Below are 144,179 nucleotides of genomic sequence, written 5' to 3' on the forward strand. Positions count from 1 at the left end.
GCAAGCCAACCAGCCCGAAGGAGCCAGTACGTCCACGTTTAATAATCCCACTTGCTCTAATTACAGATCATGGTGAGCTCTCTGCAGAATAGACCAGCCCCGACATGAGAGGTGTGCGGTTCTTATTAAAGTGATTAAGTGCGAATGATCTGCCATCACGAAACAGCAGGGAGCCCTGAAATATATACTCCAAATGTAATGGAAGATGTGGAGCTCTCTGCATTTTAATCGTAGGATTATTGATAAGAGGGCTTGGCGGTTCTAAAATGACAAACTAGAGTCCAATTGACCATCATTTTCATTTTCGTCCTAATGACTTAATTACGTTTAGACCAGTGATTAATGCCCTCACGGGCCACTAGAGGTCAGTGGCGAGTTGAGTTGCTGCAATTGTTGAATTGCTACGCTTCCAAAACAGAAAGCTTTGTTTGAAGGAAGCATAGGTTTGGCCTTCTAAAAAGATAAAAGATCACCTGAGAGCTCAAAGTAGACTGTGGCTGCAGAAACTGAACATTTTGGGTAAATCTGGCCCTGACTCCATTTAGAAATCGAATTACTCCACATATCACCTGAAGCCAAACTCCTTTATCAATGCATACATAAGCCAAAAGAAAAAAAACGTTGATGTCAAATTTCTGCAACTAATCGGCTCCCCAACAAAGGTCATCCCGTGCGTTTTGACACAGAAACCAGACTTAAACCACAGCTCCAGTGTGAGTGAGCGAAACCAGCACACATGCCCCGTCACACGGAGGGGAGACACGAGAGGAGCTCCTCGGGCGCCGCCGGGCGCCGCCCCCCCCCCCCCCCCCGGCTCAAAAGACTCCTCAGGCTCACAAAGGAGGGCTTGTCTGTTGAGGTGCTTAGAGAACGGTCAGGTCGTTGATATGCAAGGCGACGGGGCAGCTCGCCTGCTTCAGAGTTAATTAAGCTCCAGACCCCAGTTGGCAGGGTGCCCCCCCCCCCCCCTCTCTCTCCAGCTGCACTGTGAGCTCCGACACCGGCATTCCGATAGGCCTCTACGCCTCCCCCCCCCTGGAGGTGTTCCCCTCCAATCTAAACACAACTTTATCTAAAATAATCTGCTCGTCTGTAATGTCAGGCACCTTGACTATCGCCTCCATCTTCATTTCTTCTTCTTCTTCTCTTCTCCTTGTGACTTACTTTCTTTGCTGGTGCCACGCCAGAAGTAGCTCCTGCGTGCCGCCCCCCCCCCCCCCCCCACACACACACACACGCACATTTAGAGCTCTCTCCGTCCTGTTTAATGTTTCATCCTCATACTGTATCTATGAAGGCAAAGAGGGCAGGCTCAATCAAACAGAGGACAGACTCCCCAGCGGCCCGCCACGGCTCTAATTGTGGATTCATCGCGGACGGAGCAGATCAATACGACACTCTTGACTCTGCGCAGCGCAGGATGATCTGAAGTTTGTCCTATTGGAATTTCTTTCACCATGGGGGATTAGATACTTCCATTCTCGTCGGAGGATGGCGAGACCTCGCTCTCGAGGGGGGAGACAGAAAACGGGGAAGAGAAGACCTCACCCCTTTTTGCTGTTTTCCTGCTAATGACTCTCCTCTGCCTTTGTAGTCAGAGGAACACACACACACACACACACACACACACACACACACACACACACACACACACACATATAAGCTGTTGTGTCCTCCGATTTTAAGGTGACCTTGGTGCTCCTGGAGACTATGAAGCCCACAGTTATTGTGACTCTCCATATAGCTGCTCTCTGGATCAGGGGCTGTAATAGTAGCTCTGCATTCAGGCACCTGAGAGGGTGGTGGTGGTGGGTTTAAAAGTGTGAACCTACCCTACAAAATAAAAGATCCATCTTAACAAGTCATTTAGTTCTGAGGGTGAACATCTCTATTCTATTCTAACCCTAATGTGTTTGACGAAAACAAAGAACTAAAAGACAGAAGATTTCTAGTATCTGCTAATCACTTGAGACGCAACATTCTTTCCTTTCTCTCTGCAGCATTTGGACTGGACATTTTTTTTTCATTTTTTTTTCAAGATTGGTCAAATTGGAACCTTATTCCATAAAGGCCAGATGGACGGGTTATATTTTCCCCCCTGAGTGATAGACTCAGAAATTGCAGAGGAGCAGCAGTAACACCTCCTCAGTCTGTCACAGCCTTCCTCCCATCACACGGCGAGGGGGGGGTCTCCGCTGCAGTGTCAAACCCACTGCCAACACAACTCCTCCATTCATCGACCCTTTTCTTCCGTTGGTTCTGGACTCCGGGTCGCAGCTTCCCCATTTAGTTTTCCCATTTGCATGCGGTCGTGCGGGGGGGGCATGTCGCTGAGACAAAAGCGAAAAGCCACCTGAGTGTATGCGGGCGCCGCTTGGGGTGCGGATGGAACGGGAACATGCATTCGGAACCACAGGGTTCAGTTAGCCTGTGTTTGAAAACTATTTTTGAAAAAAAAACTCAGTTCAAAGGAGGAAGAATGAAGATGAAAGCTGAAGTACGGAGAAATAATGGGGTGCCCTGGTGGCCTTGATGTTAAGCGGCTGGCCGCCATCTACGTGCCCAATTTACTATTTTATGTTCCAAAAAGAAGTCCGAGACAACGTGAGCGCACACACGGTAGAATATTCACTGACAAGCTTTACTATCAGAGAGCAAATTGAAAGATGTCACTATATGAATTTACAAAAGGCAGCTGAAGAAGATATCGGTTACCACCGAGACAATATATGAGACTATACTATGCACGTGTATGTGTAGTTATGAAACGCAGTATATACTGCTGCTACGAGTCAGAAACGGGCAGCAAACCGGATGTAACCACAGGGTGGCTCCTCAGTGAGGGTGTGAGTGCGCCACAGTAGCGCACAAACGGATACGTTTAAAAAACTATTTATGCCACTCTGAATCACAACCTACAGTCAAAAAAAAGGTCTAAAATGACAGATTTCACAACACCATAAAAGAGGTGCACCTCTGTTCAATAATTGATTCTTGTCATCTCCCGCCTTGACTACTGTAGCTCTCTGCTGGCGGGTCTCCCAGGTACCGCCATACGACCTCTGCAGCTCATCCAGAATGCAGCAGCTCGGTCTTCAACCTTCCGAAATACTCCCACACCACTTCTCCGTTCTCTTCACTGGTTACCAGTGGCTGCCCGCATCCAGTTCAAAACATTGGTACTGACGTACCATGCTGTGAATGGATCGGGACCAGTCTACATCCAGGACCTGGTGAAAACCTACATCCCAACTCGCTCACTCCGCTCTGCATCTGCCAAGCGGCTTGTTCCTCCCTCACTGAGAGAAAAGCACTCGGCGAGATGGCGACTCTTTGCTGTCCTGGCTCCCAGATGGTGGAACGATCTCTCTGATGACATCAGGACCGCAGAGAGCCTCTACATCTTCCACCGAAAACTCAAGACACACCTCTTTAGACTCTACCGGGACTAAAACACTAGCAGACCGTAGCACTAACAAATGGTAGCACTTAAATTGTACTTATAATGGCACTTTTCTATAACATGTTTTGAAACCGCTTATTTGATGAAAATTGTACTTTGTTACTTGTTCTTCTGAGTTTGCATCTCTATGTGGAAATGCACTTATTGTAAGTCGCTTTGGATAAAAGCGTCAGCTCAATGACATGTAATGTAATGTAATAAGACAAATTAAAAAGGACACCAAATTGGGCCAGCACAGTGTCACAGTTCTTTAGTCAAAGTCCACCTGTCCAACTCCACCACACAGAGACAACCAAAACGTGCAAAGGATAAAAATGAATGATAAAAATGGAAGTAAAAGCGTACAGATACAACAATCTAAAAATGACTGTATAAACAAAACAAAGTGGTGTCAAACGGTTACATAAACAGGCCACACACAACTAAATTATGTATGCAATTAATATATAAACTTGACTGAATATGAACAATTAGACTGAATCTACGCCTTCTAACTATGTCCCCTAAAGAAAGGCTTCACATTATGCACCGCTGTTTACTCTCTGGACGCGGATCAATGGAAAGACACGGAGGCGTGCACCGACACAGGGAGAGCAAGAGGAAGAGGGTGAAGGGAAAATTCATTTGTTATGACAAAGCAGGATAAAATGTCTGCAGAGAGGACCGTGTCCACTCTGTCCGGCCCGGCGAGAATTGATCCCTTGATCACAGGGACACAATCACACACCATAAAATCCTCTGGCCCTTTAATTTAATAATGTATATAATATACAGATCAGTCTATTAGTCCTTGTTTTTCTTCTTCTTAGTTTCTCTAATAACAGCCTAAATGTTATTCATTCAGTGGAGACACATTTCCTGATTATACCATCAGAATAAATGTCAGTGTGTCTCAGTCACCGCGAAGGAATTGAGGCAGAGATAAAATAAAACGTTATTAATTCTGGGATATTAAACACGCCCACTCCCCTTTTCCACTTTTTACATATTCATCATAAAACGAATGCAATTATCAATACTGTAATCTATTTGGCGGTCACATGGTGCAAAAAAGTCATTACAAGTGAGCCTTCTTTAATGAACAAATCTAATGAAGTGCAGTAATATGTTAGAAGCGAGATTTCTCTCACCTTAGGGGGTTATATGCGTGTGTGTGTGTGTGTGTGTGTGTGTGTGTGTGTGTGTTTGAATCAAGGACTTAAGTAGTTTTGACATGGGTGAAATGCTTTGCTAAGGACAAAAGAAAAGACAGCCAGGGTACTAAGTTGGATAGAAATGTGCAAAAGATAATAAATATTTTTTTTAATGTGAAAGTGTGCACAGCCGTGTTCTGACGCATGAAAGCCAATAAAGGGGAGAAATTACCGCATCTAATCTCGTGGATCCACCACATAAGCATCAACGCACATAAACACATAAAATCACGACACTTGAATGATTTATTTGCTCAGGGGAATGTAAAGCCCCCCGCGCCCCCCCCCCCCCCCCCCCCCCCTCCGGAGGACTCCTAAAACAGCCGCCTTGCATTATTCATGTACGTCGGCACGGTTTCTGCTGAGATGCAAGTCCTTGGACATGTGCAACGGACTTCTGTACAGGACTTTTGTTTGAGGGGCATTACGTGATGTGGCAAGACATCATTCAGTGATGTAATGGACCTCGTCTTCCCGGCTTCTTGCTTTCTTAGGAATTCCACAGAGAGAGAGAGAAAGAAAGAGAGGGCAGCAGCAGCAGCAGCAGCAGCGTCAGTGGATGCCTTCTCCCATGAAAGGCCAGTTACTTGATCGGTTTCCTCCTGTGTGCGCGCTGGGAGGAACGGCGCGCTGATGGCCTTTAACCAACAGCAAATACACAAAACAGCATGTTTTACACAGGAGCACATAAAAAGGCCCTTGAAACAACAGCAAAACTGCTACATCAGATTATATTAATCAACCAATCACATGCGAGTGCACTTTCCCTTATCTAAACCAACTGAAAAAAGCCACTTGATATTAAACAACAATACTCAGCCGCGGCAGCAAACCCTCTCTGATCCTAAAATCTAAAAAAGCTTCAGCTGTCACCACCAACCACTCCATCCTTTAATCTGTTGAAGGAGATCCATTACCATATTAATAATGAGATGTGAACCCGTCATATATTCAACTCTGAAATAAAGCAGCCTGCCAGGCACTCACACTGAGTCATTTTAATGACGGTGTGATAATTATAACTGCATGTGTCAGAATTGACAGACATGGCTCCCTGCATTCATCATCACACACACACACACACACACACACAAAACTGTATCCTCTTCTACTTAGTCCACATGTAAAATAGGGCACGGCCTAGCTTGCCTGCATTATGAACAGTCTTGAATACGACAAATTGGTTTATTAACTCACCAACTGGAACTGAGGCGAGGGTCAGCGTGTCAGAATAAATGGAGAGGGGCGTGATGTCGAAGCTTTTGGTGCCCGGTTACATCTGTCCAGAACCATGTTGGAGACTGAAGGGTTCTCGCGCTCCTGACGAATTTCCCCATACTCTGCGAGATATAATAAATAAAGAAAAGAAAAAAAAAAAATCTATAAATGATGTGGTGATATAAATAGTATTTGATGTGGGATGATGTCAGCAGGAGTGAGTGCACATTTTTAAGACGTAACATTGCACATATAAAGTTTCTCACGCAGTTTACTGACATTAAGATGCTGTTGTGTTCAATAGATCGCATTCGGTGGCTTTGAGCGACACAGCAGCAGGCGTCAAATGTGAGTGTTCAGATGGTTATGAAACGATGTTCGGTTCCTTGTTGCCACACTGTACACGTGTGTGTGTGTGTGTGTGTGTGTGTGTGTGTGTGTGAAAGAGATGCTTTGTTTTCTCAGTTTTGACTGTACACCTGTGCAATGCTTTACTTGGATTTTGGCAAATCAACAAATGTGAGGACAGGCATTTAAAAAGAAAAAATGAGCTCAAATTAAATTCAAATTTGAATACATCAACATGGAGAAACATGCAAAGCGCAGTTAATGGAACACATTATGCACGTATTTAGTGCACACAGCAAGTTCAAGTCAGATTGGGTCAAAACACATTATGTGACAAACACCCCTCCCCCCCCCCCACACACACACACACACACACAGCTCAGCCGGTGCAGTGTTTGTATTTGCTTGACAGCATTTTAGGGTGATCACGACTGTCTAAATGGATGTGTTGTACGGCGTTTGCTTCAAACCAGCACGGCAAGTATTTCAAATACATGTAAGTGTATACAGTATATTGTCCACTTTCCAATATATACACATAATCTGCATATTTTATCAGCTAAATTCAGCCGCCTCTCATTCTCAAACCAAATCTCTATTGTACATTGGAATTTTGAATAATTTTTATTTCAATTTATGCCAGAGAAATGCTACATATTCATGTTGAATATGAAGTCGACATAGTAAAGCAGGGATGGAGAAAATGTTTTAAGGGGTATAGTGAGGCCAATAGGCCACCTCATCAACAGCATTATGCCTGCAGCACTGCTGAGTCTCTTACCTCTGCACTGCCTGGAATGTCACACAGACGAGACTCCTGTCCCTTTATAATCTGTGTGAATGACCATTAGTTGCTCCTGTCTAAGCATGTGTGTGTGTGTGTGTATTTAAGTCTTTATGGGGGAATATAATGTATTGCGTGTGAGTCATTGTTAGACTCTTTTCTGCTGAACACAGGCAGGAAGGCAGGCAGGTAAACCAATCGGTGTTCTCATTAACCGCCTGTGGCTGCACAGTGAGTGAGGGGAGAAGAAGAGCAGAGGACTGCGCTAAGGAAGAGTGAGAGAAAATACAAAATGGAAGATTTTTTTTTTGTTACAAAGATTCACGTGCGCAGACAGATTTGCGCTTTACTGATTGTGTGCTGTGCAGGTGTGTGTGTGTGTGTGTGTGTGAGTGTCTGTGCTTACACTTGGTCTACCAAAGTGTGTGTGAGAGTCCTGCGTGAGCCTGTGCGTGCACGTATGCATCTCTGCCCATCTGCACGTCTGTATGGAGGGGAGTAATTGAGTGGTGGAGGACAGGGCTCGACACCGCAGGGAGCCAGCTGTAGTCATTGAGGGATGAGCGCTCCGCCTCTGGGAGCCAGCATCTCTCTCTCTCTCTCTCTCTCTCTCTCTCTCTCTCTCTCTCTCTCTCTCTCTCTCTCTCTCTCTCTCTCTCTCTCTCTCTCTCTCTCTCTCTCTCTCTCTCAAAACAAGGCAACAGGGGCGGGGTTGGAGAGAAAGAGGAATATTGGGAGGGACGGAGGGAGATTGAGTAAGTGAGAGAGAGATGGGAGAGGGCGATATGAGCAACAAACCTCCCCGGGAGTTGCATCTCCTGCGCTCACACAACGCCGAAGGAGAGGGGTGGGGGTGGAGGGACGATGGGGGGGAGAGAGAGAGAGAGAAAACCAATGGGAGCTCCTTTAGTACAATACACTTAGATGTGATGGGGGATGCGAAGGAGGGGGGGGGGGCTATAAGCCCGTGAACTACGTATTTTTATTAGTATTTGAATGACAGTGGAATGTCCATGATTCCTGGTCATAGGTTTTCACGATCACAAAATGGGCTGAATTCAGAGAACAATCAGCACCTCAAAACAACTCTCAATGCAGTGACATTTGTGAAAAAAGTTGTGTTTACTCAATTGATTTAGTAGTGTGTTTCTACGGAAGAATAATCACAATATACGCACTCTTATACGCACATATTCATTCTTAAAATAAGCTTTAATGACACCTTATGAAACTAAGAGGCAAAGACAAAGAGGCTGAGGTGTTTGAGAAGTGACCACAGGTAGTTTATTGCTCAGGGATTTGGATATTAAAGAATAAGTGCCTCTTTTTAGCAAACTGCAGCTAGGGGCTGATCTGACAGTACTCTCCAAAAACGTTCTGATTACAGACGTGCCAGCTGTTGGTTGGACTGTCTAATGGTGTCTGATGGGTTTTTGCCTGAGATATAACACAAATAAATGAAGAGCAGCCACATACTGGGCTTAAGCTTACAAAAGCTTAACAATAAAATTAAAGCATTTTGACATTTTACTACTGTGATGATTGTTTATTATTTCTTTAGTATAATGCAAGTTTGAGAGATTTTTAATCAGATTGATCATCACATGAATCATCATCACGGTACATTTCGTTAAATATATGTATAAGATGCTATGCACACATTGCAGGAATCATGCAGTGTCTCCTTGATGAGGGGGCTCGGGCAGGGTGAAGGGCTCTCATTATTCCACGACAGACTCCTTGCTCTCGGATTTAAATGTAACATTAGCAGATAAACTTCAGGCTTAGCCGACCAAACCGTGTCTTTGCAGTCCACTGGAGTCTTATGTAGCAAATGGACCAGGCTGTTACTCAAAGTGTGGCAAATGAGTTACAGTCAGAGGCGGGAAGACCCTGTTATACCGAACAGCCAATGCACTGAGTTCACTGGGCTTTGAAAAGTACATAAATAAAATTGACAAACTAGCCCTGGACACAGAATCTGTGACGTTGCTGCAAGACAATAAAAAAAGACACGTGCCATGTGAGAGAACTGGTGGAGAAAACTATAATCGCACCTGGGTGAATCAGCGCTTCGTGGATGGGGCCACATTTTTCTCCCTGGAAGCCTGCCAGTAATTCAGGATCGCATCTCGATCACTAATGCAAATTGCCAGGGACCAGAGTACACACGCTTCTCCCCTGGATAGATGACTGAGCTGCTGGCAGAGTTCATGCGGTGCATTTAAACACATGAGGAAAAAAAGACTAAAACCTGGACCTTATTGTTTATGGTCTTCTGAACCGATGTGTTTAAATCTCAATACTGCTGCTTGTGTAAAAGATGCTGAGTCATGCGGCCTACTTTAAGATATTAAGCTTCATGTTAATGATACAATTCCTTTATATCCTCATAAATAATTATGTTGCACTGTCTCTCTGATATAGAAATATTCTTAATTCGTGAAATACACTTGGTTGGATTGGAAGCATGCTGTGATCAAAACGGATGACCAAGCGAGTTTTATTAAAAGGAGTTGTGTTGCAGTCACGTGATTTTTGAAGCTCAGTTGCCCCACATAAGGCTGATTGGAGGTGCCGTATGATTAAGCTCAGTTGACACTAATTCTCTGCACTTTCACTTTGTGAATAATCCGGCATGATAATCGACGGGTAGGCCTGATGATAATTGACAAGCTGTGGGCAAAGCCACAATCTTATATACAACAATATTATAGAAACCCACACGTAATCGTGCAGTCACCAGGTTAAAGGAATATTACGGGTGAACCACTGAGCGATATATATGACTGCTTAAAAAACACCTACACAGCCACCGGCGGGGTGTAACGCACCTCAGGCATCAGAGAGGAGCTAAGTCAACCCATTTATTAATGACATCACTTCATCTCCACATCAGTTAAAACCCTGAAAAGAGATAGCAGCCAGCGTGGGATGAGAGAGGAAAAATAAGTTCTTTAAATCCTCCTTTCACTTACTGGAAACGCTGTTGGTATCAAAGAGCTTTTAAAGACTGCAGGCGTGTCTGTAAATCATACAGAGAGGAGCAGAGCTGTTATAATTGCTTTGCAATGCCTGCGATGCCCCCGCCGCATTATCCCTGTCATAGCTCATTGGTTTTTTTATTGTTAAGTGCCTCGTAAAAACGGCATCAATACATGACCATTGATTTGTGAACGGCTGGGTAATCTCCCCATATGGTGAACATACATGATCCACACACACACACACACACACACGGGAAAAAGTGTGCAGCCACAAAAGGATGCCCGCATCAGATCAGCCACAATGGCCCGCGGAATAAGAGGATGTGTCCAGATGGGCAGCAGGAGAGGCGGAGGAAGGAGAAAGTGGAGGGATGGCGCTGAGGGACAAGCCCCCCCCCCCCCCCCCCCGTGCTGCTGGTGCTCACTTTGAAACGTAGCTTCTTGTCACAAGTGAACCAGTGTGTCAGTGTTTGTACTGTGCAGCATTGTCTGTGTTAGCTCAGGCCCGCTTCACACACCCCGGCCGGTGGTTACACTAACTATACACACACACACACACACACACACACACACACACACACACACACACACACAGACACAATACGCAGACTTATCAGAGGGAGCAGAACACTGCTCCGATTAATAAGCCATGGCTCTGCCGAGTCACAAGCCAAAAGAATCCCTAACCAAATCTGGTTAGAGGCCAGGTTGCAATCTCTCTGCAAAATTGAGAAAAACTAAACCAAACATTGTTCTTGCTCCTCCAATATTGATGAATTTTTTTTATTCTAGATAAGCTTTTGGGATCAGAACAGACGAGGCTAAATTGGCCAAACCAGACTGTAGAAGATGGCTTCTGCAGAAACCCCTCCGCCCCCCCCCCCCCCCCCCGATCCTTTGTATCATCAGAACCTGCAGGGGGCTCGAGTGAGAATCTTAGCTGTAACTCAATCGTTAACCAAGCATTAAGATGTGTGTGTGTTTTTTTTGTCTTCGAAAGGGCCCATTTTCTCCCTATAAAGGACTCGATGTTGTTCATTACCGTCACAGTCTTCTTCACAGAGACACGCTCTTGACAGTACGCCCGGGTGCCTCGAGTGTTTTTGTGTGTGTTTGTTCGAATGCGTGCACCCAGCGGAGGTTTACCTCCGACTATGGGCCCGTAGTTCCACATGTCTGGTGTTCCTCTGTGTCACACCATCAGCCGTCTAGCGCAATCAATCAAGAGAGCCCATTGTGCCTCGCAAAAAGCCAATGAGCTGCATCAATAACTGAGCCTGCGCTCCCCACCCATGAATATTCCCCTAATGAAACAATCTCTTACAGCAACACAGGACTCGAAGTCAGTGAGGAAATCACTGAGAGGCTGCACGGCGACAGGGAGGTCCGTACTTCCGTCTGATTCGGTCTCGTGATGAGAATAAGGAAAAAGAACAGGGACAATTTGAAAGAGAGAGTGAAACGCATGCGCACGTTGACCCATGTTCGGCCTTTTGTCCTTTTGCGACGTAAGCTAATGCAGTTAACAAAAGGCCGCTAGCTGACTGTAATCCATTGACTCTGATACCCATCCCCCAGAGATGGAACCGAAGAAAGAAAGCCATGGGAGGAATTAACGGCCACGTCTCACTTTTTCAAAACGTCACACATGGAGGAGTCAACAGTGTCCCCCCCCCCCCTACGTAGCCCTCATTTCCATTAAAACAACATAGCGGTCCCCGGCCCCTATTAAGGCCCGGAGAACCGGGCCATCCTCAGCGTGCAATAGGCTTTGCACCGAAAAACAGTGTGTTCATCACTTGGCCTCCCGCTATTGCAGTTAACTCGGTGCTAAGACCATTATTTAAACGCTGAAAGCCGAGCGAGTCATTTGGAGCGACGCAGTGCCAGCTCTTAACGTCTATTCTACGGCCGCAGCTGCAGTGTGTAGCCTGGGATCTGTCGAGGGGCCACTAAGTGACGCTCCATTGAGCCTCCACAAACAACACAAGACAGAAATGAACCACTGAGGCTGGAGAAAAAAAAGGGGGGGGAATGCTTCCTCTGTCAGAGAGAAGACGGATGACAAAGCACGGAAGAGAGGGCGAAGCAGGGAAAGAGACGAGAGCACGGAGAAGGGGCTGCCTGTGATTTATTGGGGGGCACATGTTGGTTTCGGAAGCACCGGTGAGGCAAAGGCTCGATCAGCCAGGTGCACCGAGTGAGAAGTGCCTTTCTACCGTCTTACGGCGACACACAAGATGCGCGTGACCCTTTAATATAGCCTTTCCGCTCGCCGTGAGTCACACGGAGGCCCCCCTACCCGCGCCGTCTCTAATACTGCCCACAAGCACACGCACGCACACACACAACACGTACTCATTCCCTCCCCACAGAGAGCGCATCGTCCACCTCGAGAGCAACAGCGATATTTACACCCAGCGGAGTGGAGGGGGGCCGGCTTTCTTGTCACGAAGCCGACCTTCTCAGCGCACGCAGTGCAGCAGGTGACTCCAACGATCGGCGTCCATCCGAAGGAGGGAGCGGCTATTCTGGCCGCCGACAGGAAGCAAGATGTGCTGGTGTGCGTCCGGGACACTTCAATCCTCGGGGGGGGGGGGGGGGGGGTGGGGGGGGGAACAAAAAAACAGAGACCTAGCCTTTGACGTCAGAGTGGCTGTTCAGGCAGAATCACGGGTGGAGATTAACAAGAGGTCTCCGAAGGGGGGGGGGGGGGGGGGGTAGACCCCGTTCTTGTTGCTAGGAGGCACTGGGTATCTATCTTTGATCGCTGGATGCCTTTAAAAGAGTCAAAATGTTTCAAGAGAGGTGTTAGAGAACGACAGAAATAGAGCGAACTCTTCTTATCATATAAGGTGTCTATCTGCACACCACGTAGTGTGGCCATAACATTTTAGCTTCAGATTATGGACGCGCTGTATAATTCCTCCAGGTTTACATACCTATTTTACACTGATTTCTGTAATAATAGAACAAGAATCTACAGCACATGTTCTTATACATAAATTGCCACAGTTCCACATCCTCTCCAGTTGCCTGTGTGCTGTAGTTCTCTGTGTGTGTGTTACTGCTACGTTGATTGCTTTACGTTGCTGGGCACAAACAATAGCTCTTTATCAAGAAGTCGTGGAGTGAGATGTCGTCCGTGAAACTGTGGTATCGGTGGGATTATCGCTGTGGAAAATGTCAAAACAAGGCAGTGGATGTGCTTTAAACTTTTGCGATGGAGTCGTGTCTCGTGAGCCCCCCAGCGACTCCCAATGAAACAGAGAGCAGTCGCCAATGACAGCACGAGTGGAAGGTGGAAGGTCAATCCGTCAATGTGTCTCATGTCCACTCTCTCGGTGATCCACACGCGTGCTTTGGGATGGACCCCCGTCTTCGGACGCCATCGCGGGAGCTGCTGACTCCTCTGTCACGGCTTCACTGTGAGCAAAGAGAAATCCCGATTGTACCAGAGAAGGCGATGACGAGTAGCGCATCCCCTGCAGCACACTCACTGAACCAAAAGATGCACAAATGAACACAAGCGTATGCAGCTGCAGGGTGCTTGTTACGGACATAAAGTGGACGGACTCGGTGCAAAGAATAGCTTTACAAGGTTACCTTTATTCATTTGATTTTAGACATGTGTCTTAAAACAAGATCAAGGTAGATACTGTTATGCTGTAAGCAAAGATTGAGTAGCAGGTATAGGCCTTGTAGGTCTCTTCCTGTCTCGGGGCTAATTGTGTTTTGAAACAATACTGCGAATGCAGAGTAAAAGGCGTCATTAGTTAGGCACTCACGCTTTATGTATTATTCCAAAACAATTCCTTGATTAACAGAGTGCTGATTGTGTGAATCAATGCCTGTAATTATAAATCAAACCCTGCTATTCTCCAGCAACTGTATACCCTTCAATTACCACTCTGTGTTTGTGAGTTGTGATAAAAACAACTTTAAATGCAAAAACTACTGGAAGACGTGCTTGCCTTTGGCACTGCGGGCTCATCCAGCCTCATTTTTACTATTTGACCATTCATTTAATAATACGAACCTTGAATAAGTTGCTCAATAATGTTGTTGACAGGCAGGGCAGCTTAATTAAAATACAATAAAACAATTTTGGAATTTTCAGACATTTTGACAGTTCTTCTAAAACACAATTTGCTTATATGATGTTTATAATTAATTACTGGGAAAGAAGTAGACTGATATTCCCTCCTCCTTCCATAGGCAGTAGACCACAAAGTAAATTAAAGTTAATTAAAATGACTCACATGTAATCAACATAATCACACGTTGCTCCGAGCTGCTCCGCCCAAAACGACCACTGAAGGAAACCAAATCAAACCTCAACAGCCCAATTTAATGTGATTTTAAATGTTTTTGTTATGTTTTCTTTACAAAGTTATCAAAATGTTCTCAAATGAAATATGCTTTACATTCTACACATGATTGGCCTCTGATGGAGAAATAGTTCCATTATTGCTGATATACTTAATTGTTTTCCCATTGCATGCTAGACATTTTAACAAGGCCAACTCTTTGCACATGAGATGGGTATCTGGAACTAGACAGTAATGTACCTAATGTCCATTCCATGTATAACCCCCCCCCCCCACCTCACCCACCCACACAGACACATACATAGAAAAACACACATCCCCCTAACAAACTGGTATCTCCATCAATAAAGCGTTGCTGAAGAGCAGCGGACAACAAAACAGTGCAACTACTCACGTCAGCAATGAGTGGGATCAGATTGCAGGGGAATATCTCCAAACCCACTGCTGATTTCAACAAGCAACTCAGCTGTGATTTATGGACTTAATCCCCGCAGGCAGCGCGTACAGCCGGCTCTAATGAAACACACTGGTTTGGATGTGATCTGAAAAGTCCAGATAACGGCGCCATGTGGAAAAGAACATATGGATCACCGAGCTCCTCTCCAACATTCCTGAACAATCTGGACAGAACATTGAGTGTTTTAGCGCCACTGAGGACTTCACCAGTTGCACTGTGGAGGCCTTCAGCTGCTTCTTCCCAGCGGGATAAGCATCCTATCTGCCCTCTGGAAAAACAGGAAGAGCCCTTTTGCACACTGCTACTGTGAGTTCACCCTTTCACTTATAGAATATTTGTCATATCACCTGCAGAGGATTACATAATATAGTTTGAACTCTGAGAGCTCTGGTGGTTTGTTGTACCAAAGCATAACTTTGTGACTGCATTGCATCTTATTGCACCTCTTCGATTACTCTGATGGTAAAGCAAAAACATCCTGCAGTGCCAGCCCATGGGCAGAAGAAGACGTTTGGATTAGCTTGTTGTGAGATCATCTGGGGATATGTTCACCAATTCTCCGAGCCCCCGTGGGACCCTGAATGGACGCTGCTTTAAGTTACACAGCCTACTGCAGAGCTTAAGTGATGATAGCTATGGAGGACAAAAAATGACTTAAGTTTAAATAAATGAATAAATAAATGCGTAAATACATGTATGAATAAATAAATGGTTATATAAGAATAAATACATTAATGTAATAATATAATTTTAAACCTAAACAGAACATAATTAAATAAATTGAAATTAGTTTATACCTACAATTATTTATTTCTACATTTCTGTATTTATACAATTATTTATTTCTACATTTCTGTATTTCTTCATTTATTTATGCCTGTATTTCTGTGTCCGTATGTAAATGAGCTCTGGCGGTCTGAACCTCATTCTTGAGCAGGATTGGTCAAAAAGAGGAGCGAGACAGAAGCAATCGATCCCAGCACATCGCTCCTGCGCTCATGGCTTCTACCGGGTGGAATGTAGCTCCTCGTCATCCTCGCCGCCTTCGTCATCCTCGCCGCCATCGTCATCCTCGCCGCCCTTCGTCATCCTCGCCCCCACCGTCCTCCTCCTTTGAAATGGTTTGAAAACACCATGTAGCCAAATGCTATCAGCTTCTGCCGAGGAGCGAACTCCAAGACAGAAATAGTAGACTAATCCTGCTTCAGACAGAGGTTAGGACCCCCCACCTCATTAGCATACAGACACACGCATAGATAATTGTGGAAATGTAGAAATAAATTAATGGTATGTATTTGTTTATGTCCTGTTTTAATATTTATTTATGGTTACATTCATTTACTCATTTCCATATTTTTTTACGCATTTATTTATTTATTCCTGTATTTATTTATACATGTATACATTTATTTATACATGTATAAATAACTAGCGACCATTAGAGCATTTTGTAAAGGCAGACAGGAGGGGAGAGGAGGATTACAGCGGTACTACTGCCATGAGGCATCCGACCACATTCATCATCATATCAGCTTCCTCATTTTGAGGACTGTCGATACACTGCCATGAGCTGCGACATCTTCTATCATTTATCTATTTTCAGAGCAGGAAATGCCGCTCTCACTAAATCAGGAGGATACGTGGTTGTATGAACGGGGCACAGTGGCTGGCTACCACAGCAGGTTTGTTCAATACCTTGCTGTTGGGCTTCAAAAACATTCCATCAAAATGTGCTTTAGCAAGTTTGCCCATTCCTTTTTCTTCTGCAGACTCCAGCAGGTGTCACTCTAACCTGTGATCTCCAATAAAGAAAGAGGAGCGGCAACCACCAACCAACCCCGGACTGGGACTGTCTGGGAATGGAAGAGGTGGAGTTAGTCAATCAGTCACCGCTCTGCCTTCAGCATGGCTGAGTTCACCAGAGGTTCACCTCCACGCAGCAGAGCAGCGTGAAGCCGGCCTGCTTACCGCACCGTGTAACACTGCTGAACCCAAGACCTCAGGGGGAGGAATTGTTTTCTCCTCGCTGCTAAAAAAAAAAAAACCCGGCCCCCACCTCTCCTTTGAGCGTGCGTACCAAACTGCTTTGTCTCGGCATTCGTGCCAATCCGAGACGACGATCATTAATTCATCATTTGGTGGCTTTGGCGTGTAAACATCCCTTATGTTAAAACTAGCGGTGCTTCTAGATTTCCCAGGGTGTGGACGGCTCGTGTTGAACGTTAGACAGGAGAGGAACAGCAGTGGATAGGCCCACAGCACTTGAGAAACCACTGACAGACTGTTCCAAGGACATAACCTTTAGTATGTTTGCTGAGGAGTGAAGGTGACGTGTGTGTGGTAATTTTCTCTTTGTCTCTGGACCGTGTCATTTCTGATCTTGGGGGCAAAACTGCTTTCGTGAGCAGCAGGACTTTTAATGCAGCACATGTAGCTTACATGCACATCGAAAGCATGTCACTCTTCATTTACACTGTAGCAGGTTACATAAACTTCACAGCAGCTGCAGCTTCACAAACAGACAGGGATTTACATGTTCTGGACACTGTTTCTCTTTCTTTGAGTATATATGTGTGTCTGAGCACGCAATGTGTGCCCATGTGTATATGTACACATCATAACAGTGCAAAAGGGGAAATAAAAAAAGCTCCTTCAGCAGTGGCATAAACACTCACTCTGCACACCGCATCTCGCCAACTGAAGGAAAAGTGCTCCATCTCAAGTGGTTCATGTTTGTCCCAAAATAGAGGAGCTGAAACCTGGTGTGAACCTTAAGGTAAACCAGAAGGTTTAATACAGCACTCAACCATGCTCACAGGAAAGAAAGATCATAGGAGGGGTTGCCTTTTTTTTTAGTTGTGTGATCAATTTGCAATGCTTGGTTGCATGAGAATGAGAATCTGTCAAAGTTTTTGAGTCTCAAGTTAAACTCTATCTTTAACTCAAGTTGGTTATTTTTTTCTCCAGAGCCACAGATGTTGTATACAATAGAATACAAATACTTTCACTTTCATTGGGTGGTAGCTACTCCCTATAATGATGGAAATCACAAAACATCTTTGGCATCCCTCTTTAATTTTAAGATTTTTCAGTCTGTGGAACTTCAAAAATGTCATTTATGTTGTAAGGAAATCACATTTGGTCTTGGAGTAGCACTATTTTGCAGAGGTGGGAACAAGTCACTGTCATGCAAGTCACAAGCAAGTCTCAAGTCATTGCCCTCGAGTCCCGAGTCAAGTCGAGTCAAAGACGAAGCAAGTCCCAAGTCGAGTCACAAGTCACAGCCATCAAGTCTCAAGTCGAGTCACAAGTCGTACCATTTTAGTTTCGAGTCATTTCGAGTCCTTTTATTATAGTGGGGACGGGGAACCCTGGGTGATGGTGCGCTGCCTCACAGACCTAGACTACGAAGGGAAGGGTAATGGTGGATCGACTGTGACTGTGTTATAGTGCTGTAACGCTCACCCCAATGCTGCAGCGTAAATAAGGAGGCGATGACTGGCTTGCAACTCCGGTGCATTTATTTATATAAAACAACTCAACATCGGTCACTGTTGGCCGTCACCACACCGAACGAACACTTCCGCATACACGGCCCCCCAAAACTCGGGTTGTCTCGCGAAACTACAGCTGGTAACGGAGCATAACGTGAACACATGCAACATCTGCATAACTGATTAACTAATAACTTTAACTCAGCTCATTACACTACTTTAAAACGGACGTTGACATAATGTTGGCGAGGATTTCCATCGGAGTCTGAATCCGGGTTCAAAAATCCCGATTTTTGTAACCATGAACGAGCTGTCTCGTTGATACGGTCAAATGGACTGCAGTGATTGGATGTTGTTCAGGCAGCGCGCGCTCTCTGCATACAGGTGGCGCACATTTTCTTGACAGATGCAGATAAACAGAGCGGCGCGGCCGTGTGAAAATGTTATCCCCCAGTTTTCGTGGGAAGTAGCAAGTCTTCTCGAGTCAAAAGGCCAAGTCAAGTCACGAGTCATCGGTGTTCAAGTCCAAGTCGAGTTGCAAGTCGAGTCGAGTCTCAAGTCATCAAATTCATCACTCGAGTCTGACTCGAGTCCAAGTCACATGACTCGAGTCCACACCTCTGCTATTTTGATAAGCAACTGTTTTGTCTGTCTGGTCTGCTAGCATCAGTGATGTGAATTAAACAGCATCCGACCCGCAGTGCCCATTAAAATCTAACTCAGACCATCTTTAGCTGGTCTTAGCTGGGGGGGTTTTAGCCCGTGAGCTCAAGGCCAAAGTTATTTATTTTCCAAAAAGTGAGACATGGAATACATTTAAAAACCAATTACAACGCATGCGATGGAGGTGAAATCCTTTTAGTATTACACAACTATCATTTTATTAAGGCAGAAGACAGAAAGGGATTAGCATAAAAAGTTGTTGCCTGTATCGCAGTTTGACGGCATCTGGATCGAGAAAGAACAAACCAGGACGTGAAGGAGAGAAAACAGAAGAGGACTCTTTGAGGACTCAGCTAATATATTTGAAGCTTGTTAGTCATAGTATGTATACGTTTGCAATACCTCAACAGGCTACATCTCTCATTGCAACACTGATTTGTCTCATCGCTGAACACTGAACACAAAATATAAAAAAGAATAAATGAGCCATTACATGTGCTCTAGACTTTATAAGGCATGACAAATTGCTTCGATTGTTAAAAAAAACAAACGGCATGCGTTGGTGCGTGTGAAGCATATGGGACGATCATCTACAACTTTTGGTTGTAATTCACACCGCTCGTTTGTTGTCGCAGAAACAACGCAGCTTAATCAAAAAGGTGCCAAGTGTCAAAATCGTTGTCAGACAAATCTAGATTATGTTTACTCTGCTAAGATTAAAGCATCAGTCTCACTGGCAGGGAAAAGCGTTCGCTCGAACATACAAACCACAAAGCTTCCCGTTGCACTTAAAGAATACTCAGCTTTTGTGTTTTTTAAGAGACGTCGGTCATTCAACAACTCGGGTAGGCACGTTTTTACTGTCACAGTTGTATTTTTTTTTGTGTCTATTGGGTGTTTTAGAGTGTTTAACGTACTCTGCCATATAAGTGGGTACCATTTTTTACTCAATTCATTATGCTGCCCGTTTGTCGTATAGTCATATAAGTCATATAATGCCAAAACTGAGATGTGTTCACGTACACGGTAACAAAACGACACAACTCCCAGTTAATATGGAAGAATACAGGGCTGATAACATGCCAATAAAAGGTTTCTATAAGTTCTGATTTTAGGGCTCCAGGGTTCGTGAGTGGATGTCTTTATGACCTTACAGGAACTGCCTCTGAAAATGATTAACGTTACTCATGGAGTCCATTTATTTGAAGTTACACATAAAAACTGATTAGTTGGGCCATGTGCGAAGGCGTGTTTTTCCCCTTTCAACTAACCGGGTAAAGGTGATTTTCCCATGGAAAGGTCCATTAAGAAGTCAGTGATGTTGTCCATGTCAGCGAACCAAGAAAGCAACCCTGATTATAACGTGCATCAGGTAATAATTGGGCCTGCGGGACCAACCAGTTAAGTACAGCACTCAGGGGTCGGAATGAGCACAGGGGCTATTTTGGTGCTACACAAGAGGTTAAAGGTCAGTAACAACTGAGCATGTTTTCCACTAACGCGGGAGGGACAGAGCGAAAACACATGATGTTTAGGTTCCCTGACTTGCCTTAAAGCCAATTTTCAAAGGAGTACACATGCAGTCCAAATAAACATAATGAGAGCTTTGAAGAGATATTTATTTATATAGGACCACCTACGTAACTCACTTTTGGAAATAAAATACACCTGAAAAATGACGGGGCAAAAGAATATAATGAAAGAGTTGAGGCAAACATTTAACAAAGTATCTGCAATTGTCCTGTAACAATAGAGCTTAAATATTTATCCTCATATTGTGTTTGAAGTCTCATGAAAGTTCATGCAGTTTTTTGTGTACCCAAGACACAACCACACACTTGCCAGACCTGGCTTCTGTTTAAACCAAAGCCACGTGGTACAATGTCTGCGTCCTCTGATTCTGAAGCGGCGCCGTCCTGCGACACAGTCCCCGTCCGTCCACAAGGGCGTCCTCGATTTATAACTTATACAGTTTTTACAAACACAAGTCTCACACGACTCCCATTTAGAAACATACAAAAAGCCAAGTATAACATTACATTGTCTATTAAATAGGCCCTTTTTTCCTGGTTGCCGTCGGCATCATGGCTGCGACGCAATGGGCACCAAGAAAAATCTCGCCATGGCCGCCAAATCGCTCAAGGCCGAGTCTTCTGTGCAGGCTGCACACCGTCCCGTATCAGAACAGATAGAATCATCCAAAACTCAGCAGAGTCACTAATGAGTAAATAGACCCTGAAAGTCTCTATTATGACAGTGGTATGTTCCGTATCTTTAGTACTTCATAACAATTCAGAGTCAATTGTTGATTCGATTGTGACTTTATCACTACAATAAAGTAATTCATTTGTAACTTTTATTAACCTTCAGTTGATAGAAATCCTCAAATATTCAGTGTCATTTCTGCTAAGTCACTCTCCCACTGCTCATTAATCATTAATCTACCTCATTTGTTATGGTATCCACATGCATCATATTTACCCGCAAGTCTTACTGAGATTTGTAGACTGGCCTGTGACTCTTATTTGCTCTAAGAAGTGACCTTGGGGGAAGGGACACACATTAATCCAAGGCAATTGCTGGCGACCATCTGTCAGTCTGTCGGTCTGTTTTGTTGACCATAACATCATCTGCTAGTCTGTCACACACAATGTATCTTAACAGCCCTGATGCGAATGATTTGTAACATTTTTTTCTATTTCTGAGTTTTTAATTGTGCTGATTGAGGAGAGACCAGTGGTGTTTAAATACCTTTATTCCACATACATTTCCTCGCTATACTGGCAAATAGTGGCGCCTGCTTTTTTTAATGAAGCCAAAGTTAGCATTCATCCATATTGCCTAAATCCACAGTACAACTGTGCACAACCTGTTGGTCTGTCTGTTTAAGACCCAATGCAATTACAAAGAAATGTGTGGCAATTCAAACCTATACAGTTAGATCAATGAGCCTGCAGATGATTTAGAAAAATACTATAAAGAAACTCACTGAGAATAATCAAGGACCTAAACATACTGTATTTTTCTGTATATTCTGTACCTTCTCAGTCTTGAATAGACCATGTTGTTGTGTCTTACATCCTCAGCTTATAGTCTCAGTATGTTCACTACAACATGGCACACAGTTGGTCCCTTTAGGAACATGCTCATGGCTTTTGTTGAGGAATTAGCATGAATAAACAATGCACTGCTGATGGGAGCAATGCATTACTTTGGGGCTTTACTCAAAACAAATGCAGATCTGCGCACCCTGAGGGCCTCATAGACCTGATTTTATGTCCTGTCCTGCAGTTACACCACAACTCAAACATGCTGTGGTCAGCTCTATTTGATATGTGTGCCAACTGAAGGCCCTGTGACATACATAAACTGAGTGAGTAATTGCACTCCTTGTTGCAGAGCCGGTTGCCTTTAATATGCCCATCGTCTGCTGAGATAGGGCGCCCCTGATTGGTTGTTCACAGCGAGACACGACCACTTTTTCATTAATTGAATGTTTGTTTTGTCCAAAAGCCACAATATCAAAGCCCTTGTACAGTGACATATACAGCTTTCACATTTATTTTATAGCTCTTTCCTAATGCTCTGCTACATTAACATTCTCCCACGTGTCAAAATCGACATGTTATGTGCCAATATTGCTGTGAGAGCTTTTTAGGGGGTTGCTGATGAATGACAGATTACTCACATTTGTGTGAGCCTATGTAATCCGATTCTGCTCCACTTCATTCTGTGCAAACCTCATGTCGTCATACTTCAGCCTACTGTAGGAGCGCTTCAGCCTGGCGCAGGCATGACGAATCACCCGCAGAATCATCCAACGCACAGGCACTTTGCACGGCCTTAAATAGATACCACGCATTAAGTCTAAATAACTGTATCATGTATCAATCAGTAGCTGGTTAACTTATTATTAACTTACTATAACTTATCGTTATTGTTGTATTTGTTTATATATATATATATATATATATTTTGTATTAGAAGTTGTGGGAGTTGTAGTAGTAGTAGTTAACACGTTATTTTTCTTATCCATGGTGTGCATCCAACTCAAAATAAGCGATACTATTTCACATTCCCCATCAAAAAGGAGGAGGGAGAAAAAATATACCCACTAAACTAATAAAAAAAAAGCTTAATTACAGCAAAAGTAGCAATAGTAGACTTGGTGGTTAATTCGTGTTGTATAATAATTGTACTACGATTGCTGTTCTCTTATCTCTTTATCTAACAATTTTGAATCATCTTATTTCATTCTGATATTGCATTTTCTAAATAGTTCTTGATTTGAACGTTGTGTTATGTGTTATGTTCAACACTAAACACCTTTTTATTCATTTAAAAATATATAATTGTCCCCTTCTCAAGGACCACACATTTTTTTTTTTTTTATGTATCACCACCACCACCATGATAATTGTGCTCATCATGTCTTGTCTGGATCGAGGCTGACTCGCGTGCCTCCTCGTCGCCTCCATCGACTCGCTCTGCGCTCGACTCGCTCACTGTACACCAGAAACTCGCTGCGCTCTGACCACTGCAACTTTTGCAGAGACTCCTCACTCCACAGACATGTCGCGCAATAGCTGAAGTAAAACCCGTCCTCCGCGGCTCATCACCCGAGCCTCCAGATAAAGAAAGAGAAGAAAAGAAGAAGCCTCGCAGGTTCGGGACGTGGATCGCACAGCCTTCTCCTCCGTCGCTCCCCGCTGCGCATCGGAACCTGCGTTTGGAGAAGAAGAAAAAAAAAAGAAGAAAAACACGCCTGGATATGAATTATGAGCCTTTCCCTCACTAATGAACTGGGCCGGTAATGCAGGAGACCGCGGCGACTCTCTCTCATCATCACTGTTTCAAGATGGCAGATTTTCATTGAGTTTTGAACAGAAATCTCGCTTTATATTTTTGCCATGAATAACGGAAAACCTTGCACCGATGGCCCCTGTATACGAAGGTAAGATGCTTCTGAAAACGGGCTGTTTTTTTCTTCTAACCCCCCCCCCCCCTCTCTCTTCTCTGTCACTGAGACCCGTTGAGAATCAATTGTGATACGACTGAATTGCGGCTGATGGGGAAAAGAGATGCGTCGCAGCTTCGCCTCCCTGCCGTCCCCCCCCCCCCCCCCGAACATTACGCACAGTCCGCAGATTGTTTGCATTATATCACGCATCGGACAAAGTAGGCTGTCCAATCGCCCGCTGCGCACAGTTTTTAAAGAGTGAACGCTGCGATCGGGCAGCAGCCGGTCCGAGTCCGAGCCCGGGTCCGGGTCCGGGTCCGCTACCACCGATACGGCAAGCACAGCCCTTTTTCCCGAGTAAGGTCAGGGACAAGTCTGCGTGTCTGGTGCGTGTTGTGTTTGTGCTTTCTCGGTGCGAACGGTCGCCGGGCTCCGGAGGAGACAGACGCGGGATGGAAGGGTTCCGAGACCCGATCGCTCTCGTTCTGTCCGGTCGTACATCACAGGCGTCTCCGCACCGGCCGACTTTACATCGTTCAGTGCCGCCTGTGAATTTATTCAAACGTTGTTGTTTTATATGAGGTGTTTTTGCTTTGGTTTTCTTTTTTCTACCGGAAAACCAAAGCAAGCCTAAATAGGACGTGTAATCGCTATCGTTGCAGTATTTGAGCTGTGCCTAATCCAATTGGGAGAATGCTCGCGTCTCTAACATGTTCGCTGTCGCACAGCTTTAAAAAAACCCAACAACAATTGAATCTAAGAGAGTCATTCAGATAAACAACGTGTTTGCTTTGCAATGTCGTTGCCAATGTGTAGATGTTAAACAGTGCGAGCGGCCCACTGTGATCCGTGCACGATCCGGAGTGCGTGCATGTGCCACAACTGCAACTACACTGACAGTACCAATAAATTAAACTCCATGGTGAAGAGCAGATCGAACAATTCCATGTAATGTTATCTGAGATTTTGCTTTAAATCCTTGTGTAATGCACTTAGTTACTGTAGCCTGCAGAGGTGCTTTTTTCAGCCATACATTAAGACAAATAACCTTTAACAGCATCTCCAAAGGAAACGCAGGTTTACATGCTAATCAGAAGCTTATGCTAAGTGACTTGCAGCACAAAGCAAGTGATGACCCGTGCTGTTTCCAATATTTATGTTCCAATAGCTTCGAGTTTGACGTGGTCTTATCTACTCAATAGTCCCTCTGCTGGCGTTGAAGGAAACGCCTTCTCTTCGGTTGAGAAGAACTGTCGAAAACACGTTTTAAAGTGAAGGTATAGAAACATCTCACGCAAAAGATGGCTCTAATATGGATATTTAGTTTATGAAATAGGCCGCCTTAGAAGACACACCACTTGAACAACTGTACGGTTGCTACAAACTCCCCCCTAAGTGCTGTCATGCCACTACAATGATGTAGAGGTTTTTTCCTGGGGGGGGGGGGGGGGGGGGGGGGGGGGGGGGGGGGGGGGGGGGGTGTGTGTGGAAGTTCACAGGCGTAGCCCGAGATGAAGGCTCTGCAACATGAAAAGGAAAGTTGAAATTAGACTCCAATGCAAAAGGTAATTAGTGTAAATGACATTCCCCAGCTTTCCCCCTTTGCCGCGGAGAGGAGGAGGAGGAACGGAAGAGAAATAGGCGGCAGGGGGAATTAATTACCCTGCCTGCCCTCCTCAGTGTTGGAGGGGCCTGTCACATAGAGGCGTCATGGAAATGACCCAAGTCAACGGGGGGAAAATAGGTTTCGGGGGGGGGGGCCTTCACGTAGGCCGAGACCGGCAATTATGGTGATCACTCACACTTTGGTGCAAGGGAAACTAACTTCGATGTGATTATCTACTTCCTCTGTTTTAACTCGAGCTTTGACGCAGACGGTCGCTTGCGTTTGTTAAACCTGATTTCACCTTCTCACTCATCCGGACTCATTTGTTTCAACCCGGTTTCAAGAATGTGTTTACGAAGCTTCTGGTGTTATTTTTCTCTCTTCTTTTTACGTGTTTGCCTTTGGTCCGTCTCGGCCGTGAGGCGGGCCCGCTGGCAGACTCACCCCGGGAACCCAAACTGACACCTTGATGGATGTCTGATGTACAGAGCAGGTCCAGCAGCCCCCCAGCTGTGGAAAAGCTAATATTCACACACGGCCCAAACCCTGCCTGCCCCCCCCCCCCCCCCCCCCCCCCCCCCCCTCCTCCCGGCTGCATGTTGCGGTGTTGCTCATGCCTGCGCGAGCATTTGTCTCTGTCTGCCTACGCGGCCGTGGCACACATGTGGCTTCGCCCCATTTGTGTGGCGGGCCTGCGAGAGGGTTGGACAGCTGCGAAGGCCCCGGTCACCAGGCAGGGAGGCTGCTTCATTTGCAGAGCTGCCCTTTTCACAGGTCAACTAGTGCTATTTCAGGGAGGATATGTTCATTTACGCCAGCGGGATGTGTGGACAGAGCATGACTCAGGCCCGGGCGCCGCAGCATCACAGCCGGACTTTGAATGACACCCATGGTCTTCCCTGGTACCCGGGACTGTACCGTGTCCTGTGTTGAGGGAAAGGTGCCCCCCCCCCCCTCCTTCTCCCCCCCCCCCCCACCCACAACCCCCTCTTCCACACCCTTTCCTCTCCCCTCACACTTGTTTGGACCCGCTTGATTGATATCCTCCTCACACGCTACAGCCCGGCCTTAAGCTCCAAGGTGGCGGCTTTTTAAAAACGTTGATTAGAATTGCAGGAAGAACCCTGGCGGGAGTCGGGAGAACCGAGGGGACAACCAGGGAGGGGGTGGGGGGGGGGGGGAGTCTCTCCTCCTGGCTGTTAGTTGTGTTTAGCTCTTCAATGTCCACAGCGGAGAAAGACGGAGGCCTTGGGAGGGAGGTTAGCCAAACAGTTGAAATGAGATGGGGGCGATATTTTAAATAGCTCACCGGAAAGAACAGTCTGAGCTCGGGGTGTAAATCTTCGTAGGTGCCATTAAAAGTGTTTATCCCGCGTTCTTTCCTGTCACTCAGTGGCCGTTTTGATCCCTCCTGCTGACCCGATGCGTCACCGCGTGACTTGTTTGGAAGACGGTTTGCTCAGAAAGGGTTATGAAAATGGATAAGCCGTCTTTAGCAGTATCGCTTTTGCATTATTCAAAACTTCCTATCAGAAAGGGAAGAGAAACCCAGTGTTCAGGGCGTCTTTGTGCTATTGATTTGTTGAAGCATTTAGGAGAAGAAACTGAGGCTTTGGGGGGGGGGGGGGGGGGGGAATTCAAGTTTTGTGTGAGAGGAGGTGTGTGTGTTGCTCTGTTGGAGACAAGGGAATACGTGAGCCCTCTGATGTGCTGAAATAGTTCACAGGTGTGATCAGAGGGTTTGGATACACATGACATGGGCTGGGGGGGGGAGGAGGGGGGGGGGGGGGGGGAGGATCGGCGGCGCGTCACGTCACCCTGAACTGAAATGACAGGTTGGTATATGAGCTTGAATATGAGCACACAATATCTCAGCAGGCTTAACAACTCTTTTTGGTTCATTCCTCTGTGCTGCGCAGTTGACTTGACGCGGGAGACCACGTCGACTGCTGACACGAGTGGGTTTTTTTATCGAAGGAGGAGGCTTTTGGGGGATGGAACCTCAACCCCGTCGACTGCTTACACACGGCATATCCGTGCTGGTTGTCATGCATGTGTGAAGGCCCCTTTTTCTCCCCGCACTGTTGTTTCACACTGTGTGTGTGTGGTGTCGGCTTTGTGTGGAACAGCTGCCTCTGGCTCTGACTTGCAGGGTAACAACTCCCGGCTCTGTTAAGTGAGGAAACGGTGGCAGGCACCTTAAAACGTACATAGGGTTTAGTTGCGAATATGTGATAGCTGCATTTTAAGTGATAGCGTGCAACCTACTGAACCGGTAAGGGTTGGCCTTTAGTTTAGAAGGTTGCCGATTCGATCTCTGGCTCTGAAACTAACACTGCTGGCCAGGAGCTTCACAGCAGCCCCCAGCTGCTGAATGCTTAAGGAAGGGTTTAACGCACAGGCACAATTCCATTGACATGATGATTTAAGGTTTGTGATTGCATGCATTGTGGAGACCTTGCTCTCAGTGGGTCGCAACATTACCTAAATCAATGTCCAACTTCTTTGTATTTGAGGATCAGCGTGAGAGACAAAAATAAATGAATGACCCTCTTAAATGGAGATGACCTCCTCTTGCTAAAAGTAATGTAATAAGCGCTCCAGAGCGAGAATGAGGGTATAGCTGAAATGTGCGGAGAGTCTCCGCACCTTATGACACATCCATTGCTTTGATCTGCTATGAGAGCCACGGTTCAAACAATGGTTCACTTTTACTGCTCCACGACATAGCACCGAGTGAATGAGGCCTTTTGTTAACCTTGGGCCTGGTAAGCCATAATTACAACCAGGATTCCTTTAGCATAAAGGTCACTTTATATGCTGAGGGTGTCGCTTCTTTTTTTTAAAATTTTTTAAATACTGTATTTTAAAGTGAATTATTCTTCACAGTGCCGCCCCAACCTGATCTGCATTTCACTCGCATGCCACAGATCGCTTGCTCACTTTGCAATCATCATTCGCCAATGACCCCTCCAGTTCCCACCCCCCACCCACCGTACCCTCGTTTCCCCCCCCCTCCCCCGCAGCCATCTCTTATCTGTCCTTCCATCCCGCTCTGTTTGTCGATAAGCCGAGAGGCCATTGGCCAGCACTCATGATGCCCATGTGACACTTCAGCAACAGCCTGGTGGCCAGATTGGACGCCCTATGAATATGTGTGTGTGCGTGTGTGTGTGTAATTGGAGCCTGGCTTGAGAAGATGTCTCAACTACTGTAGCTTTTTTGTTCTCTCTAATCATGACCCGACCCCCCCCCCCCCTCACTAAGTCCCCCCCGCTGTTGTCTTATCGCCATCACTAAACCCCCCAAACCGAACCACCAGCTTGTTTGTGACGCACATTGTCCCAGGTCTTAATCCTATTGTTTGTGACCAGTCCATTTGACATCGCACCCTCTAGAAGGGAGCTGCCGCTGCCGCTGTGTTCATCGCCGGCTGTTCATGGCCTTTCAACTCTGTCACACTGCACATGCACTCTGCAAGCTGGTATGAAAACAAAAAGTTTAATGTGGTTCAAATACAACAGATGATGTGAGGTACCGCAGGCAAAATCAATTTTAGTCAATTTATTTGTACAATTACACAAAGCGCGAATGGAAAAAAATGGTTTGCGGTTTTTAATCAAGCCTTTCATGGAGTCCATAACTTGTCTTCTGAGTGAAGGAGACAGACAGTGCATGTGAGGATGGAGAGTGTTTAGAAGGCAGCTATTGATATAAACTGTGAAAGATTTAATCATTAAGATTAGGCCACCGAGGTTTGGCTTTTTCAAGGTATACGCTCTGGCATTCACGGCCGTAGACACAGCCCCGCCATGTCCGGCCCGCGTGGACTGAGCGCCGATGCCAGCCCCATCACCACTCCTGGCTCCGGCCCCTCTCGGTCGGGGAAGTGGAGCGATGGGTGGCTGCTGGCGGCCCCTTCACAGATGGCTGCAGGTACAGCGCTACGCTTGGCCGATAACCAAAGGGACTTCAAAGCTCAGTTGACTAGCGCTCAGGGACATCTATCTTTCCAGAGCCAGGAGGCAAAAAAAAAGGAGCAGGACGGAGAAAGGAGGCGGCAGTAGACGGAGACCGCGGTGGTCAAAAGAGTCAACAGACATTGACACGAGCAGCTTCAGCGCTCTCCTTTTCCCGCCATGCTTTTTCTCTCATTCTTTTCCCTTCCTCATACAGTCATGTGCTCTTCTCATCTTCTTTCTAAAGCATTGTGGTTTTCTCTTTCTCTGCATGCTGTGTGATAGTCATTATTTTATTACTGGGAAAGCTGTTGCAATGACACCAGGACCAGGAATGGAAATAAAAAGTGACGGTCACTGTTACAGATAGCAATATATTCAATATTTTCTTAACTAGATATTTCTGTTTATTATCACAAATAGCACATTATCATATATGTCAGCAGTATACGTTTCAGGGCTTAAGAGCGTTGCAGTATGAACAATAACCATCCACTTCAAAGCCCCAAAGCCCCGGGCACCATCACGGCCGACCAGCAACTCAGCCTGACAGCCTTTTGAACCGACCCCTCAAGTCAGGCCCGAGAGACGCCCGACCCCAACGTCCCCTCCGAAGCCTCCAGCCCTGAACCCTCAGGGACACGTCTGACGTCACCTGCTAAATGGGTTAGCCCGAGAGGCTGCAGGGGTTTGAAATGATGTAAAGCAGCAGTGCATCACGCTGACTTGACACTAAACAAAATACGTCGTTACTTCCTGGTTGAACGTCTCGCAGGCCCCCCGCCCCCTTCCCCCCCTGCCTTACAAAAAGAGGGGGGATTTGTCAAACAATCTGTTTACACGGTTTTGTCAAAACAGTTTCAGTGAGCAAAGGAAATGTTGATGATGAAAGCAGGTGTGAAGCAGTCTCTGCTTGAATCAACGCGTGCAATTCGATATGCTCGGGCCACTTTGTTTACCTCTTTTTTTTAATCTCATTCGTTGGGCTTCCACTGGCAAGCCCATGTTTAACGTCATAACCCGGTGAACTGTGGGTGATTCAAACAGGTAGTGTCCCAAAGTGGAGAGCGTGCATAAAGGCCTTCGAAATGTCTCTTGAGTGCCCTCAACACTAAATCCTCATGGACTTTCCGGGAACTAAAAAGTCCTTCAGTCCGTGAGTGTGGAATCTGGGATTAGGTCCAGATAGTGAGAATTGCGGAGCGACAGGGAGAAACAAATCTTAAGAGGAAAAAAAAAAAAGAGAGAGAGGGGGGCAGGGAGGCTGGTGTGGGGAGACAAATACCCTGTTGTGAGGGGCCCATGGGCCACAGGGGCACTGCCAGAGGTCAGGGGAGCTTGGGGAGGGGGGGGGGACGGGACGGTTAGATGGTGCTTGAGGTCAGTGGTCCCAAGAGAGAGTTGGGTGGTGGTGTTGGGGTTATATCTCACCCCTTGTCTTCTTTAACCTGTCTCCTCCTTACATATGCAATCACCCCTTGGCCTTCCCTGACGGAGCCTAGCACGCACACGCACACACACACACACACACACACACACACACACACACACACACACACACACACACACACACACACACAAACATACTCCCACCCCTCCATCACTTTTAAAGAAGTTGGCACGGAAAAGGCCAAAAGTTGACCTTTAGCTATGTGGACCTTTGCTGTTTCCTTTTTTTTTTTTTTTTACCTCATTAGGTCTCAGAGGGAGACAGAGGCAGCGTGCCAGAGGGAGACGTGAATTCATAAGCATTAAACATAAAGACATTCGGATACAAACAAGTGGCGTCAATCTCAGCAACATGAACCACATACAGATCCTTCCAACATTCCTTATTCACAGCCAGGCCATTTATTTTCACGCTGAAATCAGGCGCAGAGGGCTGAGTTGGTTCGCCACATTTATTACCTCAGCTCCAATAGATTCAACACCCATGTTTACGACACAACGTCGGTTGGATTGAGGACACGTATGCTTTTTTTCTAAATTGGCCCGAGCGCATGCGTTTGTGCGTGTGCCATGATCTATTTAGCACGGCGGGCCTCCTTACTTTTGTTCGAAAACACAACGTGAGGAGCTGCACAAGTAGAGAGGGTTAAAAAAGAAGACGATGCAGAGAGATTAAGAGATTAGAACAATTTGTCAAGCGTTTGTGCGGATGAGTCACCTGCAGTATGAAGGGAGGAGTGTATGTTGAGGCATTTTAGGGGGAAAAAGAAAACCGTCTGTAGTCTAAATTAGTCTGTTTCCGTGGCCTTAATAAGCCCTAAGAAGCAACTTCACGCACCACGCTGAAATACCACACAGTGTTGTCGCCCGGGGAGGCATGTGCACCATCTCCAGCTTGTATTGGATAGCAGTGGGAGGTTGAGTGTACTGGGGACACAGGGAAGCAGAAGGCCAACCGCATATCGGGGTTTACAAAGAGCTCTGTTTTGAAATGGGTCGAAGTTGCCGCTCTGCCCCTCTTCCTGCAGTCTCTGAGGCAGTAAAAAGCGGGTTTCATGCATTAGCGTCAGCGCTGATCATTATCAAACGCACGCACTGGCCTGTGTGCCACATCTCGTCGTTCTAAACCCCCCCCCGAGCTATCCTGGTCTCCAGCTGACGACTTGAAACGTAGCTGAGAGCTGACAGTAAGAGCCGGGCATTAGTAGCTTTTCACCAGCTGTGCATAAAACAAACGAGGAAAAGTCTTTGTATGAATATCTTTTCCTGGCAAGTACACATGTGTCAGTTTGTGTTGTAGAATGACTGGAAGTGGGGCCCTGCCTGTGTGTGATTGGTCCACAGGTGCCTGGTCAGGTTGGACTGGTTCCTCCGTTCCAGTTCATTGCAGGGTTTCGAAGGGGTGGGCATCGGTTTCATCCCTCTGGGTGTGTGTTTGTGGGCTTTAGGCTTTTCGTACACGTTGTTACAACACAGCTACAACTTTTAAGTCTTCGACAAACTGTTGAAGGTGTTGTAAGGAGCACTAATAGTTATTAAGATAAACACACACTAACACGCACAGACACACACACACACACATACACGTGGAGCCTCAGAAATGCAGGGTTTCATGTGTGAGTGGGTACAAGCCTGCTGACGCGTGCACAAGCATCTGCACACAGCTCTGTGTGGTTCCTGCCTGGTGGAGCAGGACAGGCATTATTGCAGCTTTATTTGTTTCTGAATACCAGTGTGGAAGCGGGCTGTGACCCACTTGGTTCAAGATCACACCAAAAAAAAAGTATGCCGATCCGCTGGAACGAGGAGGGGCAACGCGGTGGTGCCGTCTCCGGGAAACACGGCAGCGCTCCATCCAACTGGCACCTTTCCCTCCAACGCTCTCCGTCTTTGCCTTTAGTTTTTTTTAATGTTTGCTGCCATTTGACTCTTCTAGTAGTTTAGCAAATATAGGAAATGCTCCGCCGAAATGGCAGTCGAGAGAGGAGACATTCTCAACTCACTTAACGCATTCAGTTCCTTTGTCAATGGCTTGTTTGGACTATCATCATTTTTGCATGTACCGGGGAATCTCCCTTGATAAATTAAATGTGAAATCTGACTTCCCCCCCCCATAGCCAACAGGAACCCAGCTCCCTCTGTTTGCAGGCACGTGTGTCCAGGTGTGACCATCGCTCTCTTTCTGTTCAACTTCATTTTGGTGTTTGTTCACATTTGCGCTAAAAAAAAAAAAAAAAACGTTACTCTGTACAGCGCAACACACGCGCAGCCAGGCCCATACCGCTTTGCCCCCCCTCCCCCCACTGAATCAATTTGCCATTGTACAGTGTTTTCACGTCACATTGTACTCATCCTCCCCCTTTCGCTGTCAGTGTCGGGTTTCCGTCTCTGGCCCACAGTTCTCATTTGTTGATCTCGTCATTGTACATTGTGTCCAGCCGTCATTGTTGCTCCCGATGGCAGAAGAGGAAGCGTGGCGTGATGGGGCGTTTCTCGCTGTGTGAAACACGATAAGCCTCCTGGAGAACGCCTGCTTATCAGGTGGGAGTCTTCCCTCACGGGGGCCCTGCATTGCAGACTGTAGTCCCGGCAGCGGGGGGGCACCACGCACACAGTGGATGTCGACGGCAGCGCGCCGGACGCTGCGTGTTAACACGTGCGGTTTGGGTTTGAGTTCAGCCGACCGTGTTCTCGTTTTAGGCCGCCGCGCACAAACAGGGCGCGGGACAAACAGTTGTTCTGTTCCACGTTCTGCTGCAGGAAGGGCATATATTACAAGGGCTCTTTACATGTGTCTGTCCAGCTGTTTTTTTTCTTTCTCGGTGGGGAAGAGGTCGGGTGCTGCGTAGCTGTATGCTTGCTTCTCTCGTGATTTGATTAACAAGAAATCCAGCTCAAGCACAGCCACTCTGCTGCCCCTTCCTCCTCCTCATCCTCCGCTCCTCTCCTCCAGCCCAGCGCCGTGGTTCGCTGCCTGGTGAGGCTGACCCTGCAGTGTAAACAAGGGAAATGTTTCTCTCACTTTAGCCGTTTTATAACCACACGTGCAGCCTTAATGGCAGCCTCCTTATCTACTGACGGTTACCAAGGGGAACAAGCTTTTGAACCCGTACTTCAGATTAGAAATTATAATATTTCTACTCAAACTACACAGCGTATCATTGCTTGTTTGAATAAATAAACTTCATTACCGCCACCCTTACGGATGTGAATGTGTGTGGCTGCATGCAGCCCTTTGTATTGGTGGTTGTCTTGTGTGTCTCTTCTTGCTTATCTAGCTCTGCATGGGCATTTTAACAAGTGCAGGCCAAACATGTTATCTCATAGCCAACACAACATGTTATATCTTTGGCGGTTTGCTTCCAGGAAGGGGAGAGTTTAGGGAGTGTCACATTTACAGCAGGCATTTTGCTGATTTACGACCTGAGAAGTCCTGTAAGTGTCCCTCAAATGACAGTCACATTTTCCTCTTATGCTGCCATTGGGCTAGATGGATATTTTCCCTCTTTTGTGTTTTTGTTAGGGAGCCAAGAGACATGGTGTACCCATTCCAACTGGTCAAACACTGTGGTCAGGAAGAGCATAAAGGCTGATGCAGCAGGAAGCTGCATGACAGTATGTCCCTGTGAGCTGGTCTGATGCATTATTCTATTAATAAGCAGAGATGAGAGGGCTAGAAAGGCAGACAGGATGATAAATAGCGGTGGGGGTGAGAGAAAGAGGGACCATGCAGTGTCAAGCTCCAGCTCCTTGACTGAGGGCAAGAGGAAGCAACTCAAGGATATGATGCTGTTTGTGGATGTGTGGCTCTTCAGCAGGAAGTTCAACGCTGGGTTGAACCCCAAAGACATTGTCCCAGTTTGTCCCCTAGTGGTTCTCTCGACCATCATGTTTATCTGTGTATACAGATAGGTGACAAACAAGAAGAAGCCGACGCAGATGTTTATTCACACAGAATAAAGGGGCTCACTAAATGTATTATGAGTCGTATACTCTGCAGCTTCATACGTGTAATGACAGGTTCATTGAACTTCTAAATGGCAGAATATCAGAGGATTGAATTGAAGCTCTGCTGGTGGCCCAACACTTTATTAAGATACGTTACGTTGTTCTTCCTTTTGTCTGTGTCAGGGTGTTCATAAAAGCAATGGAGGTGCGGCGAGTGTATAGTGCTCCAACACCCAAGCAGCAGCGAAGGGTGAGATAATGCTTTGTCTAGACAGTCAAAAGTCATTTCATTAGCCAGCGATTTGGGCCTCCCCCTCCCTCACCTTCCAGCCCTGCAGACGCTTGAATGTCCAGTAAAGAGACAGGGTCATCAGAGCGTCTCGGGTCTGTGTCGGTAGCCATTAGGCCTCAGGAAGTAGTCCAAATTTATCCAGGCAAGGGATCATCGACCAGATTACCGGAATAGGGGATGGCTTTTTTGTATTTATTTTTATACCTAACATAAAATGTTGATAATTATGACTACGTAAAAAGCACATAGCTTTAAGGAGAGCCACGGTTAAATTGAATGACAAGCAGGTTTTGTATTAAAAGACCGGCAGGTTTGGTGGGTTTCTAAAGGGGTCCTCATCAATACGCTCTGTCCTGTTGTCAGTGGAGTATAAATGACGGGCTTAATAAAAGAGAGCAAACAGAAGCAGGTCACAGGCTAGAATGCGAGGGCCACTCATGGCCCCCGCTCTTCACGCTCTGTTGTCCTCTCACTCCTTTTTCCAGTACATCTCTCGCCCTCAGATGGCATGCAGAACAGTCCTGATCCTCCCGAAAAGAAGATTAACAAAGCCCTGACAGAGAAATAATCTCTCTGAAAACACTGACTCCTACCATTTCAACGCGCTGCCTCCAAACATTGCAAAATGCCTCTCTGGTATCTGGTATGCTTAATTGCAGTAGGCAGGACTCACAGTGGCTTTAGGTATGCTAACTGGAACGCCTTGCCTACTGAAGGCATTCCAACATTGTAAATGTGCAACAATGGGCCTTTACAATTTTAAACTTGGCAGGTCAAAAAATCCACACAAACTTCATGAGGACATTTTCAAGTTTAGTGCCTCCTCGTTTCTGACAGTGGAGGGTTTGGCCGTTTGGATTCTAGATCATGTGTTTGAACCTCAGTTTGGATGAAGGGTGATTCGTGAGCACTGCAGCAGCTTTCCCAATGATGTATGCTTGGTCACATTGTTGCCTGTGTATGTTGTCATGAGATAAAATTCCAGCCGTTTGACCTCTTACTTTTGGTCTATTTATTTACTTATCTGGGTTGTGCACAGGGCTCCAAACCACAACGCTGTTTGTGCAGCCTTGAGTTTTGTGGCAAAAAAAACAGCTGGACAGAATTTTTTTTTTTTGTCAAAGCTGAATTTCACGAATGTCCTGGTCATTTCCAAATATTTTCGTTGTTTTTAGAGGCTTCCCCAGTTGAAGGGAACACATGTGTCCTTCAGTTCATTGCACCTTGTAGGCAATGTCAAGTGAACTCTTTGACCAAAATGTTAAACCTTTATGGAGAGTCAATGACTGACTAAGATCAGGGTTGCGGAGGAACTCATGTGATGCTAATGCAAAGAGCAGCATGCCTCTCTCTGGCCCAGTACAACCCAGAGCCATCCATAATCCCGCTGGCAGATATTTCATGTTGGAATTTTCCATGAAAGAAACAAGCCAGCTCGGTGTCTGTCCATCCATCTCTGTGTCCATCAGTCTGTCCCTCTTGATTATCCTGTCACTGCTCTGACGCTGCTCAGTGACGCAACTCATCATTCAAATTATTTTTAGTGTAACGTCCAGGCACAGGAACTGGTAATCCAAGGAGTGACATCTGGCCGTCAGGGTTTATGTGATTAGCGGAGCGCCTCGTCCCTTATAGCTTAGCAGGCGATCTTCCTTACCTCTCTGCAGCCTACAGGGCTGCTGGCAATGTGTGAGCACTTGAAGCAGCAAAAGAACAAACATTATCATCGATTATTGTTCATATGTTCATGCATATGTGCAGATTTAATGGTTGAGGCCTAAATAAATAGCATGTCGACGCATTGCTCCATCAGCCGTTGCACAACACCCACCAAAGGACAGTGAGCCCTCACAATGTGCACTGCATCTTCAATCCTTCTGCATTAGGGCTAAGACCAGATGACCGCGCAGATAACTAGTAAATCCAAGCAAGGCCATAGAGCAACTAAAGAACATCTAGAAAAGGAGGAGGGAGAGAGTTTAAGACTGTTCAAATAAAACAAATGGAGCAAAGTGTAGTGGACGACTGCCAGTTTCCTAGTGAAATGATCACCATCCTCACTCAAAGGGCTAATAACGACAACGTGACCAGGCATGTCACCCCCTCTCCGCTCTCAGCCCACAATTATGGAAGTCCTCCCGTCTTAGAGGGATATGTTTCGCTAATTATCCTCCAACAGAGAAAAGCAAAACTTTTCCAGCCTTCCAGATGACAATTAAACACACAAAAGCAAGTTTATGTTTTCTTCTCAGCAGCAAGCTGTTGGCATGCATGGACTTTTCGAATGTTTGCGTTTGAGTTACGACCGTGGCGTTTTTGGGGTTTCCTGCATCAGTTGATCTACAGCGGGGTCTGATGGTGTGGGCGTTGACACGTCCAGGTGGAAGCTCTTAGTTTGTTCGCAGTACTCCGATTTGGGGTTTAATTGAAACTGTTTAAGCGGAGCATTACTACAAGTTTCTGTGTAATCTTCTCTGTGCTGTAATAATCGTGTCAATGGTACAAACAAGCCTGTTTGCAAAAAGAGAGATAAAGAAAGGGACTATTTTGGGGCCGTTGTTTGCTTGGAGAAGCTTTTGCTTATTCTGAGGCAGCTTGTTCCCAGGAGTTCAGAGCACCGCCTCGCTGCAGTTTTGCTTTTGTTTTGTTTTCTTCGGGATGTGTAGTTGTGACAGAGTTCAGTGCCCTCCTGTTCTCATACTTATTTGACCAAAATGTTTCCCTCAACCTTCCCTAAAGTGAGCAATTGTGGACCAAAAAGTGCTGAGTTGTGTAGACAGGAAGGATATTGCAATCTCTCAGACTTCTTTGTGCGCATGTTTTTGTGTACGTTTTTGTGGTGGTCCTCTGTCTCTGGAGGGTGATCTTTTAGTATTCACTTAGCCTATTTGCTTTGCCGCAGATGTGAACGTTGGAGAAATTATATTTACTCAGCACGAACCAGTGGTTTCCATAAGGCTTACTCTAAATCTGCTAAACTATCTGGCTTTTATTTATGTTACATGACAATAGCAGAAACAATATTTCCCTTAAATGCAGATATGGTAGTTCTTTGCATTACAACAAATGCTTAATTACATTTTAAAGCTGATTTAACGCTTGTTAGTTTACTCCGTTATTAAAGAGTTGAAGAGGATAATGTGCTGACCCATCAGCATTAATGCTCGGTCTTTTTGTGACCTGCTGTGACTCGGGCTGTCTTTATTTAAAGCTACCGGCTACCACTCGTGTTTCAGACACTCTCATTTCCCTAACCTCTCACTTTCATCCCCCTTCCCTCCTCTTTGCTCCTCCCCTCTTCCCCCTTTCTATTCACAGGTATGGCCTCGCAAGTGCAAGTGTTCTCCCCTCACACTCTCCAATCAAGTGCCTTCTTTAGCGTGAAGAAACTGAAGGTGGAGCAGAGTTGTAACTGGGATATGACAGGGTACGGCACCCACAGCAAAGTCTACAGCCACAACAGCAGCAAGAACCTGTCGGCCGCCACCGGCCCCCTCGGCATCAACAGCTCCCTGCAGGTCACCAAACCCACACTGCCCTACGAGCAGGCACTCATCTTCCCAGCCAGCGCGGGCCACATCGTGGTCGCCTCAGCCAGCAGCACTTCGGGGGCCCTGCGCTCTCTGCTGGGCAGCGGGGGTGGAGGCAGCAACAGCAGCGGCGGCGGCGGCGGCGGGGTCGGTGGCGTGGTCGGTGTTCACAACCTGACGCGCCGCAGCACGGTCAGTCTCCTTGACACCTACCAGCGATGCGGGCTTAAGCGCAAGAGTGAGGAGCTCGACAACAACAGCAGCGTGCAGATCATTGAGGAGCACGGCCCGCCGATGATCCAGAACGGGGCGGCCGGCGGAGTGGCGGTGGCCACCGTGGCCACCGCCACCTCCACGGCGACGTCTAAGAACAGCGGCTCCAACAGTGAGGGCGACTACCAGCTGGTGCAGCATGAGGTGCTCTGCTCCATGACAAACACCTACGAGGTGCTGGAGTTCCTGGGACGGGGGACCTTCGGACAGGTGGTCAAGTGCTGGAAGAGGGGCACCAACGAGATCGTGGCCATCAAGATCTTGAAAAACCACCCGTCGTACGCCCGGCAGGGTCAGATCGAGGTCAGCATCCTGGCGCGTCTCAGCACGGAGAGTGCGGATGACTACAACTTTGTGAGGGCCTACGAGTGCTTCCAGCACAAGAACCACACGTGCCTGGTATTTGAGATGCTGGAGCAGAACCTGTACGACTTCCTCAAGCAGAACAAGTTCAGCCCCCTGCCGCTCAAGTACATCAGACCCGTTCTGCAGCAGGTGGCCTCGGCGCTAATGAAACTGAAGAGCCTGGGCCTGATCCACGCTGACCTGAAGCCAGAGAACATCATGCTGGTGGACCCGTCCCGGCAGCCCTACAGGGTCAAAGTCATCGACTTTGGCTCAGCCAGCCATGTGTCAAAAGCAGTGTGCTCCACTTATCTGCAGTCCAGATACTACAGGTAAGAGCTGCAGCTTTGAAATCATATAGTGGTGAAATGGATATGAAGGACTTTATTTAAGCATTTTATGTAACACTGTACGAGAGAAAGCGATATGTCGTCCTGTGCGTTGTTTTCTTTGGATGATCATTGTACTCTCTGCATCTTGTTTGATTTATCCCAGCTTTAATGTGGAATGTTTTCCTGGTTGAGCTGATTATTTGGCCAAACACCCACATTTGCTGCCAGCCTTGTGAGCCTCTGCTGATTCTGCCTTTTTCCTGTTAGCGTATTTACCCCCGTAGTCAACCCCCTTTCCAATTTTGGGATAGAACAGTAAAACTCAAAGGCTTGCTTAGTAGCCAGCTGCTTATTGTGTTCAGTGTGATTAAAAGCAACCGTGTTATGGTACTACTTTGAAGATTATCAAAGGCCTGTTTAGTTCCCCTCAGAACTTGGTGCGTCCTGGTAAAGATGTGACTCGCCGCGGGGGGATATATCGGAAGCAAGGACGTGTATTACTGTCGTGTGGGAGTGTCTGGGCAAGAAAGCGCTTTTTGCCTGATTTATAAGGGCACCAATCGTGTGGGGTGGCAGCCTGCCCCGGACCCTGAGCCCCACATCGGCATAGCCGGCTCCCATTTCCCCCCGGGATAGAGATGAGGGGTCAGCCCGAGTTCTCCTGTAATATGTTCCTGTAATCCACACCAGCGGGCTCTGCATTAGAACCAGATGAGTCTCTGGGAAGGCCTTTCTTTCTTGTCCCAGTGCTTCTTGAACAGACCTTTTTTTTTCTTTTTTTTTCGCCCATACCAAATAACGTGTTAAGGTTTTCAGCGAAGGCAGAATTGGGGGGGGAACAGGGACGCGGAATCAAAGTGTGCGTGCTGGGCCCGCGGGCCGGGGGACAACAGGTGCTCTGCGGGCGTCGTACCGCACCCGCAAGAAAACACACGAGCCAGGTGGTGGCTCTTTCGCTGCGCATAGGGGGGGGGGGGGGGGGGGATCCTGAGAGAAGTTCGTAGTTTGGTTTTGTCAACTTTATATTTTATTGGCGTTTTAAATGTGATGCACAGAAGAACCGTGTTTTCTGTAGCCCCAGTAAGATGGCAAGATTTCCAGTATAGCTGACTTTGTGTGAACAGTATTGGGACTCAAACTGCTGCATTGAGGAAGAAAAACCTGTGAGCTAAGAAATCTCCAGTAAAATCTCCACATATTATTTCATTCTAGTAGTGCTCTACCCAACCATCTCTTGAACTACAATATACAAGGGTCCCTGCATGGGGGAAGATATTGTTTGTGTCAACAGGGCAGTGGTGCTACATCCATTTAAGTAGCTCATCCTGAAGTAAACACCACTATCAGCCTATTGTTGCTCCTGGGCTGCAGGTCAACATGCCATGAAGTGTTTCTGTTTGTTTTCTGTGGGAGGGAGGAGTGGAGGAGAGCAGAGTGATCATCCCTTCATTTCCTATTGGCACCAGAGCAGGGGAAGGAAAGGCCGACTTTGACCAGAAAATGACCCACGAGCAGCCGACACCAGTTTGTGACATTGGGAGTGTGTGTGTGTGTGTGTGTGTGTTTGTGTGTGTGCGTGTCACAGGGTTTTCGGCACCTTGTAATGCATGTAGAGCGTGTCAACAACAAGAGGGTGTTTGCTTTAGCAGGTCTCATTGTGAGGAATGAGGCAAGTCTTACAATTCATTTCAGAGAATGAGCTCGGGAGAGCAGCACTACGGGTGCCTCGGCGCTGCATGCCGTTTGGGCAGCAAAACAAACTTTTGCTGCGGGTTGAGTTCATGGTGAGTTCAGAAGCTTAGAGGAGAACATCAAAACCATCTTTGAGGATTTCAGATGAGAAGATTGCAGGATAGTTTCTGTTTCTGCAGACGGTACGTTTAGAGGGTAGAGATTACATGCAGGTGGGATTTCTGTGTTACTCTATATCCTCCACCATAGAAAAAACTGGCCCGTTGTCTTCTTGGATTCTTGTTAAATCAAGTTACTTGCCTCCTGTCTTTGTCCGTTTCAGGCTTTTTCAACGAGCCTTTTCGTTTTGGTGGATGAAATGAAATGAGGTGAGATGTGGGAAGGAGGAATTGCGAGTCATAAAAGAGGTCGATTGCAGACAGTACACATACAAAGCCATTATCACTCACGTCTGCTTGCAGCCATTTGGTGGGAGTTTTTATGCGCCTCACACATGGCTGTTTGCATTCTGGACGCCATAGTTAGGGTTGCATGTGCAGTAAGAGCCTTGCAAATGACTTATGGATTTTCCACAAGGTTGAGTCATGCAAATGAAACATTCAAGGTAAACAAGAGATGTGCTATTTGCAAGAACATCTCTCAGGGCGCTTAGAGTTTCAACTTTGTTCGCTTCAGTGCTTAGTGAATACTGGCTCATGTGGCTGAGCTCATCTATCCGTGTCAAATAGGCCTGTCTATTGCACTTCTACACTCGTCTCCAAGGTCCTTGAGTACAGCCTTCCCCGCTATTATTTCCATGTATTTTTACCTCTCATACCTGTGTTCTGGTAATGTGTCTCTTTTTTTCCTGTATCGTTGAGAGGCGTTTACGTCCTCATTACAACAACTTGTGACCCAGCCACGGTCCTACTTCTTTTATCCTCATTTCCTTTTATGACACCCTGTGTCACAGGTAAGCCGGCTAGTCAAGCCTACCCCGTGCCAGATAAAGGGATTATTGTCTCGTCTCAGTAAGGCATGTTTCGTCCTATTTATCTCATCAGGTAAAGGCCTTGAAATGGATGGAATGCAGCAAGACACTATTTAGGTTAATGTTAAGTATCCTTGGCAGTGCAGATAGCAGGAGGCAGGGCTGCGAAGGCTGCAGAGAGAAGCCTGTGTGCAATCACTCTCCCTGTGTGACTGGACAGTACAAAGGCCTTGTCTTTTTTGTGTAAAAGAGCCGTACGTATATTCAGTGGAGCTGTGCATGGTTGCAGGAGTGAAGCTGGTGATCAGTCCTTACCCGTCTACTAGCTGAGCCGTGACAGAAGCCTTAACTAAAGCCAAACCAATAATTGTTTGATTGGTTCATGCAAATTGCAAAAATCTCATCACAAAATAACTAAGCGTAGACGTGACAGTTGTTTCTATCAATTTCTATCAGACCCACATCTTACAGCTCCTTTTCATTCTAACTTTTTGGGTGTACTCATGGTGCAACGCTATGAAGCAGAGAGACTGCTTGAAAACGTGCACCCTTATCCCAATATTTAAATAATTTATTATCGATTTTAGCTCCTTTCTTTTCAGCCAACCTTTGAGCGTGGCTTCAGAACAGCTTAGCAGATTTAGTCTCCAATGCCCGGGAGGACAGATATAAGAGAGGAAAGGGGGGGGGGGGGGGGGGGGACAACCTGCAGCAACAACCAAGGATGTGAGCCTGTGGCCCTTTGACATTTGTGTGTTTTCCTACCTACAGATAGGCGTTCTCACATTGGCAGTTTCAGAGATACATGCTACAAGACGGGGAAAGGACAGTTTTAATGCTATGACAATAAAAACTGTTGATTTTAACAACCCGGATACTAGAAGCAGTAACGAACATGGTGTCAGCCGGCACCAGGGGCGAGGGGAAAAGCCTTTAAGATATTGTGGGGGCATGTAAAATAATTCAACTTTTTCTAAAAGAGAGGAAAGATGTTCTTGATTCCCTCAGTGATCTGAAGTGACCAATGTGTGTGTACTCCAAATGCTTGTCAGAGTGCAGCAAAAGGCCTCTGGCAGAAGAGATCTTCTTAATGCATTTAGATGGAAACTTCCCAAAAAGCTCAAATTATGGAACCCTCCACACTCTCTTTCTCATTCATGCTGGCAGTAAATGTGGGTGCAGCTGATGACACCACCGGGCTTATGTCGAAGCCTTAATAACTGATATATGCTGAAATATGTATCTGTCTGGGGCCGCCGCATTTTGGGCTGAGTGTACGAAGGGCCTTTGTCTGTCTCTCTTATCTGTTGTTTGCGTTGCACAGCCGGACAGGTCCAGCGTTCCAGCACACTTAGCCTGCCTCCGCGCGAAACAACAAGGGGGTTTTAATGAATGAGGTTGCTATTAGTTACTGTTTTTCGGGTGTTAAAGTGTGTGCCCCAGATGGAGGGAAAGGTAACGCCAGGATCGGATTGCCAGATAGCAAAGATGGATTGGAACAGGTATTGTTGGAGTTGTTTATGTAAAGTTCCTTGAGGAAGTAGAGGGTTGAGCGACGGAGCTGGGAGTGTGTGTGTGTGTGTGTGTGTGTGTGTGTGTAGAAGGTCGTTGTTTTGCATTCCTCACCAGCACCTGGAACAGTGCTCTTTCCCCCCGAGCCTTGGCAGATTATTACTAATGCAGATGAGCCTTTATTAAGTTCAGCCTGACCGGGTTCCTGCTGTCGCATATTGTCACTTTTTTGCTGACTTTCTGGTTGATTTATTTTATTTTTCTTAAATGTAATCTTTCCAGCCTCTGACCACTCAGAGCCTGCACCATCCTGTTATTGGTGACAGTAATTGCAGAAATGATTGGCCACAGTAAGGAAATAAAAAAGAAATACCCCCAAAATGGTAATTAATGCTCTCTGTATTCACTCCTGTGCTCTTTATGACAGTCATAACACCTTAGTATGCATGACAGAATCCTAATAACCTGTTTCTCATTTATAATTTGCCTCTGGGCACCTCCTCCATGTGTCTCAGTGGAGCAGCCGACAAGCAGGTGACATGTAGGAGCTAAGCTAATTAGCTACTGGTTGTCAAGCATATGCATTGGAACTTATACAGTTGTCAACCGCTTACAGCCAGTTTGGCAAAAAACAAATGAGATTTATTTAACTCTTAAGGAGAAAATGTACTTGGCCACATAGCTCACGGATGCACAAATCAATGCACTCTGACAGGCTCCACTGGGTGTGTTTGTTTGTGTGTAGCGCCTGTGCGGTGCGCGCGTTTGCGCTGGTGCAGCCCTGCTAGTACGAAACTACGTGTTCCTACGATGACACAGAGCCTTCTGTTTCGTCACATCGTTTCATCCTGGCTACTTGTCTTTGTACTGCTTCGCAGTTCCATTTCCATGCATTTCCCAGGAAATCAAGCAGAAGGAAATCAAGCTGCTTTCATAAAATACAGTGATCCGCCCACTAAAGCTCAGGGAGGTTGCTCTATATCGATTGGCCTGTTCGAAACACGGTACTTTTCCCTCACCCTAAGCTTTTCAGTTGATCAGCATGTGCATGGGGGGGGTCACTTGCTCAACCTTAAAGTTGTTTGAAGAGTCGCCATATGACAGGAAAGGCTGTAATGACAAAATGGAGCGGATGGTCATTTAAACGTCCAAACTCAACGGTAGGGTTGCGACCGAAAGAGCGAACAATGGAGACAAAATCTCACTTCATTAACTGGACGGGTGAAGTTTCCCTGAGCAGTAGCCCGTATTCTGCCTGCTTGCCACATGTTTGTCTTTCTTTTACGGAGTCAAGCACCCGTGGGATGGCAAGGTGACGGCTGCGATCAGCCGCTGACTGGCACAGGTGGCCCCGGGTCTAAATAAATCATGAGCCCCCCCCCTGCTGATCCTCTCCTTCCACCATTCCTGAATGCCCGCCATCCCTCCACAGGGAGCTCCAGAGAGGGGGTAGCCCCCCCCCCCCCCACCGCTGTGCGCCGCCTCGGCTTCTTCCCGCCCCGTCTCCCTTTCTCTTCTCTCCCACCTCCCCTCCCCTCCCCTCCCACCTTCTCCTCAAACCCCCTCACCTCTTCCATCCACTTCCATGAATATTTAAAAGCTAGCACCAGAATGGAAAATATGAAACAAGGGCAATGAAGACTCGCGACAAAAAGAAAAGAAAAAAAAGGAAAGATAAATATTCATTTTGGGACCCTTGAATTAAAGGGGGGAGGACATAAGAGTATTGATGAAATTCGAAGTTGCCTAATCACAGAAAGAGAGAGCTGTGAAGACAGCGATTGGACCTCAGCAGGAGAGACACTAAGAGAAAGTGATCCGAGCTGTAACTATCCAGCTGGGGAGGGGATTGGGGGGGGGGGATTGGGGAGGCCCGGCAGGGACCCGCAATTTGCTCCACGCTGGCTTTGCGTGTAGGTGTGTGCGTGTGTGTGCGTGTGTGTGCGTGTAAGCCTGTATTTGGACTCACTGCCACTTTGACAGAGAATGCATGGTGTGCAGAGGCCCATGCATTGCTCCAATGAATGTTCCAACGGAACCAAACAGATGCATTTGTTTTCTCACTTGGAGGAATTTGCTAATGTGCATATACCGGGGTAAATAGTTTTGGCTAATTTGCAGCGGAAGGCGTTTCCCCATCGCTCAACCGACACGCTCTGGTGTGGAGGGGATAAAAAAAAAAAGGCTTTGACGACCCTCCTCCTCCTTCCATCTCTCCCTCTCTTCATTTAGTCTCATCCCTGTGCTCAACACAATCACTTGATCTTCCTCATACGGGCATTTTGACGATTTTTATCCGCTTGCTTTTACGTCACGCCTCGCCCTCTCTCTTGAGTGTGTTGATCGTGTTTGATGGAAGACGCTCCACGTCCCAGTTAAACATAGCTCACGTTCATGGTGACAGTTGTCGCTCTATAAAAATGTTCCTATTTGTCATTGCGGAAGGCTGAATTAAACGAGGCTCTGTTCTTACCACACAGGCTATTTTCAGCACCACTCACGAAGTTATAAAGCAGGATCAGAAATGTTTTATATGATTTATTTTTACTGAAGTGACGGGGGGACTGTGAAAAGCAATGTTTTGTTGACGAAATTAAAGTCCAAGCCATCGCAACGACAAAATATTATCTCGGGTTAGAAGAACCATCCCTGAACATTTTTAACCATTTATATATTAACCATAAATATATTGATCAACACAAGAGTAAGGGAGGTATAAGAAATGACTGCTGCAGCTATCTGTTATCATTGTGCAGTCTTTCGGGCTAAAGTCTTTCATTGAAACCGTGTTTTCACGAGAAAAGCTGTTTCCACAGAAAACGTCGGCGCCGTCATTCTTATATTGACCCTTTATCTCAGTGAACTCCTCACACGTGGACGTCTCCAGGGTTTTTCTGAGGATGAGCCAGAGCAGCTTTTCATAGAAATTGCTTTTTTTTTAATATAAAGGCCACTCAAGATTCCGTTCAAACGGTATGCGAGTCATAAAACGGGTCTGAAGCAAATCCTATTCCAGCGATAGTTGATAAATAATTCAAAATGACTAATAGTGTCTTGTGACAGAGAATGTATTGCTGTGGTGTATCAGATTGCAGCGGTTTTGGCCTGAAGCGTAATTTGTTTGGAAAAATAATTACTCCTGTATTGGATCCTGGTTAAATATTAAACGGGTTAGCATTAGGAATGGCGCAGCATGCATAGGCGTCTCGGTCGACTTCTTTGCAAACCCGTTGCTTTAGGTGGCTGCAGACTGAATCCTATTATTTCATTTTACACTCAAACTGCTAAATGCCACAGAAAACAGAGACACAAACTAATGAACTTCTCCTGTGTGCTTTGTCCCAGTGTTTTATGAGCGGGGAGCGCCGGCTTGTCTGTTGAGTTCAGCTTGTAGTTGAGTGGCACAAGCTGAGCGGCACCAAAGAGCATTAAGACGCTATATATCTCCGAATTTTTAGATCCCCAACCAGGGTTGACCCATTCGCAGCATGTCAGGGAGTACACATACGTATACAGCGAACACATGCAACGTGGCCCCAGGTGAGCGAACACGGCATCGCAGGGTGTTTCGTGCGAACGGAGCGAACGTAACTCACATCGGCCCCTTCAAACACAGCAGTGACGTCGGGGAAAGCAGGCCGCGCGGCCTTTCATTCCAGCCCGCAATCTATATATCATCAAACAGATGGCTCCTTTTGAAAACAAAGGCAGTGCTGTTGTCCGCGCACAAGCCGGTGCCCCCACAGACAGGACAGCCGAGGCAGGGTCTGGAAAGAGGAGATCTGGCTGAGACCTTTTTTAAAGCGCTTACTATAAACCGTGTGCTCCAGGTCTCATCTTTCCAGGTCCCGCCACAGTGTTCCCCTTGTATAGATGGGACTCAAATGCATCGCCCCATCTGTGGTTCTGTTTCCACGTTCGTACTGGCTTCAAGGCGACTCTTTTTGCCATCAACATTCAAACCATCCCTGAAGCAGAATTCCACAACTCAGCAACTGAGCAACTACTGCTGACATGAAAGTGGATACTTAATGTGTTTTGTATCTACTACATTAAAGGCTTGAATAGCTTTTGCAGAAATCAAAGCTCAGTATAGACATCTTGCACAAATCCATTAACCCCGGATCCGGGGCATTCAACGTGAAAAGAGGCTCCAGCATAAAACTCTAATTTGAGAGGAATTCATCCATCTACCTTTCAAAAGTTTTTGCAGACCTTTTTAGCCGCGCTGTGTTTTTTAACAAACTGAACCAAAGAACATTAGCGCACATCATTTCACAAAAAAAAAAAAAAAAGAGTCTGGCTGTTTTGCGGGCCGTCGCCATAGCAACCAACGCTCTTGTTCCAAAATTGTCCATGTGCTTCTGAAGGTGCAACACCTGAATTAGACAGAGGCTGTTTTGATCTGCCTGCCTGCCCCAACCAACAGCGGTGTACTTTAGGGACAGTGAGGGCCCTTGAGCCACACTCTCATCTCGTTGCTATTGTTTGCCCAGGTGGGCCGGGAGGGGGGGGGGGGGGCGCTGCCCAGCTTGTTCGCCCTCTCCCTCTCAATCTCTTCCTCTTCCTCCCTCGCTTCGTTCTGTCTTTGTTCCACAGAGACCTGTGGTCCAACTGAAGCTCTCGGTTTCACAAAGAAACCAAATTGGCTTTCATCTGCAGTCTGTTACCAGCTGTGTGCATTGTGCGTTCAGGCTCCCGCTCAGAGAAGTAAAAAAGTGTCGATTTTACCCACGACAATGTTATTATTAATGGATCTCAGCCATAGCTTTTCTTGCAGAAAGGTTTTCTTCTTTTGCTGTTAAATTTGCTCCCAGAAGCCCATTCTCCACCTTTGCCATCCTGGCTAAATATGTGTACCGAGCACTTGACATAACAACCGTAGGTGCTGGAGGAGCACAGAACACCCCCCAAAGGCCCAGAGTCCCACACCGGCCCTGTTGTTCCATGTCGCCATGGTGACGTGGTTGGAAGATGTGGGTTTTTGGGTGCGCTCATTCACCGTCCCTAATGAGAGTGTTAGTGAGTTAGTGAGTTTTAGCAATGCGAGACATTTCGGGCCTTGTCCACCGTACTGCTCAGGGCACCGAGCAGAACAGCTGAGAAAACAGCAGGCGACTTTCATTAGTGATCCCTGCCCCTCGTCCCCCCTTTCCCCCTCTCTGCTTCTTTTTTACATGTTTCCGATCGGCGTCATTCTCCGTTGACCTCACCACCCCCCCCCCTCCCCTCCCGTTTCTGTCCATCCCTCCCTTCTTCTCTCCATTTCCTTTATCCTTAACCTCTGTCCCTCACGCATATCTGCCTGGCATTTCAATCACCACATCCAGAGGACATATAGGATCACTGAGCTTTATCCCTCTCAGCTGGTCATAAGTGAAGGGAGCTCAACGGGGCAGCATTGTGTGTTTCCTCATACAGTTGTTGGGTGTTTGACTGGAAACTTTGCACGAGCAGGTTTCTGAACATGCAACAGATCCTGTGCTAATCAGACGTTAGAAAAATTGATAAATTGCCAACTGAAATCATGTCGGCTCATGCACAGAATACGTGCCTGTTGTGTGGCACGGCGGAGTTGTAAAGAAAGCGTGAGCCTGGGTGAATACAGCTCTTGAATAAACAGGTGGTTTAGAGAAAGGAGGTCAGGTACTTATTGTGCCCTTCCTAGTGTGTGTGTGTGTGTGTGTGTGTGTGTGTGTGTGTGTGTGTGTGTGTGTGAGAGTGCTAACAGGTGTCCTACAGTCTTTTATCTGTACCCACAAGACACCCTTGCTGTGACAGCGTTACGGCTGCCGCTCTTGAATCAGTCAAAGGCAAGCGTTGCCGCAGGAGGAAAGAGTTTAACTCCTTGAACTCGCGTGCACGTCCGTGCGCTCGGCTCTCCGGCTCTCTTTGAATCGTTAATGCACACGGCGGCTTAGATCGATCATAGCTACGGAAAGGCCGGCATCAGATAAAAAAAAAAAAGAGGCCCATGTCTGTTTGTTTATCCGTGTTCTGGTTTTGTTTACGATTTCACCGCGGGAGCCTTGGGGGGGGGGGGGGGGGGGGGGGTGGGAGGAGGGGTGGGAGGGGGATGGCTGACAAAGGGCAGTGAATCATAAAGGAGTCAAGGAGAGTGCTGGTGCAGTGGAGAGGCTCAGCACCAGCTACCTGTCACATCCATGGCCCCTCTTTGTTTTCAGTCCCAAAAAGTTATGATTCATGCAGAGACGGCCCTTTTGTGGGTGAAATGACATGAAGCCGACTGCCGCAGCGTTTGAGGGTGAAGTCATAACAGCCCCTTTGTATATACTGCAAACAGCCAAAGCTGGACGACCAGAGCAAATCGTAGGTCACGAATGTTGAGCACAGCACACGATGACCCTCGATCTGCTTCCCACCGAGTGAGCCCAGCTTTTGAGAGGTTTATTCTACTTCACGTTCGGCTGGAGCAGAACGATGCGCTGTGAGGATAGACACAGATTTATAGGTTATATCCACTCGAAAGACAGCGAAGCAACTGTGTTTTTTTTTTTTTTTTTAACACCCTCCAAGTAAGCACAGCAACATGCTCCAATACCCCCTTTCCGCCCTCCTTTGGTGTTGTTAAGCCTGGGAGGGGGGGGGAATAGCTATTTGCATTACAAGGTTCCTGTGGTGCAGAATGAAACACAGACGGAGCTTTGAGCAAAACGAACGCTCTCAGGGTGGCCCTGCGCTAATTGCGACTGGGGTGCATTTACTGATTATGGTTAAGTGGTCCAAAATGGTCCCCTGCTCTCTGTTACATTGACCCGCTCCCACCCCGGGTGGATGTGTGGTCAATAGTGGGCCCATTGAGATGCCTTTCCACTGAGATGTCCGTGCTTCTGCTCGGAAGCACACGGGCAACCGGGAGGGAGGCAGAGCTGATTCTGAATCCGAGATCGTAACAAAGAGCACAATGAAGTGAATTTGAATTCTATTTCAGAATTGACAGACATGCTGAAGAGCGATGCTGAATGTGAATATTTACACATTTTTGCTTTAAGGGCAGCAAGTGCAGATGTCCGCTCATTACTATTCCAAAACATGCAAGTGCGGTTGAAATGGAAATTAATTAATTGAATGCAAATTGGAATGTAAATGTATCTGAGGAAGGGGACGGGGGTGGAATTGAGGGGTGCGGGGGGGGGGGCAGGGAGATGAGTTCCTCGCAGGTTGCATGCATGGACGGGACTAGGTCAATGCTTCGTATTCCTTCTCCTCCAGCTTGTAACAGGAGAGCCCTCAGTGGGAGAGCCGGCCGGGGGGGTGATATAACAGCCACTGGATCACACAGGCTTTGATCTCCCCTCTGGGTTCCTATGGGATAGACTTAGGCCCAGTGATGAGAAGGGGGAAATCTCATACCCCCCTCTAGTGCCGGCTCGCCAGCAGGTCTATCATTTTTTTTTTTTTTTAATCACAATGAGAATTTCTTTAGCGCTGGGGGTCAGTGTGACTTGTTCTTGGGAATGCGTTTCTTCATTCTCATGCATGAGTTTAGAGAGATGCAAAAGTTCACTGACTCTTCTTCTCTTGAGAGTTGTTTACTGATGTAGTCCATCCTGAAAACAAAGAGAAACGTGTCCGATTGAGCCAAAGAGGCCATCTCTTTCTCTCCTGAGGAGTTATTTCCTACTAAATAGTTTTTCTCAGAGGGGGGCTGGAGTCTTACAGCAGGTCTAGTGTTTTACATAACCCCAACATAGTGATGTAATTCCTTCTCCCTTTTGAATGCTGGTGTCTGAAACCCTTCTCTGTGTCCCTCCTGCCGATCAGTCCGCCCGGTGCCATAATGGCTCACATGCCTGCCCCAACCCCGCTGCAATTAATGTGCTGATGTTACTGCTCTAGATTGCTTACAAACGCAGCATCACAGCCCAGATTTTCCTCCAAAATACACATCCTTGAGGACCTGGGGTCTGTTACGGTTGTTATTCACATAGCTTTCAGTTATATGAGAGGGAATATTAAAGCGCAAAATAACAAGCTCCATTACATAAATATGGTGAAGTGTTTGGGGTAGAAAAAAAAGTTGTTTTTATTACAAGAGATTTTAAAATGACTACATGCCAATTAGAGGGGGAGTGCTTTATGAGTTTGGCTTGCTGTACGTGTGTGTTTGTGTGTGTAAATGGGTACATAGAGTGAGAACGGGATTAAAATAGTGTGACTAATCAAACACACAACTTGTGCTTTTGGAGCACAAATAGTAACAGGAGCACATAAAAGCCTGTCTCTGCTTTACACAAAATGACTCCTATCATAGAAACTGAAACTTCTTTTGTTTGTGTACTTGGCTGGCCGTCTGCACCCCTGTATGCACATCTGTGCCTACAAGCACAAACAAACATCCAACTGTGCTGGATGATTAGATTTCCAGGGCATGGTCAGTGACTCGTGTGAGCTCATGCATCTTTGCATCTGGCAAGCAAGCAGACCTGACCTAAAAACAGTCAGACACGCATACAGATAGACGCTCACGCCGGTTACACCATCGGGAGGAGGGAGAGACAGGCTTAGCCGTCCAGCAGATTGGTGAGAAGCGTAGCCACAGACAGGTAGTCAGGCTGCAGGGAGACACAGGCCCGTTTTAGGGGCTACGTTTAGGTTAGAGAGACGAGGCGGATGTGGCAGGGCTTTGCGACTGCCCTCAGACATCGATCAAACATAGAACCAGCCGTCCAGGACATCCCACAACGTCGCTCAAGGCCCAATGTGGACCCTCCTGACCGGGGTCAGGCCAAGGACGTCTGCTGAAGTTTTACATGGTTGCATATCTCAGCTACACCCAGCCTTGTTTGTTTTCGCCTGCAACATGCTCCACTGCACCGACCCACATTAATGAAGTGCTCGCAGATTTAACCCTTGGGTGGCCAGCTAGACGGGGGCGTACTGGCACATATTTGCATTGCACAGACGGCGCCATTTGTTCCGTGTTCTCATTTCATCGATGCCGTGACATTTAGGCTAATATGTGACGGGAAATAAGCGTGGTTTGTTTTTTTCCTGTGTCTCATGCACCATGCCTGATGATAATGAGGGGGAAAAGGCCAAAGGAGAGGGGTGGGGGTCAATATGCTAATATTGGGTGTAGATTTTGATGCCTCTCTACCAGTATGGAGTGGTTTGGAGAGACAGGCTATCATTCTCTACCTCCTTTCCCCTCATTATGCCCCCGCCACTATCTCCATCTCTGTCCTCCCCCATCCCGTGCTTTCTGCTCTCATCTCTCTCCATGCCCTTCACTATATTTGCCCCCCCCCCGCGCCCCTCCCTCCCGCTCCATCTCATTATCTGTATCTCCTTCCCTCCCACCTCCCACCCCCCCCCCCCCCCCCCCTCCATCCAAACGACTCCCTCATAGAATATGATATAGATTTGTTTTCCTCCGCCAGGCAACGAGAGTGGGACGCGTAGCGCGCAAAGTGCTGATGTGTTGGTTTCTGGGTAATTATAACATCCCTCTGTCTCCAGGAAAACTCCAAACTAATGTTTAATTTGCCTGTGTGCTCAAAGGAAGCCCTCCTTTGTTATTGCCGTGGCAATTAGCCGCGGCTAGGGCCCAGGCATTTCCTGTGATTGTTGTGATTTGCATAGAGAGCGAATCACAGCGAGTATCAAGACCCCCATACCTTGCTTCTCTCACTGCCATTACAGCCACCCACTCCTCCTTTCCTACCACTTTCACTTTCGCCCCTCCTTCCACCCCCCCCCTTTGCTTCACTGAATCTCCACCAGTGGCCTAGCAACCAAAACTTCAACCCCTGTGTCTGATACCTCTGTGCATTGGGCGGATTGACAGTGGGGGAAACGATTAACTGCGGGGCTCAACCGCATTTCGTTGTTTTCCCCCCCGACACTAATTTGTCGGAGGGTCCCGTGTCTCTTCCCCCAGCGGTCATCCGTTTTAGCCCGAAAGCTCCTCATTGACTGCTTCCGGAATCGGGACGGCGCTAATGGTAAATTGATCATTTAAAGTGTAATCATACAGCGTGTACATAAAGCTAGGTGCACAGTGGCACACGCGCACGCGTCTACATGCGTCTTTAGAATGGGGTGCAGCAGCAGCAGCAGCAGCATGGAGGCCCAGGTGCACTTAATGAGTTTATCACTCATAAAGTAAACAGTCGATGTCGGTGAACGTGCTATTTGGGTCCTGAGGGGATTCCATTAACTAGCATTGGTGCATCGCAGAGCGTGTTGTGTTCCCTTCTCTGCCCCGGATAAGAAACAGATTCACACCAACTGTTTAATCTCTGAGTGAATGCAGCTGCCATCTTTTTAATGACAGCGTCGGTACCACGCGTCCCCGCTCCGAATAATTTAGAATTGGCATGCATTATTTTATTTGCACTCATGTCATATTTCTTTTTGCAGAGTGCATTTGAGCCGCTGGATTTTTGTGTGTTTAACCTCACCTTAATTAACTCCTACACAACAGTCAACATTTGCAGCTTTGATAAGCTTTAGTTTCATTATAATACCTGAATTAATTTGCATCCCCTTATCGCCCCCTTCCTCTGTGTCTATGCTTACTTTTATAGCACCACTGTGGGGTTCGATAGTCACATTTGTTTCTCTCATACGCTCTTATCAAACCATTACAACGGGTGTTTTCCCATTTGTGGCTGTTGGTGCTGAGTGCTGTGGCTTCAGGGAGTCTGTTCAGCAGAGAAAGTGAGAAAAATAAGAGGTGAGAGAAAGCAAATTGTAGGCAAGGAGTTAATGGCGAGACAGAGAGTTAAATCCGAGGAGCTGCTCATCCATGAGACGGCTCTCTGAGCTCATCTGCTCTGGACTGGCGTGGCGTGGGTCGGCGAGTGGCACATCCTGGGCCCCAGCAGTCAGACATGGCTCCTGATCTATATTTCAAAGGGGAGAGTAGAGAGGAATTCAGTAATGAGCTCCCATCTTCCTTTTGGTGGAGGAAGACTCTCTTTGTGGAACTAATTGAAAGTGGCATGTGCAGCGCCGGGGAGCTCTTTGGGGGCTGTGCCACGTTTCGAGGGATGTGGAGGGATAAGCCTGCACGCCGCTGTGGCTTTTGTGTCACAGGTCTGAAGAGAGTGATGCACTTTTACGTCTGCAAGGGGGGGGGGGTGGGTTGTTGTTTTTGTGTGTGCGTGGGTGTGTGACTGTGTTTTTTTGTGTACTGTAACCTGTGTCCATTTCTGACGACTGAAAATTACACACGCATTCAGCATCCCTCCTTCTCCCCCTCCCCTTTAATAAATCCAGTTTTCTGTGTCAGCTCATCAGAGATATGGTGCGTGCATGTGTGTGTGTGTGCGTGCGTGTGTGCAGAAACGTGTGCTTTATTTGGGCTCTCTAAGCGCACTGAAGATGTGGCTGTGACGGAAGATGGGCTTTCCTCTCTTACCGATGTGGAAACGGTCGGAGTCGCATGCAGCTAAACTGATGTACTGTGTGGCATTTACTGAAATGATGAAAAACAGAGCTTAACTATTTACAGACTCACGCATAACCATGAACACTTATACACCCACATGTGCATGCTAACATTCAGATGCACTCCCAGTTGGGGGCATATTGCTGTGCTTGTCGGCTGTGTGTTTTCCGCTGGATTTTCATGGAGTCAGTGAGAAACCTGTAAGCAGGATGGAGTTTTTTCTCCCAAATGAAGCTTTATACATGTCAGGAAAGTGCTTTTCGCTGGTACATGAGGATATTGATATCTAATTAGACATGACTCATCTATAAACTCATTCTCTTCACCCTTACTTGATAGTTAAATGTCATTCACCGGCGTACGTCACTGCTGAAGAGGTCCCATAGAGAGGCTCGCACCTTTATTTACTGCACGATGAGGACAGGTGTTGCTTTTTGCGACAAAATAGCCTCACGGTCACAAATGGACTTATTAGATTAAATCTGTCTGCTGACAGGTATGTATGTATATATATTTGTAACCCTATCCACTGGGCACACCTTAAAAAAAAAAAAAGATGAAACCATATTCGATAGCAGCAGAATTCAAACAACCTCATTAACATTCCGGCCTGATCAGCCACCTCTGTACGACCCCACCGTGTGAACCGTGTGTGAGCTGTGTGTCCCCTTCATGTCCGTTTCAACCAATGATGCAAGGGGAGGGGGGGAAGAAAGTTATGTTTGTTTTTGGGTGTTCAAGATGGTGAGCAGCGGGAGGGAGTTAGGAGGAGGAGGAGGGGGAAGGGGGGGGGGGGGGGGCGTGAAGCCCAGCTCGGTGCCCAGCTGTGAAGCTCCCCCCCCCCCCCCCCCCGGGGCTTTGGGAGGCCGTGGAATATGGCTGATGTGTGTGTGGGTTGGGGCTGGAGATAGCGAAGGCCCGGGGCACGCAGCTGTACGCGGGGATGTCTGGGAGAAGGGTGTGTGTGTGTGTGTGTGTGTGTGTGTGTGTGTGTGTGTGTGTTGTGTGCACGTTCATACCTACACGTTCAAAGCGAGGAGAAGAGGGATCACGTGAGGCCGTTCGTGGGTGCAGCCATGTGTTTGTGCACACCGGCTCTCGGGCATGTTTGCATTTGCACGTGCAATGTTTTTGTAACCCACCGTCGGCCACAGCTGAGACGTCTTCTCAGGGAAAGGAACGACAATCACACTCATTTCCTGTTTCAGGGTACGGGGGGGGCGCGCTCTTTTTCGCCTCGCTCACCAGAGACGTCTGGAATGTGATACCGAACCAGATTACAACGAGCTGCCTCCCTGGAGGACTGGTCGGTTCGACCGGGTCGGCTGAGAGCAGCTTTGTTGAGAAGCGAGCCTGTCAGGCAGAGGTGACAGCGGGCTTTTGTTCTGGAGATTTCCTGTCCTGTTCTGGGCAACGGGTCGGGGTAAAGTGCACAGAGGAGCCTGTGGCGCCGTCCCCCCCCCCCCCCCCCCCCCCCCCCCCCCCCTCCTCTTACCCTGGCTTTTTTTTTTTCCGCCACTTGAATCCCCACTGGCCACATCTCCCACCCACCCAACCAACTACAGTGCCCTACGTGTCGGGGCGAAGCGATCTGATTGGCTGCGTCGGGGGCGTCTGGGAGGTCAGAGCTTCGTTGGTACCCTCAGAGCGCTCACACACACACACCCGCAGAGTGAAAGCGGAGAAGGAGGGAGACAAGTAGACAAGACAGAGAGAATTCCTCTGTACACAGCCTTCGGTGCCATATGATTTCTCGCCGAAGACATAGTAAACGTGTCATGTTTAGCACCAGTTTGAAATTCCCATTGACTCCAGGGCAGTTGCTCCACAGGCTGCCCTAAAAGTGTCTAATGCCACCAACCCAACAACAAGAAGAAATATTCAGAGCCAGGGTGCCTTTGTCGTGAGTGTGTGTGTGTGTGTGTGTGTGTGTGCTTACGTGTTCAGTGAGAGGGGATGGTCTTCTGGGCAAAGTAAGCCTAGACAGGAAAACACCTGGAAGGCAACCATCAGTTACAGACCTGTCGTAGGACATGCAAATCTGTGTGGAATGTTTTTGATTGCATGCGGCCCACGATGAAAGCATATTTGCAAACTTCTCCCTGGTACATCTTGTCATGAAATATATCTCGGCCTCCTTGAAGGAGCTCAACGATCGTGTCTGTCATTAGAGTCCCCAAGAGCAACAGTCTCCCTTCTGGGGTGATGCTATCACTTCTTTTCAGACCATTGTTTTGCTCGTAAACATGACCTTACCCCCTGTCTGTATCTTAGTTTATGGCTTTTTAACTTGAGGGCAAAATAGAAACTAATGACTAAGAGCAGTTTGAAGATCCACAAAAACAGGAGGTGTTTTTCATTCATACCTTTGACTAGGACCGTTTCTCATCTGGTTTTCTGGGTATGTTTACCTTGAGCTGTAGAAAACACATATTTTATGGACACATGACATTTAAAATAAAAGAAAAAGGAAACCGTTGATAAAAAACAGATAATTAAAATGATTCAGTTGTTATTCTTATCAACCTCGTCAGAACCAGATTGAATTAAGTAAGTGATGAACTGGTCCACCACAGTGAAACTTAAAGGGCAAAACCTTGACAATACATTTATGTCACTCCCTTTTCTTAAACAGACACACCAATGTACTCTTATCTAATTCTCCTCCGTATGAGCCTACACGGTGGACACGGCAATGTGATCAGAAAAGATCAATCAGTGTCAAATTACCTTTTAGATGGAGTCGAAGCTGTCTGCTTTCTCTTTGAATGAGGCCACAGCAGCAGAAATAACAATGCCCCTCTTGTCCATAACAATTGGATCGTCAAGCAATGGCTACATGAAAAGGATAATGCTGTATTGATTGTTGCTGTACAGCTTTTGTTTTCCCTCAATAGACAACGTATGGCATGTTAAAGTGCGAGCATGCATCACGTTTGTCACGGTAGGCCGTGTAGCGGACGGGCGAATAGGATCACTCTATGTGACAGAGGCAAGGAAAATACATTGGTATTGTCATTGAGAGGTGATTAACTGTGACTCTTTTTTTTTACAAATGGCTGCAGGGCACTGCATGCTTGGTCAAATTAATTACCTGTCACTGTGATTGATTGTTTTTGAAACATCTCATATTTTTATTGCCTCCTCAAATAATGGAGTTCAAACTGCATTTCATCACGCTATTGGCAACAAGCACACATTAGGATGGTTAGAAGCCAAATAACATTGTCCACCTGTGTCTGATTCATATCTCTCTCAGATCAGATCCCAGAGTGTATTTAAACAGAGAAACATCATCGGACTTGTTGTATAGATCAATGTGTGCACATATAAACGAACGCTTGCGAAAACATGAACTTAGCCAAGCATTTCTTTCTCAGCGGAAAACGTGTGTATTAATGAGGCTGAAACTAAAGCACACATGTGTCCCCTTGGTGACACGGCTCGGCCTGACCCCGACATGAGCGACGGCCGCTGTCACTTGCAAGTCTAAAAAGGTACTACCCACAGCTCTATCTGTCTGTGTCTGTCCTAGCAAGGAGACCTTCTTCTGATGAAGCCATGGCGGGACGGAAAGCCAAGCCAACAGTGCTGCTGTTGATTGTCTACGTGATTGTCATTTTTAATTCTTTCAGGAAAAAATGCAGCGCGACAAACTAAATTAAGAGGTGTCTGAGGACCCAGCAGGCAAGGCGGCATGTTCGGGCAGATCGAGGGACACAAGCACGAGGAGGGAAGACTTTTGATTGAAGGCCTCACCTTCCCCAAAGGGCATTCTGGAGGGCGTTAGTGTTATTCGGGATCTGCTTATTTTCCTGTGTGCTCATGTGATCGCCGCCATGGCGTCTGTGATGTTAATTCGAGACAAAGGGACAGGGCGGGTCAGTCATTGTGATCTGGCCACATCTGGGTGACAGTCTGCATCAGCCTCTGTCAGTCTATCCTATCCGATCTCTCTAATCAACCATGGGCCGGCTGCACTCCAGGGACTCACACATCTACCCCACAAAGAGGAGAGCAGCGCAGACAGGCCGGCAGACACCGAGTCAAGCAGATAAAGAAGGTTTACCGGGGGGGGGGAAATCTCCTCCAGGAGGACTTTCCCTGTGTTAAATTTCACAGAGAGATGGCGGAGCTGTTCTATAGGACCTGTGTGAGCTTTAGTTACTGCTCTCTGAGGCCCCGTAGCTTGTTGTGAGGCAGCGCAGCCTTGAGCACCGAGAATTCATGTCACACAGAGTAGAATTTGATTATGCAGGAGATGGTATTACTGCCCGACCGGGTGGGAGGAAGGGAGACGCTAGTCAAACAAGAGATGGTGAGTGAGAGTGGGGGGAGGGAGGGGGAGGGAGGGAGGGGGGGTAGAAGAGTGTAGCGCATGCTGTACTGTATGTCAGCGCATGGGGGGGGGTATGATGGAGGGTAATTTTACAGTCCGCCTTGCAAATGTCTCCCCCATGGGCTCTTTCACTTGGCCCAGAAATAAGGAACAAGTCAACCAGAGCAGCGTTTATGATTGAAACTGTGCTGGTGTGTGTGTGTGTTTCGCACACGTGTTTGTGCGTTTTGAATGGCGGGGAGACGCATGTCATTACGTTTGGCCGGCGCCCCCCCCCCCCCCCGGCTCCTCGCTATATGTTCTCAGACGCCACATTTCAAATGGATTTTCGACGTCTGTTGTTTAACCACATACCCTGTATGTACGGCTCCGTCAGCCCAACGCATTGATTGTATCTCAACCCCCCCCCCCCCCCCCCTCTCTCTCCTCCACTATCACTCTATCTTTGTCTCAGTCCCCTTAAATCACCAGAATGGGAGATATCAATGCATACCCTTGCGATTTCTTGTGTGTGAGTGTATTCGACTAAAGGAACTGCAGGAGGAATAAAACGACAATAAAGCCCAGAAAGCACAAAGTATAGACAAACCGCAAGCAAGGGAGACAGATCAGTCAAGCAAGCAGATCAGATTACGATCGGTTTTGACCAGCAGTTTACACAACTATCACGCTGGGCTTCCCGACTAAAAGGCTCCGATAGAACATTCTATCATGGGCTGCGTCTCGCACTGTGGTCGACGGAAGATTTTTAAGTCCAGCTCACTGAATCCCTTGTACTCTCCAATCGGCTGAAGTGATCAAAGGTTTCGGTTTTAGCATCCCTCGGCCTCGAGTGGACCCAATGTCCTGCGCCTGACTGACGGAGCCGTCTGCAGCGTGTGTCTCGCTGCCCACTATGCGGCATTCCTGTCTATTTCGGTGAACGTCTCGGGCCGAGGTGACAGGCTTACCACCTGGTTGAGTGACTGCATGTTAAAATGTTTTTCATCGTCTGTCAGCATTTCTGCCTTTAGTTTGCCTTTACCTACTCATAGCCAGCTCTCTGTGTGAGCCTTTCCCATGGGCGTGTTTACAGAGGGGAGCAGACACTTGATTATGAAAGGGGTCAACACCAGATTCAATGTTTTCCAAGAAAACGTCTCTCTTGTCTGGTATATATTATTTTCTCAGGATGTGTTGAGTTACATCAAGTTATGTGATGAATTACCAATTTTCAATAAATTGTTTAGAGATTTCCCTATGTTTTCCAGTAGTGGGGCTGCACATGCCTGAGGGTTGGGTTGGTGTTTGTCCAGTGGCTGGTAGACTGGCCTAATACTGTCTGACTGTCAGTCTAATACCCTAATAGGGCTGGAGAGACTCGAGGCTCTTTCTCTGCGTCCCCTACATGTCCTCTCCAGGCTGTCTGCTGAGAGAGCATCACTGTATGACAGATACCAATCATTTGCCGATCGCAAATCATTCTTGGCACCCTTCCCTTTGACAAGAGAGGCAAAAGGGACAGAAAATGTGTGTGTAGGTAAAGGTTCTTGGGTGTTCATACGTCTTCTTGACCTCAACCCCCCCCCCCCCCCACCGCCCATCTTTCCCTGCCTCATCTCCTCATCTCTGACGTTTCTACCTCTCGTACCACTGTTGAAAAATGTGTGTTCCTTTGACCCCTGCTCCAGGCGATGGGGGGTTGGGGGCATAGAGGGTACTGTAGGGAGCTGTGGACAGCCGGCTGGCTGCAGGTGGAAATTGGATGGATTACCTAAGATAGGATCCGCCTCTTGCTGGTAAATAATAATAACCACCGGAAAGATATAATTACCAAGCCGGAGCGATGAGCCGCTGCATTGGCGTCGAAGCGTACAACCTAGCTGCACTGTAGCTAAGCTCCTTGTTAGCATTTTCCAGTTGTTAGCGTTGCTAATGGAAGCATCTGCAGAGCAGAGGCAGTAGAAGGAGAGCGGCCAAGTGTAAAAGGGTCCCACAGTGCTTCTCCAAGGAGGGAGAGAGTCTCCATAGCAGCAAATACTGTATATCCTCAGACCAATGAAACACGTGTTTGATGTCCCGTGTTACCTAACAGTAAATCGGATATATAATCTAACACGCCTATGAACACAGCCCCATTTGAAAAACAGATTGAGTGTAAGGACATAAGGGCATGCCATGTGAGTCATTGCAGCATATCCTGTGTGCTAATATTGAACGTGCCACGCTTCGGCGACAGCGCTCCACGTGTGCGTGCCACCGTGACGTTGGTTGCCCTTTGCCCAATGGGGAGTTAAATGTGCGATGGTCAGATTGGGAGAGATACCAGAGACAACCTTTGAGCATTTAAAGGCTATCTATGTTAACTCTCAGTTACAGTTCACTCCCTCTGAGGCTGCTCAGCTGACCAGTACCAGCAAACGCATACACGCAGCTGTCACTCATATTTCAATACCCTGCTATGATTCATTGAAGGTGCTGTGGTCACAGCTTCTGTTGAAGTGGAAGTTCCTAATATGTGCCTGCAAGTCTCTCAGTCCCATTGACCACGTTAGGGGGTCATGGACCATTCCCCTTGTATGAAACACACTTTCTCCTTCTTTCATTCCAATGGCCTTCATGTGCCTTGTTGTAACGCATTGCTAGAACAGGGACACTTAACGTTGACAGCCTCGTCACCACTGTGCTTTTTTCTGAGAGCGAGAGCAACAAAAAGAGAGAGGAAGGACTGTTTCCAGGACCGCAACCTCCAGGAATGTCATCCCTGCTAAGAGAGTGAGAAAACATTCTTCAAGGACTTTGTGAAAAAAATGCACCGTGTCCAGATACAACCCTCCTCCTTTCAACCCTGGAACCATCTGGACCACACGGTCTCTCAATTGAAATGCAGTTTACAGCCGCTGCCTGGACAAATAAGCATTTACATGATGACTGCCAATGCTTTGCGTGTGTGCAGTGTGATGTCATGTGAGCAGGTGGAGCGGTTGGAGAGGTGTAGTCAGTTCTATGTACGTGTGTGTCTTGGGTCGGGCTTTAGTAAGCCACAGGTGCACAGTAGGGGGTGTTGCTCTGGACATTGATTTCACAGTCGGCGTCCACCATGCAATACATCGAGAAAAGTGTTTCTCTCTGGTGCGTCTTCAAAGAGGTTGTGAAGGACCTTTTGAGGGCATGAATATGCAGATGAGTTACCCGCGGGAGGAAGGGAGTCATTCACAGCACCAACCCGAGCCTTTTGCATTAGGCAAGAGAAGTGTGGGGTGGACAGGGGGGGAGAGGCAAGGAGGAGGGAGGAAAGGGACACAGGAGAATAAAATAGGACAAAAGTTAATGGCAGGCTCTGTTCTCATGAAGTACTTTTTCCTTTTAGTACTGTAATGTAATGTAATTTCAAAACATTATACAATCTTGTTTACTTCCAGTATGAATCCTGCTCTTTATGTATAACTAGCTGCCTGCCTGTTGAATAAAACACAGTTGCATGATGAAGTCCTCAAACAGAAAGCAGAGAGATCAAAGCCATTACTTCTGACTGGCTGACCCCTGTGTGTGTGTGTGTGTGTGTGTGTGTGTGTGTGTGTGTGTGTGTGTGTGTGTGTGTGTGTGTGTGTTTCTAAATGCTGCGGGGGTCCAGGGATCCATCCGTATCCCGTCTGGAGCCAAGCTCAGGGAAGGTCAGCCTGATGGATACATCCTGACATGCACACAGCCCGTGATGTCGTCAATGTGTGCATCTGCGTCTGTGTGTCTGCGTCATGTGTTCATGTGTGCGTGGGCTGGCGGCCCAGCCACGCTTAGGCACAGTTCAACAGAGCAGAGGGCAGACAGGCAAGCAGAGGAGGGAGCACTGGCCTGGCCTTGGCCCCCTAGTCTGAGGGATCTGAAGGGGGTTTTGATGGCAGAGGGGTTGGAGGGCGAGTTTGGGTGAAGTGTAGGCGGAGGGGGCCCAGGTGCGGGGGCTGAGGTGGGCTGGGGTGGCGTAAGAAAGGCTCCATTCATGAGTGGTGCCATCTCTGGCTCCCAACGGGACTGGGACTCATCAATGAGCAGGCCAGCTGGGAGGATGTCAGCACGCAGACTCCCTCCCGCCCTCTCTCTGCCTCCCTGCCTCATCTCACCCATCTTTCCCTCCCTTTTTCTTTTGTCAAGGGCCAGCGCTGTCAGAGCCACTGGCCCGAACACTGAGGCCTCTCATGCACTTGGGTCCCCATTGAGATCCACAGACAGCCTCTGGCTCGCCGGTGGTTTGCACACCGTCTGTCGTTTGACATCCGAGGTCTGCAGCGAGGAGCTCGCTCACCATCACCCCTCCGAGGGGCACTGTCTTTGGTAGCCATGCCAACAGGAGATGAGCTTGGTTGGGTGGAGCTAAAAGGGTGATAAACAGGCGGTCTCAGCTGAATGCAGCACGTACAGACGGCGTATCCAAGCAACTCAATTATAGATTACCAGGAGATAAGGATGTAGCTCATAGTGGCTCTATGGAGGGCAATGGGATCCCCCTATGTTCCCACAAGTCACCATGAGCTTCACATGTGTGGCTCAGTTGACATCTCTCAACACGGCTACTTATTTTTTACTAAAGACATGCCCAACAACAAAGACAGGGGCCATTTTTAACTGTTTAAGCATCCACATAGTAGCCTCGCACTGACAAGGCTTTTAAAATGCTGATAAAGTTTTCCTAAATCACAGCCTCACAGAGCCACCAGCAGGTCTTGACCCACAAAAATCCCTCATGGACAAAACTGCAATTTTCTAATATCCTGTCCAAGTGTTAAAGTTGAATCTTGATATACCCCAGAATTCCTTTAACCAAATAGTTTGAGTGTCAACTTTACATCTGGCTTATTTTTTTGTAAACTTCCAATAGAGATTAGCAGAAACATCTCCTCCGGCATAAAAAACCGAAATTGCCCTGTCTTCGAAAAATTGTCCTTCTTGTGCAGTGTGCTGCTTTAGAAAGGAAAGGGGGACCGGAAAGGAGGCATGGTTTGTGAGCTGCACAGATGTGTGTGCATGCTGTTTATCACTGCCAGTGAAAGGCCTGTATCAGCAGCAGCTGTGGCGCTCTTTGCATGCGACGGCAGCAGTGCATTGGTCGGGGCAGATTTGCATTTGTGGTTTGATATCATGAGCAACAATGTCACTCCCTTTCTCTTCCTTCCTCGCTTCCTTTGCTCTCGTTTTTTCTCTCTAACATATGCTGAACGGGAGGAGCTTTCTGTGAGAGGCACAGGAGCCATGAGAACAGCCTAAGTGGAGCACTGGAGCATAACTTAGGAAGGTTCAGTATGAAATGGATCCAAGAATAACATCAACACTAGCAAATCTCACCATGGTACTCAAGGGCAAAGTCCATGTGGTCATGGCACACAGCTATAGCCACATGAATGGAAACATTGCACTGAAGCTGAATACTGAATTCTCATCTAGTGAAAGTACATTCTGTTGACGGCTACTATGAAAGCCACCTTTCTTTGGCATTGAATATGAATCCCATACCACGATGGTGACTCGTTTTTGAAGTGACTTGTTAGTTCAGGATCTTGGTTTAAAAAAAAGGAAAAAGTTGAAGGTCCTGTGGTCTGCATGTGTCGGCCGGAGTCAAAGTGATCTGGAGGACCATGTGATGAAAGGGTTCCTGTGGCTTTCATCTTCACAATGTGTTTTGATAGGGAGAATTTTCTCGCAGCTGAGCCAAAAAAACAGCTTTGTGTTATGAGAGCTGGTCTGCTGCAGTACAGCAGGTTTCATTATATCTTATAAATATTTTACAGGTAGAAAAAACACTAAATGTGGTGAAATAGGGATGCTGCTTGTTTCTATTATCAACTTCTGCACAGACAGTGTGACAAGCAATGAGTTGAAAGTACCAAAACGGGGTATTTGAATTTATAAATAGAACATAACCTTCACAAATGTCTGGATTGTACTGTCAGGGATATTTTGTCAGTAAACCGTTAAAGTGTTTTGGCTTCAGTTACTGAAGACTTTGAATTTACCAACTCCAAAGAAAGAAGGTAAGCTAAAGTGTGTTCATTAGCACGTGCCACTGGATTTCTCAAGTTTGATTGAGCACAACATCCCGCTGAAGGTTTGATGGACTCCCAACCGCCCTTGAAGAACGCTGCTGTTGTGTCTGCCTCTCGGTGCGGTGCTCTACCTGTACACACACGTGCGCGCTGTGGTCATTGTCCCCTATTCTAACAGGCTGTGAGAGGACATTCAGCAGACCTCGCTCTTCCCCTTCTGCTATCACCTCGTAGCAGGCTCCATCACGCCTCTCTTAGCAGCCCCCTTGATAGACGTCTCGGCTCATTGTGTGTGAAGGTGTCTTTGTTTTGCTGTGTAATGGTGCCCTAAGATACTGTTGCTAGCGTGTTGTCTGGGGTGTCTGTTGCGCTGCTACCCTTACAGACCCCAATAACCACCTTCTGTGACAGAAGCTCTTCACTGCTCCCCCTCGCTCACTTTATTTGTGCCTCAGCCTCTCTTGGACTCCCTTCATCCCGTTCCGGTTTTGTATTTCTTATCCAGCGTGTTAGCGTCTATTCTTGTGGCCTCTTCTGCCTCTCTGTATTAGAGCCCCCTCAGTGTACAATGAATCGCCTGTGCCCTCTTTTTTTGTCAACGACCAATGAATAGGGGGCACAGAGCTACAGTTAGAAATTAGCTTTTAAGTATGTGAGGTATGTTCATTAATTCTCCTCCAAATCCCCCCCCCCTACCCCCCGCTGCCCTCGGACCGCTATACCCCCAAAACAAGCGTATAAAATCCTTTAATGGACCCCATGCTGTTTTCCATATTCTCAGTTTCTCTGGTGCCTACAGTTTAAACAGGACCCGCGTCTCTCTCCGCGACCCTGCCAGAGTCCGCCTTGGCTTCCAGGGGGCGGGGGGGGGGGGGGGGGGGGGGGGGGCTAGCCTGATTGCCATGGTCACAGCGGCCATGTGAACTCAGCCATGAATGAGAAACTTTCCAAGATCAGCCTTGAGATCCTGGGATATGTGTGTCACGCTGTTAATGTGTTATTGGAACAGAGACAAGGATTTCCGTTTCAGCAGTTCAGTCCAGATAGATAGATTATATATTGGCTATTTTTCACCAATAGCTAACATCTAAGACCAAGAATGTCCTTCACATGCTGACGACAGAAAGAAAAGGCTCTTGGAAATGTTTTGGATTGTCCGAGAGCAGAGTGCCTGTGTTCTTGGTTATTTTAAACTCCATCAGAGATGTGAGCTCACAAGGAGTGTATTAGTCTTTCTGACAGGATGTAAAACATGTTGAATGGAAATTGGCAATTGTTTCTGACTGCGTTGCTGCTCACATAACTGAAGCAATATTTCTTCTTCTTTTATCAAATCATTGATATTTATTTGCACTTCCAATAGTCTCTTTGTGCATCGCTGTTATAGTTTATGTATTCCAGTGTCTAGGATTTAAGCACTGCCACTATTAACTTAAATGCAGGCCACTAAAAGCCGGATGAAGCCCATTGCTAACTCCACAAAATCTTTATGTGTTTTAAATGTCTTTTTGTGGCTGAATTGCTTCCACATTGCGCTATGGCTCGGGACCCTGGCACTTTGTAAACATACCCTTCTAGCTCTTTGCACGGCTCCTGTGTGATTCTGCCATGCGGATCCTTGAAGAACTGCCTGAACAAGTGATAAGAAAAAATGTAGCCCACTGCACAAGGCCACATTGAGGGATCAATGTTAAGATAATATAGCACCCTTCAGACTTCGAAGATTAATAGATCCATTGATTGATTCTCTTTCTTGCTGTTGAAAAGTCCAATTAGATCATATACGACTTTGGAAACCATGCAGCTCACTTCTACACTAGATTATTTCCTCTTCTGACCTGCGTGTGATGCGCTGGGCGCGTTTGTCTGAGTCCTTGTCAGTACCAGCGCTGCTCTGCTCGACGGGTTCTTCTACATGTACGCCGGATTTCTAACAGTACCGTGTGTTTTCTCCACACAGGGCACCAGAGATCATCCTGGGCCTGCCGTTCTGTGAGGCCATAGACATGTGGTCCCTGGGCTGTGTGATAGCCGAGCTCTTCCTGGGATGGCCCCTCTACCCCGGAGCCTCCGAGTACGATCAGGTAACATGCAATGATGGTTTGGACCTCCGAACTGTGTCCTGACTCTGGCCCCGCTCATAACTGCGTGATTCAGAGTGATCACGAATCTCACTTCGTGGTTACGTGGATACACCTGTGTGTGTTTTCTCTCTACCTGTGTGCACATGTGAGCGTGTTTGGGAGGCCGGGATGCTTCTACAATCCCCCCCCGACAGCCCCTGATGATTCTTGAGCAGCTTCCCTGTTTATCTGAACAGATGCCGCAGAGCCACTTGTCCAATTAGCGCAGCCCCTGTGCTCCAGAGCAAGACACTGCAGCGTTACCCCTTCTCCATCAGTCAGGCGAGGCTCAGAGGGAAAACCTTGCAAGCAAGTTGTGCTCCATCACTGAACACGCCCGTCTGATATTTCACTAGCCCCAAAACTTCGCAAAGTGTCTCATTTACAAGTCTAAAATCAATCTCAGGCTCTTGCGCTGAGGTCATATTTGGGTGGAGCAAAGATCTGCCATATGTCAAAAAAAAAACCTCAATCCTAATGATTTAGCCTTTTTTGTTTATTGGTGATATTCACTGGTCTCCCTTAATCCAATGGCTCAATCGTGCATATGAAGTCTCACGTGCATTTTCTGTCTTTTGTCTCGCAGATCCGGTACATCTCACAGACACAAGGTCTGCCTGCAGAGTATCTGTTGAGTGCCGGAACGAAAACCACCAGGTTCTTCAACAGAGACCCCGACTCCACCTATCCCCTCTGGAGACTCAAGGTACGGCTGGAACGACGGAGACGCATTCGCAAACAAAAACTGCCTTTTAGTAGCATCAACAGCACCCTCCTAAGAGCAGCAATAACTGCCATTAATATTGTACGTCACGCTGTGTGAGGCATTGGCGGCCCTGGCTATAAAGAAAGTCAGAGTGTAGTGTGAGCAAAGTGGATCTCTGTGAGAAGATTCAGTAAATGGAAGCCCAGGCTGATGAATCCTGCTCAAAGGATGTGTGCCCCCCCCCCCCCCCCCCCCCCTGTTCCACTGTGGACCACTCAGTGAGGAGGTCAGCTCCTTCCTTCATTTCTACCCGAATTATCTTCAGTGGAACTTTTTGTTCAGCGGGGCAGTAATGTCCTTTCGGTGTTTGACGTTTGGTGCGTTTGCTTCTTATGAATCCCAGTAACAAACCAATATAATTGCACTTTAAATGAAGCCATGAAGCGACATAGTAAACGCTCTTCAGTAAGCTGTCCAAGGACTTCTAGCAGTTGTCAGGTTAAAGTTGTCTTTTAATGTTGTCTTTTCAAAACACGTTGACAGTCACTGACCCAACACACCTGCTTTAACGAGTGTCCTTGTTTTGTGGAAAATCACCACGTTTTTTCCATCCTGAAGAGTGATTACTCAGCTTTAATTTGACCGCGCCACATGTTCCCACATAACAGCAGCTGTATCACTTTGCTGACTGTAATTAAAAAATACCTTCACATTCAACTCAGATTCATTTTGTGTACATTTTTTAAAGCGTTGAAAAAGAGTGATCACACGCGTTCACTTGTGTTTACGTGAATGTGTCCATGTGCACATGTGTGAAAAGCACGCATGCAGTTTACATGCAGTGTGTCATCTCAGTGATAAAGCGTGTACCCCCCCCCCCCGAGCCTCCCTGGCTGTTAGATGAGCGTTTGTGTGCTACCCCAGGGTTGCCGGGAGGGCAAGCCGAGCCCTGCTGCACACCAACAACAAGCGGCTGTAATGAGCCAAATGTAAATAGTGTGTTTCCAGAGGGGAAGTGTGATGTGGATTTGAGAGCAACATCTGCTTCTTGTCTCCCGCAGACTCCAGAGGACCACGAGGGCGAAACGGGGATCAAGTCCAAGGAGGCTCGCAAGTACATCTTCAACTGCTTGGATGACATGGCGCAGGTACAAACAAAGCCTGACTCGTCACCCCCCCCCCCCCCCCCCCCCCCCACACTTTTGCGTGGATGGCATCCACCTGTCTCGCATTTACGGCATCAAATGATGGGTCCACTCGGTTTGATCCATCGCACCATGAGAATTATCCATCAAATATTTGAAATGCTTTAAGATGCCAAAGCCTGATCTCCAGATGCATTGTAGCTCCGCTTCTTTCTGGACGTTTACAAAGTGAAATGAAAGCAGCTGTTCACTGGAACGCCTCCTCAACTCTGAAATCTGCTCTTCATTTCGCTTAACCGCCATCAAATAAGCCACAGACATTCGGGCCGATCATGCGGTGAGGCTGGTTAATGTATATACACAGTTTGCTTTATTGTTTAAGCTGCAGTGACTGTTGTGGCCATGTTGTGCGTATTTAGAATATAGCACATGTCCAGTAAATGCATAAAGGACAAGTGTGGGACTCTCTCCTACTTTTTTATAAACCCATACACACACACACATTCCAGAGTTTCCCCACTAGTTTTGCAGACCAGCTCAGTGGGACCCCCACCGTGTTGCGTCTTCATGACTCAGCAGCCCTGCATGCCACCTGTGGGAATCTGCTTGTTAAGAAGCCTTTGCTTAACCCCGCCGGAAAGGAATTATACTACAACAAAACATCTGTATGGAAAAGCCCTTCTACCGAATGTAGATACATTTAATGTCACTTCCCTCTATGACTCTGCCTGAATTGGTCCCTTCACGGTGGGAAAGTTCACATGTAGCCATTACATTTTGACACGATGTGCCTGAAAGGGAGATGATATTAAGTGTTTTTTTCAATCTTACTTGGCCAAATACTGGTCCTGCCGACAGAAATGGCAGTGTGATGGAAAATTACAATGTTTTTCCCAGGGCCCCTTGAATCTGTGACGGTACTCTCATGTCACCGCGCACCTCGATCTTCCCTCTGATAATGACAGGCCAAGAGATAAGAGTTAAGCGGGAGAATTATTTCTTGAAAAATGGTCGACCTGGTGCCCAAACAGGAGCAGCTTCTGGAGACCGTCAAATGTGGATAAGTAGTGACTTAAGTGATGGAGACAATTATGGTTGTCCAGGAGAGCCCGAGGCCATTGTCAGACCAGTGTGGAATAACACGCTGTCGGGTGCGACAAGATAGTACCGCTGTCCGGGCTCGTTGAGTAGCAGTACACACACACACACACACACATTCAGTTTAATGAAACCAACCTGCACTGTTATGATATCCCTTGGGTCATCTCTGTCTCCAACGCTTCAAGCTCCGTGTCCCGTCCTTCTCTCACTGCAGCAGCCCGATTCAGCTTGCCACAAAGGCCATATTGCGGAGCTGCACGAGCTTAATGTGGGAGGAAACGGCCTATTTTTCCCCATCTCGCTATTCCTATCATATAAACAAGTCAGCATTGTGGACATCTGTCTCTGCGTGTATAATGGATGATGTAGCTGAAGGCCCTAAGAGACAGAAAGGCTGGGTGCCAGGAAGAGATAATGAACCTCCTCTTAGTCGTGGGAAATGGGGGGAGGCTTCAGTCACAAGTATATCTAATTTGAGTAAATCAGACACTAACTTAGAGAAAATGCAGGATCCTGCTTGAGGACTGATGTAGAGGGAAGGCCTGATAAAAAGAAATGTGTTTATTTTGATCGGCAATCCTTCAATATCTCCGTTAATGGGAGTGAAGCCATGGCCACATTCCCTTAAAATAACATCGTCACTCACTTCCGCTGCTCTTCCCATCGAGTAATAAAGTTTATGGATATATCTGTGCCTGTCGAATAGTGTTGTGCAGAAGACGACAGGCCTGGATCCTGCATGCAGCGCTCCACACCTCCTGAGGCGCTGCTCGACATCTGCCATCCCTGCCCTTACTCCTAGTAGCCTGTCAGTGCTCCCCACGGCACAGATGTGGCTCCGTAAAGAGCCATCGACATGCAAGACACGCAACGATGACCATGTTATTTGAAGCCCCTTGTCTTTAGTGGCCTTTTACAATGTACATTCAAGATAAGAAAAATGTAAAATGTTGCCTTTTGCTGTTATTGAAAGAAAATGAAGCATGAAAATACCCTTTCTATGCAGTATATTCACTATATATATTAGATGATAGCAATATTCTTTTACCATTTCTGATTATTGTGATTATTGTGCCACCTTTCTGCCAACTCCCCACTGCTATCCAAGCACAACCAAACTGTGTACGTTTCCCAAAGTCATTTCTTCCACTAGCAGAGGACGTCGTGATTATGTCCCACCTCATTCTGCAGATTATTCTTTTATCAGAGCCAGCGGAGGTGGCGAGCAGAGAGGAATGGTTACGGAGCCTGAATAACCTGCATAGAGAAAGCGAATTGAATCAGATGCGCGGTGTTGATTGGCAGCACATCTGATAGCCCCTGGAGCAGGCCTCGAGATAAGCGCTGCGTCTTTATTAAAAAACAGCCCTGCTACCTCTGCATGGCAGTCACAATAAACATGGCCGCCTTTCTGTTGGCTCGGTCCACGTCACTGTCCTTGCACTGCCTGATTGTGTGCTAGTGGGCTTAGACCCAGACTTTAGCTTCCTTCATACCTGCACCCACAAATAAAAGTAAGGGTCAGTCCCCACAATGAATGCCTCGCCTGCCAAATCGATCCGTCACAGTTACATTAGACGGATGGTGTCCTTTTTAAGAACTGGCCAAATTTATTGGGGCTCATGTTTTTGTTTATTTTCACATCTCAGGATTAGATAAAAAAAAATCCCAGCGGAGGCGCCAGGAGATATTTCAAGTGGCGCTAGAAATACCAGTGCAAATGTTTATAATGTCACTTAGGTGCAAGGTTATCACCGGGTTCTGTGACACTCGCACTGACACCCTAACTGATGAGGCCTTGCGAGTATTAATAGGCCCCTCTTTGGGAATAACTTGTGGGGGGGGGGCGGGGTTTTTTTTCTTTTCTTTTTTTTTCTCCCTCTGTCACCGCAGCAACACGAGAATCCTTGAATGCTCAATAAAGCCTTATGCTAGAATGCGCGCGTGTTTTCGTACCCGCAGGTGAACATGACGTCGGACCTGGAGGGGAGCGACATGCTGGCAGAGAAGGCTGACAGGAGGGAGTTCATTGACCTGTTGACCAAGATGCTGACCATCGACGCGGACAAGAGGATCACTCCTATCGAGACGCTCAACCACCCGTTTGTTACTATGTCCCATCTCCTCGATTTCCCCCACAGCACACAGTAAGTGCCCTGTGGTTGTTGTTTGCACAATTACCACTCAAACGGTGAAATAACATCTGCCGCTTTGGCGAGACGCGGCACTCACTCCCTTCTTCTCCCTCTCCTCTCCTTCCGCGCAGTGTAAAGTCCTGCTTCCAAAACATAGAGATCTGCAAGCGTCGTGTCAACATGTACGACACCGTCAACCAGAGCAAGACGCCCTTTATCACCCACGTGGCACCCAGCACCTCCACCAACCTCACCATGACCTTCAACAACCAGCTGAACACTGTGCACAGCCAGGTAAAGCCCCCACTCATTGGTACGACAGATTCTATGCTGTCAGGTGCAAGTACACTCACTGGTTCAGCTGTGGGTTGCAGCATTTCAATGGAAGAAATGACATAAGAAATGTAGTGTGGAATATTTATCAAGTACGTGTATGCATAACAATTGCGCTGCTTCAGGCAGAAAACCCAAATCATTCCTCCTGGCTAACCGCTGAAACGCTCTTTTTTTTTTTTTTTTAAACCAAATACTGCTATTTTAAATGCCCAACTGTCAGAAGTTTACTAGCTCAGCAGCCCACAAGCAGCTGTTTCTCTCTTTGTTCTATATTTCTTTCTGACCGTTTCTTCCGTGTTTACTTGCTGCCTCTCTGCCTGGCCGCATGCATATCTGTCTGCCTGCATATTCTGTCTGTGCCCCCGGTCCTGTGGGATTGTCACAAAGTGCTGATTACACACATGACAAGCCCCCACTTCCTGCTTGCCTTGCATTCTGGGGCTTTCAGTCCTTAAGAATCCCGTTGCCAAGCTTCCTCTCCCCTTTCCCTCCTCTGTCTTCTCCTCTCTCCTCCAGTTTGCCGGGGGTTGAGCCTGTGGTGCTTTAGCGCTTCGTTCGCGTACGGCTTGTGAAACCAAAGTGCTGACTTTTGGCTTATGCCGGAATCACCGCGCTTCGTGTTGCAAGGTTTTCCAGATTGTGCTTAGTTACAACTCCAGCTCTCTCTCTCTCTCTCTCTCTCTCTCCCCCCACCCCTCTCTTTAGTAAACAATGTTCTTTATCACCGACTATATCGAGCCAGCTCGCACTGTGTAGCATGCGACAAAAAACCCATCTCGCTGTGATATAAATGGATTAACATTCCCTCAGCTTGTCTTTTCTACTGCCCGGCTTTCAGGGCATACAAACAGACTTAAGTTAGTGATTTATTCAGTTTGATTCATTTGCAAGGCTAGAATGCACCTTTGGCTTGGATTTTCCTGCTTTCCTGCTTGTTTATGATGAATGCCACAGTGGCGTATTGATTATGTTCCCTCCCCTGGTGCTTATCGAACACGCTAAAGAGAGCAAATGGAAAAATGAAAGCGCTGCCTCTCCAGTCTCTCCCCCCCCCCTTAATGAAAGGACTAAAATTAGACAGTGCGAGTAGTACTTTCGGGATGAGCAAACCATGTCTCTTAAAAGCATTTGTTTGTATCTCGGATGTATTCCACATGTCTTATTAATGGTCAAGACATGCTGGAATTGCCTAAGCTTACACAATTATATAATGACGGCTGGCTGTGGAATATTACTCCTGTCAGGCATATTGATTTGGGTGCTGGATAGTGAAGCTGTGACATGAAATGTCAAGTTTGGCTGCAGCAAATTATACAAGCTCATTATAAAGTCACATTTACATTTAAACAGTTTTTTTGTCAGCAGAAGTGGGCAATTTGTTTGCCTTTAAATAGTTTAAATGATACACGATTTTCCAAAATGTCAGTGTAAATATGCTGTGGTGGCATTTTGCTCCTTGATAGTTGAATTTTTTAAGAATCGTAGCATTGATTGCATCTCTTGTAACCTTCTTTCCCTCTAATTAATCAAATCATCAGTATGCATATTTTAAGACACCTTTAAATCAGTCGTCTAATTTCCTTGTTCTTTCCCCGGCTCTCATCTTATGTGGATCTAGTGGTTGTTTTTACATTTTTGTGTGTCTTTTTTTTTGTTTGTTGTTTTTTACCGTGCCTGCTGTTCAACCCTTCCTCCCCAGAGCACTTCCACTTCCCTGATGTTCCCATCTGTACCTCCACTCTCATGATTTTTTATTTTGGTCCCATCATTCCTCTAGGCCACCAACTTGGTTCCCTCCACCACCAACAATGCCACCCTTTCCTTTGCAAGTCCTGATGTCTCCATACTAAACTACCAATCTGCACTCTACCAGCCCTCCGCTGCCGCCATGGCGGCCGTGGCCCAGAGGAGCATGCCCCTGCAGCCGGGGCCTCCTCAGCTCTGCGCTGCTCGGCCCGACCCCTTCCAGCAGGCGCTCATCGTCTGCCCACCTGGCTTCCAAGGTAAGGAGCTTTGCCCAGTCGGTATGCGTTAGTGTGAGTGGTGCGGAGTGCGATTTGTGGTCATCTGTGCGAAAACAACAATTCCAACCACGAGCACCTGCACTAGGCCATGATGTGAGGATAAACATGTATCTATTGTAATACATACAGATCTGGAGTCAGTTTTAGTTCTATCTCAGACAGTCAATGCACAGACACTCTCTTCCCGTTTTTTTTTTGTTAGAGTCAATCGTAGTGTGAATCATACCAATTGTCATCCCATAATAATTTGATGAGGCAATTAGTCATTTGAAAGAACATTGAACATGTTTGCTCACGCCACTGACGTCTCCTCTGTGTTTGTGCGGGGGGGGGGGGGGGAGAAAAGCTCCACGGCATTCTTCTGTTTGTTTACTCGTTCTTTTTATGGAATGTGTGATAAAAAAAATCCATTATTAGAAGCTTTTTTTATACTATTGTCATGACTACTGTTTGTGTTTTTCTAAGTTATTTTTCTATATGCAAATCCAGTGGAGGGGGTTTTGACATCTTTTAAAAATGAAACGATGAAGTTCTGCAGATTTGTTTGTATCATTTAGTTTTTTTGGTTGACACGCTCCGTACATGTACTTTGTTTGTGCACAGGGCTGCAGGCGTCCCCTTCCAAGCACACCAGTTACTCTGTGCGGATGGAGAATGCCGTTCCCATAGTGACGCAAGCCCCCGGTGCCCAGCCACTGCAGATTCAACCTGGCCTCCTTACGCAGGTAGAGTATCACGGAGAATGGAACTAATAGATTTTTTTGCGCATGCGAAGACTGACGGTGCCTTTCAGACCCGGAACCGCTCGTATTCAAACAAAGCTCTCTGCATCCTTTTTTTTTTCTCCACAAGCCTTCACTAAGAATAGTATCCATCGATGGAGGCTAGAAATCACTCAATGTTCCTGACCCTGCCCCTTGCTGGCAGCTGTTTTTTTTTTTTTTTTTCCCGAGCACATTCAGGCCAAGCTCTCCGGTGCATTGCTCCCTGTTTCTCCCCATCTCTCTCCCTCCCTCTCGCTCGCTCTTTCTGCTGTCCCGTCTCTCCTGGAGGCTGAGGCTACCACGGTCTGATGCACACAAAGGCAGGGGCCTTTCACACGGAGGAGGCCTTCACTGGGGCCGAAGCTTTAGCTGCTAATATACAGTTGTTGGAAGTAACAGGGAGTGACTGTGCCTCTCTCTCACACAAACAGTCTGGGACACTTCCATCCCCACACCACCTCTTTCCCTATGGAAATTTCCACGAAGGCTTTAAATATCCCCGTGAATCCAGGGAGTTTGAGGTGCTCCCTTATCTCCAGTTAATCATGCAGTAGGCAGGGAGACAGGCAGCGAAGCTCTTTTTGTGTGTGTGTGTGTCTGTGTGCGCCTGACTGTGTTTCTATGGTGGATTAATCTGTCAGATACCAAATGGTGATTAGCTCCAGGGCTGCTTCCAAGTCAGGCGCTCCAAATTACAGGCCTCGGAGGATCCCGGGAGGTCAGGGGCTGCTTTAATGGGGCTCTGCATGACCAGCGATTTCCCAACATCACCAGCTTCATGGATGTGAAGGGCAGAGGCAAAACAGATTCATTCATCTACGTGTCTTTAAGGGGAAATGCACATCATATTACCTACTGTATCAAGTGTGGATCCGACATTTCTGGTCGGCTCACCTCTGTCTGCACACGTGTTAAACAAAGACATGCGGTAGTAAACGCAAGCAGATGTTTGTTTTTTTATAGGCCAACGAGGCGCACACCTAATAACCGGGTTTGTGGTGTATTTATTCCCTTTACGGTGGGAGGTCCCGGGGCCCCCGGCCCGACTTGTTGGATGCATTCGCCCCACCTGTGCCTTCACCCACCCACTGCTACCCGTGAGCCCTTTGCCCACTTTGGACCCATGCAAGTTTAGCTGTAAGCACACTGGGGAGGCAGAGAGGGGGCAGAGAGAAGGAGGCTCTGAGCAGTGAGGCAGGGTGATCAGCGGGACCTTTATCTGGAGCAGGAATGTAGAAAATGTGGAAACAATTGGGGAATGAGATCGGGCGCTTTCAAAGCCCTGAGGTGACAAAGGGTTTTCACCCGGGGAGTGCAGGTCGAGGTGGGAGGCGGTGGGGCCGCTGATAGCGATGGTGTACTCTGGGAAGAGAGAAATGGCCTCTTAACTGGGTTTACCATTTCAGGGCAGACAGGCTGGTTACACAACGCAGACGCCGAGTGAGAGAGGCACGTAAAGTGCCGGGAATGGAGATAGTGCGAGCGGGAGAAGGATGGATGTATTACAGTCTCTTAATGGCATGTTGGTAAAAGGCCTTGGATGTGGTCTCCGATGTAGAGACCATCTCCAGCTCCAGAATGTTTGATTAGAGATGTCAGTCATCAGCGCACAGACGCGGGCGGCAGCGCTGCTGGCCTGCAGATGCTCCTTTTAGCACTTCAACCAAAGGCTTGTTGGTTTGGACTTTGCGACCTGCCTCAGACTTAAAACAATTCAGCTTCCACAAGCTCGCAGGCAGAATACTGAACAGAACAGCTTCTTTGTGTCAGAATATAATGGACACCGACGGTGCAAAGCAAAAAATGTGAATACGAAGATAAAGGTTAAGATAAAGTTAGAAGATGAAGGTAAAAATAGTCCCTGGAGCTAATACACAGGTTATCCGCTTTTCAATTGGTTTGGGGCCTCTCTTCCTGTCTGTCTGTGAGTCTTTCTCTTCTGCTATTTAAACGTGTGTGTGTGTGTGTGCTGGAGAACATACTGATGCTGTTGTAAATAGATGTGCAAAGGGTATTAAAGGAACAATTCATTATCCCCGACATTCAAGTGCTAATCAATAGAACTGCATTAAACTATTAGGGTTACACAACGCAGTAACACACAAACACGTTCATGCATGCATGCATGCGCGCACACATAACTTGGCACAAAAAGCAAGATACTCCTCCTGTTCTGCATCAGAAATACAAAGTAGCCACTTTCACAGCAGCTTCAAAAGGCCTATGAATTTAATTAGAACAGGTTTATTTTACTCAAGGATAAAAACACATAATCACTCTAAAACACAGACACACACACACACACACACTCACGCGTTCAGTCATACCAACGTAGACAAAGAAAGGAGCTGCTGTACGTTTTTATTAAGTCCTTATCTCCTTTGACGATGGATGTCTCCTTGAAGCTGGCGGAGTGCCTTTCACGTGCCCAGTGGCCGGTTTAGACCAGCTGTTGTGCACTATGGAAAAGATACTGTAATTTATCACTCCCTCAAAACTAATCAATGAGTTCCCTTTGTTCCTTCATTCATTATGCCCTAAATGAAAAGACTCAATCATGGGTGACTTCGCAGTCCATGAAAGACTTGAGAAAACAAATTATTAAAATGCATTGCTTTTGTTGTGTGGTTACATGCAGCTTGACTGTTTTCCTCTCTACTTCTCCTCTCTATGTCCTTTCACTCTCCTCGTCTCCTCCCCCCTTCTGTGTTTCTCCTCCCCCAGCAGGCCTGGCCCAGCGGCACCCAGCAGATCCTGCTGCCTCCAGCCTGGCAGCAGCTCACCCACACCTCAGTCCAGCATGCCACCGTCATCCCGGACTCCATGAGCACCTCGCAGCCTCTTGCCAACTGGAGGTGAACGACAGTGCTTTTTTTTTTTTCTTGTTACTGCTCCGAGGCAGTCCTAAACGTTGACGTCTCAATATAGTGGCTTAGAGTTTTCATATCCATCGATCGCCTCCCGATGCTTCAGCTGGATGAAACAAGGTTGACGTGTGTCACTTTAAAGCTGCAAGAACAATGCGATTTTTAAAAAAAATCAAGTTTACACACACAACATTCGGTGCAGGGCTGTAGGTCAGGGCAGATAAATTGATTTCAAAGGCCAGCAGTGGTTTTATGGCTTTTATAGGTCAATATGTGCTATGGGAAGATGGTATAGCAGAAGAGTGATTGACCGAGGAGCCTGTATCTCCCTGACAGCTTGTCCTTTATTGTCAATGAATCACAGTCCCAACTTGATTGCTGGTGCTTTTTATAAGAGCAGATTTACCTCAGGGAGATGGGATATGCACGTGTAAAAACATCAGGTCTACTACAGCCTGTCACTGCGATGACTCGATGGATGGATGGATGGATAGATGGCTGAAGCCGATCGGCAGGGAGAACACGAGGATTCAGGTGTATCGTGTGTACGCGCAAATGCACAAATTCATTCGTAGTTGTCCGTCTGTGGCCAGACGTTCACCTCCCCCGTCCCTCCCCTCCCTTCCTGTCCGGTGGCAGCTCTGTTGTCCTCAGAGAGACGATTGGGAAAGTGTCGCACTTCCTCTGCAGAGCTATCGCTTCACAGCTGCTGGTGTCAGCTCCTCTGCCCCCCCCCCCCCCCACTCCGCCTCTACCCCCTTCCTCTCACTTGTTCCCTTTCCCTTCTCTTCTTGCTTTTAAAAAGTTAGCTGCTGCCACCTGCTGGCGTCTGTGGGAAATACCCCCCCCCCCCCCCCCCCCCCCCCCCCCGTCGTTCCTTTTCCTCACCGACGTTGGGTTTGTTTATCCTGTCATATTGACGTATTTGTCTGGTGTCTTATCGCTCACACAAAACGGTGTTTATGTTACAGGAATTCCCATCCGCACGGCACCCATTACAATCCCATCATGCAGCAGCCAGCCTTGTTGGCTGGACACGTCACGCTCCCATCCAACCAGACGCTCAATGTGGGTGTGGCCCACGTCATGAGGCAGCCCTCGACCAATAACAACTCCACTTCCAAGAAGAACAAACAGCACCAGATGTCCGCCAGGTACTCTCGCATGGACGATGGTAGACGTACTGGGAATCATCCCAATATCCCGCTGAAGATCAATAAGATCACGATGACCACAGGAGTCAAGTTGACCCTTTACTCTTTACTCCTCTGCCTCTCAATAAGGAACATGTCAGCCTACGAGGTGTCGTCCTCCCAGACGGTGCTATCCCCGCAGCGCTCCAAGCGGGTGAAGGAGAACACCCCTCCGCGTTGCGCCGTGCTGCAGAACTCCTCGTCCTTCAACTGCGCCCCCCAGCAGGGCTACGGGGGCGCAGGGTGGGGGCCTGGCGAATCGGAACAGGCTTCCAGCACCACCCGCAACCACCAGCAACAACACCACCTCCCCAGACAGACCATCATCATCCCCGACACGCCCAGCCCCGCAGTCAGCATCATCACCATCAGCAGCGACACGGATGACGAAGATGAGCACAAGCAGAGCAAGAGGTCGGTTCTGGATGTTTTTGGGGGATTAGTTGTGGTCGGGCTTCACTCGGTCGATACGAGCTGAGACGCTGGTTTGTTGTTGCTGAGGTGAAAAGTCTGCAGGCTTGTCACAACCAACACACCACAGAGGGCCAGGACAAACATGGCACCCAGCAGGAGAGAGACCAAAGCAGTGAAACTAAATGACCCCCCCCCCTCACCGTGGTACTTTGTGTCCGTGAATCAAATCAATTTTATCACCGTGCACTCGCCTGACAGCACAAAAGAATAGACACAAACTTAGCAATTCCAATAGAAGGGGAAAAAAAGAAAGTCAAACAGCTAGCAAATGTAGCAGGAGATCTATGCCTTAATAACTCAAAAATGTGTTTTTAGTGCGCTTAAATATTCCAGATATTTATTTTTATGTAGTTTAACAGGTTACTTTGTACAGATAAATTCTTATTTTGCTATGCCCTCTTTGCACACAGCTACAGAGAGAGAACAAAATACAAATAAACAAAAATATATGCATATATGCATACGCATTAGGCCTGCGCTAAAGTGCACCATACAATATATCATCTAATGATGAAAAATACAGTGAAAACACTTAAGCATTAAACCAGCACATCTGATATCATAATATTGATTGCCTTAAGTTTTGTGTGATCACAGAAGTTCATTTCTAATGTCCCTCCCTTCTCTTTCCTCCAGTTCATCTTCAAAGCAGCGGAAGAATGTCATCAGTTGCGTGACCGTCCACGATTCCCCCGACTCCAACTGTTCCAACAGCCCCTACGCTTTGGAGTCCAGAGCCCCCAACCACAACAACAACAACAGCTATGACACAAAGGCCGTCCTGGACAACTACAACAACGGGAACCTCCGCACCATCATCGTTCCTCCCCTCAAAACCCAGAGCAGTGAGGCCCCGAATGAGTGTGAGCGGCTGATGCCAGGTAACGCCGCCTCATCCGCTCGCCAGTAACCACGGCGCCGTTCTGTATGGGAGTCACTGCTCCTCAAATAACCAAACCTGCATCCTTTCCTCTTTAGAACCGATGAACCATCAGAATTCAGCGTACAAGTTCAAATCCTCCAACGGCTTGGTGTCTGGCAACAACCACCTGCACGGGGGCCTGACCGGAGGCGGGACCTACCGCCAGCAGCGCTCCGGGCTACACGCCCTCCAGCAGCAGCCCCTCAACCTCAGCCAGGTATGGGTCACCTTGTGAATAAGTGCGCACGATATGTTCAAGCTATTATTTATAGTATGTAAAGTAGGTTTAGCCTATTTGGGTTAATACGTTTTTTCTTTGGTAAACATTCGCAGCTTAGCTTCAAAAGGACGGGTAGCTAAGTTTAAACAGGCTCATCTCCCTAAATGTGCTAATAATAATTCAATCCGGAGAGACTTGTTGAAGTTTGAACACTGCTTTATTATAACAAGCATGAATATTGATATTTCAATGTGTTTGGGGCTTGGCCGGGATGCTGAGCCGAGCTATATCCCCCCCCCCCCTTAGGGAGTCCAGACACTGGTGATGGTGGTAGAGAATAAGTTGCTCCAATATCCTGATGTGCCAGTTACTGCTGTAGATTGGAGGTGTCGGGGGTGGTGGCGGGTCGCCTTTGGTGCGCGCTGAAATGACAAATGACAGCATAGAGAGAGAACAGTCTTTTAACGTTTGCCAGCACCGATGCAATTGTTTTACGGTAACCCACATCTGGTTGGCTGGTACTACCTGACCCCGCCCCTAATCAGCTGGTCGTGTGCCCCCCTTCCTGACTGAATTTTCGCCTAAGCTTCATTTAGCTAAATTAGAAACTCGTTTCATATTTAAAGTAAAATGTGACATGCCGCCGTCTACCATCTCCTCACGCAGGCGCAGCAGCACATGGTGAACGAGCGAAATGGTCATCGGCGCCAGCAGGCCTACATCACCCCGACCATCGCCACTCAGCCCCCGTACTCCTTCCATCACAACAGCCCCTCTCACGCGGGCAACGTTCACCCGCACCTGGCCGCCACGCACCTACCCAGCCAGCCCCACCTCTACACGTACACTGCCCCCGCTGCCCTGGGCTCCACCGGCACCGTGGCCCACCTGGTGGCGTCGCAGGGCTCGGCGCGCCACGCCGTCCAACACGGGAGCTACCCGCCGAGCATCGTCCACCAGGTGCCGGTCAGCATGGGCCACCGCGTGCTGCCCTCGCCCACCTTGCACCACAGCCAGTACCACCAGGCCCAGTTTGCTCACCAGGCCTACATCAGCGCTTCGCCCGCCTCCACTGTCTACACTGGATACCCTCTGAGCCCCACCAAGGTCAACCAGTACCCGTACCTCTAGAGAAGACACTTGACTGACACTGGAGAGCTGCTGCTGCTGCTGCTGCTGCTGCACCCGAATCCTCTCACTCCGATCCCAAACATCCTCTCCTCGACCTCAGACATGAACAGAGACAGAGGAACATGCAATCCTCATGAAACTGTCACAAACGACTTGAAGAAAAGAAGAAGAAACAGCCTCTCTAGAAGGGGAAGATGGGGTTGAGTTGCAGAGGGGTACAGTTCAAGATGTTTTCTTTTCATTTTTTTTTTTTTCTCCTGAAAGAGCCAGTTGTTTTTTGCATTTATTTCGTCTATTCTCCGCTTTGCTTTTTGAGGACAGTAATGTCTCGTTAGTTTTACAGGGACGTTTGAAACAGGCCTTTGGGGACAGTGGAGGCTTCCTTTTTTTTTTTTGTATCACAGCCTCTTCTATTTGGTAAGAGACTGTTGAACAGGGGTTACTGACTGGAAGTTTGGAATCCCAAGACATTTGGGAGAAGGTGAAATACGGAAAACCTGCTGCTCTTCAAAGAAAAAAAAAAAATATTGATGGCCTTGAACTGTCTTAACGTTTCCTAATCATTCACGGTGTGGGGACAAAAGAGAGGCGACTCCCATCCCACCTTCCCCAGCCGAGGAGGTTTCTGGAAATATAACCAACAGAAGACAACAAACTTTTTAGTGTATTTATAGATATTCTGTTCCTTTATGTTTCACCTTTATAACGATATACTTTGGTTTTTAGCTAGGTGTCTTAGTTAGGCCCCGTTCTTAGAATGTAGCAGTCTGCACATGTTGGTTTTGAGAAGAAAAACCTTTTTTTTTCCTCCCCCTGATACCAATAGATTTATTTGCTCCTCTTTTCTCAATGTGATTGCACAACGTGGTTATAATAACATAGGCATGTACAACGTGATTGTCTGTGTGTGCTACTGTCAAGCCGATGCGTGTGTAGTCCGCCTCCTTAAAACTCTCTCCAGTCTTTGGGTTTCGACCGTTGTTCCTTCGTAGTGCCTTACAGATATAACGACACAGTTTACCTGGCTCGGATCCCGAAAGCCACACGAGACTCCAGCTAAACGCAGAGACGTGTGTGTGTGTGTGTGTGTGTGTTTTTTCTGGTTTTGACATCCTAGTCGGGGCTTTTGCAGCTCTCTTCCAGGTGTGGGCTCAGCCCTCGCTGTTTCTTGTCCTTGATGACAGCGTCCCATACACGGTGAAGATTAATGTCAGACAGGAGTTGGGTCGATATCACGCTGAGCTATTTTATTATGTGTGCATGAGATAACTTGCCTGGGGTACTTACCAAAGTCATAGATAAATTCTTGTTACATTTTGCTGTGGGTTTTAATGTAAATATGAAAATGTGCAGTGTAGCTGTAGCCGTGAACCTCTATCACAGTGGCACCCAAATTGTGGCTTTAGCTCGGAAAATATTTGATTTTCCTTTTATGATCACACAGGGGGAATGTTTTCATGCACCGGGAATGTCCTGAGACACAGGAGAGGTTGTTTTTTTTTTTTTCTTCTAAGGTTTAAAGCTAGTCAGAGAGAAGGGGCCTGACAGAAAGTTATTGTTGCCACGAGGGTGGGTCTGTGAGGGAAGGCCAGGCCGAAGAGGAGAGGCGGCGTATCGAGGGTCGTTCGAGAGAGATTCTGCGTAGGCGAGAGGGAAGGGGCTGTTTGAGGTGGGTCCGTTTAGGGCGGCAGAGAGAAACTCTCATCTTAAATGGGACCAAAATGGTAGCAAGTTGGCACTGAGCAGGTTGATAGTGACACTGAGCCCGGGTGGAGGGTGGGAGCCTGAAAGGGGGGCTCCACCTCACCTGAATGCACACTTATGATTCTGACATGAAACCTTCCTCGTCGTCGTCGTCGTTGTTGTTGTTGTTGACGTAGTGTCGTTTGTTTCATCCGGCAACGGTATTTGTTGCGCTCGAGGTTCGGGTAGCCTCTCACGGCTGCAAGAACAGAAAACAGAAGGGAAATCCCACAGCGTACACCTGGAAGGGCACCTCGAGGACGACTCGTTGCCACTGTCCATTTGTCTTCGAGCCAGGTGCAGCACAGACATCGCCACGGCCAGCAGACCCCAACACTTAGACATCCAATAGGGCTGTCCCTTTGTGTGTTTGCTGCCTGATTCAACAGGCTTCATCTTTTTTGGGGGGGGGTTTTCTTGTAGCCAATGATACAAATAATCTCCTCTTGAACGTAGACGCAGCAGAACTGCTGGTGTTGTAGTGAAAGCCTTCCCACCCCTTTATGGTTTTATAGTTTTTGCATCTGAAGTGATTTTTCTTTTTTTTTTTTTACTTAATATTATTGACATGGCTGTAGTACCTATTGTGTTTCTTTTTTTTTTAGAGATTGTTGCAATAATTCTTGTGGATGTGTCTTTTTTCTGATATGTCGGGCTCATTTCTATTTTATAACCTGCAGGTTGATGTACAGTCGGGTTTAGTATTCCGTGCAGGTAGCTGCACCTGTGTAGACAAGTGTTGCAACACTGCTGGTGATAGTACGTCTATCAAGTTGATGATAACCCAATCGGGCCCCTATACACAGATGCTTTGGCTTGAGGGGGTCACTTGTCGGGCCCCAGAGTGGTTTGTCACCCCCCCGCCCCCCCCCCCCTCCCTCCCCTCAACTCTCCACTCCCCGTCAGCTCCAGCATGCAGGCCCGAGGGTAGTTGAAGACGTGATTACACCGTAACTTGCTGGTTACATCATTCTTCTCTGTTTTGTTGTTGTGTTTTTTTTATTTAATTTCATCTACCTAACTTTCTCTAGGTCATTGGGGCCTAAGCACACACACACACACACACACACACACACACACACACACAGATAAGGGAGATGATTATCCATTGAAATCTGTTGGCTCCTCTGTAATGAGACAGACTACTGAAACATTCCACTGTTTAAGGGAATTGGGCATCGCTGTCATCTCCTGTCAGCACCGGGATGCCGTTGTCACATTAGATCTTTTTTTTTCTTTTTTTCTCTCGCTTCTCCCACCAAAGAATTCAACAGACCAATCATGTACAGCACAGCACAGTAAAGTGCAAGCAATCCACCAGAGCTTTGCAAGGGCAGCAGAAGGGGCAATAACTTTTGGTCTCATCTTTAAAACGCTTTCACGAGTAAATTTGAGGACATGTTGTTTTAGCCCCCAGAAGCAAATGCATGTTTCACAAAGACGATTCGATGTATTTATGGCATACAGCAGAGTAATCGACTTGACTAAAGTCGGAACATTGGGCTACGAGAAGAGCTGCGTGTTCAGTTTCGCTGTCATTACTCCTCACACGTGTTTAGATTGAATGATCAATAATTATCAAACTTCTCTCTAAATTGATAAGCCAGTAGTTTTGTATTTTTTCGTTTTTTTTTTTTGCTGTTGATGATGTTTTTTGCTTTATCGGTGTCGTATGAAAATTTGGTTTTACATTAGCGTGCCATGAAGTAGAATGACCTGTCAAAATGAATTAATCCAAAATGTACCGACTATACCTTTAAAAACCACGGTCACCCGCACAAAATGAATGTAATGTGTGACCTACGACATCTGAAATGGCTTTAGATCTTTCTCTGTGGGTGACCATTCATTTCATTTTTACACCGTAAGTGGCCATGCATGATGCAATAATTATAGATCTGATCTCCAGCCAAATCCTACAAGTCATTAAAACCATGACTGCCCTCATGATTAGGGAATGTCAAATAATTGCTATTTTCTCAAACTAAATGAATAGAGGCCCTGTATACTCAACATTGTTGGAAATGACTTAATGTGTGTGCTAACTTTGTCTATTATTATGTTTCACATAACCAACGTTTTGTCTTTCATTAAAAAAAAAGGGGAATCAGAAACGTGATGTAGATCGAGTGACCTTACGATTACCAAAATGTGCTTAAGTAGAGTGTAAAAGATGTTTTGTGTTGTTGAGGTGAGCGTAGCCTTCCCGACTTTACTGTTAGAGCGCTGTCTTCCAAATAGCCAACCCGTCCCCCCCCCCCCCCCCCCAAAAGGCCCGTGGTTACATTTAAAAACTCAACCAGGCAGTGTCTCACTCTCTGTGAAGCCTGGCATTTTTCCTTTAACATATACTTAAACTTCCAACTTTTCTCATGGCGTCATTGTGATTTCTCTGCTCCCCTTCGGAGCTTTGCAAACACTGAGAGATGAGAGCGTTGAGGGAGCGCTACGTTAGTCCTGGGACGAACTCCTCGGTGAGAGCAGACCACCCCCCCGCGACGCCCACACGAGCGTCAGCGTAGATGTAAACCATTTTGAAAAAACTCGTTGCCGCCATGTACAGGAGTCAGGGAGAGGTGTCGGGTGGATTAATCGTGAGCTGGCCTCTCTGTCACCAGGTAACTCATAATCCAGCCACACGAGCATTCTTAAAGCCCTTTCAGATCAGAGTATAGGTGTGTTTTTATTTTACCTTTTCATTGAGGAGATCCGCTCCTTTTGCTGGCTATTCCTTGGGGGTATTCAGGGTGAGGTGGTCACGGTTTGATGCCATCGCTGATAGAGGGTGTCGGGTGAGTGAATGAAATTAAGAACCAAAACTGATTGTAATACGCTTGTTTTCCTTAATTTATTCTAATTTATGTAAAACCAGACATGGGATCCATATGAACCACTTTGTTGTCAGATATTTGGTCCTACTTTACATAACTGAAAAATGTAGCTTTCCTGGAAGATTTCTAGCCAAAGCTGGGTGTTTTTTGTGTTGTCAATGAACGGAATCCAGAAGTGGTAGACCAAAGCTACATTCACAGCCAAATTGGCCTTTTTACATTACAAAAGTATTCATCTAAAGCTAGAGGTCATGTTAAAGTCAAAGTGATATTTTCTGGTACATTCTCAAAATTTGTATTGCTCAATTTAATCACATCAATACTCATACAAGTGAGTTATGAGTTTATTTGCGTTTTCTAAAGACCTAACAATGCATCAAACCCTGACCCCCTTTTCTGTTTCTTGCTGTATGGTTTCTCATTGGTGTAAAATCTCATTCTTTGGCGATACAGCTAACGCGTGCTGCAGTATTTCCTAGTATACTTCTCCGTTAATTGTCTCTTCTTATTTACTTTTGTTTTTTTGGGGTGTGATGTCTCATTATTTCAATCTTCTGATCTGTATCGTTCAACGTATACCCTGTTCCTTAGTCTAATATTCTTAAGTATGTTATGAGAATGGATATTTTATTGGCTTTATAGAATGTTTAAATAAATATAATAATGACAATAAGAAGAAGGATTAATTAAACCTGCTAAGAGTACTTGCTACTAAGCGCTTGTGTTACCATTATGATGTTGTGTGCTTCTCTTAATCATTTTCGTTGTAGAAAAATGGAGTGAATTTATATTAGGCTTTGAAAAAACTAATTATAGCGTTGTACATTTTACAGGAGGATTTTAACAGACAAACAGCTTCGTCAAATAGAAGAATATAGGTATTTGAATTGTCCTCTTTACTAACTGTAGGGTGAGAAGGGGCTCGCGTTGTGGTGAACTATGTTATAGCTTGTTATTCACTGTTACTTTTGATCATTTTTTCGGTCTCCGAGGTGAATCGAGTTATTAATGAGAATTTGTATGCTCACATATGCATATTGTATATGTGTAGAAATGTATTCACACTTTGTCTTGGATTTACATTAAACTGTTAAGTCACGGCACCGATCTCCTTCTACTGTGGTGTGTGTGTTTGTGTGTTTTAGTGTGTGTGACAGTTATTGAGGTTTGAGTTTGGAGGGCCTCGGGACCTTTTTTAGTAATACATGAATACAAATGTATAATAATGCAAACATATGTTTAAAGTATATGCACTTTTCCCACTTATTTAACTTTTACACTTTACACCCTGACTTATTCCACTAATTAAATAACACAAAAAATAAAAAGTTATCAGAAAAGTATTTTTGTATAGAATAGTGGCACCCATGAAGGAAAAAATGTCCAAGAGTGTCAATGTATAACAAGATTGTTAATATTCAACGCAATAATTAATCAATATATTCTAATAATAGGTCATGGTACAGGCCCTTTCATTTACTTTACAGTAAGGTGGCATCAATATTTTGCATGAACTCGTCATCTGGAAAGCAACTGTAACTACAATTACAATCAGTGGATTTTTGTGTAGTAGGATTACAGTAGGATTGGCATAACCTGCTAATATTTAAATAAAGTAGAACAAAATTCAAAATAAATACATTGGTTGAAGCAGTTACATTGCACCATAGGCTGTCAGATTTTTTAAAAATAAGATTATTTGTTTCATGTTTTAAAAAGCAACATCCACAATTACAGTTAAACTATAGCCTTCAGAATATGAGCTAAATGATAAGACTGAAATGCTCAGGTAACGATAGCCAAAAATGATTTCACTTCAGCGACAGTTGCACAATTCTTCCACCAGGTGGCAGTGTGCACTAAACTGTCGACGTCAATTTGTGTTCATGGTTGGGTTACGCTAAACGTCTCGACTTAACTTCAACCAGAAAAGCGCCACGTTCAAACCATATACTCAAGGGGGCAATTACTTCCTGCCCGAAATCATGCATTCAAAAGTGTACTTCATTGTTGTCTGTTGTCAGACACGTCAAAAAAAATGCTGACTGAAATAGGCACCAAAGTCCCAACAACCACTCAAAAATGAGTCATTGCAGAGAAGTACACAGGTCCCCTTTATTGAGTTTTTTTCAGCACATTAAATCCTCAAATAAAAAGGCTGCCATTGGTACGTCCATCAGTGGCTATAGCTCGTTACGTGCATCATCGCATGAGGCAACGTTGCCGTGGAAGCCGCAGACGCCAGTCGAGGAGGACCAACCTAATGTTAACAACCCATTTTGACAGAACTGAGCTGCAGCCAATGAGAGCCACTTCCATCAATTCTTAACTAATCAGATGAGCCAGGGGGCGGGACTAACCCTATCCTCGGGACGAGAGGAGCTAACTGTTCCCCAAAAAGAAGTGTGTCAGATGAAGGCCAGCTTTGAGCTCGTGCCCGCTGCGTTTTGCGCTGAAATAACTTGGGACGCGGGCAGGTGGTTACGGGACGGCCGGACGACGAAGCCTCACACGGACTTTTATTCCCAGGACGTACCTCGTAACTCAGATAAAATAATTCATTGAGTCGGCGCTCCGTTTTTTGGGGTAAGTGTGAATGCGCAGCTATGAGTCGGGCTGACAGGAACGGCTGAGGGAGAGAGAGTGGAGGAGGAGGAGGAGGGGGGGGGGGTCCTGTTATCTGTGCCCTTTAAGCTAAGCTAAGATATGTTAGCCCGCCCGTTTGAAGCATCACACCGTAGCACTCAGATGAAAGGTATTACCTGCTTCTACCGAGCCCCGCGGGCGATGCGCGATGCGAGGGGCCGCGTCACGAGGAGAGAGAGCCGGGGAGGAAGTCTAATTCTCTTCTGCTGCCTTCACCGCGTTTATAAACCTGCATAGAGAGTAACGTTGATCTAATGGCATGACAATGACGTAATTGTTGTTCATTTGGCTAATGTTATTAGCCACGTGCCTAGAATGTGTCCGGTTACTCTAAGCCTAACCATCAAAACATTAGATTTTTAACGTAATGGGTAGTTGGATGATGCATATTCTGCCACAATTATACTATTACACTATTAACGTTATAGGGAAAAAGGGTAAAATACATAACAAAACTATTTCATTTTACGCTTTCAAATCCAATGTTATAAAGGCCCATAGATAAATGTGATAATACAATTAAAGACGTCAATGGCTATTTTCCTCTGAATCGTCATTCTGCAATCTCATAAGGATTAACCCGTGTGTCCCTGTCATAACCTGCTGTTATTATTGTGTGCTTTGAGAATGTAACCATGAATATATTGTGTGCCTAAGGATACCTCAGTGGTTGTTTCCAGTTTTCGGCTGATCAATAGATTGACGCTGAAGTAATACAAATAAAAGGCTGTTGCTTTGTTTGGAGCCGTCACACTGTTGCTCTTTTGCTTTCAGCAGCCATTCCTCCCTGCAAGCACACGCTATGGAAGGAGGGGCCCTAAACTAAACTAAAGGAGACCCGAACCACGCAGACCAGAAAAAAAAAAAAAACTCAAACCTCCATCCGCCTCTTCGGAATGAATCTTCTCGTCTGAATTGGGTGAAATGCCTTGACCATTCCCCCGCCGTACTATGGCAGGTGTAGTCTCCCCTGTGGGTTTGGTGGAGATGCTCAGGCCTCTGGTGTGTGCCCGTGGCCGGCGTGCACTGTTTCTGTTTACGGTGTTGGTAACAGTGATCGCAGCCGACTCACCTGTTGCAGGTAAGACAAACCCCTTTCGCTGACACATCCTGATCCCCTCACTTGTATCTTCAAGTTGCACCCGTATGGTAGTTAATGGAAATTAATGAATAACTTTACGGGTCATTTTGAAGGACAAAACATGTTAGAAATTGTAATATAAGATGTGACTAATACATACAGTATAGTCACTATTTGTGGTATGGTAAAGCCCAGATATTGTAACACTTCCTAGAAGGTAATGGTTTATATATCACTTAATCTAACTGAATAACTAAAGTTATTACGAGAAGTTAAAATGAGTGTGAAGGTGTGTTTTGTCTAATTTTTTAATGGCATCCGGGATCCATCCAACAAAGACGCAATCTAGATCTTTGTCTTGACGGATTAGTTCCTGGTTTCTCTTTGGGCTGGAGAAAGCTTACAGCCTTCCATCACTCTCTACACCACGTGTAGCAGCATTTAACAACATGTAACCATCAGCTCATATACTTAACCTTACCTCAGGTAGGGTGGCTGAGCATGAACGCCTTTTTTTAGCCATTATTTCCACATCTAGGAGCATTTCCATGCACAAGATGCTTAGAACTACCAGAGTCTTGTTTGTTGCCTCTGAGCAGCTGCAGAGGAGGTTCGATAATGTGCCTTGCTCAAAGCTGACCAGCGACCTTGCAGTCGTAAGATTGCCCAGCTTTTCTAGTGCAAGCTTGTCATCTCCTTAATGCAAATACATCATAGATGACATGTAGTTGGCAGGGTGTATAGCCTTAAGCTTAGTTGTGCATGTTTTAAAGCAGCGTTTTACCTCGACATAAGATTACTAATGTCTTGATTTTCAAGCGAGCTTAGTCAGGGCTGCTGCGTCCATTTGGATAGTTGATGTCATAATAAAGTGACTCTGGTGTTTGATTCTGGATTTCCACAAGAGGAGAAGTGGCTCGATCCCTCGAGCCCACAGTCTGCAGCGTTAAACCACTTTCCAGTAATTAGGGGAAGAGAAAGAGTCCCGCTCCATCCATTTGACGGCGGCATTCCCCGGGCTAACTTTTATAGATAGTGACACAATGCACACACCCATCCCCCACCGGCCTGTGAGAGGAACACGTTGAAAGAGCAACCAAAGACCCCTGATATTACCTGTAATCGGATTATCAAATGCCAGGGAGAAAGCTTTGTGCAGGAAATCCGGAATGGGTCAGTCTTAAACTCCTACGCTGACCAGCCAGAGCGTCTTTCTTTTGACAGCCATTCACGTGGGCAACTCGTTGTACCGTTTTCCATGAGACGAAGGATAACTACTTTGCTTTGACATTATTTTCCGGACTGATTTAGTTGGACGGCGTCACTCTTTGTTTCAGCTTTGGATATTTTCTTAAGGTTTTGATGACAATTCAACACTTTTATGATCATGTCATGACGTACAGTTTTCCTGTGGCCAACCACCTTTCACAAAAGAATTCAATCATCGGCCATGGCTTCGATTATATTCAAGACAACTGTGTGCCATTTAAAGGACTTATTGCTGCCTATTAGAAACATCACTTTACGAATGATAATTATCAAAGAACAGACAGAAATACACTACATTTTTCAATGTGAGCCCATTTGTGCAACAACTAGACCAGTTTGTTCTTCATGTTAGGATGTGTAATACAGTACAATTCTTTACCAGTACATTGGCGCCATATACTTTCCCACACTTGAAGATTACATTTCACCATCAAGTCAGTGTTGATCCTTATGGGCCAAGTAAGCTTGTTTCAAATCCATTTACACAGATCTTACACATGTAGAGCCGATTGTTTGAGGGGTTGATCCTGAGCACTGCCTCATCTCGGCCATGATTTCCCCTTCCTGTTGCAGAAAACCACAATTTTATGATTCAAGTTTGTGTACTACATGAATGTCACGGTTGAAGATCTAATTAGTAGTGCTAAAAAAAATCTCTTATTGAATGACAGGAGGTGCTTATTATTATTTCATGCACACAATGACAACTGCGTTTCCATGGTGAAATGCAACAGTGAAATCTCGCAGCTTTCCCCTTCCAGAGTGGAAAGCACACGTTAGAGTTTATAAACAGATGACCCACTTATAATTGTTCCTTCCATTCTGACGTCATCCTCCTCTTTCATGCTTCACTTCTTCTCTTGGTACTTCTGATAATCTGCTGAATTTCTGTTCAGAAAAAATCAGTGAGCATATAGGATATAATAACTCTCCGCGAAATATCCTAAAAACGCAAGAGCATTTTCCCTTCGTAAGTCCCTTGCTCTCTTTCTGTCTCTGTCATTGTGTCTCTCTCTCTACGTCCCCCCCCCCCCCCCCCCCTCTCTGTCTGCACTGCAGTGGTTGGCAAGTTCAACGCGGCGCTCTGCAGGCCAGCCGAGTCCTGGCTGAGTACCAAGTTGCCATGTGAAATGTGATCCGTGTTCTGATGACAATGTGGCCATTCATTATTCATGAGCCCTGGAAGCCAGCCGTAGATCAATGGGTAGGAGAACTCTCCCGTAGGAGATCTACTTTTGCCCCTCACCAGGCCCGCAGCTTAACCAGAGATCTCCTCTGGACCGCGCCTCGGGCGCTGACCCCGCCCTTCTGCTCACTGGCCCATCCCAGGCATCATTTGGCTGGGTGGTCAATGGAAGCAGACGTGAGAGAGCTGAAGCTGACTCGGTTCGTTCTCCGAGGGCCCCGGAGCCTGCGAGCGCCCCCCCCCCCCCCCCCCCACCCCACCCCCCCCGCTGGGAGGGTCGAGGAGAAGTGGAGGAGGGTGCTGAGCGACGCGGCCCTCTGGGCCTCTCTGCTTACAAGTCTTTGCCCCTCCTGCCTTCCTTCAGAAAGTGACGCTGTGCACCCAGGTCACCCGGTTGTGAGTCTGCTTTCCCGTGTAAGTGCGCAACTTTTCTGAAAGAACCACACGTGGCACCCATCGAGTTCCACTTTTCTGCTGAAGGTCGCACTTCTTGCTGAAGACCATGCAGACCATGCAGCTGACTCTACCTTTAACTTGGTTTCCTCCTCCCTCTGTTCCCCCGTCTTTCCCCTCATCTATTGTACTCTTATACTACTCCCCTCCCCCTTGACCTGGCCCACTTATTTTACTCTCCCCTTTCTCTTATCTTTGAAGGTTTTCCCTCAGGAAAACAAAACAAGGGTCACATGAATATTTGATGAAGTGCAGGCATGACCTCAGTCTGTTATCTTTTCACATGCTCATTATCTGGCCACTTCTCCAGCTGTAAAACTGTAAGTTGTGCTCTGCCTTTGTTGACCTTGTAGATCATTGGCGATATTTGGATTAGGTTTGAAACTTTGATTATATTTATAGCATTGACTTCATTACTTGAGACTGTTCTTTTACTCAATTTAACAAGTAAGAACACAGGAGAGCTAGTGCTAGTGTTCATTTGAATGAATGCACCCTTTTTTAAAGTTTATTTTGGGAGGGGGGGCTTCTAATTGAAATCTACCGATGAAAACAATGGAATCTTTCCCATCTTAAAAGCTTCCCCGATAAACCAAATGTCAACACAGCCATATGTTGACTGTTCGACTGCACTCAGCGTACACAGCGCCGGCCAGCTGAAGGGAGGCAGTCACGCAAGGGGCTCAGCTGAAAACAGAACCATGTGTGGGGTTCTAGTTAGCTAGCGTTAATACAAAAAGACCACTTTCTTCTTCCCTGTTTTTTATACTACGCAACCATTAAATCACTTTTTTTTTGTTGCAAGAAGGAGCCTGGCAAACGATTTAATTAGAGGGTTTGAAATGGCTATCTCGGGTTTCTCTACACACACAGGAATCTATGTGCACTAGTTTGCATTATTCTGTGAGTGCCTCAAAATCATTAGTGAACAATTCTGTTTAACCTAATGTCTCTGTGTCGTGTTTCTTGGTTCACGCCTCTTGTTTTGAAGCATGAAAAGAGTTGCAACGCTCATTTGAGTCACCATGAAATCCATATTTGGGCTTCACAGAGCAGCTTGCATTAAAACCGATGGAGACAGAAACACATCTATCGTCTTCTTCAAGTTATGCTCCTATGGACGCAATAGTTGTGTTAGTTAATTAGTTATGTGGTCTGCTGGAGTAATAGAAAGATGTTTTCAATGATTTGCTTCCAGACATCAGCCACGTTGTGTCTGCAGACAGGCATTATCAGGTTGAATTGTGTTTCCAGGCGTGGGATCAGAGCGGCAGTCATCACATTTTATCTTGCTTTGAGGATTACGCTTTTGTTTCTGTTCGTTGTTGCAAGCTTTGTTTAAGGCTGCCTCCTTTGTGATGAAAGTCTGGTTGAAGTTCAAGATGTGCATTGATTACTAGTGGGAAAAAAATCACATAAAGCTTTTAGATAGCTTATGTGGTGTATTAGTTTACAATTAAATTTAAATCTATATAAAAGACTTTGAAAAGGTTCTGGAAACATATATATTATACATAAACATCCCAAACTTCATGTTTGAGTCCCAAAACACTTAGTAAAATGCAAACAAAAACGTACATTCCTTGCCTGAGATGTAACTAAAATGTTTTTTAAGTAACTAAATAAAGGTTCAAATTCAAGTGAAGTTAACCCCTCAAACTGGTTTTGTAATATAAATTTGCATTTGTCAAAGCAGGTTTATTCAGACACTGTGTGTCTCCACAGATCCGTTTTTCCAGTCAGACACACACACTCAGGTTAGTGATCCAATATATGATCTCATAAAATCCAGCCTATATCCATCCCTGGAAAGTGTGTTGGTGCTTCTTCAGATGGCTGACGTTGTGTCTGCCCTCGTCACAGTCTTTCTACCGTTGGTCCATCCTGTTCTTTCCTTCTTGATTTTCATTTTATGGTGAGGACCTGCCAACAGCAGTAATGACCCCTCTCTTGTTAGAATCCTTTTTACGTGATTGCTGGACGAAATCCAAGCCTGCAACCAAATATACAACAGAGGCAAAACCAACCGAACAAGCTTCAAGAAAGACATCATCTGCTTCAATATGGAAAAATCAAACATTGTTATATATGGAAATGTATTTATCTGTTTACGGAAAAAAGAAGAAAAAAAACAATAGTTATTGCTGGCACCCAATTGCCAGATGTTGCTGAGCACCATGTGACTGAGCGATTAATAGAGGTAATGCGCCTGTTCATGAGGCACATGTGGTAAAATAACCAGCAACATGTAGGCTTCTTTACTGGTCAATTTGGCCGAATGCAAATTTAGTTCATTGCACGCACAAGTGAGCTATTCATTAAGCCGAGTCGAGCCTAAAAGACACATCCCGTCTGATGAATGGAAATGAAATCTCATTAGCTGGAGATTTTTCATGTAATGAATAAATTAAGTCATTGCATAAATTCTGACTGAATACAGAGCAATGAGATTTTTTCACTCATGTGCCTCATTATGAGGAGATTAAGCAGGGTATCGTCACCATTTTTGTAAATAGTCAGGAGGATGTTTTTATGAACCACACATAGTGCTTTTAATGTCACATATTGCCGAATGAGAAAAGCCGACTGACTGCAGGACTTGATTAGAAGGAGAGAAGAAAAGCGGTCCGGTTCACCTGAGCTGAGGGACTTGAAGTGACCTGATATTTGAAGGCGTGCCTCTCCAAAGGCCTCATCACCCGAGTCTCGCGTGCCCCCGTCTGACAATGAGTGGCCAGCCGAGTGCGACCCGCTCGTGTTCCCTTGCACAGGTGGCAGGGCCTTTGTCGCTTTGTGGCGCCTGTAATGTCAGTCCGCTCCGCGCCTGGCTGCCGGCGCCGCCTCAGGTAAGCCTTCGAGTTACAGGACCAGACCCGCTTAATTATTAACATCTGAACCGTTGAGTTCATAATGTGGATGTGGTCTCCGATACGTCCGTCACAGGGCTCGTTCGGGAGGGCTCGTTCTCAGGTTCAGAGTGGTGGGGGTCAGCCAGTGCTTTGCAAACATCAAAACACGCCTTTGGTTCAACACCATTCAGGATTTTATCTACTGATTTTTGTTTTTATTTTAGTTGAAACTATTAACATAACTGTATTATTTACCTACCAAGGCTGTGTTTTGAGCACAGTAATTCTCCTCTGTACCATTTTATTGTGAAAGAAGGGATTCTCTTTTGGGTCGGCCATGTTTTACTTGTCTGGGGTTATTTCCCATCCTTGTCTGTAACCATCACGTCTTTGTGATGTCATGATCAGTCCAATTATCGGGGGTGGTTGTCAATTACCTGCCAATGATACTCTTTGTCTCAATTAGCTGGACGTTTTGCCCTCCACTCATGCCTGTTAGCATGTTAACATGTCCTACATGTGCCTGTAAAGGAATTAGTCTGTCACTGTAGGGCTGAGATGAGGTGACATTTTGGGGTCGGGTACCGCAGTGTGACCTCAAACATCGGCACTTTTTTCACACAATCATCATCTCACGTCTCTTTCATACATTTGCAGCACTTAAAATGCGTGTTTACTGCCAAGAGGAAATCAGAGTGCAGTTTGACTTAAATGCATGTTTCAGTGAGACCACACTGACTGCTCCTTTTTGGTTGAACGCCGTGCTTGGACTGAGGCACTTTACTCTTATGATTTGGATTGTTTGAATCCCAATTATCTGATGAGGACTTGACGGGGCCCCAAAATATTTTGGCTCCTTCTCCTTTTAATGCCCTCTTCATGGACTTCTTTAACTTCCGCACAAAACTGAGCAGATCGGACCATCAACAACGAAGCCAGTATAGAGCATTGGAAAGTTAATAACAGCACTGCTCAGAGTAAGACGAGAGAGTTAGTCTGTGCTTATTTGTGTGTGTGTGTGTGTGTGTGTGTGAACATTTGGCACGGCGAACAAAGCGCCTTGTGGCACTTTTGAGGATGTGCGGTGCAGACCGGCCTTCAGAGAACAACGTCCCGGTTTTCCTTTCCTTTCTGTTATAACCGCATTCTGACTCGATTAAGGTACCAGTGTAGGTTATAATCAAGTTGGGAGTTTTCTCCTGGGCCGAGCCGGAGGCCGACTCGTATGAAGCGATGCGGCAAAACAAAGTCAAAGCCACACAAATATGTTCTTTTTTTTGTTGTAAATGATCTGTTCTGTGCTCCCAGTGTTATAAATAGTCTTCTCCCTCAGCTGATTCTTTGTCTACTTTTCATGTGTGTACGATTCTAAGCCTCTACAGAGAGCAGCAGCATTAGCAATAGCTGCGGAGTCACTATGGAGAATGTTTTTTGCTGGTTTGCTTGTGGCGATGGAAATAACCCTGAAGTTGCTCCCTTTCATGACCTACTCTCAGGACATGCGGTCTGCAATGATCTTGCTTAACAGAATTGCTGTGTCGCCTTGATGTGCTGTTTAGGCTTGTAAACTCTCCATGCATACATTATGGTTTATTTTAAGTCATCTATAACCCAGGGAACCATAACTTGCCATGAATTATCTAAGACCTATTCCATTCCTTTCCCTTCAGCTAATCTAGTCGTCCTTGAATGCTATATATTAGCTCCATGTAGTGTAATCAACAAAGGCACTTCCCATATTAATTATGCATGATGCACAATGTTATGCAATATGAAGAGACCGTCATGTTAAGTTGGAAAAGTATTGCATAAGCCACAATTGCCATTTTACAATTTTTGTGGATTCAACGTCCCTTAACTTGTCCTCTCCTGAGCTGTTTTTGGACTCTGCTCCCATGGCATCGGAAATGGCATACCCACAATACAAAGTGTAATAACTCTAAGTAACTACTTTGTCTATCTGGAAAAAAACATTCTGTGGGGACAGAGAGGAACCCCTGTGTGTGTTCTGATGTGTACAAATATGTTTATTTGTCAGAATGTCAAAATAAATCAAACCTATGTAACACACAAAAAACCCTTTTTGAATTTTGAGATTCAACTGAAATAAAATAACAGCCCTTATAGGCCCTATAAAACATGGAGATACCAGTCTAAAGCCACATCTTAGTGATAGCCGGTGGACTGAAAATCCTGTTTATGTCTTAAGTCTGACTCTACATCCGTTTGAATTCAGCGATGACTCTTCCTTTCAATCTAAAATGCTAAACTGGAGCATTCTCTTTGTTCCTCTGCAGATGATTCTCTGTTGGCCTCTACAAAGCCCCCCATGGGCGTTTCAGAACACGGTCAAAATTCAACGCTGTTCGAACCGTCAGCCTTACCAGCCTCATATTATTCTGCCTTTGAGAGCCCGGACTCACCTGATGCCCTGCCATCCATTTCTGAACCAAACCTCCAAAACTCCAATTCCTTCTCAAGAAGGGAAGTCCCTACAGAAGAAACACATCCCCTTGCCACTCCTTCGTTAAGCCCCTCTGAACCTATATCGGGGTTTAGTCCACAATTTGAGGCAGCTAAATTCTTCACAGACTGGAAGTTGGCCAAGGCAAAGTCGTCCATGCAATCTTTCCCCCTCTCTCCAACTCCTACGAGATACAAGCTGAAGCCTCAGACAAACGTATCCATGGCACCCTTAAGCCCCACTACTTTTACGACGCCAGTGTCACCTCAGCTCGACCCTAAATCTGATCAAAAATCCATCAGCAGGCAGCAGGAGGGTGCATCAGAGCAAACAGCGGCAGTCGTGACCTCATTTCCTGCTCAGCCCCTGGAGCCCCCTGAACTGTCTTTCGCTGACTTTGCGGCAGATGACTCTCATAGTAGAACCCTAGAGGTGAACCAGCTGGGTCCCAGCGGCGCCCCCTTGAAGGACAACCAACCAACACGGGACATGCTATTGAACCCGGATGTGATTCTGGCCCCGGGCTACCATGTGCCTTTCATCGACCCCCACCCCACATTGCTTTCATCTGAACCCACCGAGGTCCCTCCAGAGGACTTCTACCCCACCAACTCCATGGAAGTAGACTGGGGATCTGGAGACTACTTGGAGACAATGTCCTTCCTGAATGCCGATGGTGAGGACTACCCCCTGGCCACGAAGGTGCCCTCCGACTCCTACGATTTGGAGGACTATACGGAAAGCTATGACACATCCTTCCCTCCCAGAGTAGGCATTTCCCCTTCGTCCCTGCAACCTCTTGATGCCTCGCGTACTGCCAGCCTCACCACGGCCTACAGTGCCATCCTTCCGCTGAAATCCATTGATCCCTCGTCATTGTCCTCTACGATTCACTATACCCTGGACCCGAGTCCCAGAGCCAACAGCGAGGTACCCGACGCGTCGGACATGAATTTCCCCGATTCTTTCACAATTCAACCGACGGATGTTCTCTTACCCGATATGAACAGCATGGAGTATTACGTCACTCAGTTGACCATGGAGAAGGAAGGTTCAGACCCCGAAGCTGAACGCAGAGGGAACCGTACCGTGGTATCCGTCAGTGCCACGGACACCGCACCCTCAGGCAGCGTCACGGAAGATAGCAACTCGGCGGAGGACGGGTCCTCCAGTGATCTATCCGGGTTCGAGCCTAAAGACGAGTCAACGACAGCAGTAACGACGGAGGAGAGTCCTCAGCTGATCAACGCCACTCATTCTTATCTGGATCCATCCGTTGACTCATCCCACTTCTTTGATCCATCTCCTTCAGTCTGGGGGGGTCAAGTGTCCACCACGGATTGGTCTGGTGGCCTGCTACCCAGTGCCACGGCGTTGCTGCCAGATGATGTCCTACTGTCCACCTCTCTGACTGATGTCCATTGGTTTGTTACAGAGTCTTTCCCATCAAGCACCACTCCTGTCTTCACCGATCCCACCGAACTTCCTGCCAACACCACAGCTGGCACGGAAGAATTAACTCCCCAAGAGCCCACGATCACAACCGAACAAATTTTCAATATCACTTCAGTGTCAACTGAGCCCACATCCAACTCTACTTTGGACCCCCCGGTCGTGTTGGGCGATCAGGGGGTGACAGAAGATCAAGTTGACATCCCAGCCACAATGACCTCAATCCCGACTAGCAGCGAAGCTAACACCCACTCTGCTGTACCCGAAACCACAGCTGCCACCACTACTTCTCATCAAGACACAACTAGAGCTACTGCCACCACCAGAGCCTCAACTAGTGTCAACGTCAACTCCACCACCAGCAAAAGCAACACAACAACAACAACAGCAGCAGCAGCGTCACGACCGTACCTCTGCCACCTGGAGAGGCCTGCTTATTTAATAAAGATTGGTACGTTTTACATTTAATTTTGATTTAAAATCCCCCCCCCCAAATTAAAATGTTATCTACATGACATTTGAAAACGAATGTTTATGAGCACCATGATAAAATATGCCATGTGCTTTCTCATGAAGGTTTTCCTTCTGGGGCCACTGTTGGATACGCCAAATCTCAAGTGAGAGACATTCTCAAAGGGGAATTCAACAAGTCTATGGAGCTCCAGGTAAACTTAGGATATTCTATTAATTCTAAGGTAATACCAGGCAAGCTGTTAGACCTGTTTGGCAAATAAGAAGGCCCTCTGAGAGCAACGTTTACAAGAGATCTCATTAGAATATAATGTGAGGTAGCTGGTTGTTTAAAGGTTGTTTCCTTGTGTGAGCGTGTGCGTATGTGTATATTTTACAGTGGTGCGGACTAACCATGGAGGCCAGACCACGTTCTGAGTATTTTTATCAGCGGTTGCACAATAAACAAACCACCGATCCACAAGATCACAATGACCTTTCAGAAGCACCAGTTGTTAAAGTCAAATAACTATGAGTGAATAACTCCAGAAAGGGATTTAAACTGCATCTTACATTCTTGCTTTTTCTCCAAAGGTTGTGGACCCCCCCCCAAAGTTTGTGTTCCGGGTAGTGTCCGGTCCTGTTGTGTACACAGCTATTTCTGTCATCAATGCGCTGCGGAGGTCCGGGCGCCGATTTCTGTCTCTGTCTCCCAACTGGACAACGCCAGACCGGAAATATCAAGTCCACACAGGTAAACAACCTTTCGACAATTCGTACGCCATAACCTTCGTTTTTGAACCCTGATCCAAAGCTCCACCTGCCTCCTCTCCGAGCAGTGCTGCAGTTTGTTCCCGGTCACGTTGACGTGCGCTTCTGCAACTTCAGTGAGAGCGTCGAGACAGGTTTGACCATGGCCTTTGCGGAAGTGCGTCGGCGCTCAAAGGAAACAACCAACTTCACCGTGCACGTGAGTGGGACCAGAGACCAGGGAAGCGTGATTGCCCTCGCTCATGATGTTTTCACTCTGAAGTGGTTCATTGGGGCTTCGCGCCTTAATGCTGAATGATTCAAAGATTGTAATCTTAATCCCGTTGAATCCCCTCGTCTCCCATAGCTACTTGACTCCAGTGGAGGCTATAGCTTCACTCAATGTATTATTTCATCAGTCTATCTAAAGGGGATTCCGCACGGCGGTTTGGGACAATGCTCTCCAACAGGAGCTGTTGTGTTTGATCACAATAATGAGGGACAGAAGTTACTACAATTATTAAGATTACTGTTTGTTATGAAGCTGAAAATGATTCATGCTAAATGAATCAATGCATCCATTTTACATAATTAGCTACGGGTCTTGGTGGCAATGTCTGCATGGAGAGCAAAGAAGCCCAGACATCACTCTTCCCCTCCATATTCTTTATTTCCTGTTTGGATCTCCTCCTGATGAGATGCCCAGAGAACCTCAGTTGCCCCCCCCCACTCCCCTCAACAATATTGACATTGTTATCCATTCAGGTCACTACACAGATTGTATGACCATAGGCACCTTGAAACCCTGCTAGTTTCTTACTCTCTTGCTAACAAGACGTTAGAACACTTCACTTGGATCCAGGTACTCGAGTATTAAGGAAGCTTACTGTTTGCTAATAAAGAGCTTATTTGGCAATGTGGTTGGTTGGCTTCAGTAGAGTTTTATGTAATCCTATTACACCAATGGCCGTGTCATCGTTTTTTATTTGGAGTAAAGGTTTGCAGCGTGAAAAGGTTTTATGGACAACGAGCAAACTGCCAGATTTTTGTTCTACTTTACTATCGTTGAAGCCAATGTTTTTCATATTGAGAACCTGGCTATTACAGAGACAAACCCTGTTTTCCAGAAACTACATTAACATCAAAGAGGAAAATGGTTTGTACTTTTTGCGGCGTAATCTTCTGGCTGCTGAAGACCACGTCTCTTTTTAATTGTGTTCAAGGTTCTAAACATCACCATGGACGCTCCGAAATATCAGGAACGAAGGTTGGTGAGGCAACCAGTGGACTTGACCTTCACAGTCCGCGGTTCGAGCGGTTATCTGATGGGGTCAGAGGTCAGCAATGCTCTGATGAAGCTCACCATGGTGGAATTCAGCTATTACATGGGCTTCCCTGTACTACAGATAGCTGAGCGTGAGTAGCACGGAGTTTTTACTATTCCCACTTTCCTTAATATTTCACCTTTAGTGTAATAGCTGCAGCTTTGCAAATGTTTCCTGATTTCCGATCAACAACAATGAACTTGGGTCTAACCTAATTTTGGTACTTTTTCGAACAGCTTTCCATTATCCAGAGTTGAACACCAGCCAGCTGCTTCGCTCCTCCTGGGTCAGAACAGGTACCTGGGTTCACTCCATAGCGTGATGAGCAGCCGCTACAGTTAATCACATTAGAGACCCTTTGTGCTGATCCTCTAAATGATTTCTGTTGTCCGTGTACAAAGTGCTCCTGGGTGTGCTCGACCAGAAAGTGGGTGAGAGGACCTTCCAAGCCAACATGGAGCGCCGGGTGGCCATGTTGCTGGGCGAGGCGACGGGATTAATCAGACGTGTCAGGAGAGCCACTCTAGTCGGCAACAACAGCGTGCAGGTACTGAGTAGAAATCAAGTACTGTGAATTAGTTTCATGTCGGGTCTTTTCATAGAACTTTTTCACTTCTGATTATTCTCCTTTCTCCGTAAAAGTATACCCCAAAAAAAGGTTAAATTCTTGTTTATTACCAAACAAAACTTTGTAAAAGGAAGTTTGTTGAACTCACTAAATAGGAGAAAAGCTTTCTTCCTTGAGCTTTTGATATCCTTATTCCCTGAGGAAAGCTCTCTCCTAACACCTTGCCTTGAGTACTGAGCACTCATTATGTGAGCGCTGCAGTGTTTGTAACCACTGAATGTCCTCCTGCTTTACTAATCAGGCACTTGCTTTTATGGATTGGCTCTGCACCTGCTCAGCTCATCTCTGAGGGGACAGGATGGTGCTCTGTCTCCTTGGCAACAGCATCCCACTCAGCCCAGGGCCAAGCCACTCAAAGACCACAACCTCAGGACTCCTAGTTCTTCCTCATTTCTCCAGTCCTGTTGCTTGTTGTCTCCTGCGGGCCACAGAGCCGCTAAAAGCGGATCAATTATTAATCGGTTGTGCTTCTGTCTCTATCCTTCAGTCGGGGTGATTAAGAGTGCGTCTCTGTTGTTAAGAGGTTAGACGTTACGGGGGTAGAGATACATGGGTCGGTAAAATATTTAGAAATCAGAGGAATGGGGAGAGCCAAACACTCAGAAAAAAGGATACTCGTTATGGAACACGAGCGATGCATATTTGAGTGGAGCCTCACCCTTTCTGCCCTACTCGTCTCCGTAAGACCCAGAGAGCATTTTAGGAAACCGATGCATCCCTTCGATCTTTCAAATGAGAATATTTAAACATAGAAGCCTCACAGTTTGTGTTCTTTGGAGCTTCCTCTTTTGTTTGGTATTCCAAAGACATTATTATTTTAGTGTCTGTTGAACATAGTGAGGCTCTGACTGAGTCTCTAGACTTCATAAGAATCCTTTATCTCGCTCTCCTGCACACACACACACACACAAAGACACTATATCAAATAGATGCCCCAGACAGAATGTGACAGAACCAGTGTGGCGTCGTCACCTTTAAGAATACCTTATGAGTCTGTCTGGGCGAACGAAAGAGGAGGTTGAATTTTGGCCGTGCAATAACACACATTCACGCTGCCGTCTTTCCACTCTGATAAGCATGCATGGACTGGATTAGAGCCCGGATGAGAGAGCGTTTTTCTGTGTCAGCCCAGGCATGACCTGTGCTTTTCTTTCCAGTAATGCAGACAGCAGACTGCGCTGCGCCTCAGGGCACCCGGAGGGAGACTGCCCACACACACACGCATACACATTAGACAACATGGAAGAATAGTTGAAACAATGCATACTAATGGAGATACAGAATGTGAGCCGATATACTTATCCTGAGTGTGCTATTTTTTTTTATATTTGTGCGCTTGCCAATACATGCTGATTCTTTTTGCATGTAAAGATAACAGACAAAATAATAGAACACAGGCAAGTTGAGTTAAAGGGGTCTACATACATGTTTGTAATATAATTCAAATATTTACCATGTTTATTTCAGTGCCTGAAATTTGCCATTTCAAAATGACTCACGGATTACTGAGAATCAGTGGCTCATATAACGAGTTTTAATACAGAATAGTGGGTGCCTGAATTTCTGTTTCTGCAGAACTCAGGCAAAACATTCTCAGAGTGATTAATGTCACAGGAAGCCATAGAAAATGAAGCACCATGTTTTATTAAAATGGGGACACTTTGCTCATTAGGGGCTTCGTCAGACTGTGCAGTGCCTCTTCTCATTGCACATCTGGACTTGACTTAAAGCCAGCACTAATCTGCACCTTGCTGTGTGTGTGTGTGTGTGTGTGTGTGTGTGTGTGTTTGTGTGTGTGTGTGTGTGTGTGTGTGTGTGTGTGTGTGTGTGTGTGCACTCTCAAGTTCAAGTGTGCAGTCCCCTAGCAATGTGAATGACTAGTAAGTTGATTAAGTGACTTTCAGCCTTTGTCATCCACCTGCGCATTGACTTAATGTCAGGAGAAAGCGATAAGGTGTCATAATAACTGCCATCTCTGTTTAAAGGAGTAGTGACAGCCCACTTATAGGCTGTGTAATTATAATACAGCCAACAGGTATATGGGGCTTTTGCATCTTTTCCACATACAAGACCAGTTTACAGGTTAAAAACAGCCACAGAAAAGACTGACAGCTCAGGATACATTTACTCAGAGGAGGATGGAAGTTGTTTGCAGCTCTTATTGGGTTTTGGTTCTTTGTTTTGGTTCTGTTTTGAAGTCATTTATTTTCCCGTCTCTGTGATTCTCACTTTATCTGAAAACAAACAATTAAAACCAGTGATTGGACAAATGATGACACGCTAGGCCTCCACCCCTCCCTTCCCCCCCCCCCCCCTCCGGTCTCCCAGGTTGTAAGTGCGAGCCGGCTGGTGGGTGCGGACCGTCCCCTGGAGATGGTGTATTTTGTGGAGGCTCCCGGTGGTCAGAGGATGCCTGCAGCTCAAACAGCCAACCTGCTCAACAGCCTGGACGTTCAAAGAGCTGCCATCGTTTTAGGATATCGGGTCCAGGGCATTTTGGCACAGCGTGAGTACCACTTGGATATTGAATAACTGACATTCAGGGGCAGCAGAGTGATGTTGTGATTAACAAGATGGCCCTGGACATGGACAAACTAAATTTGACCTCCCATGTCCACCAGTATCCACGTTGCCATGGTGTCCTAGATTAAGACACTTCCATTCTCCTGGAGGCTGGATTTTAAATCCCTTTTTTTATTTTTATTTTTTTTACCAGTGGGTATAGACATAAAAAGTATTTTTTTTAAATTATTTTTTTTTTTTAATTTTTTTTATTATTACACACTGCACTGCTGTTATAGCTTTGCTTTTAGTTGTTGTGAAACACACTCAGCCAGGCAACGTTTCAAGGTCTGGGTGCACCTAAGTGAGTTAAGCTGAATCGCTGTTGGTACAAAGGGATCCAGAGAGAAGGGACTGCAGTGCTCAACAACTCCTAATAAGTATTACAAAAAGAACATGCGATAGCTGCTGGCTCCATGTGTTCCTTTGTCTAGTAACGTTTGAGCTAATTATCCCTCCCTTTGCACACGCTGTACCAAAAGCATGTCTTCCTCATTAAGAATCTAAACAAGGAATGAGTTCCTAATGAAAGCCCCTCAAGGGAGTTCTGTACGCTGCTCTCCCCGGGGATTCAATAGGTGTTAATTAAAACTAATGATCACAGCACTGAGAGCCAAACCTACTGCATGCTTAGATTAGCGTTGTCATGTTTTTGTACAGTTCCAGGTTGGGAGACACCTTTCAATTCAATGAGAAGTTGTGTCCAAACACGTTTAAAGCCCCAGAGTCAGTATTCCGCACATTTGTGTTTGAGGACCGGACCTGATACTGAAGTGCTAGTAAAGCCTCTGCCGCTCGCTCCACCTCTCTGTCTGTAGCTGTGGAGAAGGTGGCGCACTCGCCCTCCGACGGCGAGAACACCAACGCGTGGATCGTCGTCGGAGTTGTGATTCCCGTCCTCGTCGTCGTCGTCATCCTTTCCATCCTGTACTGGAAACTGTGCCGCACGGACAAGCTGGAGTTCCAGCCCGACGCCATGACCTCCATCCAGCAGAGGCAGAAGGTAGAGACGGATCAGTGCTGCGTCTGACCTCACGCCCTCTGTGTCTCCGTGCGTTACGTTTCCTCCTTTTAAGTCACTTATGAGACATGTTTGAGTTGACATTAATCAGCACAATAATATTACAGGTTTGAGCAAAAGGGTCAGAAAGTGACAAAGCACCGTTCTATCCAAGTTATGGATAGGAATAAATAAGATGAATGTATATTTCTCACTTACAGAAGCGTTGCGTGCAATAGTCCAGCTTTTCTCTCTCTCTCTCTCTTAAACACACACACACACACAATCTCAATCTCTTTTACCTCAGTCTGCTACTATTATGTATAAGATGTCACTTTGGGTCTCATCGGGTACGGGTGGTTGATAAACATGTAATAGGTAATGTTAATGATCACAGCCAGTTTTCCAAACATTACAGTGTTCAGCCTAGAAAGGTCTAAGGCAGTCGATTTTAAAAGCCAGAGATACCAGACCACTTTTATATTCTAATGGACTTCCAATTAATTAGGTATATCAGTCACTGCCATGACTGTGCTGTATGACCTCATCATTTCTACTTTTAGACAGGTAAAACTTTAATGAGAGAGGCTCATTAGAGGACATGAGTTGGAAAACGAGTCATGATGCTGTCTTTAATGGGCTGCTCTTTTATTTAATTCAATTCTCTGTCTATATCTATGAAATGTTTATTTGCATACTTTGTCACTTAAAGCCATGACAACCCCAACACTTTATTTTCAGTGGTGACAATTGAAAAACGTATCCTCACTTTGTGCCTTCACTTGAATAAGAAATAATGCTATTTCCCTGCACAGAGGCTGTTTCCTGTACTTGTTCCTTTTGTGCTGAAGTTAATTAACACAAGAGATTTCCTCTGCTCTTAGAGGTCGTCAAACAGAACATCCTGATGGACAAAATGTTCTTGTCCAACAACAAATTAATGGGCTTTATAGTCTTTGCTTGGGGACATAATCCCTTCACTTTGAGAGGAACAGGTTCAAATCTACTGGAAAATCATATCCAAGAAAGAATGGTATGGTGTGCCTTCAACACAGGCTATACAAACCAACAAATTCATTGTGATGCTTGAAAGCAATACCAATGCCCACAGCTTTAAAAGCCAAAGTGTCCCGCAAGTGTTTGCTTTATGTTCCTCCATTCCTTACATTGATCTGATGCAGACATGAAGGACTAACTCACAGGAGGTGCGGAAAACTCCGCTGTGCCGCACCGACCACCGGCAATACCACAGCGCCCCGTACGCTCTGAAGTACTGCCGTAACTCCAGTTTAGAGTCGGCCCTGCTCTTTGTCAGCGACTGACTCGCAGCATTCAGATGTTGCTGACTAAAATAGATTTGTGTACCCAGATACAACTGGCCGGCTGTGGAGGTTTCTTTTAGTGTTTTTGAGCTTCCGGAACTGATCGCGAGGTCTGCATCTAGCTTTCATTCCCCTCCACTTGCGTTTTTTTCTTTATTGCATTAAGATGTGAACTTAACTCTGCTCATATGGCAGATGTTCTGAAGTATCACTTAGCCCGCCCTGTCTGCGTAACACAATCATCTGTCACTCAACACCATTACTCCTCTCTCAGTCCTCCTTCACAGAATCCAGGGCCTCTCTTCAGCAGACTCTTCCTCCAACCAAAAAGGGTAGAGATTTTAGTGAGGAAGAGGAGGGGGAGGATGAGGAAGAGGAAGAGGAGGCGGAGGTTAAAAGAGGGAAGGTACATATCAGTGTCTGGTGGTTTCTAGAAGAAGTAGAAGGCACTTGGTTTATGTGTCTTTGTACTTAGTAAATTGTTTTTGTTTTTTTATGAACAACACAGTAATTAATAGCGCCTATTATTGGGTTAGAATTTTGGACATGTGAGACACCGTAGATAGTCTCATTAGAAATATTTATGCTATCTGCCATTGCTTCTGCTTAGACACCAGTAGCTCTTCACAAGAGCAAAGGCACAATGAGCAGTGAGGAGGAAGAGGAGGACGACGACGAAGAAGAAGAAGGGGAGGAGGAGGAGGAGGATGAAGACAAAGATAAGGAAAAGGATACATTTAAAAAGAAAGGAGTTAAGCGAGAAGAAGAAAAAAGACACGAGAGCAAAGCAATGAAAAAGAAAACCGAAGAGCCGAAGAAAAAAGAGAAAATGAAAGTGTTAAGTGAAGGGAGGAGAGCGAAGGACGAGGTATATTGTCCAGTAGTCATAGATACCTGTGTGTATCTATATCTACATCTATACCTGTGTGTGTGTGTATGCGCTGATAGACGTTAGGATCCTGCATTGTGACGGTTGTGATGTCCCCACACAAGCAATCCAGACGACGACGGTGAATTTAGCTGTGGGTTTGGTGTTGCTCTGTAGATCCTGATGAAAAGCCGATCACTGTGTTGTGGAGTAGCGGATTAATAAATACTGTTTGTTGTGAGCGACTCCCCAATTCACCTTCAGACCAGAGTATTAGTTGGTGAGTACATGGGGGATGTCACAAGCTTCTCATTCAGACTCCGTATTCATTATAACAAATCAGCATTTACTTCATCAGCTGCCTCTTCATGAATGCTTATTTCCTCAAAGAGCGGCCTTGTTTTTATGTCGCGGGCAGCAGCATGCTCACACACACACACACACATTCCCTCCGTCTCCGGATCAGCAGATTCATACCTGCAAGCATCACACTAGACAAGCAGTTTTATACCAACGAGCCTCTTCTAAGCCAGATTTGTGGCATCAATGAAGTCAGTGAGCGTACACACAGTTCAGAATAATACCAGCAGCAGGTCATGCCACTGCTCCCTCTTTCACAGACTGCAAGCACACTCACTGAGATGTGACATCCTCTGTTTACTCTTTTGCTGTCGGAGAGTCCCCAGGGCTTTAGACTGAAATAGTCTTGCCCCCCCTCCCACACCCACCCGAACCCCCACCGCCTGGAGGGAAAGCAAGCCGCTCAGTGTTTCCCCACATCTCTCCCTGTCTGTCTTTTTCCTATTCTTTCTCTTTCTGGACATTCATTCATCAGTCATTCGGTGTAATTGTATCTTTTGGAAGTAGGTGCTTGGTTCCAATTCAAGCGGTATATGTTGATTTGGCCTGTATAATCACAAACATCAATATAAGTCCCTTTTTAAATTGGATGGATATGTTAAATAGACTTGAATGCAAATGTTATGATTCCAAAGTGTCACATTGAAATGATTCCACTTAAAGTACAACAGAGATTCTACAGTTGTACATTCCTTTTATTAAGTATTTAATAACAGTATTGTTAACTTCTACTATGTGGCCTTACAGCTTTATCTACCTTTCCTAGTTGCAGGCTCCCAGTGTGAAAGGATTTGACTTCGCCAAGCTCCACCTTGGCCAGCACAGTAAGGATGATGTCATGGTGATCCAAGAGCCTGCCCCGTCAGGACCCGGCCCAGGGCCCCTCCCCCCGTCCCTTAAAGATGGCTTCAGTCCATCTGAGAACGGGGAGATCCCCACACCCATCTCCAAAACCTCCACCAAGGCGTCCCGCAGCGGCCGGAGACGAGAAAGGTCAGTGTTGCATGAGGTACAGAAGCAAGTTAGACTCGAAAAACAGTTTATAGTGAGTCAAAATAAATGACATTAGATTATGTCTGCATGGGTTATGTCATAGCCTACACAACGAACATAACATCATTTGTATTAGTATTAAAGTTTTGCTCTATTAATGTCACCTGATTATAGTACTCTGCAGTTTTCTATTTTTTTCCATTTAAATCCCAAACATGTTTTTTTTTATCCTCTGTTATGGATGTGCAAAGTTATTTGTCTAGACATTTCACAGCTTTTGTTTTTGTTATCTCTGATTTTTCACAAACCTCAATTGGAACAGTCAGTCAAACTGACCAAAAGCTTTGGACAGAGAGAATAAATTATTGATGCTCCAGACATTCAGGATCCTCGTTTCCTCTGGCAGACTCTCCTAGTCTGATAACTTTAAATAAATGTGCATCATTACTTCTCCTCGAACACTATCTGCTCTGGTTATATATAATGGACATCATTAGCTAAGCCGTTATTGCTAACTTTTGTTTTCATTCATAATGCTTGTTACAACTTGATTTGTTGAGGAGTTTAATAATCCCGTCAGTGGAAATACTTTTTAGCAGAGGTGGGATCAAGTCACTGTTAGGCAAGTCACAAGCAAGTCTCAAGTCATTGCCCTCGAGTCCCGAGTCAAGTCGAGTCAAAGACGAAGCAAGTCCCAAGTCGAGTCACAAGTCACAGCCATCAAGTCTCAAGTCGAGTCACAAGTCGTACCATTTTAGTTTCGAGTCATTTCGAGTCATTTTATTATAGTGGGGACGGGGAACCCTGGGTGATGGTGCGCTGCCTCACAGACCTAGACTACGAAGGGAAGGGTAATGGTGGATCGACTGTGACTGTGTTATAGTACTGTAACGCTCACCCCAATGCTGCAGCGTAAATAAGGAGGCGATGACTGGCTTTATTTAAATAAAACAACTCAACTTCGGTCACCGTTGGCCGTCACCACGCCGAACGAACACTTCCGCATACACGGCCCCCCAAAACTCGGGTTGTCTCGCGTAACTACAGCTGGTAACGGAGCATAACGTGAACACATGCAACATCTGCATAACTGATTAACTAATAACTTTAACTCAGCTCATTACACTACTTTAAAACGGACGTTGACATAATGTTGGCGAGGATTTCCATCGGAGTCTGAATCCGGGTTCAAAAATCCCGATTTTTGTAACCATGAACGAGCTGTCTCGTTGATGCGGTCAAATGGACTGCAGTGATTGGATGTTGTTCAGGCAGCGCGCGCTCTCTGCATAGAGGTGGCGCACATTTTTTGACAGATGCAGATAAACAGAGCGGCGCGGTGGTGTGAAAATGTTTTCCCCCAGTTTTCATGGGAAGTAGCAAGTCTTCTCGAGTCAAAAGGCTCGAGTCCAAGTCAAGTCACGAGTCATCGGTATTCAAGTCCAAGTCGAGTTGCAAGTCTTTGTACGTTTTGTCGAGTCGAGTCTCAAGTCATCAAATTCATGACTCGAGTCTGACTCGAGTCCAAGTCACATGACTCGAGTCCACACCTCTGCTTTTTAGCAAGTGGCGCTACGAGCTTCAAATCACATCAGCGTTCTTAGAAGTCTCCTCTGCTTTAATGTGTCTGGAAAAGCCCTAATTTCAAGTGTACATGGAATTTCACCGCGTTCATTTTCTCCCGGGCTTCTATTATTCATGTCAGTGCGTGTGTCTGTGTGTTCCTGGTAGGATCTCGCCATCTGACGGGGACTCGGTGGTGAGTGACCGTTCCAGCGAGCGGGAATCAACTGAGGAGAACCCGAGAGGCCACGCCAACGACGGCAAGCACAACCGCAAGGTCCCCATCAATGTTTTAAATGGCAAGTAACCCTAGCGACACTCAAATCACTCCTCTAAACGCAGAGAGCAAACTCAAGGGGGGAGGGAAATGGGGCTGGAATGTGCAAACATAAAGACACCTACTCCAGCCGGCAGGATTTGATTAACAAGAGGGACCGATTTATGGGCGGGAGATTTTAAAGGGGTGAAAAAAAGAGGAACCAGAGGAGGATTGAGAAGAAGTGACGTAAAAGATTACAGGTGAGAACAGTGGAGGTAAAAGAAAAACCACAAGGGAACTCTATCCAGAGAAGTCATTAGAGAAAAGAGGGGGAAGGGAATAGGGGGGGGGGGGTGGCTCCTCTATCCGACAGCCTGTTGATGGATTAAAGCCTGCAATAGTCAGAGACTACTTGCTGGAGACCGAGGCATTCAGGCACACAGACTCAAATCTGATCCCCCGCAGAGGAGGAAGGACCTCTGTTTGTTATTGATAAATCTCCTCCCGGCATATGCTCTGCTGCAGTGTTTAGAAGAAGGTTGTATATGAGACACTTAGTATTTTGTAATGTACCGGCTTCCTTTCTGCTCATTCATCACAAGCAGCTCTTTCCTTTATAATCAATGATCTCCATCCCTATTTCCTTCTTTTAATTCTAAAGGTTTAAACGGCTCTCATGGTGGCCATACCTTGTGAACGCCATGCTGGCTTTAATTCTTATTGTCAATTAACGCTAACCACCTTTATCTTTTTTTTTCTTCCTTTCACCTCCATAAAACAATTTTCTCCTCTCTATTGCGGTTTCCAGGCAAGAATAGAATTGGTAAGAGTTTGTCCTCGATCTCGGTAGACGTCAAGCTTGACCTCCAGCAGCTGTGTCTGTGTATTGTCTGTTTGTTTCTGTGGTAGTTCTGTGCTCGCCTCGTCAGTCACAGCGTAGAGAGAAGCGATTCCACTTCAAACTGACGCAACGCCGTTGTTTGAAAGGACGTTTAGCTTTTGGAAATAGAAATTGGTGTTCATCTTATGCCCCACTTTTTAGGTACAGCCCATTCAATTTAAAAAAATGGGCATGTCAATTAAATATAAGGTTAAATGTTTCTTTTCTTAGAGGTATTAGCAGGTATTAGTAGGCATCTGTGCTTAGATCCCTCGTTAAAGTCAGCATTTCAACTTACAATGACTACACAATGGCTGAGTTAATTTTTGTCTCCTTCCTCAGGTCCTCCTCCTCTTAATTGTAAAAATGAGGAGCAGCTGTCCTCAGCCTTCATCTTTGAACATGTTGATCGGATGTCTCGTGCCACGGATGCCAGCAGGAGGCTCCCTAACAAAATCCAGCTGATTGCCATGCAGCCCATGCCTGTCCCACCACTGCACAGCCCGCCCATCAATGGCAAACTGTCTGACACCAACCAAATCAACAAAGAGGTTTGCTCTTTTGGCTCTTCCTTGCTTTGCAAACCCGAGATGCAAATGCAAAGTATAATGTCATTTTTGAGATGCAGATGAATCATTGATTTTGTTTTTAATTGTATTGATTTAATACATAAGATCTGGTAGGAGCAGATGATCAGCATTAATCATTTTCTAACATACATAACGTACATTTATGGTTATCTGAGGCTGCTGTAGTTCTTGTGATTTGTCACAAAAATTGTGTATTAATGTAAGTTAAATTATCTGCGGTTGCTTTGATCTGTGCATATTTTAAGGCTGGTGTCTAATGAGCTAATTATCTCTAATTATCTCCTCAGATCCAGGTCGCATTAAGGCACAAGTCGGAGATCGAGCACCATCGTAACAAGATCCGTCTGCGTGCCAAGAGGAAGGGCCACTACGACTTCCCTGCTATGGAGGACACGACGAGTGGCCTCGGAGACGCAAAGGACCAGGATCGCATCTATCAGAAGGCCCAGACACAGATCGATAAGATCCTGGACCCCGATTCCCAGATGCCCCCCTTCTTCATGGAATCCAAGAAAAGGTTTGTGTCATTGCACTGGTTTGGTTTTTATGGTGGATAAGTTGATATTTTATCGAGGTTGGTTGGCCTGAGTTGCCTATTTTAGGAGATGTCCGCCTTCTCTCAGGTATAACGGGGCTACAAAGCACTCGACTGTGACAAAGTAGTACATGTTCTCTCCATTTAAGTAAAACCATAGAAATAAATAGTTGATCCTTCCTCAGCAGCCGTGGAAGGCGTTCTCCCAAACAGAGAATGAAGGAGCAGCTGAACGGAGGCCTAATGGAGGCGGACAAAGACCACCTCATCACTGACGACAGTGATGCCGTTTACAGGAAGTGTCCTGGAGTCAACAACGTAGCCTACATAGTGAGTAGTACACGAGAGCGTGGACATTTGTTCACTCCAAGTGCAGCCCGGTGTCCTCCCAACAGGTCTGTAAACGTGCCGTGTTTATTCCAGTCGGACCCTGACCAAGGCCCAGGATCGCCTCGCAGGAGCCCCTCCCCCACCGACGACGTCTTCCTGGGTCCCGGTTCCTCTCCCCCGGGGCACGCCCCTCCCCCACCCCCTTACATGACTCCACAGCCTTCCATTGAGGAGGCGCGGCAGCAGATGCACTCGCTGCTGGACGACGCCTTCGCCCTCGTGTCGCCGACCTCTCAGGGCAGCACAGCCGGGATCACCCTCCCTGGGGTCAACACCAACCCGCCTGTGTGCAGTCCTCCAGGTCGCGGCCCCAGACCTTGGGGTCCCTCTTACCAAGCTCTGGGTGCTTTCCCCGGTGTAAGTAGCTGCCCGCGGCACTTCATTTGACAGAGAAGGAGAAGTAACCATCCAGTCAGCATCAAATCACGCTGCTTTCCCCTTGTGTTAGCAGCAAGTGGCTCTCCTTTGCATCTACGCTTTTGATGGCATATAAGTGTGAAATGTATTCTGTCACTAATCTGGCCACGGGCGGGAAGAGGGATCAGCTCCCAGTTAAGACTTGTAAGAGCAAAACAGCGAAGAGACGCATGTCAAATCCATTGGATTCACTATCTCCTCCCTTTCTCAAGCTTTTTCCGGCTCATTCGCAGCGTGAGGCCTATAGCTTCATGTTTAATCGCAGCCTCTTAGCAGACTAATCAGTTAAGTATTCCTCCATCTGTCGCCCCCTGTCGAAGCTGCGACCTCACAACCCCGGTCAGCCACCCTACGAATCCTAAGACTCGACAAGAATATACCCTGCATGTGCCTGATCTGCATTAGCTCCAGCTGGCTGCTTGGTTTCAATGTCGGTGCACTCATAGGACGGCCCTGAATAATGAGCTTAGCGTTTGTATTGGTTTTTTGTGCTTGTACTATATTTTGGCTAGTTTTGGAACAGAGCCTTTTGTAAATAATTGCCATACAAAGACCTGCTGTCTTTCTATTTCCTGCAGTATTTGGATCATCGGTGAAGCAGCAGCTTTTTTTACCCTAGAGCCAAAAATGCAGATCGTTTCTCCAGCCTTTTTTAGTCTTAGTCGTTACCGTAGCAGCTCACTTTCTTCTAAGCACCGTGTGTCTTTCCTTGTCTTCTCCAGAGGTTCACTGACTTGAGCATGTCCCCGTCTCCTGTCCAAGGCCTGACACCAAGGTTAGTGTTTGATGAAAATTGTGTATTTGTTAATGATAATACGATAGTAATAAATAGATAATATGGCTCTTTGGCTTTCACCTCTTCCCAACACCAAAGGGATTTATTATTGATTAGTACAGTCTGATTTCCACCACTTAAGCAGAGGGAATCTTCTCCTTCTTCGTCCCCCCCAGTGAGTTGGACCTCATGAATAGCAAAGGAGGAGTTATGTTTATTTCATTGCATTAATGGAACCGGTCAAAACAGTGGCCTCTGAACTCGCTCCCAGAAGACCACTGTGTGTCATCAGCAGCTTTCGTCCAGTAAAGGCGATGCAAGCAGCATGAGGCCAATTCTGAATGTATGTTCTGTTCAGATCAGGGGAAGCCGCCGCCGCGTTGTTGGTCAATAGATTTGACACCATAATTGTTTCATGAAAGCTGCATCTCTTTGTGTTTCAGGCGGGGCCTTGGCTCCTGCTATCTGCCAGCAGGAGAAACTGCAGGTCAGTGTGAGCAGCTCCAGCCAGATAGTCTGTACTCCAGCAGGGGCGTCTACGCGGATGAGCGGCCCTCGTCTGCCAGGCCGCGACCAGTAGGGGGAACCACAGGTGCACAGAGGCAGACACACACACACACACGCAAATACAGATGTACACAAAGCGCAAGGTGTGCATGTGTCTCTCGTTGCCACTTCCTACATCTTCATTTAAGTTAGTCAAGGTTTTTTTAGGTTGATAAATGTATTTATTTGTCTGTGGACACAGTTCATTTAAGTATCCCTTCTGGAAGCGAGCCGCAGCGCTGTCCCTTGGTACAGACGCACACCTCAAACACCATCACCTCGTCAAACCAAAAGAGCCTTGTCTCTCTCCTAAATTATTGAAGGCGCCAGCGTGATGTGGCTGCCAACATGTGACCTCTGCTGATGAAAATGGATTCTGGCATTGACTTTATAGAATGCAGCAGAGCAGACACATAGTGCTTCTCTCACTGCAGTGATCACATCAAAGTGTATTAAAGGTGCTGCTGAGGATTGTGTGTCAGTTATAGCTCTGGTGTGTGTGTGTGTGTGTGTGTGTGTCTGTGTGTGTGTGCAGGTGCCCAGCTCCACCATCTTACACAGGTGGGATTGTCCAGTCGTATGAATGGTTACCCAGCAGGGGTGAGGGCGACCCCTGGGCAGAACGGAGGCCTCGGCTGGAGCCACTACCATGGAGACAACTTCTCCAGGGCAGAGCCGGAAAAAGATGCAGTGAGTGAATCTTACAGACACTTACAGCACCAAGGTCTTGTCTTCATTCATTTCTACCTGACATTGCTTTGTGAAATGTATGCTTCAGGTCCACAAATCCCATGAAATTAACCCTGAAATGAATCCCCGGTTTTTATTGTATCTATGTGGTTAGGCTTATAATTTTCTCACAAATCTCTAGTTCTGTCACTTGAAGTGTTTCCTCTCATTTTTTTTCTCAATAGTTTTCCTCCCTTTCTCTTTTCCCTTCCTCTCTGCCTTCAGTTCCTGGACTCTCCTGACTACACGTCCTCCTCTGCCTTTCAGGCGCCCAGAAGTGGTTTCAGGGAGCCTTCCGCGCCCCCCGTCCACCTCGACACCCCGGGGGCGGGATATCACTCTGCCCCACCTCCCCTGGATACGGCTCCTCCCAACCACTCCTCCGCCTCCCTGATAAAGGCCATCAGGGAGGAGCTGCTGCGACTCTCCCAGAAACAGGCCGCCGTGCCCAGCTACCACAGCTGAAGCCCCCCCGGGCCTACGGTCCGTAGCTTCGACCAGTCACGCCACTGACCCCCCTGCCCGCCGGTGTTCGCCTAATCCTGAAACTTACTTCCCATGGAAGTCCCCGAGCGTGTACAGCAGAGAGGAAAGAAGCGATGTCTTAACTGAAGGACTATGCAGAGGATATCAACTGCTGTGCGTCACATCTCAGACGGTGTTATGGAGTGAGGAACAGTAAGGACGGTACATGCTGGACGTATGAGAGGACGGGACATGGACCCCGCCTCGGGTCAGAGAGCTATCGTGCCGTGTCACGGACGCCGGGGTCCGAGACTCGTTTTGAGATTTTGCTGCATTTATTCCGACTCGGTATTCTGTGTTTCACACTTTCATTCTCATGCTGCCTTCACTAAACAGGAAAACCCCCTTTCCTGTAATTTAGGGATGTTTCTTGGCCTACAGGTACTTTTTCGTGTTTTCTGATGCAGGCCCTCAACCCCGTCATCCCCATCAGGTGCTACTTCACGTTTCCTGCCATGATAAGCCATGCTATGCCTTGACACTGTGATGGAGTCCACCTGACCCAGTCTACTGTACAAGCCTACAGTGAGGTCAAAGTTCACAGCGAGGCGGTTCAGACAGTAGGCGCAAAGTGGCAGCCCCAGAGTCGCTCATATAATAACCGACCAACCAATAACACTAATGAACACTAACTAGTATTTCCATAGTTACTCTGACGTTGATGTTCCCGGATCTGTTTTTATTCTGGACATAACTTGCATTCACGTGCTGTGTTTTTTTTTTTATTTGTGTTTAGTAGCTAACAGACGCTTAGAGAAACGCGACAAAGATGGCCTTGAAATCACATGACCTTTACAAACGGGACAGGTCTCTGAGACGTGTTAGAAACGGTAAGTGAAGCTTTTCAGTGTGCACTCGACAATAAGGGTGTACGTGTGTGTCGTCCGATGCACTGTATGCAGACTACTTGGCACAGCTCAGGTCATTCAAAAGAGATTCGTTGTGGACAAATCGGTGATGGGGGGGAAAGACCAGTATTCTTCTTTTTTTTTTTTTTAACATGAACCTGTATTTACAATGTACTGAGCCACCGTCTCTGTTTCATGCAGTATTCTACATCTCCTTTGCCTTTTTGTGAGCACAGGAAGCAAAGTGTACTGTATTTGTTGTCATTCATGGTTTACTTCAACCAGTCATGGTGTGTTTTTCTTAAAAAATGTCTTTGGATTTACCTTGCCTCATGTAATTTTGTTCCTCTTAAATCTTAGTCATCGAACTGGTTGGAAAACACTCTAGGTCACCTTTCTGGGTTTTTTACACATGCCCCACCCCCCACATGGTGTGTTTTCTTTGTGGGGACTGAAGTGATATTTTATTTAACTAAATAAAAGAGAAGATGAATGATTGCAATGCATGGCTTGAAAATGTGTTTCAGCAGATTATAAACCTTTCTACAGATGTTACAGAAGCTTTTGGACCTTTTGGAAGAACTGAAGGACAGAGTGTCTCTGTTTTCCGTTTTATTACATTATTAGTATTATTATGTCATTTAGCTGACGCTTTTATCCAAAGCGACTTACAATAAGTTTCATAGAACCAAAGGTTACGATGCAGCCTAAATGACAGTATTGAGTTGTATGAAAGACTCTGATTGATGCAGGGAGACGGTTTTTAGCTCTCATGATCATGTCATGTTTTGTGTTTCACACTGTATGCCTCCATCTGCTGGTTCTGTACTGTAACAACAACAACCCACACACTTTTTGTTCATCTTTAATTCCTCATGATCATTTCCCATCTGTTTCTACTTCTTGTATTTTGTAAAAATGATCTGTTGGCTGGCCCAACTTTATGTTTAAGTTGATGTTGCATGATTCATTATTGTATTTCTGTGTTTGCTTTTGAGCATGCTGTTCCAAAATTCTTGAAATACAAAAGAAACTGTCACTCAATGTGTCCTCAAATTTAACTACAAATCCATTTGATGTGTCAACGTAATTGTCTTTTGAGTTCTCACACATTATCATCATTACATTTGTACACTTGATGGTGTAGTTTTCTGCAGGTGTTGCACTTACTTCAAATGACCACAGGGTGTCAGTATGTTATAACAAAACCAAACCCACTCCATTCACAGCAAGGACTTCTCCCCTGGCCGCCGCAGATGACGTAACCTTTTTCTGAGGGTATTTCTGTCTAAAAAGAGCTTTTTACATGAACTCTTTTTCATTGATTTTAATATTTTTACTATTATTGGAGGAATTATGAAAATGTCATGTGTAGAAACAGCATTTGTGGAGGATTTGCTGGTGATTCTGATATGTAAAAGGTCATATTCATATCAATGGAAATAAATGGCAACCAGCATGTGTACGGTGGTAAAGTATACAATATTACTAGAAAACAATGCAGATTTTTCCTAAAACTAATGGCACTTAGTTGTCAATCAATGTGATTATGTGCGAGTCCTGCTGTGGGTCTACGCTCTACTTCCTGACCATATATTGAGTTCTATCCCATCTCATCAGACGCTTCTCCCCTCTAATCCCATCACAGGATCCAAAGCCACTGGGTGAAGCAGATAAACGGTCAGCAAAGCTCTCCCAACTCCCTCTGCAGGGGTTGGACCGCCCACGGCTCAGCAAGTATTAGACAGTGCATCTTGTCACGGTCTGATTGTGTTCATGTATATATCTAAAGTCAAAAACTCAATATGTCATCTGTTTAAACAGCAAGAATTAAGGACTATTCCCGTGATCAATTCCTGCTGCAGCTGTGTCTCCTTGGCCCTGACCTCCTGAGAGTCCTAAGCTATTTACCTCCGGTCTGCACCATGACCACATGTTCAAAGGCCTGTGGCAGATCCGTGTTAATTCAGATTGATCATCTTTAATGTCTACCCATCCAATGTCCCGGCGTATACATTCTACCACCGCTGTGCATTACGCAACCTGATTGGACATGTTTCGGCCCCTGAGGATGCATTCGTCAGCCCAGTGTCTTTTCCTGGTTTGTCTCAGTCTTGTCTCCTGCAGGGCTTAAGAGTGTCCTGCCCCGTCCTGTCTGGCTGCCTCTGGCCCTCTCTGTGGGGTCTAATACCCCCTCCCACACACACACACACACACACACACACACACACACACACACACAGAAAGGATTACTGTCTGTGTGTTGTCCCGTCCTAGCTGAGTCCAGCCCGAAACGAGCGAAGCACAACAGGAGCACACCCAAGAGTTAATCTGGATCATGACGGTAATTACTGCCCGGGTGTCCAGCCTTACGGAGGGTGCAGGAGAGGGAGCACTTGTCCACTAAGGGAGGAGTCATATAGCCATTTCTTCCCCACTGACCTTGCTAGAGAACTATGAGGGAGGGAGAGACGGCGGAGAGGCATTAACATAGTGACGGAGTTCCAGAACTGCAGCTCTCTTTCTCTCTCTCTCTCTCTCTCTCTCTCTCTCTCTCTCTCTCTGCAGCCACTCGTTTCTTTAGTCCGCCTCTAAAAGACAGGAGGACGAGCGCAGTGACTCATGAGAAACGGAGGATACCTGCCTTTTCACTGATCCCAGCACAGATCGAGAAGCACTTGTGAGTAGACTGCCATCAGCTTGCCTTTTGCTGACTTGTCTAATGTCCTCAGGAATTTTCACTCAACCCGGAGCCTAAAGGGATGTTTCCCCACGGTGTTTGTTATTGAGACTTAGATGAATGTTGGTTTTCCCCAGTGGGAGGGGGGGGGGGGGGGGGGTGGAGAGTGGGGAGGGATGAGTCTATTTGCAGACATTTGTTTTGCTGTATATACTGTATCTGTGCGTGTGTACACAAGCAACCATAGCACATGTTTTCCCTCCGCGGCCTGTCAGAAGCAGACATCCACGGGGTTCTGTGAGGACGAACGAATGAGCAAGTATTTGGCGGCATGCAGCCGTGGGGTCCGTTACAGTGGGAAGATGCGGTCGTAGCCCTCCTTGTTTAGCAGGAGTGGGTTTCTTTTGACTTTTTTTCTTCATTATGCAACCCTCGGCGTGCTGCCTGGTTTGCACACAGCCCCGCAGGGGTGACCCGTGAATCGGTGGCATCAGGAGGGATCGGCTGACAGAGCCACTGCAGCATCTTCTGAGGCAGGCAGGCAGATGTGTCCCTGTTCTCGCTTCGTCTGTCCACTAGTGATGATGTCACTCTCCCATCATCATCATCATCATCATCTCCCCTGCTCCCTCGCAGCGCAAGTCATCCTGGAGCCGTAATTGGGTCATTTTCTCATTCATCTGTCCGACGTTGGCGTCAGGAGGAGGAGGAGGAGGAGGAGGAGGAGGAGGAGGAGGGGGGGGGGAGTGCTCCCTTTCCGAGCCCCCCCCCCCCCCAAGGTCGCGGTGCAGGTTATCTCTCCTCTCCTCGCCGGCACCAGGCTCTACTGTATCGGGAACACACTGCGCGCTATTGTGTCGCCCCGTGCCGAGGAGGAGCGCAGCGCCCATGTGATGCTCCGAGGGGGAGGTGAATGGCTGCCATTCATAGGAGCCTTCGGACGCTGATCCTGGCAGTCAGCTGACAGCCGACCTGTCGTCCACGACGAGATGCGCACAGCGGACATGTGGAGTGCTCTTACAGCTCTGTCGTTCAAAATAATCCAGAGTAGGTTGCAGAGGTACATGGGCGTTCCGTGGCAGATGTATTTTAAACTTAGGACAGCCGATCTTCTGACAGCGTTAATCCGTGCTGGCAGACACTGGATCTCTCTGCCCGGCTGACCGCAGCCTCTGGATGTTTTCAGAGAGTCAGCAGCAGCAGCAGAATGCAGCCCAGGCAGAGTCCTTCAGGGCTATGCCAGTGCCAGTGTGTATGGGAGAGGAGACTTCTGCAGGATGATCAGTGAAACCATATGTTACTCGATTCTTGCTCCAAAACTGCGTTTTTTAAAAATCCATCGATCCGTCCACAAGCGGAATATCAACATGGAACGAATGAGAGAGGAGCTTAGAGGGCATTATGTTCCTATATTGTTATTTAATATGCACTCATCAGTATTGTTTTTTTGTCTTCCTGCACGATCATCAGCAGATAATCCTGTTAAACTATTATCTCTTGAATAGCTTTGTTTTGGACAGCAGATGGACACTGCAGGGGTGTATTCTGTCTTCAGGTTTAGAGGAGAGCAGACATCAGCGAGATGCTGTGTGCTGTCGACAGAAGTTTGTGGAGTGGACTATAGAGCATGAAAATGCATTACTAAAATATAAATACATGGATATAAATGTACAGAATAGGTAATTGGAATACAAATATGAAAAAGTACATCGGCAACATTGCAAAAAAACTTAATTTACTATTGTAAACCCTTTTAATGCATATGAAGGCAGTCTAGTTGCCTTTATTTGCCCTCGTTGTTGCGATGCTTGATTCACTTTTCTACCGGTATCGGTGTGTCTCTACTGACGATTAACTTAAAGGCCACTCGCTCCAAAGGATGAAGAGGAAAACAAATAGTTGAACTCTTTGGAGTGCGTTTTGTCTTCAGGGACTGAGCCGCGTCCTCTGGCTGCACCCCAGAACATTTCTTTGGCTCATTTGTCTTTTTTTTTTTTTCTTCATCTGACTTGATTTTCTCCTGCTTTTCTGTGTAAAAAAAAACACAACTTTTGGTGTTTGGTATTGTATATGAGGCTGTTTTAAAAACAATAAACAAATCAAAGTGGAAAGGAAGAATTTTATTGGCAACTTGCTTTCTGGTTTCAGTCACAACGGCCGTTGAACTATCAGCGTCCCCGGGGTCTGTGAGCAGGAACCCCTCAAACAAGGGGGAGAACTAAACGTAAGCCTTTATGCAGCGCTCTCATCAGGTTGGACAGTATCTATTTACAAAGATAAATATGTGATGGTTGTTTAGAAATGAAGATCTACAGATCAAATTATCGTAAAACACCCATTTGGTTTGATTACATTTCTTCCCTGGAAATGATCTCATGATCTCATCACGACGGCGACAGTCAGCCATTGTGGTTTTTCGCTCCCTCCCCCACCAACTCAGTCATGGCTTTTGTCAGATGTTAGTTTGGCTCCAAAGGGCACGAGTCAGTCTTTCATCCTGAATCGTGGATGGCTGCTGTTAGAGTTTGACTACACGTGGATAGTAAGCATTTTACACAATGCGGTACGTTAGTGAAGCGAAAGGAAAATAAATCACTACTGGAGATCATTTAAAGCTCAAAAGGAGGCCTGATGTTTAATTATGCGCTTTATGCTCCTTGCGTTACACAGGAAACATATGGACGCCATATGTGATTACGCTGCTGACCTCTGTATCAGATTTCTGTCAGAGGCGTCCACAGAAACATCGTTGGTCACGTCAGACCCTTCTCATTCAGAAAAACGAAATCAATGACCATGACAGTGGGGACACGTTGCCTCGTGATTGCATGTCAACCAGTCGACAACGATGGACAAAAACAAGGATTCTACGCCGCCGTGAGTTTTTCTATCAGAGGATTTGGTGTTTTCTAAAACACAACAGACCCGTATGTGGAAGCTTAGATTGCAGTCTGTTCACAAGACACTTTTCCAATAGGTCCCTCGCCTGTTCGACATGCTGTCTGCTGCCCGCATGTCCTTTGTTTACATGTGATGCAACTAACCTTGACGTCACATGTGCTGCAGGTTAGTGGCAAACATGTATCTGTATCGTCATTAGATAATGAAAACATTGACAAAAGTTATGGGTCATTTTGTCTGCTCTCCATAACAACTCTGAAACATAAACTAGGTTAGGCACTGTGAAATAAGAACAACAGAATTTAGGTAGGACTAGATATGATGAGAGAACCGGCCCTGTGTTTGAAAAGTCTGTAGCACCATTAAATCCCCCCCCCCCCCCTTACCTGTCACAGTTTGGGCTCATTTCTTGTTTTATTTTGTAGTTTCATGTCTCTTGTGTCCCTGGGGTAACTTCACTTCCTGCCTTGTCCTGTGATTGCCTGATTGTTTCCACCTGTGTCCAATCACACTGCACCTCCCGTGTGTATTTAAGCCCTGTGTGCCTGTATGTCCCTTGTCGCGTCGTTGTTTGTTGTTGCATGTTGATGGTGCACGTCAGTACGCAATCCTCGGAAGTATTAAAGAGCGCTTGTCTGCAAACTTTGAGTCCTCCCTCCCTCCCTCCCTCCCTACCTACCTGCACCAGCTCAGCCCTACGTGACATTACCCCAACAAGACCCCAACCTGAGCCTGAGTCTGTTGACTTTTCCAATTGTAACTGTAAGCGTAACCTTAACCTAACCCCAATCAATAGTGGCTGTGACCCTTAACCATAACCTACCCTCACCACAAAGAGCAGCGTGTGCAACAGCATTCAGCTTGGTCCAAATATGGACCAACATGGGTCACACTGATTTGGGTTCACAAAGTTCTGTATATCATTTCTGTGGCTTTTCTTGTTTATTTAGGAAGAACATTTGGTTGGCCATGATGAGACTGTGCATAGGTTTAAATCATTGTTAGCTGAATATGTAGTTACTCTGTAAGCATAGACTAATTAAACAACTAAAATCAGTTCGTATTATTGCATATATTGAACTATTCATTACTCTTATGTCAACAATGGGTCAGTGATCATCTGTAACTCGAACGCTGCCCCCGTACGGTGGTTACAGGGGACGTTGCAGTGCCGATCCCTCTCTCCTAAACACTCGGTCTCTGTTGCCCTAGTTTGCACTGTTAGCAGCTAAAGAGCTGGATGTTTTTCTCAGGGGAGGGAGGAGACCAAAAATAGAGCTAAAAGAACAATTCATTTGAAAGCCAGTTACTTTGTGTCTCCTGAATGTGTAAATAGTAGAGCTGTCAAACGATTAAAATATTTAACCACGATTAAATGGCATCATCATGTCATAGTTAACTTAAAATTAACCAGGTAATTGCACATTATTATCTATTCTAAATGTCCCTTCCATGATTTTTTCTTAATTTTAACACTCTTATCAACATGGAAAAGTGGATTGGCTTGCTTTATGCGAATGTTTTATTTTACTCAAAAACAACATTGGGCCGTACAAATTAAAATGATAAAGTGCACATTTCAGGTAAACAAGGACTCAGCCTGTAGTCATTACATCTGCTCTCCATTACAACTCTGAACAAAGCAGTCAGGCCTCTTGTTTCAGAAACAATGCACCGTAACAGTTAGGTTACCAATGAAAGGTAAGCCTACAACTTCTTTGCTTTCAGCAGCTACTCAAACAGAGAAGACTGTTGACACTTTCAGACAGCAGCCGGTCTCACGATAAAAGCACTGGTAAACAGTAACCTGTTTGATAGCACTTAGGTAGGTGTGTGTCTGAAGTAGGTCCACAGGTAGTGAAGGTCAGATGAGTAAGGGGCAGAGGAACGGAAAACCAGACATTGCAGCGCTGAATCTTTGAGAAGAGCGAGAAGTCGCTAGCTGAAATCCCCGTGCATGCAAGCACCGGGGGGGGGGGGTGTTTGCATGAGGTCAGACGCGGGGTCAGAAGTTCATAAATAGATGCAACAACTATTTGGACATTTGATTCATGTCCACGCAAAACAGTGGGGAGCGAGTCCCAACTGGACCTAAGTCTCTTCACTGCAGCTGTCTCCCTGGTTCTTCTTCCCAATCCCACCGGGGTCGACTTTCAGACAGGCGGCGTGTCAGTCACACAACAAGTCCCCAAGTTGTTAAACAAACTCTCAACAGTGACTCACAGTCACAATTTGAGTAAAAATATGGAAAATGTGATCTAAATTTCTATTGCTGGTGTGTCCTCACATGAAAAAGTCAGAGTGTATAAGTGATGTTTGAATAGTAACCTAGGAACCTTTATCTACACAGTGACTCTTTATGCAATTAAATAACTTCACATGCTGAAGATGAGGCTTCTTCATCACAACAGTGCTGAACACACACACTCCAGTAACCCCTCCACAGCGACACAACTCCCTGGTGGACGACCTGCGCACGCTTGGCAGGGGACAGTGGTGGACCGTAGTGATGACAGAGCCCCAATTGAATACTGGATTAAAGAAAGCCTGTCTGACATGGCGGGGATTCCAGCTGGCCACTCATGCAGGTTCAGCGACCCAGGGACAGTCAGGCGGAGGGCTGAGCCTGAGCAGCCCTCATAGGGAGAGCCGCATGGATTGTGCAGAACAATCTTCATCCCATTTTCATAATCCACAATTCTAAACTTGTACTTCGGTGAATTTGGTTGAGCTCCGGCCTGAGCTGCCGCATGGATTGTGGGAATCTTCTCTTCCCCAGATGTATTTTGTGTGAAGTCCTGCTGAATGTGCTTGGATACTCTGGGTGTGGTTGGGCTGCGTTTTTATTCTTGGCTTTGGTGGATTTTTTCCTCTGCGAGAGGACAATGGGTTCATTTTAGGCTTTAACACTTAGCTTCCTGCACCTCTATATTACATCACATGTCATTTAGGTGACGGTTTTATCCAAAGCAACTTTCAACGATAAGGATACAAACCCAAAAGAAGAGCAATTTTCAAATAAGCCTCCGAGTTATAACAGGGTTTCACAGGACTATGAAACCTGGCTGATATAGTGTCTCTCTAAAGTTTACAGAAGAAGAGCAGAGCGTTATATTGGGAGCCATGCAGCCACAGCGCTTGTAAAAACAGTCACACGGAGAATAGCTGCCGACAGGGCCTCTGTCCCAGAGTGCATGTTACCACGGTAACCTACGCCACAGTAAGGCTGACTTTGGGATTCGGTGCAAACCAAATTTCTGCTCCACACCCCGACTGGGTGACAAAATCATGGCATTCCCGCTCCAGCTGAGATGAGTCTGATATCCAGCGTCTAGCCACGTGCCATTAAAGTGTCTGTTTGATGAGGCATCACAACTTCAACTAAAAGAAAAATCATCATGTCACTTTAGTTTCTCCACAGACTGACTTGCACAGTGAATCTTGGAGGGGAGTTTTTTTTTTCTTATTTTATAGCAGTGATAATCTATACCTTTCCTTCACTCTCTTGATAAGCGCTGTGGTTTACTGGAACAAGGAAGTGAGTGAGAGCAAACAAAGACATGAGGTCATGTTTAGGAGCTGATGTCAGGATGACAGGTGCAAACCAAATGTATTTCACAAGCACAAAGTGTGGAGCCCTGTACATGTGTTACATTTATTACCTTACTAACTTATTCTCATTACATAGAATTAGTTCCAACTTCCATCCAATTAACATGACTCGTAATTTAATTGTACAAAAAAGAAAAGAAGGCCATGTATTTTTCAAATGAAATCTTTGTTCATTCAGAATACCCCTTATTAGATGTTCACCTAGAGAACATGCTTCCAAACACAAAGTTACAGTTTGCCAGGTGGGTGAATCTCCATATAACAAGGAGATTTCTGAAAGTTGATAGTAATGCTAAATATGTGCAGCATAAAGGTATCCAGGCACGATGCATCAACTCAAATTAGTATTACTTCATAGCTTCGTGCCTCATGAAGAGCCAAGTCTGTTGAGTCTCATCAGGCAAAGGAGAAAAGTGTACACAATACGAGGCCTCCAGTGAGGTCATGCCTCAACTCTGGGATTATTGGAATAACTGGACTCTGACGCGATTCTCTTCCCTGTTACAGAAGTAAAGAGGCTGCATTCTTTGCCGATCTGCTCATCAGTTCCAGCATGGATGCATTTAGCTGCCATGTTATGGGATGTCTTCATACCCATCGCAGCCATTGATGTTGTCTGTGTTGTGCTGACTGGATGAACATGCGCAAAGCCAGGCTTTGATTTAACAACCAGATGTTTTCCCCTTTCAGACTCTTGCCCGTCGACGTGTTAATCTAATGATTCTAGCTTTGATTGTAAAGGCTTTTCTCCAGTGATGAATGGCACCGTTGTGGTTCCCAAAGGATGAATCCAAATGACTTCATTTGATCCCCTGACTTCGCCGCATTGTGAGTGCGACGCCTCACAAAGGAATTGCGTGAAATCTCCAAACCGCATCATCTCTTTTCATAAGGTGCCATCGTCAAATCAACATTCGTGTTCGGTTTTCACGATTTGAGTGCTATCAAGCAAACATGCTTAACAAGCTTGCTTAGCCTCAGCATGTCAGAGCGACCATTTGGCTCAGAGCACAGCTGCTCCTAATTACAGCATCGGAGTTGCTGGACGCCAGTGGGAGCCTCCCGGAGGTCGCCTTTCTAAGGAGTCTTTGGTCCATTCGACCCTAAAGGGGTTAACCAACTTCCCTTCCAGGGGTTAGTTGAATGAATTCTCCCATTAAGTCTCAGATAAATCCATCAGATTTCAGTATTAGTATCAGTTTCAGGTCTTGAGAGGGAGGACTTAATGTCGGTTTCTTTTAAGAAGTGTCTGCAGAGACCGAGCTCGTTGTTCCTGTGATCCCAACTATGCCAAGAAGCTAAAAGCACACAATACACAAGTGTTGCCAGTGGGAGGAACGAATGGCAGTGAACGTCATGTCAAGGAGTGACGAAGCAGGACGAACAGACTTCTCTCACAAGATAAGGAATTCAATTACTGTTTGAAATCCAGCCCTCAAAGTCATCTTTATTCAACAGATTGTGCATGTTTTCTTTGCCTGATGGTGGGCGGTAAAAGGGGCCACGGTACCGTACAGCGGACGCTCTAGTGTGTGTGTGTGTGTGTGTGTGTGTGTGTGTGTGTGTGAGGTTTCTGCATGTGTGGCTATTTCTCAGAGTGCACGCACTTAGCAGAATGCACAATGAACACAATGTGTTTGGTTGACAGGTGGGGGACAGGCTGTGCAGAGATGAGCTCCCCGTTCCCCCCAGTCTTTGTGTCCCAGTCCCACTCTTTACAAGCGCTCTTTGTGCAAGCGCAGAGGTCACATGTCACAATATTTGAACAGCTGCAGACGGTAGCTGTTCTCTTTTCTGTCGACGCAGAGGGCAGAGATCTGGTTTGATAAGACGGAGTGTGAGAATTCGGAGGGCTGAGCGGAGAGAAAAAGAGATGATGTGGTTTTGCACTGATTACTGTCTTATATAGAAATATCAATGCAGTTCAGTAACAGCATGACAAAAGACCAGATTGAAATGCTCATCATCAAGAAGAGTTAGGGTGAGCAACTCATGTCTCAGTCGAGCCGGATCAATTTGTTGCTATAAGATACCAGTAATGCTCTGTGTTAGAAACCCTGTGAGGAGAAATATTGACAGCTCCATTCAGGCTGTCGCTTCTCATTCAACTGCTCCATTAAACCCAAACCTGTCAATGTCAGAGCAACAGCAAGCTACCGGGTGTAGTCACAGGATGGGAAGTGTAAGGCTTACAGTGAACCCTGCAGCCACCTCCGATCTGATGTCCTGTTGCATGATTAAGCCCTAGAAACGGACTCAGAGCCTGACAGCAGGAGGCTGCTCCGGAGACACACAGGACTCTGAGAAGGAAAATCATAACAGGAACTACTACCGGCACAATCCCAGAGTAGTTAGAGCCTCTGGAAATTGTACTGTGGATGGGGTCGCCTTTGATGCAGGTTACCGCTATTCAAAAAGAACTGTCGGTACAACAGTCAAATGCTGTGTCCGTCTCTTCAAACCTACAAGACCAGAACTGCTATTGTTGTGATAGCGGTGACAGGGAGGGGACACCAAATATTGTCATGCGTGTGTGGGCGGGTGTGTTTGTTTGCAGTGTCAACGTAGAGGCACGTAGGGCTGTGTTTGCGGAAGATGAAGACTCTACCAATCATGGCCACTCTGTATGAAGTCTCCCCCCCCCCCCCGCCATGCACTGATACACCGTGACCTCAGCCTCATGTTGGAACAACGAGTCAACGTCTGCCCCGTATGGGTTGCAATTAAAATGCAAAGTGGGAGCTAAAATAAAGCCCAAAACGTTATGATGGATCTTTTTCACACTCTCGGTCAATATCGTATTTTCCTCGATCAAGGACATTTCAGCTCTGATGCAGAATGAGCAAATAGCACGGTTTATCATGTTTTTTGTTTTTTTATTTGTTCTGCAGGAGAGCGTCACACAGTGGATCTGTCTGACCAATGAGATGTAAAGGATTTGACAGTCCACTATAATACCTGATGAAGCTTTGTAACGAGGTCAATATGCAAGACATGTTGCAAGTCAGCTGACCCGGGGGAGTAAGCCGTTTTGCTGAAGTATGAATTTGTGGTTCGATGTAATTTGATTTATTAAACCATCTAATTCCTTGGATTAAGATGCAATTACCCATTTCCATGCTCTCTTGTGTTTGGCATGTTTTTACTCTGCCATCGTATTGACTTCACTAAGGCAGGCTTCATCGCTGATCCGACTAAATTAAAATCTGACTGTCTGTACAAGGGGACACTAGGAGTAAAACAGGATCCCATCATACTTCACCAGCTAATAGTGAACACAAAAAGTATGCGTTTAATCTTTAATGAGCAGAGCTAACTCCTTCACTGTGCTTTTCCTGTGCATGTGTGAGAAGACCTTATGCACGATGTCTGTATTTTCATATATATACACAGATAAATATATAACAGCAATAATCCTAGCAATATCTTCGTTAGCGCCGAATTCTCATTTTCAGGAGGAGAAGCTGGTTGCCGTGGTAACTGATCATGTTTAAAACCTTGTTTGCGCAGTGGTTTGGAGCCAGCTGGCAGTCACTGGTTAGCTGACGTGAGTCCTTGGAGCTCCGTTCTTAAAACTGACTCAAACTGACAGGCGTGTTATTGAGTTAGAAAGTGGAGTGCTATTGAGCATCTCATGCACTGAGTGGGTTTACTTTGCTGCTTAGTATTGTTGTGCTCTCTGTCGGCGTACTCTGAGAGCGGATCACAAACCCTAAACGACCCTCAGACCACTCGATGCTGTCCTGCTCTCATCGTATTCACTGTGAGACTGAGATTTGCTAAGTTAATTAACTGTTGGTGCATCCTGTTTGTCTTCCAGATGATCCCCTCTGCCGCTCACTTTGTTATATTAACTGTCATCGCAGGAGTGCTGGAAATACATCCGTCAGGCCGAAACTGAATCCAGTATAGAGATATTTTAACTTAGGGGGTATCCTGTCTAGAGGAGCCATGCATAGGATTTTATTTGTGTTTATTTCAATACATGTGTCTGAGATCTCTGCTGACAAAGACGGTAAAAAGAATTTCATTAACCTGGTAGTTGTGGAGACTCGTGGATATCTCATTGACAGAATTGGATTTGTTGCCATGAAAATGTGCACAGGCATTACCCTCCTCCTTGCACGAGCTTCGGTGATCCCTTATGATGCTTATTTTCAGGTTTTCAAATTTGTGTGTTAGGTTTCTAATCCAACAATACTTTAGTGCTAACAAAATGATTCTCATAGTGTCAAAATGCTCTGTTTCTGCAAACAATAAATAATTTAGCATCACATGTTGTACTATGTTATGATGTCTTTTAACCTTTCATCCAGCAAAAAAAATATCAGGTGTAAATTTTCCTTTGTCCAAGATCTTGATTTTTGACTGAATTCTTAATCAATGACGTGGTCATCAGCTTCAATGGCACCTTGCGTTTATGAATATAGTAAGTGTCAGCACGTTAACACACTGAACCAGAATGGTGAGGAATTACCTGGCATACATCAGCATTTTATCACCGTTATTGTTGACATGTTAACAAGCTACTCAACACGTGCAGGGCCACTGGCAAGCAACCGTTAGTCTTCTTTAGTCTTCATTTCTTCACTGCGGTGAAATCTAAAGTGAGATCTTTTTTTGTAATTTGTGTAATTTTAGGTATTCTTTTTTTCTGTTGTTACAATACAGTATGGGAACCACTGAGAGCCAATTCAATCCAGTCATCTAAAGCCTTTACCTTTAACCCTTTAAACCCCCCGGAGGCAATACGGTCACAGCCATTTTTCACACTTTTTACTTTAGGGTTGAACTTATAGTCCATCCAGCTTCGCTTGGACACAGTGAACGGCTAAAAGTGTGAGCGATGTGTCCCGTGTGGCGCACCCTGACCACTGCTGTTTCCGTCCTCACAGAGCCCCACTTTGAGGTCTCGTAAAACACATGCAGTTGAATTTAGATGCGCTCAGACTGACACGGACACACCAGGCCACGCCGTTTATTCTCCTCTACTCGTCCCTCTACCCATCATGCTCCGGGGCAGCCTACTGGAGTGGATTCACGTTGCGGTGTGTTTGTCTCGTTTCTTCCGGAGGAAAATGAAATGTTGAAATGCACATCAAGCTAGAGGCATGTTACCTAAAATGCTGATGTGATTCTGAGAAGAGCTTTTCTCAAATATCACTTGTTTTGGCTCAGATTCAGTTCATATTGTGATCATCTCTGGGTTCAAATAAGTAGCCTATTGAGAGGGTTCGTGACAGGTGTCTTAGAGGGTCCGGCCCCTCCCCCTCCTCCTCAGCAGCGCGGTGCTCACCGACCCGTAGCGCCTTCATAATGACAGGCTGTAAACACGATGATGCCGTCGATTGGTCCACGAGTGTCACTGCTCGCCTCATTCCCTTCGCCATTGATGCTCCTGGTGAAAGGGCAGAAGGGAGTGAGTCTTGTTGGGGTAATAACTGACTCCTTGCCATGTTGTTTCATTCCTGTCGTTTAACCTGCTGAGACCTACTTGAATCTACCGTCTTCTATAATTCAGATCAACGTGCACACATGGAGGCACAAACATGTAGCAAAAGAAACTGTTCCGTTGCACCAAGACCCACCGATCCAAGGCTTCAATGACTTCATTCTGTATTTTTTCTTTATTGTGTTTATGGACCAAGCCTAAAATTAAAACATTTGATCAAATATATCTATGTTTAATTAGAGTAAATATCAAATGTATGTGTACCTTCTGGGTTGTAGGGGAACAGATGGCTTTGGAGACAGCAGTGCATGTTTTTTTAATGAAGCTCTCAAGCCAGTCATAGCATTAAAAGAAAGATGTCTGCATGAAGCTTAGCTGTGGTTTCCTCTACTCTGGTCGACCTGCAGTTCTGATTGCTCCACACAGCCTCTGCACTGCAGTAGATGGAGATAAATGAAAACACAAGGATATTCATGACGTTAAACAGTTACTTGTTTCACAGTGTAAATAGTCATTGTTTCATCATAAGAAGTTTTTTTGCATGGAGAAGAGGACAAAGGTTTGTGTTGTTTTCATTTTAATACATAACATGTTTTTTAAATCATCAGGAAGGTGTTTGTTTCCGAATTGCTATGTACTGAGTATGACACCAAAGCTATGCGCTGTCTGGATTTAGGAGAAAAGATTCTAAATGTTTTTGGTCTGTCAGAAAATAAAGGTTACACACAAAAAAACAGGGGGATAATAATGAAAAAACAAAAGATCGGTGAGACATATAAGCAACACGTGACATCATCTTTGAATAAACCAACAGCAAATTCCCCTTGAACGTGATCATCTCTCGTCTCTGGCAGAGCTGCAGTCATCTCAGACCGCCGCTCAGCGGTCTGCACAGCAAGCCGCCACTGTGCATGCCAGCCATGTGTTGCTTTTTGTGTCTTTTTCCCTGTCGAAGCCAAGGCATAATGCTTGTATTATTTACATAATCTCTTAATTCAGGAAACCCATTCATGGTGTTATCAGAGGGAACAGACGCAGCGGATTGTGTGTTTAAGTGACTGAAGCTCCCGTTGGTTTACCGTTGGTCTCTGCATGCAGGAGGAATGTTACCGTGTGAACAGTAGCAGTATCCGTCTGCAGTGCTATAAATAGTCCTGCCCCCCCCCCCCCCCCGACCCTTCAAGCTGCCACACACGGGGGCTCTCGCATGTCTTGTAACACTTGCGTGTTATTTTCTGCATTCGGGGCCCCTGGCCGTTTGGAGCGTATTTTAGGGCCAGCGTCGTAGGTTAGAGCAAACAGCCACACGTCACACCGGCCTAGTCAGAAGTGCTGTGAGTCACTGAGTCAAGCATCATCCATTGTGCCACTTCAGCTAAACCCCACCTTAGAGTCAAAAGTCACCCATTGTGTCAGTCTCTGTGTGTGTGTGTGTGTGTGTGCTTGCAGGCAGCCTGGAGACAGGATTCCTCCCATTTGCGAGCCTGTGGGCGGGTGACGTCACCCCCCCCCCCCCCCCCCCCCCCCGCCCCTCCCAATCCATCCCTCCTCCCTCCAATGCGTCAGACCAATCAGTGCCCAGGGAGATCCGGTCACATGAGAATCCTCCCCAGTTTTGGTTACCATGACAACGGGCACTGGTCCAGGCAGCATCTTGCTGTGGTGAGAAGAAAGGGGGGAGGCAAAAAGAGACTAGTTCAGGGAAGGAGGAATACAGAAAGAGAACAACATCCCAGTTGGAGGAGTACCGGGTGTCTGTCTTGCTTCTGTGTACAGTGAGTACCTTGTCTTCATTGGCCTCTTTCATCCGCTCCATCACAGGTGAATGAATGGAGATTTGATGCAGCATCCTCAGCTTTGTTTGATAATGTGACACGGCAGATGCCTGGGAAGTTTTCACGGATGACATCATGGGTAATTCCTTTGTTATGTTGGGAGCTGCCTGCCTCACCTTAGGCAGACGGCTCTTTGTCTGCAGGCTTCAGTCAGCGTCCACTGATCCCCAGTGAATGGCTGATGACAAACCTCTGTTACGGAGCAGAGGCGTGGTGGCACCCGCTCCATTGGAAGCCTTTTTATAATGTGGCGAAACTCTCTCTGATGTATTGTGAGCGGGGCAGCGAGCCATCCTTGACTCCCGATCCCGTTCCTAATTTTCCCAGTCCGTTCTTTTTCTTTATTGCTACACTCTCTCTCTGTGCACACAAGCAGACCCGGTGGATATCCTGTGTCCCCGGAGGTTTGTTTAATTAGCAAATCCGTGCAAATCCAACTAGGACAGCTGGTTCTGATTGGTGAGTTCACATGTAGAACGTCCTTGCGGTGTTGGAGACGGACGAGCTTTCCTGGCTGCAAGTCCTCTCCCAGTCGCAATGCTGCTCTTTCAAATCAGAAAAGGTTTGAACCTTATATTAGTATCGCAAAAAGGTGGGAAAGATGGGATGCAATGTTAATGTTTTCAACTACATGAGACAGAGCTGTATTCATTAGTAGGTACATGTTCTTATCTTTGGTTAGTTTTGTTCATTTTTCAACTCTGTGACTAACTGACACATTTTTATTTTATTGATAACTTCAGGAAATCCTTGTTTTGAGTAGCAGGGATTAATAGAGCTAGTAATCATTTAGACAAGCATGCAGCAGTATCGCCATATGCTAGCAGGACATATGAGAAGTTAATTAATGTTGCAATAATGTTTTTTACTTTACGCATAAACCTTGTTAATTGGAAATAATGATCATTTTATTTTTCAAACCAAAGCCAAATTTTCCCTTTAAACTAGTAGAACAGTATTTCATTTGAGGCAAATTACATTTCACTGCCGAACCTATCCAGTATGATCTGACCATAAAAATCTGGCTACTATACAGCATTATATTGTTCACAATTAAAATACATCTCCCAATCTCTACTCTCTGATGTGTAAATCTGTTATATCCCTCTACCTTTCCCTCCAAACACGTGGAAAGGATGGACGTTACGCACAGAAGAACGTAGAAGATCTCTCAACGAGTGATGCGGTCTCTTGAATGAACAACAATATTATCGCACTGCTCCTTCCACGTGGCTGACTTCAAGTTGAAGTTTACACAACATCCTTGTCAGAGATAACAAACGCGGTGCGTCACTGTTTACTCGTAAAAACCTGCCACGCGGGCCTATCTGTCCGGAGACATGAGGTGACAGGAAGGTGTCCATCTTGCTGGGTGTTTGAGAGGGAGAGACCGACTCTGTAATGTGCAGAAAGCTGATAGTGGCAGAAAGACATGTCCTTCAAGCGTTGTCCTCAGTAGAAAGCACAGACAAAAGCCTGTTTGTGATCAAAGTGGATACAACTTATCTAAAGCAGTCTTATATTGCGGTTCCTTTGTTTTTGCCTGTGGTCCAGATGTTGGCAACGGCACGTTTAAAGCAGCAGTGACTTTGATAGTATGGTTTTCACGTTTTCGTTGGACTCAAGCGCGTAGGATAATCATTACATTAATAGGTTCTTTGCATTTGCTGTCCGGGATGCTGTGCCGCTCGTTTTTTTCTGCCACAATAAGTTTCTGTAATAGGAATATATGAGACGGAACAAAGCTGTGCATCAGTGATGCATATTTGTGTCTGTGGGAAGTAACCAGAGACCCACTATACTGTTTTCCACATGATATGTTGCCATTTGAAAGCGATTGTTTGAAACTTATTATTATCCAAAGTGGTAATCTTTAGTGGTTTTCCACAAAGGCAAAACTTCAGCTGCTCAAAAACCACAATACAATCCAAGGCTTTGTATTGTTAGAAAACAAACAAATGGGCTATGGAATTCAGTGGGAACTATATATTTTGCAAGATTCAACACACTGGAAATGGGCCTTGCGGACAGATACAACAAACTCATTGAAACTGAGGAATTGAATTCATTGCTCATGCAACCCAATAAATGAGTTTTCACTTCCATCAATGCTGCCTATACAAAGCCCATTTTAATTTCAATACTAAAACGACGACTAAAGATACAAGTGACATATTTGTTACGAATTTTACATAATTGGTTGTTATTGAATTTAAATTGATGTTTATCACTCAATGTGCTGCGCATGTATTATTACTATTAATAATTCATCGTTAAGCTCTCTTCAAGAACCTCTGTTGACACCCGTCTAAAGGAGTCATGTCGAGTCTGTGTTTATTTAGGGTGCACAAATACACATACAGGTATCGAAGAGAATCTCACAGTAAAAGAGAATTGCCATAACATCTCTTGGCTATCGTATTAAATGACGGCCTTTCCTTGTTGTGTAAACTAGTTTTAAAATTGCTGACACCACGTGAAGGCAGCCGTACTGCTGCGTCACGATGGAAGAGACCAATCGGATTAAATTGAGTTAAACCACGCAGGATCATTCCAAGCAGTAGTAGGGGGTGTACATAATATTTGTAGATAGATCCGGATGATTTCTGACATAACTCGGCTTATTCATAGCATAATATGGCGGGTATTTTGGCACCTTCACCTTTTCCTGATTTACATTGAAAAAAGTAATATCGGTTTGTTTCGATAAAGTGTTACATAGAGACTTGCTCGCTCCCGCACCCCCGTCTTGTCGTGCTTATGGTTTCGACCGATCCCTCTCTGTCAGTTTCAAGTCGCGCCTTCTTCTCCGCTGTGAGGCTCCTTGCTCCGGCCTCAACAAATGCTCCTCAACCCCCAAAAATTACACCGCTGAAGAGGATTTTAATATCTGGGTCAACGCGTGGACGTGGAATAATTCCGGTCACGTACGACTGAATGATAAAGCCACTGAATCCAGAGGTAAGAAGGGACGTTCCCGGCGGCGCGTTGTGTAACGTTACCCGGGATCCGCGGACTGCACCTCAGCGTGTCGGGGAATGTCACGCGCGGGTGGTTTTTATTAAGAGTTACTAACGATTTAACTACGCGGTCGCGTTACAAATCTGACACGTTTTTAAATGCGCGTTTGTTGAAATGGTGCATCTGCAAACCGTCTTTAATTCGTAGGGGCTGTCCGCCTGTTACGTGTAACTCTAAAAGTTAAACAGCCTGTGGAATGTGTTGAATGGTGGTGCACGCAGTCTTCTTGAACTATCCTCATTAAGGGCACATTGAAGTCTCTCTCTTCTGTCGGTGTGTCTTTAATGACAAATACCGAATTGGTATATTTTAAATGGGCAAGGGAACACATGCTAATTGTTTTGCTTTTTTTACTGCTGCCCCCGTGCATTACCTTTTTAAAGTCACATTTCACACACACACACACACACACATATGTTGCAGAATAGCATAGAACAACATACGCCATTCCAAGGTTGCGTTAAACAACAATCAAGTACAATCGATTTTGCTGTCTAATCTCTGAGAGCTTCCAGTTGATGTAACCGGGATCCGTTCTTCTCTCTCAGGTTGTGTTGTGTTCATTGGAGAGCAGGAACTGGATGTTGTTCTTTTAATGTCTCAGATTGTCTTCATACTCCTGTCTAAGTCTCTAAATGAATCATCCATTATGTTGAAGGCAAGGAACCATACGAGCTGTGATGGTGTTGCTTCTCAAAGAGAGTGAGTGTACTTTTGTTTAAGTAAAACTTAACCTGTTTTGGGCCCAGAGGCCCAGCCTGTTGCAGCGTAGAAGTTTGCCATCGCTTGATAAGGAGTTGATCAAATCAGCCCATTGATGCATGGTTCTACTTTCTCACCTCGTTGTGAGTCCGCCCGCTGACGACACACACTGTTCCAGAATGCACCACACGGTGGACACTCGGCCCCCCCGAGCGGTGAGGTCCTGACCTGACCTGACCTGACAGGACAGAGACTCTTATCTGGAGCATTTGTTCTATTGATCACTGGTATTGACTCGCGTTTCATCGGCGTCCTCTTTCTGGCCAGAGCAGCTTCGACGCAAAGACGTCCTGAAAGGTCTTCTGGCGGGTCACTGGGCGTTTGGCTGCAGCTCAGGCGGACGCCAGTTGGGATGTGCTACCTCTTTTAGGGCGCCTGTGTTTCCATAACTCCCTGTTTGCCTCCATAATGGATCAGGATGTGGAGCAGAGGACGAGAAGGAGAAGGATGTTTGCTTGGTGGCTGACTCGGCACGGGGAGAAGGCCGGTTGTTTACTTGGATGGCATTGAATCCTTTTCATAGGGTTGGGTGATAGGAAATTACTGTACATCGGGAGATGATCGAGGTCATGGAGATTCATCCATGCTCTTTGTAAGGAAGCAACTGCGAGCATAAATGAGCTGTGCGCTTTCTATTCATTCATATTGTGATAAACTAGAGGTTCTGTCTCTCCTATTTATTTATTTTGTATTCTCTAAAAACAGCTGACTATGCACTCATTCTCCAATTTATTCATGATGAGTCATGTCTTCTATATCAGTGAATACCCAACATTTCCCTGCTATGTCCCCCTTCCATCATGGAGTCTGAACAAATAATAAAGTGGTCTCATGGACTCCCCCTGGATACCCTGACGCTGCCTGGCACCACATTAACGCGGCTAGTTTAATAATTCAAACCCTTTGATGCCGCCCGCCTCGTCTTTTGAAGGCGGCGTGGAAACGCGAGGGTAAAAGCGAAGCCGAGTCACTCGTTTCCGAGGGAGAAAGCGAGTTCCTGTGTGGCACAGCCGTCCCCCCCGCCCCCCCTTGACCCTTGTAAAGCGAGTTTATGCTGTCCTCTCAACACCCTGCAAAGGGCCACACCACCACGGGAGAGAGGAAGTCCTCTGAGGACATCTCCTGCTGGGTCACCAGCGGCTGGATGGGCCCCGACCTTCAGGTTTAGCCCTGCGGGTCCGTTGCTGTGGTTGACTCGTGTGAGGCCCGCTGATGTCGGGCCAGCGTGCAGATTGCGGTCTGCAGCCAGCGAGTCCCTAAAAGGAGTCTGCGGACGGGAGACGCTCGCGGCGCGTTGTTAACTGTTTCAGGGCTCTGCATCAAGCACTTACTGTGAGAAACGCACCGCGGTGAAGCACAATCTTTCCCGACCTCCAACTGTGTCCTTTGCTGAATGAGGTCATGTGACTGTTGGCCCGTGGCACGGTGTTGAGTGAATGTTAGACTGTTGCTGTTTTTCCGTTTTTGTACACCCTACAGTTGATGAAACAGGTTTTTCGTCACCGTTTCCCTTCTTTTCCCTTCAAAACAGTTCTCAGCGTGGCCTCATGCACGTCAGATTTGGAGGACTGGCGGCAAAGCCCCCGGTGTTGGTGTTGTGCGAATGACTTATGGCCCCGGTCCATTTGCTTCGGTGATTTCTCACAGCTCCAGATTAAAGACTTTTACTCTTGCACCTCACAGGTCAGACCCAGGGCAGTTCAACAGAGGCGTGACTGAGGCCAGCGAGGCTGTGTGCGTGTTGCCAGTCCACTGACCCTGTAGCAGAGCCACATTGTGTGTGTGTGTGTGTGTGTGTGTGTGTGGGTGGGACAGATGGAGCTGTTTCATCGTGTTGAAGATGGTTGTTTTCTGAAGCCAGTGTGGCAGTGGAGCTGTAGGTGAGTCATGAATGCTGAATTTGATATCCATCATGACTCCCATCACTTCCGGTCTGAAGCTCCAGTGTACAAACACTTATCGGGATTATTGCAGTGTAATGGTCTTGTTAAATGGAACTTGCCTTGAGTTATGCTCCAGCACTTGAGCTCTACAAATGTTGCTCATTGTTTGCCAAACCATGTTAGGAACTACCGGCATCTTATGATAACTAGATGACTACTGATTGCTGGGATGGTTTTCTCTGGTCCTTATTCCAATATGTATCACAGCAAAGGTCCAAACTAAACATGCTGCAACCCTTTCTCGATCCAAACCGTTTGTCTGAAACACAAGCATTTTACTCCAAACATTAGCTTCAAATGAGGACCTTTTTATCTAATATCTAGCCTTTGGTCATGTGACAGTCACATTAGCTCCGTTTTGTGTGCTGACTGATGTCACTCTTGCTCAAAAGCTTTTATTTCCCCGGCCCACTTCAACTCAATGTCAACATTATATTCTTCTCCGACGTTTGTTTGATACTGATTGTTTTACTAGTGGAGACTTCTAGTAAGACACTCAATGTGCTTAATAAGGGCTAGACCGTTTGTGCTGTTTTAAAGTCAATTTTCAATGACTTCCTCTTGCAAACAATCCTGCAGAAGCACCATTTTCATGGGGGCCTCCCCATAAATAAACCATGTCCCTGCACTCCGATACACAACAGAGAGGCAGCATCAGGCTTGTCATCCGGATAGATTTACCTTAGACTGACACACCGTTCCTATCCTGAGACCGGTTCAACACTCTGTCCTCGGCCAACAGGCCTCAGGAAGCATCCACCAGCTGCTCCGCTTATGGCCGTGAGCCTTCCCCTCATGTCGGGCCCTTTGACTCCAGCAAACCGGCCATCCCTCCAGGGGCCACATCGTATTTCACATTCAGTGTGTGTGTGTGTGTGTGTGTGTGTGTGTGTGTGTGGGGTGTTGTCCCGGGCCTTGTTATCTGGCCAAGAGATGAATTCTTCTTTGGCAGCCCTCATGGAGAAACAAGCCCTCTAAATGTTCTTTCCCAGAAGAAGGTAAACACACCTCCACAGGCCGAGCCTCCCTTCGTCTTTTCTTTCCTCCATCCTCATGGCTGAACCAACCCGTGAATGTGTAGTATTCGTATGGGATGTGGAGGGGGGTGGTAACTGGAGGGGCTGTGTTTGTGCCCCCCCCCCCCCACCCCCCCCTCCCCGTGAGGCCTCGCTGCTTTAATTATACAGAAAGATGACTGGGTTAGACACCTGCTTCGCACAGCAGCTGTCAGAACTACAAATGCAATGAGAGTAGTTAGTGGGTTTTTTGGCGCCTTGTTCTTTTGTGCCAACATCTCAGGGGTTTCCAGGTATTGTCTGTGATCACACAGGTGTTCGCTTTGGCCTCTTTACAGGCCCATTGTGCCAAAGCCAATGGTTGAATGTTTGCCTTTCATAATGGAGGGTTCCCCTAAAATCACACGTAGTACTTATTGCCCTTTTTCTGTTGAATCCGTTTTTTGTTAATATCTGTGATCAAGACAAAGTTGTAGAAATATTCTGTTGTTTAATAATACAAACAATGTTGTCATGTCCAAAAGATGGCTATATATGGATGTGGAATATACATTTAGGCAAAAATAGAAAAAATAAGAAATGTTGCTGTGAGTTCATCAATTAACGTCAACGTTTTATTGCTCTTGGTTCCAACACAGCAAAACTCCTTTATCAAGCCTTAAGACCTCTCACATTGGAATGAATTCACTCCTGTGTGTATCTACTCCACCTCATTTCAAGTTACACACACACACACACACACACACTTATCCTGTTGGTTTATTGAAACAAAATTCATAGCCATGTCATCTCCTAATCTGTGCTGCACCCGATTAGCTTCCTGTAATATGTGAGTCAGGGATTAAAGTGTAATCTATTTCCATGGCTCTCCTCTATAAAGCGCTGTGGGTCTCATCCTGCACGTGGAAGGCCGGCCCTCCTCTGAGTGCAGGGTGTGCGGAATTATTTGGGGTCTCCGGGGCGGATTGTGCATTTGATGTTCAATCTGCACTTTTCATGTTGCGCCCTTCTGGAGCACGTTTCTTTGGCGGGGGGGGGTTTCTCATGGGTATGCACCTGAACAGTGAAGCGTGCTGTGAGGTCAGCTGATATTTGTCCACCAGCTGTCCTCATTCCTTGCTCCACGGTTCGGGCCGTTCACTCCAGCAGTTGATTCAGAGAACATAACCTCCTTCTTAATTAACTGCAACTGGAGCCGTGCGGCCCTGCAGCTGCTCTGCTGCTCTCCGGCAGGCTGCCGCTCGCCCCTCCGAAGCTCTGCGGGTCCCTTCGGCTCGAGGCATCTCGCAGGTCTACATCATCGCGGCGCTGTTGGCGAGTCGGTAACAGTTCGCTCGTTCCCCCCCGCTGCAGCCCGTTTTAACAGCCCGAGCTGCCCACAACCCCCCGTGCGCCCGAGGTAATGACAGGGTTATGGCGCGGGGGTTCCCCTTGTCCTGCCAGAGGATATGGATTTATGAAGCTATTGAAGAGGCAGTGCCTTTGGTAAATGATTCTCGGAACGTTAAACAGTGACGGTCCAGGTCGACATGGTAGACTGTTCCTGGGAAATGTCTTTTTGTTTTTTGTTAGAGGTGAGAATGTTTCTTGCATCTAAAATTCATCCCGATTCACATGATTCTGGGTCTTGTTTTTCTCTCCTTTTCTGCTAGTTTCTCTCCCCTTCATGTGTGATTCTCAGGGACACACAAACTGTGCACTGAGCAAAGAGCGTGTTCAAACACTCTGCAGTCCTTTAACTTTTTGTCCTTGATAACACTTTGAGCTGCGCCGCTTCAACATTGTTTTGCTGAAAAAATGTGCAAAACACGCAGAACTGAGAGTTGGATATGGATTTACCAGTAAGGGAACGCCTGCCAGCCGCTAACCAAGTGATGCAGTGGAAAGTATGACGCACTCGGATAGTGGTGCTATGTGAAAGTCATATTTTTGCAGATTACAACAGTTTA

At 46.3% G+C, this 144,179-nt stretch overlaps 2 protein-coding genes across 8 annotated transcripts; both read left to right on the top strand.

Moving 5' to 3' along the window:
• Window positions 1–23,342: 23,342 nt before the first annotated feature.
• hipk2 (homeodomain interacting protein kinase 2) lies at window positions 23,343–85,330 on the top strand. 3 transcript variants are annotated; one of them, XM_037450627.2, is made up of 15 exons: window positions 23,343–23,892; window positions 38,471–39,632; window positions 67,539–67,662; window positions 68,288–68,407; window positions 69,469–69,555; window positions 72,616–72,800; window positions 72,920–73,082; window positions 74,902–75,127; window positions 75,752–75,873; window positions 78,637–78,767; window positions 79,751–79,933; window positions 80,063–80,386; window positions 81,083–81,327; window positions 81,425–81,585; window positions 82,255–85,330. In XM_037450627.2, exons 1-15 carry the CDS (start codon window positions 23,874–23,876, stop codon window positions 82,717–82,719), a joined length of 3,717 nt encoding a protein of 1,238 aa, XP_037306524.2. In that variant the 5' UTR covers window positions 23,343–23,873; the 3' UTR covers window positions 82,720–85,330. The 3 variants fall into 3 exon arrangements, with proteins under 3 accessions (XP_037306524.2, XP_037306525.2, XP_037306526.2); XM_037450628.2 differs by having other exon boundaries at window positions 78,640–78,767; XM_037450629.2 differs by having other exon boundaries at window positions 74,998–75,127.
• A 4,341-nt stretch (window positions 85,331–89,671) lies between these two features.
• Window positions 89,672–118,786, top strand: si:ch211-1e14.1 (UPF0606 protein KIAA1549). Of its 5 annotated transcripts, none has more exons than XM_037451641.2 (22): window positions 89,672–89,879; window positions 90,714–91,020; window positions 99,075–101,144; window positions 101,270–101,358; window positions 101,738–101,897; window positions 101,983–102,113; window positions 103,117–103,309; window positions 103,455–103,514; window positions 103,620–103,765; window positions 106,175–106,352; window positions 107,227–107,411; window positions 110,725–110,951; window positions 112,683–112,813; window positions 113,582–113,596; window positions 113,996–114,204; window positions 114,531–114,760; window positions 114,964–115,108; window positions 115,202–115,525; window positions 116,308–116,360; window positions 116,804–116,952; window positions 117,442–117,596; window positions 117,861–118,786. In XM_037451641.2, the coding sequence occupies exons 2-22, from the start codon at window positions 90,891–90,893 to the stop codon at window positions 118,098–118,100; spliced, it is 5,220 nt and encodes a 1,739-aa protein (XP_037307538.2). In that variant the 5' UTR covers window positions 89,672–89,879; window positions 90,714–90,890; the 3' UTR covers window positions 118,101–118,786. The 5 variants fall into 5 exon arrangements, with proteins under 5 accessions (XP_037307538.2, XP_062418936.1, XP_062418935.1 ...); XM_062562952.1 differs by having other exon boundaries at window positions 117,903–118,786; XM_062562951.1 differs by having other exon boundaries at window positions 114,967–115,108.
• The last annotated feature ends 25,393 nt before the right edge of the window (window positions 118,787–144,179 follow it).

This window comes from Pungitius pungitius, chromosome 6 (genome assembly GCF_949316345.1).
Source record: "Pungitius pungitius chromosome 6, fPunPun2.1, whole genome shotgun sequence".
Lineage (NCBI taxonomy): Eukaryota > Metazoa > Chordata > Actinopteri > Perciformes > Gasterosteidae > Pungitius > Pungitius pungitius.

Bases quoted from the DNA above. Each gene is read 5' to 3' on its own strand.
- hipk2 (XM_037450627.2), top strand. The intron at 39,633-67,538 runs GTAAGAGCTGCA...TTCTCCACACAG, and splicing joins CTGCAGTCCAGATACTACAG to GGCACCAGAGATCATCCTGG. The intron at 75,128-75,751 runs GTAAGGAGCTTT...GTTTGTGCACAG, and splicing joins CTGCCCACCTGGCTTCCAAG to GGCTGCAGGCGTCCCCTTCC.
- si:ch211-1e14.1 (XM_037451641.2), top strand. From the start codon at position 90,891: ATGGCAGGTGTAGTCTCCCCTGTGGGTTTGGTGGAGATGCTCAGGCCT. The intron at 103,766-106,174 runs GTACTGAGTAGA...CCGGTCTCCCAG, and splicing joins TCGGCAACAACAGCGTGCAG to GTTGTAAGTGCGAGCCGGCT. The intron at 110,952-112,682 runs GTCAGTGTTGCA...TGTTCCTGGTAG, and splicing joins AGCGGCCGGAGACGAGAAAG to GATCTCGCCATCTGACGGGG.